The sequence below is a fragment of the Diabrotica undecimpunctata genome, chromosome 5 (genome assembly GCF_040954645.1).
Source record: "Diabrotica undecimpunctata isolate CICGRU chromosome 5, icDiaUnde3, whole genome shotgun sequence".
Classification (NCBI taxonomy): domain Eukaryota; kingdom Metazoa; phylum Arthropoda; class Insecta; order Coleoptera; family Chrysomelidae; genus Diabrotica; species Diabrotica undecimpunctata.
In genome coordinates, this window is record NC_092807.1 from 94,124,101 (window position 1) to 94,245,996 (window position 121,896).

Sequence of the window (121,896 nt, forward strand, 5' to 3'; positions counted from 1 at the left end):
TCAACGAGATACAAGTACACGCTGCTTTCTATTCTATCCATTTCCTCAATCTGGTCATTACAAATATGGGTATTTTTTGTGCATACCTTTGTCCTAATGTACTGTAATATGTATTAAATTTATTTGCAATTTTTTTTTCTATCAGTTATTGTGTCTCCTGTTTTGGTTTTAACCGATTCAATTTTTGTATTTCCTTTTATTTTTCCGCACAATGAATTAATTACATTCCAAAGTAAGGAAGAAGAGGTCTTATTTTTTTCAATTCGTTGTTTTGTATAATTTGTTTTTGTTTTAACTAAAAGTTTTAATTTATTTTTATAATCTGTATATCGTTGTTTTTTTAAGTTATCTGAGGGATCTTTATATAGCTGATCATACAATCTATGTTTTTCATGTAAACACCCTCTGTCATCCAATCTTTTTTAAAAGTGGTTTTAGATCATTTCTTTTTAAAATAATTGTATTTTTGTTTATTGAATTTAAAATTTTGTCGAAGAAAAGTTTTACCTCTTCATTTTTATTTGTTTTATTGTAAATATCCAACCACTTTTCCTGCTTCAAATTATTTTTTAGATTTTTGTAGTTGATGCACTTCTTTATTGTTATTTTGTTTTCTTTGGTTTTGGTTAGACTAGGGATGGAAACTGCGATTGGATAATGATCTGAAGTAGTATTATTTTCAAATATAAATGAAGTTATGTTAGTGTAATCAGCATGTCTTTTTATAAAGAAATGGTCTATATAAGTTTGATTACTAGGTCTTCTTCTTCTTCAAGTGCCCTGTCCGTTGCGAACGTTGGCTATTAACATGGCAATTCTGATCTTGTTTGCGGCGCTTCTGAATAGTTCGACCGATGTGAGCCCGAACCCTAGATGAATTACTAGGTCTAGTTATTTAATTTATATAAGACAAAAAATTTTGTGAAGCTAGAATATTTTGGTATACTTCAGTGTGATCTAGATCATTAAACAAATTAATATTGATACCACCAACTAATATATAAAAAGACATTCGTTTTTACTTACAAGGTATCGATGCAAATCCTGATTAAAACTAAAATTTTATATTTACTATCGGTGATTTATAGATAGCGCTCAAACAGATTTTTGTTTTATTATAATTTAAAATGACTTCAAGTAACTTGATGTTCCCCAATGGTATCTACAACAGAATATTCATATTTTATAGAGGCTTTAATGTAAATAATAACTCCATCATTTTTGTTTAAATCGCCATAATTGTATAATACATCGTAATTTTTTAACATAAATGGGGTTTTATCAATATCATCTTGAATGTATGTCTCCGTAAGAACTAATAAATATCAAAGTTAATATTTCGAGTTAACAAAAATAAACAAAAATTATCAAAATTCTTGCTTATACTGCTAACATTACAATGAATTATTTTTAAGTCATTTTTTATCGTCACTAAGTAATCCTTATTAAAACTATCACTACTTACACATTTTGTGTCCACTTTTACTTCTTCGTAGTCTCTAACATAGATATCCATTTTTTTAACTAGCACACACTAATTATTACAGCACGATTAACATTACATAGATGTAATAGTATACAAATTTTTATTATTGTTCGTTTGACCTGGTTTTTAATTTTTTCTTTTCTTCAGACGAAGGATTTGATGTAGTGGATGACTTTTGTGGCTTGGTTGATTTTCCAGTAAAATCAGACACAGATGGATATTTTTTTGGTGTTGGCTTCTTTTCATTAGCCTTGAGTATTTTTCGGTTTATTTTGTTTTTTACTTTTTTTTTGCCTTCTGTCCAATTGAGGCGACAAATATATCCTCTTCCTCCGGAAAATTTGAGTTTTCTTCAAGTTCTTTGGGCGTATAACTTTGATGGTCTATAAACAGTTTGTTGTCCCGTATATCCTAGCTGTTTTTTTCTGGTTCTTCTTCTTTTAACATTTTTAAGTGTTTTTTTTTTAAGATCTTAAGATCTTCCTGCTGACTTTTTGTTAAATCAGGTGATATAAATATACCTGCTTACTTTAATTCCATTTTTTAGAATTTTTGTTTTTTTTTATGTCGAACTAATTCAATTTTAATGGGGCATTTATCCGTACTACCCATGCAGTATACATCACTTATACCTTTTTCTGAAATGTCTACTTTTAGCGCGTTGCTTAAATCACTAGAGAGCTTCGGGATTTCCTAAATTGCAGATTTTTCTAATCCAAATACTACTAGATGCAATTAAATACGCGGACAATACAACAATAAGATCTCAAAATTCTGCTTGATTGTATTCAGAATGTAGGAGAAGAATTGCGCATTAAAATGAACTCAAAAATAACTCACATCCAGATGCAGAGCTTCAATTAAATGGAGTTCAAATTAAAAAAGTTCACGAAATTACATATTTGGAAACTATCATAACGGACCAACTAGATCCAGAGATATAAATAAAACGCAGACTAGCAATGACTAAAACTAGTTTTATGAAAATGAAGACATTTCTTTACAATAATCATTTCAGTTTAGAACTAAGACAAATAATGATTAAGTGCTATATTTGGTCTGTACTTTCATATGGAACAGAAGTGTAAACACTAAAAGTATCAAGCTGAACACAATGTCTAGCATTTGAAAACTCTTTGGATATGTATTGAAATCCCCTCGTATTTGTTAAAATATCAAAGAATAATCTTAGTGTATTTCTGTTTCCCATTCGTACGTAGTAAAACACCGAATTCTTCCAATTCATCTTTACGTCGCCGAAATTAATATAAACCATTTTATAGTTTATTTATATTTCACAGATGTGTTTTTCCTCGGCATCTTTTTGATTGAAACCGTTTTTTTTATACCAAGATTGTGCGAATGAATTTAAAAGATTATAAGATCACTCTCGGTAAAGCCGGCCGCTGATTAAGGCGTGCTTACTTTTGTTGGAGTCCGAATTTAGCATCAAATTCGTAATCTCTTCGTTTTCCTTTTTTTGTCATGGAAATATAGAAAACGTGACAGTAGCAGTTAAATGTTTAGTATTGAGCAGTCAATAGTTACAGTTTAAGTGAGGTTCCAGAAGGTGAGGAACAAGAATCGTTGTTCCCATCCTCGTTTTGTTTCTCCCTGGTTGTCATCCCAGGCTTTTGGCAGTTTGGAGATGAATTTGTTCCTGTTCAGAAAATTCCAGTATGATTCCAGTTTCAACCCTCAGAAACTTTAGTGCTTTTGTTTTGGTGAAGTCAGGTAACTTTTTGTGTTAAATTCTAAAGTCAAGATAGACATTTTTTAAAAAATAAAAAAATTTTAAAAATTGCTTTCATTATTTAAAAGGAATTTTTTAGTTATTTGCCACAGTTTATAGCTCAGTAACATTTGTAAGTTTTGTAGCAATAGAGTTTGTATACGAATAAGACATAATTATGTAAGTTTCTTCTTCTTTATTTATTTTGGTATGAATCTCTGTAACTAATACTGTAATTTGTTGTGCCATATTTATTTTTGTAACTGTTTGTGGTGAGACACAATAAATGTTTAATTTTTTGTAAACCATTTTGTTTGTTTATCTTGACTAACTCTCTAATCCTTTTTTTTAGTTTCATTTGAAAAAATATATTTGTTATGTTTAATAATTATTTCAATAGTTACAACCAGCTGATGTAATGGTTATAATTTGGCACCTCGAAGCAGCGTCCTTTTTAAATTACTAGAGGTATTTCATGTTTCCTTTTGTTTTGTTTGTCCCAAGAGATTCACATTAGTACCCCTTTGTTTCATTTTTTGTAGTTGCCCTAATCCAACCCCATTGTCGTTTACTTATTCACGACCCAGCTCTCCAAATAAGCTTTGAGTGCCGTTCGCACAGTTTCGTTGATTTTGCTTGCCCTATCTCTGCCCCAGTGACTTCTGTCCCAATTTTCAAACTCCTATAATTATACCCTATGTGGTAGGCAAAATATTTCGTTACAGTTGAAGCACTGGAAATGTGGATTCATAGATGGATGCTTAAGATACCTTGGACAGCCAGAAAAACTAATGAGGAAGTGCGAAGAAGGGTCAACAGAGACAGAGAATTGTTAAAGACGGTTAAACGCCGAAAAATATTTTATCTGGAACATATAGTGAGGAGATATCGATATAGAATACTACAACTGATCCTTAAGGACAAAATAAAAGGCCGTAGAAGTGTAGGAAGAAAACAGGTTTCTTAATTAAAAAACATTTGTGAATGAACTAAGTTATTAAATGTAGGACAATTATTTAATGTGGCAGAAGATCGAGAAAGAAGCATTCGCCATGGTAATTGCCAAAGTCAGATAATTCTCATATGGTACGTGAAGAAAATGTTTATTCATAAATTACTGGAATCATAAATTTAACTCACGTCCACCAGTTAGTTTTTACTTACTTATAACTAAATTTTTACCACTAGGTGTTGGTTTTCTATCAACATTGATTGCATATCCTGTATCCTCTTTTGTGATTAACACGTACAGAAAAGGGAGTGAATATTGATGTTTTCTTTTTCCAAGGTGAATTTGATTGATTCGTCCTTACTGTTGGTGTGGCCAAATTCTCCTCCTCCTCAGTCCTAATCCCTTTTGGGATGTGGTGACACCATCAGGCCTTTACAGTTTTTTCACGATTTTCTTACTTCCTTTCCTGTCCTGGGCTAGTTGTTCAGCTTCATGTAACCCTTGGTTAATCAATATTTTTGTTTGATCTACCCAATGTCTTGGAGATCTTCCCCTAGATCTCTTTCCTTCAACTCTCCCCTCGACTATCAGTTTTTCCATCGTACCGGTTCTTCTAGCAAAAATAATGTGTCCCCAATACTACAAATATCTCTGTTATATTTGTTTAAGCAATCTATTCTTTACTTTAAGTTGTTCTTATATTGATATCTTAATGCGATGATCAATCCAAGATATTCTTAACATGCGGCGGTATACCCACATTTCAAAAGCGTCTAGTTTATTTTTATCCGCTTTCTTTAAGGTTCATGGTTCGGATGCATATGTGGCTATGGGAAAAAGGAGTGCCCTTACCAGCCTTAGTTTTGTGTGTATTGTTATGCTAGAATTTTTCCAAATTGTTACCAGTTTCATCATAGCTGTTCTAGCAATAGTCAACCTTCTACGTATCTCTCTGTCACACCCTCCGTAATTTGTTATTAGAGACACCAGGTATATGAAACTATTTACTACTTCAAAAACCCCCAATTTCTTTAATGTGTTGAAGATTATTCCGAGTGTCATCAGCATATCTCAAGTTACTGATTCTTTGACCTCCTACTGATACTCCACCCTCTCATCCGTCTAGTATCTTTCGCATAATGTGTTCGCTGTAGATATTAAACAGAGTTGGCGAGATTATGCATCCCTGCCTGACACCTGCCTCTGTTCTGAAATGATCGGAATGGGTGTTGTTTATTTTTACAGTGCACTTATTATTTTTATATAGACTTCTAGTTAGTTGAATTAAGTGGTGGGGTGTTCCCATTTCCGCTAGTATGGACCATAGCTGCTGCCATTTGACTTTATCGAAGGCCTTTGTGTAATCCACAAAGCACATAAGCAAAGGAGTATTGAATTCACGAGTTTTTTCGATTAGCTGTCTGACATTAAGGATGTGTTCACTTGTGCCTTTTCCTGCGATAAATCCCGCTTGTTCTTCCGATATCTGAGGCAATAGAAAAGTCTTTCAAGTATTACATGAAGTAGAACCTTGCTTACATGGGATATTAGGGTTACCGTTCTGTAGCTACCTTTTTTAAATATAGGGATGGAAGTGGATGTTTTCCAGTCGTTGGGCCATTCTCCGGTTTCCCAAATCTTTTTGCAGATCATATGCATACTCCAACATCTCCAGTCTCTTTTAAAACTTCTACGGTGATCTGGTCTGCGCCAGGAGATTTTCTATTTTTTAACTTTTTGATTGCTTTTTCTCCGTATATTTCTATATCCTCTTTCCACTTCTCGTTGTAGTATATGCAGTTTGACTGGTTGCAATAATCCTCGAACATTCCAGTTTGCTATACCCATTGGTTTTCTGAACTGAAAATCTGGCCAAATAGATGTATAGAAATGATCTCTTTTGAAATCGATTTCCGAAATGGAAATCAAATCCTGTATAAATATAATATTACACTTACACTTTCCACAAGAAGAAAACAGTTTTAGAACTTTTTTATTAAATACGAAATTATACTTATTCAAGAAAGTGATGCAAAAGTGAATTTTTTGAAACCAAAATGAAGGTTATTTTTTTGAAGTCATTTAAATCACGGTTGACTAAAACAACAAATTTGTTTCACATCACATGTCGAATTAGTTCATTTTATAATGAAACATTTCATATATAAGGATAAAGAAGTCGGGAATTATAATAATACAGTTTAACAGGAAACAAACATAGACCTTGAAAATGTAGTAGGGAGCTAATAGAAAAATTAGTAGCTTGCGTTAACCAGTCCCTATTTCTGTTTTTATTGTCACTAAGTACACTTTAATTTATACTAACGTCAGAGGGGAGTTTATGCATCAACTGTTTTAGTAAACGGTGGGGTCGGAATTGCTCTTTCAATTGTTTATGATGATATGCTTTGGAAGTTTTTCTATAGCTCCATTTTTTTTCTAATTTGACCTCTCTAGAGGACACGAAATGATTTTTTTCACAAATTAAAATAACCTTTCTTTAATGAGAATTTTATTTACAATGAGAATTAAAAATTTACAACAAAATATCAACTTTACGAAAAAATTTAAAGTAAATAATGTTACGCTTCTTTATAATCATCATCAGTAGCTCGACAACCCTTTCTGAGTACTGGCTTGTTCTAGGATTTTCCCTGGATTACAATGGTAACAAAATAGAATCTAGTTCTTACATCTGCACACATCAAGCGACAGTCGCATACTAAAACAGTTTCTTATACTATGCCCTGAAGTTATAAGGAGATAGGCAACTTTACATACAGTATAGTTCGAATAGCAATGTTATAAAATTTATTGGATTACGTATGTAATCTGTCCGTGTATTAAAGGGTTAAAGTAAATAAGGACTATCTTTAAAATTTGAATGAAAAATGAATTTGAAGCGATGTCTTCTTCTTCTTGCAGTACCGTCTCCTATCGGAGGTTGGCTACCATCACAGCAATCTTTACTTTGTTGGCTGCAGCTCTGAACAACTGTATTGAACTGCACCCATACCACTCCCTTAAATTTCGCAACCAGGAAATCCTCCTACGTCCCACATTTCTCTTTCCCGAGATTTTTCCTTGGATTATGAGTCTAAGCAGAGAGTACTTTTCTCCTCTCATTATGTGGCCCAGATATTCCAGTTTTTTCGTTTGTATGGTTTTTATGACTTCGCATTCCTTCCCCATCTTCAGCAGAACATCATGATTTGTTACTCTTTCTGTCCATGGTATTTTCCACATTCTCCTGTAACACCACATCTCGAATGCCTAAATTTTTTTGATGTTTATCTTTTTCAGTGTCCAGACTTCCATGCCGTACAGCAGAACGGAGAAAACATAGCGCCTTAACATTCTCGTTCTTAAGTTTATATTTATGTCCCGGCTGCATAGGAACTTTTTCATTTTGACAAACGATTGTCTCGCTATCTCTATTCGCCACTTGTCTTCTTCTCTTGTCTGCTCATTAGTATCAGTGAAGCAAACCCCTAAATATTTGTAGGACGTAACTCTTTCAACTGGCTGATTATTTATGGTTAAATTCACATTGGTGTATAGCTTCTTTGTTACAATCATGAATTTAGTTTTTTTGATGTTCAGTTTTAGACCATACTTTTTGGTATGGGTGTTTATGTTTTCCATCAAAAACTGTAAACTTGCTAGATTATCGGTTACTATTAGCGTGTCATCAGCGTATTATTGTTAATTAACTCTCCGTTAATGTTCATACCAATGTTTTGCTCTAGGAGCGCTTGCTGACATATTGTTTCGCTATATATATTGAATAATAGTGAGAAAGCACACAACCCTGACGCACACCTCGACGAATCTCAATTTCTTCGGTTAACTCATTATCAACTTTGATTTTTGCTGTTTGTCCCCAGTACAACCTGGATATGATGTTAATGTCGCGACTGTCGATGTTTTTGCTTCTTAGGATTTCATACAGCTTTTGGTGTCTGACTTTATCGAAGGCCTTCCGAAAATCTATGAAACCTACGTAGAGGTCTTGGTTTACATCTAAACGTCTTTGCATTAACACACTCAGACCAAACAAAGCTTCCCGTGTTCCCAGTCCACCTCTGAATCCAAACTGTGTGGCGCTTATGTCCTCTTCTAATTTATTAAATATTCTTTTGTGAATTATTTTTAAAAATACTTTTAGTGTGTGGCTCATCAATGCTATAGTTCTGTGGTCTGAACACTCTCTGGCGTTATTCGTCTTCGGGATTGTGACAAAAGTAGAGGAGAGCCATTTCTTTGGTATGATGCCTGTTCTATAAATTGTGTTAAAGAGGTTCACCATTATTTCAAGTGCGTCGTCGTCTATTAGTTTCAACAATTCTACATGAATTTCATCTGGTCCTGCAGCTTTACCCCCTTTTGTGTTCCTTATAGCATATTCTACCTCGCTTTTTAGGATTTCAGGCCCTGTTGTGTCGTCTGTAGGTTCTGCCACTGCTATTTCTGGTTTTTCGTCTGCAAAAAGTTCTTCAATGTATTCTGTCCATCTTGCCAGTTTTTCATTTAAATCTGTAATTATTTTACCTTTTTTGTCCTTTACTATGGATGCTTGTTTCACTTTTTTACCTGTTATTTCCTTGATCTTTTTATGCATGTTAAAGCTATCGTACTTTCTATCATATTCTTCTATTTCCTTGCAGTTGTCTAGAACCCAGTTCTCTTTGGCTTCTCTAATTTTTCTCTTAATTTCACGGTTCACTTCTTTGTATTTTGTCTTGTTGGTTTTATTTCTTCGCCTTTCCTCTATGAGATGCAAAATTTCGTTTGTCATCCATTCCTTTTTCTTAATTTTGCTTGGAGCTAAGGAGCCTTCACCAGCTGTCATAAGGGCCTTTTCTATCTCCATCCATTTATTCTCTACATTGCCTGTGTTCCTATTTGCAGCGATGTTTCTAAGATTGTTGTTTACCTGTTCTCGTGTCCTTTCCAGTATAGTTGCGTTTTTCAGTTGCTTAACGTCTATCTTTTGTTTAACTGCACTTTTCTGTAGTTTCTTGAATCTTATATTTACTACAGCCACCACCGGATTGTGATCCGATTCTATATCAGTGCCTGGATAGGTTTTTGTAGACGTGATGGAGTTTTTAACGAAGCGATGTCACTGTTGCCTTAATAAAACAGTGCAATTGCCAGATTAATTTCCATGGCACAACTTGATTTGTAGAGAACAAGTTTTCAAATCGAATGGTATGTATTAACAAAAAAGGTTTTAAGTTTTTATTGAAAAAATTGGAATAATAATGTTGTTCCTTAGAAATACCGCAAAAAGCTATAAAATTTTCTTATTGAAATTCTTACACACTCGAATAGTTATTTACTTTTAATACAAATTTGTTTAACACACCCGTAGATGAACTTTTAAGCATGTCTGAGTCTGAGTAGTGAGTAGCAACAGCCTACTTGGGGAAGGTCCAAACCAAAGCTTAATAATTGTAAACAGTAAACAGTTCATTAAAAATTGTCATTATTATCGAATGTTTATAAAAATGTTGGAGGTACGTATTTGATTCTTATCACAATGTTTTTATTTTTGTGCTTTTTTAAGACAAGAATAAACGTAAGTAGATATTTACATTTTCTTTTTAAAGCTTTAAAAAATAAATATACTGGCAAGCTTGGTTAGAAAACGTAGGTAAACAAATTTATTGTTTATAAATAAATCTGGTATAAAAACATTTGCGGGATTCATCATCCATTATAATTATTACATTATGCTATTTTAATAGTTTTTTTGTTTTCTAAGAGTAGACTAATAACAATTTGGAATGTTTTTGAGGTTTGGGTTTCTTTTTGGTGGAAAAATTTGCATAATGGCTGTTGATTTTTTATAAAAGATTAAATCATAATAATTTAGAATTGTTGTGATCCGAGTCTTTAGTTTTATTACTTTTAACAAAATATTACATTACAGATATTTTTACATTTTGTATTGTATTTTTTATCTTCTAAATGGTTATTCTACCGTATTTTAAATTGTTTTTGTTTTAGATTTTATTCTTAAAGCAATCTTCCTCTCATTTGTCCTGTCTTAGGCTTTAAAAATATTGGTGGAAATTCTACTCGAAAACGTAAAATTAAATATCCATTAAGTGGAATAAAAAAATTAATTTCACGATAAATATTTTTGTACAATGACCCAGTAAAAATGTTGTTTGACCTTAATTTTTGCAAAGCTTTTATACTGACGTTGTATTACTTTTTCTCTATAGTAAAATGCTGGGGCGAGCGCCACGGAAGTTGCGCCAAGACACGGCGTCACAGAAATTGCTCAATGAAATAGCGTATTTGGTAGCGCTACTTCTACTACAAAAGAGCCTTCGTAAGGCGCCCTAAACAGTTCTTCTTCTTTAAGTGCCGTCTGCCGATCGGAGGTTGGATATCATCATCACTATCTTTTCTCTATCTACTGCTGCTCTGAAGAGTTCTATAGAACTGCATTTAAACCAGTCCCTTAAATTCTTCAACCATGACACTCCCCTTCTTCGTATACTCCTTTCTCCTCTTACCTTTTACTGTATTATCAGCCTTAGCAGTTCATATCGCTGTCCCCTAATTACGTGTCCCAGATTTTGTAACTTTCTTATCTTTTATTGTATTTATTTCGTATTCTTTGTCCATTTCTCGCAATACTTCCGTGTTAGTTTTCTTCTGTGTCCATGCTATTCTAAGCATCCTCCTATAACACCACATTTCAAAGGACTGTAACTTACTTTGCTTTAATTTCTAGCTTTCAAGTCCATATTGCAGTATCGAAAACACGTAGCATCTCAGTGCTGTTACTCTCAGTTCTAATCTAAGGTCTTTGTTGCAGAGAAATGTTTTCATTTTTACAAACGCATTTCTTGCTATTTCTATCCTGGCTCCTATTTCGGTTGTTTGACCATTATTGTCTGAAATCCGGGTTCCTATGTGTTTGTATTTATCAACCCTTTCTATCGGTACATTTCCCAAAGGTATGTTTGTTGGTATATTTGTTTTCTTTATTATTATCATGTATTTGGTCTTTTTTATATTCATTTTTAGTCCATATTTTTCACAGAAACAGTTGGAAGAGTCCATTTACGCGACAAGACGTGTTCGTTACACGTGTCAACTTTTTTTATTAAAATTTATAACAAAGACATTACCTAAAAGCGGTTTTATGTAATTCTTAAATATTTTGTTTGAAAATTTGAATCTTCTATAGATTTACTGTTTATTAAAATTACACGCGAATTAAAATACTTAATAAAATTACTTTATTCAATTTTAAAAATAATATTTAAAAATTTAGAAAACATGCTATGAATCTTCGAGTTAGCCTACAGTAACGCCTATGTACCACTTTCTTTTTATTTATTATGAGAATCTTATTCTGAAGATAAAATCATAGATGACAGATGGGATCCTGAAACTAATAGACGAGAGAAAATCCAGAGAAGAAGCCAAAAATTACCCAGACAAAAATAAAACCATAAATATATTAATAAGAACGAAAACTAGAGAAGCGAAAGAAAAAGAAGCAAGGAAAAGATGCGAAGAAATTTAGACTCTGCAGTTAAAGTACGATAGTCACAATGTACATAGGAAAGTTAAAGAACTCACAGGGGGACTAAGACGAAGGCAGAAAGGAAATATAACTGATTCTGACGGAAACATCATCTTGGACAAACAGAGTAAAATAAGAACGTGGAAGGAATATCTAGAAAAACTATTTGAAGACCAACGAGATAATACCTTTGAGCTAAAAGAAGAGCTAAATGATGGACTAAAAATATTACAGCAGGAAGTTTACTCCGCAATAACACAGTTAAAGGATGGCAAAGCGGCAGGCCCTGATAATATACAAGCAGAACTACTCAAATTAATGGACAACGAATCAATAGTAATAATCGCAAAGATATTTAACAACATATACAACTCTGGAGAAATACCAACAGAATGGCTGAAATCTGAGTTTATTGCGTTTTCAAAAAAACCAGGAACCAAAAAATGCGAAGATTACCGTACTATATCTCATGAGTCATCTCCCAAAATTGTTCCTAAAGATAATTCATAAAAAAAATCTACAAGCTGTGTGAATGTCAAATTTTCCCCAACCAGTTCGGGTTCACAAATGCTGTTGGTACTAGAGAGGCTTTGTTCTCAGTACATGTCTTATTCCAGAGATGCAGAGACGTCAACTGCGACGTATACGCATGTCTAGTTGATTACGAAAAAGCGTTTGATCGAGTACAGCAGGCCAAGATGATGCAAATACTAAAAGAAACAGGAATTAACAACCAAGATCTGAAAATAATTAGAAATCTTTACTGGAATCAGACAGCAAATCTCAGAGTTGAAGATGAACACACTGACTATGTGGAAATTATGCGTGGAGTGAGGCAAGGCTGTATTTTGTCTCCTCTAATCTTCAATTTCATTTTTTTATTGGTTCTTTTAACACCTTTCTGCATGAAAAGAGGAGTTAGTGTTTTTGTGTGTTCCATTGTTTGTGTCAAGGTTTTCTGTTCGAGTTTCCCTTTTACATCTATTTCCTACAATTTTCTTGTTCCTAATTTTGAAGTTCAGATAAATTTGTAGGATGTTAACAAATTAAATAATTTATATAATGTTCTTTTTTATTAAGCAATTTGGGAGAGAAATTATAAAATACTTGCAAAAAATAACATTATTATATCGACTAATAACCACGGTAACTGTACTCTTAATCAATGCTAATATTGCATCAGAGATTTAAACACATAAATAACTACTTTAACTTGTATTTCTATATTTTATTATATCTGTTTTTATTTCTTTATCGGCATAGGGTATACTATATTTCCCTTAACCTGGTCAAAAGTTAGATATGTTGGCGGCATTTATACAAACATCTTTATCGCAATGTTTACGATTTGTCAAATTTTATTTTATTGTACAAGTGTTGACCAGTATCATTTCAGTTAATTACCAAATATGAATTGCAAAGGGTAAAGTGTATCTTTATTTTGTGTAATATTGGACAATCACTGGAATTTTTTGGAGTTTCTTTTAATTGTGAAATAATTTTATTACTTAATGCTGAATAAAATATTATTGTGTTTAAATATAATTATTATATATATATATATATATATATATACATATATATATGTATATATATATATATATATATATATATATATATATAAATGTCCCTAATGAAATCCCTAATGAGCAGATTCCTGAGCTTCTCATACAAGAAACTCAACCTGATAATACACAGCTGGACAATAACAAGTTGCACGATAGTCTGGTAAACGAGATGGCACGTGGAATACAAGAGTTTTGTAGAACAAACCCACTTAGCAGACCACCGCTACCAAAAATAAACTCTTCTAAGAAACTAGGAGACCTGTTACAAATTGTAAATACTGAAGTATTACCCATTATTATATCACAAAAGCCCACACATTGGAATATTTGCATATGCTGATTTACTGTTCAGCAATTGCTAACATTATGGTCATTAAGATCAGAACACGACGGAGTATCAACATCGGAAGGACTGGTAACAGAATAGCATCCTGGGAAAAACGACTGCTGAGGAAGATTAAATTACTGCGTAGGGACATTGGACAAATAACGGAATACATACGAGGAGTAAGAAGTAGAAAAATCATCGAGAAAACTGAAGAAATATTGTTTAACACTGTAAGACACTCACGACATGATCCAGAAAACAACACACCTCAACGATGCCTGGACACGTTTAAACAAAAACTTAGTTTTATAGAAAAGTTTAATAGAAAACTTAGTTCCACTGTGGTAAATGAAAATAAGTCATATCCAAGCCAAGAGGAAATTCACGAGTTTTAAGGAAATTTTAACTTTCAACGCCAGCTACTCATAACACCAATACTAGATGGATTGAAGACACAACGAACAACTGTCAGCATTAGAATAATATTCCTTACGAACCCTTTACCACTGAATAAGTCTTAAATACTATCAATGAGCTTCATAACTGAAAATCTCCTGGATTAGACGGAGTTCAAAACTTCTGGCTAAAGAAGTTTTGAAGTGTCCATTAGTGTTTGTCAATGTTGATTAATCATGTTATCTCTAATCCACATAAAATACTATCATTTCTTACACAGGGAACCACTTATCTAATACCAAAGGATCAAAATAACACCCAAGATCTAGCAAGTACCGCCAAATTACTGGTCTTCCTACTTTATACAAATTGGTCACATGCCAATTGGTCACTTGATAGGACAGGTCGTAAGGCAATATGTCTATAGTTGCAGACATTAGATTTATCACCTTCTATATAAAGAGGGACAATAATGGGTGTCTTTAGACACTCTGGAAATATACATTTTTCAAAGGAATCGTTAATTAGTGAGACAAGGACTTCCAACACATTATTTGTGAGATTTAAGAAAATTTTTATGTATAGTCCATCAGTACTACAGGAAGATTTGCTTTTGATACTACTGATTGTTTGGATCAGTTCAGATTTATCAACTCGTCTTATAAAGAATGAATTCGAGACGTTTTTTAAATTGGGAAGATAGGAGATAGGATCTTGTTGTGGCAAAATAGCTGATGTTATATTTTTACTCACATTAAAGAAGTATTCATTTAGATTTTCAGGGTTTTGAAGAAAAAAATGTTTGAGCTGTGTTAGTTTTATTTCGAAGATCGTTTATTATGGACCAAGTTTCCCTCGCAACATTTTTAGAGCTTCCCAGACGATTCTCATAGTACATTTTTTCAGCTGTTTGAACGCATATTCTTGACTGATATGCGAATACCCTTGGTAGTCCGGTGTTGGTGATGTTTTGACTTAATTTTAATTAAAGGAAATGCCTTATTGAAAATACAGTCAAGCTTATCTAAAAAAATTACTGAAATTAAAGTCCACGTCCACAGAGGGAAAGTTCCATCCAGAAGTCAAGCACAAATTTTGGAATTTACGAAAGATCTGGGCTGAAAAAATCCTATCTCAACGTTGGGTTTTCGAGGATTGTTTGTTAAGAATGTTAAACTTGGTATATACTGCTTCATGGCCAGAGAGTCCTGCATTAAGCATTAATAATTGTAGAACGTACATCAAGGGGTGAGAAATATGTGACAATATAATCAATTATGGTAGATGTTATTTTAGTTTCTTGTAATTCTTGTAGGAGAATTAACGTGCATTGTGAAACCATACGATTCGAATATCTTGACCATGGATACTTGGATAGCACAAACAACAGCGTAATTAATATTTAAGTCACGGCTTTCTGCTTTTATTGGGCAGATCGTCATAACAAATTTAAGAGGTTCTAAAAAAATAGTTCCGTAGAAGAGTCAGGTGATCTATAAATGCAGAGAATGTATAGATTAAGATTCTTGTTAGAAACCAATGAAAACTCAAAAAAGGATTCATTCAACAGAAAGTCATATTTTGTTATAGGACAGAAATCATTATTTGTAGAAAGAATTAGGGTGCCACCATGAGCTGAACTTGGACGATCATACCTAGCAATTGTGGTATATTTTTCTAAAAAAAAAGGCTCGTAACTTCAATTCAGTGTTCGGTAACCGCAACTATCGGGAGAAATCCTAATTCCTCTAGAAACAAAACTAATTCATCTGTTTTATATCTTATAGAACGAATGTTAATCAGAACCATGCTAAAGTTGCCATCACTATAAAAACGTGAGGTTTCTAGTCCTACAGAACACGTCATATTATTTAAAAATTTCGTTTTGGAGAGTTAACGGAATAGTAGTTTTGGTGACTTTCGCTTGATTTTGAACGTTGTCGCTCCATCTTTTGTGCGGTCATCCGATACTTCTTTTACCGATTGGTGACTTATCTCTTGCTTTTTCGACGACACGTGTCTTCCTCATTCTGTTTATGTGGTTAGTCTATAGAAATAAAAAAAATCAAACTCTCTATAGTTAATCATCATCATCAGTGGCATTACAGCTCGTTATGAGCCAAAGCCTTCTTCAGAACAATCTTCCATTCTCCCTGTCTCTGGCAACTTTTCTCCATGCTTTAACTCCGATGGATTATAGATCATCCTCTACGTTATCTTGATACCTAAGTTTTGGTCTTCCTCTGGCTCGTCTTCCCACTGGTCCTCTTCGGTCGAAAACTTTTCTGATCGTTGCATCTTCATCTCGCCTAATTATATGTCCTATCCATCGAACTCGTCCTACTTAAATACATTTTAAAACGTCAGGTCCCCCAAAACTTCTGTATAACTCAAAGTTGTAGCGCCTACGCTACAAACCCTGTTGTTGGACTCCTCCATATATTTTCCTTAGAATTTTTCTCTCGAAACGTTTAAGCAATTCTCGGTCGTTCTGTGTAAATGACTACGTATGTTAACACTGGCCTTATTAGTGTTTTATATATGGTAACTTTAATTTTTCTGGGTAGTTTTGGGGCCATCTGTTTCCTCAAGCCATAATAGCACTGGCATTATTGGTAAGCACTATTCTTCTTTTAATTTCTTCGCTGACATTGTTGTCTTTGGTCAGCAGCGAGCCCAGGTAGACGAAGTTGTCCACACCTTCCAGTTCCAGATCATCAATTAATAGTCTAGGTATCTGGTTGCCTGATCTAGTACAATACATAAACTTGATTTTCTGTGCGTTTAATTTTAATCTTATTCTCAGTGCAGACGTCCTTAGTGATCTAAATGCTTTGATCAGAAATTCTGTGGACCTAGTAATAATGTCTATGTCATCTGCATATCCGACCACTTATACAGAGTTATTAAAGACGGTGCCATTCATATTAATATGATACTGTCGAATTACTTTTTCTAGTGCAAGGTTAAATAAGAGATACGACAGTCCATCTCCCTGTCTCAGTCCATTTTTACAATGGAAAGCTCTTGAAAAGTCGTTTTGGATTCTGACTACACTCTCTACGCTTGTGAGTGTGAGTTCCTTAGTTGAACAAGATGAAGCAGCATTTTAAATTCCACCATAGCCTGTAGAAGTTTTTGCCTACTGACTGAGTCGTATGCGACTTTGAAATCCACGAATATGTGGTGGGTGTTGACTCCCAAACTCAAGCGTTTTCTCAAGAATCTCCCTGACTGTGAAGATTTGCTCCGTTGTTGATTTATTGGGTCGGAAACCGCACTGATAGTTCCCAACTATTTGTTCAGCATAGGGGATCAATCTTCTGTACAATACGTTGGACAATACTTTATATGCCACGTTAAGTAGGGTGATGCCTCTATAATTATCACACACCATCATATCTCTCATTTATGACAATTAGTAAAAAACCAATACTAAACGCTCAACTTACAATCAACCAACAGAATATCGAAAGAGTCGAGCAATATACATATCTAGGCACCAATTTAAATAGCCAATGGGACCACTCAACCGAAATTAAACAGCGAATAATAAAAGCAAAAGCAGCATTCGTTAGAATGAGAACCATTTTCAACAGTCGAGACATATCATTAAAAACAAAATGCCGTCTATTGAACTGCTACATATTCACAGTTCTGCTCTACGGAATGGAAGCATGGACACTGACTGTTGCATCTATAAATCGGCTCGAAGCTTTCGAAATGTGGTGTTATAGGCGCATCTTACGTATATCCTGGGTTGACAGAGTTATGTGGAGGTCCTGCGTAGAATGGGGAAAGAATGTGAAATTCTCATGACCGTCAAAACTAAAAAGTTGGAATATCTAGGACATGTAATGAGAAATCAAGAACGTTACGGCCTTCTCCAGCTGATTCTCCAAGGGAAAGTAAATGGTAAGAGAGGACCGGGAAGAAGACGCATTTCCTGGCTTCAAAATTTACGAAAGTGGTATAACACGACTACCACTGAACTGTTCCGCGGTGCAATAAATAAAGTAAAGATAGCCGTGATGATCGCCAACATCCGGAACGGATAGGCACTTTAAGAAGAAGAAGATCATATCTCCCTTTTTGTGAAGAGGGTGCATTACACCTAATTTCCAGTTCGCCGGCGTTTCCTTCCGTTGCCAGATTTCGGTTACTAATTTATGCATGTGTTTGAAAAGGGTGTCACCACCATTTTTAAAGAGATTAGCAGGAAGATTGTCCAAACTGGGAGCTTTGTTATTTTTCAGTTTTGAAATGGCTTCTCTAATTTCTTCTTCGGTGGGGGCGGCTCTTGAGCGGTTTCATCCATTTCAGGCAATGTAATTTCTATTTGGTCTTTTTCACAACTTTCTATATACTTAATACTTTTGCATAAACTTTACTTATCTTTTTTATTATTTTTTGTGTGTGTTTTTTTTGACTAGTTAATATTTAATCCTAGATTGTTGTATGTTAGTTAATGACATCAATCATTATTTTCAAATTTGTAGCAAAAGTTTTCGTTCACCGTTAGAAGTTTTCTTTACTTGTATTTTTGTGAAACTATTTAATTTTTAAACTAATTTGCTACGAAGTTAGACATTGCGTAGCAAATCCATATTAGTTTGAAATGAATCATTTACGTCACAAAAATAACCCTGAAAATGTATTATATAAAAACAATTATTAAACCATTTATTCGGTAAGTGAAAAACATACTGATTAGCTCAAATTTTATAAGCAATTGTAGGTACAGCATTGTGATTAGAATCGTATTAGTAATATCGTAATAGACTTAATTATGGTTTATATTTCTTTGATATCGGCACTCTTTAAGATGAAATACCAGACGATTTGTCACAATAGAAATCATTAATATATAAATAAAGACCATAATAATAAAGGCATTTTTAAAATATTGTAAATAAGAGGCTCTGACGACCGAGCACACTGGAAATTGTGTCGATAGAAATTAAATAACTAGGTATCTTTCCAAAATGTTAAACGATAAGAATTTAAAGATGAGCTAAAAATAAATAAAAAAATTGCTATCGACACATTTAACTTCAAATAAAAAAAGGATCGGCAAGGGAACATGCACATAATTTAAAGAGTATTGGGATGATGCCATCGGTCTGCTGGAATATTTAGTGGATATAGGAAAGAGAAAATTAAATTAAATTATGTTATTTTTGAGTTTTTTGCAGCTTTCATCGATGTTAGCGTTTTCTAATGTTTCATTCTCAGCGATCTTCTCTGATATTCTTTTCCTGTATAAGTATTCCGTGGATTCCGTGTTTAGTCTATCGACTTTGATTTTTGTTTGTGTTGGCGCCGCTCTCTTGGGTGGGAAGTATTTCAGGATGATTCTTATTTTACATAATACTAGGCTATGGTCACTATCTACATTTGGTGAGTTGAGACATCTTACGTCGATTATTTTCGATGTATGTATATCTCTGTTGGTTATAACATAATCTATCATAGATCTTTGTCCACGTCCAAGTTGATCATCAGTTCTCTATTTTCGTTTTTAACATTCTCGCTATGTTTTTGTTTAATGCCGGGTATTACTTGATTGCCTATTTGAGCGTTAAAATCCCATCATCTTTCCTCTGATTTTTTATGATACAAATGTGACATTTTACTGATATTTTTGAAGAAAATTGGCTCCCAAACCTGAATAAAAATAAAATTAAATTTTTGTTTTTTTACAGTATGTCTAAAACACGGAAAGTAAAATTTACATTATCTCAATTATTTTTGGGGTTGCAAGGTCGGCAGAGATCTTTAGTTGAAGGTGAGTGAGGCAGTTTTTGGAGCTGGCCGCATTGTTTTGTAAATTACGCCTTACGTTTTCTACTAATACCTTCATGAGATCTTTGGGACAATTTAGCTGATGGAACAGCATTTTTCTTCAGTCTTCTCAATTTAGTTTTAGATGGTACTATAAAGTAAATTAAATATAAATATATTAAAATAAAAATAATATTTTAATCAACACTTACTTGCAAAGTAATCGTTCTCAGTAAAATGTAAACTACACACAGTCATGTATAGGTAATGGATTTTGACAAGAGCTATGACCTTGTAAATAATAGGTAAACTTGTGTACTGCATCGGCATGACTCATAGCTCTTGTCAAAATCCATTACCTTTACTTGGTTATAGGTTTGCCAATTCGCAAAATGTATTGTCAAACTTTTCTCATATTCTCGTCCAGCGGTAACTTATGTATGGCATTTTTTTGTGTATTATAATAGGATGAACATTGAGGAACACTGCAATAGTTTTTTTAAGTCGAAGTCATTGTTAATTACAATATAAATCGGTCGCTAATATGTATACAAATCAATGACAATTTCAAGATTTTCCCGAAGTGGATGTTTCTGAAATCTACCACCAGGCGTCGCCCATTTTGTGGTTCCTCGCCAATAGTCAGTTGTTTTAATTGAATAAAATTTTTAAGACTTGTTCCTAAATTAAAATAGCTGTAAATAGTATTGCGGTTTTTTAGGACTCTCTCATAAAAAAAATTTTATTTGTTGGCGGTTTTTAGTAGATTCCTTTGTTTTCGTTTTTAGTTACCTTATTTTGTACGGCTGTGAAATGAGGGAAGAGTTGTAAACTTTTAAAATGTGGATATATCGAAGATCTACTTGTAAGATGGACCAACAGAATAACGAAAAAAGCAATACTGATAATTCTGAATACCCGACTACAGCTTGTAAATACAACAAAAATATTATATTTGGAACATAAAATGAGATATGAGGAACATACTTAACTGCAATTTATAATAGAGAGACAAATAAATATGAGAAGCAACACGGTATAAAAAACGTGGCTCCGAAACATTCAAGAATAAATAAACTTGAAAATATTTGAGTACATTAAGCCTATCGCAGAAATTATTTACTGTGATAATAACCGAGTTCAAAAAATTGCACATAGGACAAAGGAAAAATTTCCCAAATTTTTCCGAATTTGGAGAATGTACCAAATTACCCAATAGTTGACAAAAAGATAAGGAAGTTTCCGGCAGTGAGACATTTTAGGAATTGTACTAATCGGAATGTTTTAATCGGTACTGGCAGTCATTAAAATGTAGAGTATGTTTTTTAATGTAATTATTTAAGACGATAGATTTATTGATATTGATCTGTCGAAAATGATGGAGTAGCGTAGAGCTGGTTAAAAATAAGAAATTAAACAAAAAAAATGGTTAATAAAAACGATTATGTCTGATGCAAGATTCTTTAAAAAACGGTTTGAACTTACTATGAATAAATCAGCTGTGGCGTTTTTTATGCGACATCGTTTATTTATTTATGTCCAGAATTATGTTTAACACCCTAAGTATACCCGTTAATAAACACTATACTTATTTTGGTATTACATGAGATGAACACAATATAAGTGCTTAATGAAATATGAGAAGTTTAAATATTCTTAAAGTAGTTAATCGCTATCGATGGGATGCTGACCGTATGATTTAATTTAATGTTCTTTCGTACATACACCAGATCCATTCTCGACTATGAAAGCTTCTATAGGGATTTGTCACAATCAGTCATCTCAAAAACTAGACCGACTTCAGTATAACTGTTTGATAAAGCATTCAGTATTTATTTACATATTTTACATTCAATATTTTTATTACTGTTTTACAATATGATCTTGTTTAATTATATATTCTTATGACTTATTTACTTTAAAAGATTACAGTATATTATTTTTCTACTATTCAGTAAAATCTAATTGTCAAACTGGCTAACACATGTAATATGTTTGTGTGTTCAAAGAAATTGACTTTTCTTTGTTATTTGGAGATTACGTCGCAAGCACAGAAAACGCTGTAAAATATCAAATTTTTGTAACCATTTAGTTGAATTATCGCCATTCAAAAGCGTCATACAATAAAGTTGATTTTTGGGATGCACTTGCCTTATGAACCGTTGGCCACCTTTCAGAATTTGTAGGTGCAGACTTTTATCCTTACAAGTGCGAACTACACACTTTTAATCGAAACAACGTACTGTAATCATCTGGAGTTTATCGGTGACGTCTCTTTTTGTGCCTAGGAGCCGGGCGCCGCGACGCTCTGAGTTTCTTTGTGCATATAACAGCAATAAGTTAAGCCAGCTATTTTTCGTGATATTTAATTTTTTGCTAGTTTATTCACAATTAAAATATTGCATTTGTCTTCGTTATTATTCTAATTCATTTAACCAGCGACCTTACGTTTTACAGAAGACAACAACGCTGTGCGGTTAGTTAATAGCGGTAAATGAATTTTCTAAATGGCGCCAAATGTCAATTCAATTTTGACATTTGTAAAGTAAACAAATGCAGAATACAAATTAATAAGCCATCAATCGGTTTATCACTCAAGAACACGGAATAATTATTGTTTCCATGTTTTTATTGCGCAATAATTCGTCGGTTGTGTTGGCGCAGCGTGAATTTCATCGCAGATTTCATAGCCGTCCGATACCAACTGGAAAAACAATGCGGCGTTTAGCCACTCGAACTGAAGAAATTGAAACAACACAAAATGCTTTAGAGGCTGGCTGTCCCAGCTGTTCTGCTGAGAGAATATCGTTGCTGTTACTCAAGATGTCGAAAATAAGCCCGGAATATCGACAACACGACAAGGCACGCAATATGGCTTTAGCTGGCGGTCAGTAAGCAGAATTTTGATGAATGATTTAAAGATATTCCTTTACAAAGTGCAGACAGTGCATCAACTGTTCGAGCCATCCCGAATCTCCACAAAGAGGAGGACAATTTTTCATTGAAAATTATAATGACGGTGAGACTCATTTCCATCTTAGCGGTTACGTGAATAAACAAAATTATCATTTTTGGGGCGCCAAAAATCTGTGTATTATCCACGAAGAGCCATTACACCTGGTCAAAGTTACTGCGTGATGTCCTGTTTACGCTGGGTGAGTTATGTGGGCCATTTTTTCTTTGAGAACGCCGCAGGGCAAAGGACGACTATGGACGGCGCGCGCTACAGAGCCGAAATTTTGTTCCTCAATTTGATGAATAGGGATTGAAAAACACATGGTTCCAACAGAATGATGCAACGGCGCACACTGCTCAAGCCACAACCGATATTCTGAAGGAAGCATTTTCGGGTCGCTTAATCTCTCGTTTTGGTGATTTGCACAGGCCGGTCAAATCACCCGATTTAACCATTTCAGACTTATTTTTATAAAGTATTTTAAAGTCGCAGGTTTACATCAACAAGCCTCAGTGTATAATTTTCTTGTGTCAGGCACGAATAAGTTATTATATTAATAGAAGAACGAAAGTTCTGGATTATTGTAAAATCACCAAACCCAATCGACCTTTTTATTGACATGAACCCAATAAATAATTACTTAAAGCGTTAGGATCTGTGGCTTGCCTTTGATCGATTTTGCCTTCCTCATTTGTTACGCTCCTTTTATAAATTAATTACCAAGTGAAGCTCCACGCTTCAAGCTTTACTACCAATATAGATTAAACAAATAATTGCTACAGTTTAAATTAACAAGAGTCAATCAAACAAGTAGGCTACACATGCTATAATAATATTTGAGAGAATTACCGTTCTCCACATAAGGCAATAAAATTAATTGTTTAATCATATTAAACATCCAGACTCTTGAAGTCCTTAAGAAGAATATTCACCAGGAATGCTAGAACCTGTCGCTCGAAGTTCTATCAATATTGATGGAAAATGCCATAAAATGTGCCCGTATGGTCACCAAATACAGCGGCAGTCACTTTGCCGATATCATTTTCTCGACATGATGGAATAAATTCTAATGTACTAGAACAAATTTTATATGCAGAACCAGTTTTTCATTAAAAAAATTACAATATGTGACATTTCTTTTTCTAATCTATTTGACAAATAGTGGCATAACAGGAATTCTCCTGTTCTGGTAGTGGCACATCCTAACATTTCGTAGCACCTAAACAGTCCATGGGAATTAACTTTCCATCCAAATCAGAACTTTGCGAATGCAATGGTTATGCTGATGGTATTAATCATTGGATGTTTGGATGCAAACATAATAATGATACATTAAGTATTTGATGCACACTCTGGCGTAAGAACAAATACCTTTCCCACGAAATCAACCTTCTCTCTTATACTTTTTTTTAAAAAGGACTACGAGTAAAATTTAACTTGTATAAATGAGTCGTCTTGAATGTGTTTAGCATTTGTTTTTCATGTTTATCCTTATGTAATATGCTCTCTCTGTAAAATATGAAAATTTATATTTAAAAAATAAAAGGAAAAAATCTAAAAAAAAAGAAATAAATAAAATTAAAAAGGAAAAGTAAATAAATAAATAATAAAACAGAATTAAAAAAAAATTATTAAAAATAATATATTAAAAAATGAAAAAAATAAATAAAACAAAACACACACACACAAAGAGAGGCTAAACCTCTGAGATATTGAACGGGGTTTACGTCTTAGCGTTGTGAAAAAAAATTAATATTTTAATATTTATTAATATTTTAATTCCTTATTATAATTCCTTATTTTTAAATTAATTTAAGTTGGTTAGGGCTCTGGATGAAGAGTATATTTAATGGAATATTTAATGTTTCCACGTCCTTTTTATGCTTTTTTTTATTTCTTTTATTGTGCACATATGTATATATTATACTTATATTTAATATTGTAGCAAACATTATTTATTATCTATCCTGAAACAAACAATCCAATGCGAATAAAAGGCCATGGTTCTATAAGCTGTACAATTCTATTGCTGTATAAAAAAACGTGGCTCAGAAACATTAGAGAATAAATAAAGTCAAAAATATTAAAGTACAAAGTACATAAATCCTATCACAGAGATTATTTACTGTGATAATCAACTCAAAAATGTTTGCACCTAAGACGAATGAACAATTTCCCAAACTTTTCCGAATTTGGGGAATTTACCAAATTATCTAATGTTTGACAAAAAATTATAGTTTTTGGTAGCGGCATTTTAGCGAAGTTACTAATCGTATACTAATTGTAACTTCTACAAGTAATTAAACATTTAATTTTGTTTAATTGGATTATGAATTACCGATACGTTTATTACGTAATAATATACGTAGTAAAAAATAAACAATACTTTTTTGCAATACACAAATATTTTTACCTAAAAATTTATTTTTATATTTAATAAACCCTGACTATCTGGTTATTGGAAACTTTGGACTGGGCACCCGTAACGAGAGAGGAGACAGATTGCCTCAATTCTGCTGAGACCGAGACCGAGGAGACTCTATACATGGAAATCTTCAGCAGACAACCAACATAACGTCATCAGAAACCAAATTGACTACCTTTTCATCTGCAAACGATACCGAAATTCCATAAAATCAGTAAAATCATACCCCGGAGCTGATGTGAGATCAGATCACAACCCAGTTGTAGGAAGGTTTAGAATTAATCTAAAAAAGCTTGTGGCTAAAACTAAAGTAGAGAGGATACAAGTATCCCTTTTGAGAGATCCATCAACAAAAGAGCAAGTCACACTAAAAATTAAAGAAGAGCTCACTGAAACGAATCGAATTCAGTTGGGCGCCAATTGAAACAACTCAAGTTGCAAACGCAAAAGCGCCAATTGAAACAACTCAAGTTGCAAACGCAAAAGCGCCAATTGAAACCTAAATAAAATTTAGGGGTGGTATATGGAGAAGGAGATGATCAATTAGAGAAGAACTAGCATGGAAGTTATAATAAAAAGAATGGCTTAGCTCAAAAGAACACAGAGACACAAAACCTCAAGCACGAATTCGGGCTAGCCTCACTACACTAGAATTTGGCTTTGAGATAAGGGGAAAAGAGATCTTTTAACCAAAAGAATACAATATAATAATGCACCGGAAAATCTGGAACTATAAAAGGGGTAAGATAAGAGAATATACGGAGATGCCTAGGAAAATACTAAAATGGGCGCCAGCTAATTTCTGAAGGAAATTAACAAAAAAAATAAATGAAGATATGAACAACAAGGAATAAAGTACTATTGATTTAATACCCTGTAATAATGTTTAAAAACCGAAAAGACACTATTGACCTTGTTCTGCTATATTATAATTGTAAGCAGGAACTGAAATAAAAGCAAAACTACTTGTAACAAATATATTTATAGTATTAACAACTAACAAAACTCACCTATATATATATATATATATATAGAGAAAATCTAATTACAGTAGTGGGGCTACGGTATGCGAGGACCAAAAAGCCACGACAAAATTAAATATCCCCACTACTGGGCCAAACGAAAAGGTGTATTAGTAAATCTATAATCTAAGTCCATGGGAGAAGCGAAATCTTAACACTAAGGTTAGTTACGAAAGTTAAATCCTAGATAGGTAAGGTAGGGAATATAAATACTAAAAAAAAACCATGACGGTTATACAAAAGAAACTACCTTACCTAACAAATATACGACTAATATGTGTCGAAGCAGCTAAACACCAGATCTATGTGTAAGTGTTATGCTTACACACAGATGCTGAGAGATATCTAAAGTGATCAAGTGTGATGAGTATGGCCAACAGACTCGGAAAGATATATATATATATATATATATATATATATATATATAATTTTTAAAAACCCTGATACATAAATTTCTTCCCTTCCCTTTTAAAAACCGCTATACAAAAATCATGAACCCCTTCCCTAACAATGAATCTAATTTAATTAATTAATAGCTATTTACCTAACTTTTATAGATGTTACAAAAACTGTAATAAGTACTAACCTTGGTATATGCATATACAAAGTTGTAAATTACAAGAAAAACCTTAACCCTGAGAAACTAGTTGTCACTGTCTGTCACAACACTACAGCGGTCCTGGATAAGTCCCCTAAGACTCTGACGATCCTTGAGGCTCCGAAAAAAACGAATGAAGAGGAACGCTGTGGTTCTGGAGACAATCGGTTCCTGGTTTCCAATGGGTTGAATTAGGTGTTTGGTTAAACTAATTCTAGTATTAAACGTTATCCTAATCGGGTGAAATCTGGGTTTTAAATAATTATTTCAGTAGATTTGGAAGCCGGGTCTTAAATATTCATTTCTATAGATTTGGAAGTCGGTTTTTCAATCAAGATTCTTTATCATCTGTTCCAATTTCTCCCTTGATGTTCGGGGAAAATATTAAATCCAATCCCAGATTTTCTACCCGATTTAAAGACAAAAAAAATGCCGGTTAAGGCTTGGAGAAATAAACTTCTCTGCGTGAGTAGTTGGCCAATACTGACTTTAGTGAGCGCCTCTGGACCTGTAGTTTGCGCATCGCACCGTCTATTGCCCATGAACGTTTCATAAACGGGATTCTGAGGGGTTTTAGGATTTCAATAATAAATTATATTAATTAATTATATGTTAGCAGTTGTGACTGCTACATCCTCCCTCAACTCCAGAAAAAAAAAAGGAAAACTTTCCACTTACCAGAAGTTTCCTTTTTTTTTTTTTATTGTCTAGGACAATCTAGCCTTAAAGACAATCCAGACGATGAATATGATGAAGCCGAAACGTTGTGCTGTCAACCACAAGGATTTTGAGCTTATCAGCCACACTGTTTACTCATTAGATGGGATAAAAGTAATGACACTGACAGACGTACAGTAGACAGACAGCATGTGATCTATTTAATAATGCGTAATTTACCAAAAAAAATTAAAATAATTTAATTTATTTAGACAAAGTATTAAGAAAAGTAAAAAAAAACATATAACCCAATCACTTAGGTACTTCCTAAATATAATTCAATAACCTTATAGCAATATCAATCTCAATACCAATATATTCAATATAATTCAATTCAACCTTATATAGAGTAAATTAACCTTCGACAATACTTAAAGTCTATATTTCCAAGTATTAGTAAAACTATTAATAAACTACACTACTGAGGTGTGTTAACAACCTCTAAAAGATAGGACCAAGAACCATTCACAACACAAACTCAAACAAAGTCCTATCAATTTTACCCAACGTTGACACTAGAGCGAACAGATTCTATTAATCACCCAAGAGTTCAATGAGGGCTTAATTTATTAGGACTAGTTGAAACTATATTACTACAAACCTAAACATCTATATGATATGGTTCTGGATATCAGCAACATATTCGAAAATTCAAGATAAAAGATAATTCAATACATCTACTTGCTTTAGCAGCGGTAGGAAAAACACACAATCGGTAAAGGCACTAGCAAGCCTAGATACTAGCAAGCCCACTATACTCATGGTATAGGGTATGCTAAAAAAAAAAATAAGTAAGTTAACTGCAATCCCAACTCGTAGTAAAGAATATGCACAAAAGGTAAAAGATAATTGCAAGTCCAGATCTACTCATGGTAGAGGATATGCACAAAACTCACTTCTACCAGCTATACACTTGGTAGAAGGAAAGGTAAAAGAGATCCTAACTGTAATACCCAAAACTGTACTATTGACGTGGTTCAATTCTTTACTCACGACAAGAACAGTAAAGGACAGATTTTTAGGACACCATAATCAAGATAAAGATAAGATATATATTCATAAGATATAGATAAGAAATAAACTTATCAAGGTAAAGGTAAAGATAACTAACTTAAGGTAAAGGTATGAGATAAACCAATTAAGGTAAAGGTACGAGATAAACTCAATTAAGGTAAAGATAAAGGTACACTCAAGGTAAAGATAAACTCACATCTACCAATCCGTACGAATGGTAGGTAGACAGGTACAAACTCAAGATACCAAGATATGTTAAACTCAAATTCTTGAGAAGATAACAACATAGGAGATAACAAACCAAGTTAAACAGACTTACTTATTGCTGAATATCAGAACGATCCAATTCTAAATGACACATTCTAATTTCAACCTAAGAGACATTCAAGAAACAACTAATATGTATAGATATATTTCTGAGCCAAGTGAGGGCACACATCCAGGGTGATCAATCCTGAACCCACGCTAAAACACCGACACAGTAAGTGAATATGAATGCATAAGCTTTATGGCCATGGTCCACAAAACCATACAACACTATTAAAGAAAATATTTGGAATGTTTTCCGCATTATCCCTGTAAATATCTATTCAACTCAGAACTCAAGATGGGGAAATTCCCATATATCCATCCTGTACTCCTATGATATGCAGTTGGACTTTTTAGAGAAAACAAACAACAAAATTAACAAGTCCATAAACTAAGATAATAACCAACATTAAGATAAGATAAAAAAAATAGAAGGCAAAATAGCACTACTCTTATTGTTTTGCCAGGTAAACAAAAATAGATAAACCGATCTTAAACAACCAAACTGGTACAGCATTGATAAGGGACCAGTTAATCTTCATCTGAAGATGAAGAATCCAAATTATCTGACAAGTTATGTGGACCTACTGTCTTGTCCTCCAGTAAGTCTTTGACATGAAACCTTCCTAGTTTCCTGCCAGTGGAAGTTTCCTTCAACTCATAAATTAAAGGAGAAATGACCTTAATAACTGTGCAAGGTATGTACTTCTGACATAACTTGGCCGATTGAAAGTTCACTTTATCAGATTTGACAAAGTTTCTTTTCAACACAGAATCTCCAATTCTGAAGGATAACTCTCGCTTTCTCAAGTCATAATGGCATTTATTTCTAGCATAAGATGCTTTCAAACGTTTGCGAACATCCACATAAATATCAGGAAGATGCTGGATATCTTCTAAACGGTGTAATTTATCTGATATAGTGGGAAAGTTATTGGCATTTTCTGAAATTGTACCAAAATAATCACCAGAAAGAGGAACATGACGACCAAACATCAAATAAGATGGAGGACATTTGGTTATTTCGTGAGAAGAAGTCCTGATAGCCTGTACTATAGAGTGGATATGAGTATCCCAAGCTCTTTGATCAGGAAAGGAGTATGACCTTAAAGCAGTCACGATTGATTTATTAACTCTCTCGGTATGATTGACTTGTGGATGATAGTTCGCATTGTACCAGATCTTTTGGACATTATATTTAGACATGAGGTCGCGAAAAGCCTTAGCTGTGAACTGTGGTCCATTATCGCAAGATACGATCTGTGGAACGCCATAAATTAAGAAAACCTCATTCTCAAGATACTTGATAATGGATGAAGTAGTTGCCTTAGACATAGTATGAACCAAAGGAAATTTTGTAAAATAATCAACAACTACTAAGGCATACTGAGAACCTTTATAAGACCTAGGATAAGGACCAATGAGATCTAAAGATATAAGTTGAAATGGAAAATCAATCCGTCGATAACTACCCATTAAGCCTGGTTGGGGAAGATTTGTCGGTTTGCATGTAGCACAGATTTTGCATTTAGCGATATAGCTACGTACAGTTTGACGCATCTTCGGCCAATAATAGAGTTCCGATATACGACGGAAAGTTTTGTAAAAACCAAAATGAGCTGCAGTAGGATGGTCATGAAAAGTGGCCAAAACCTCTGCTCTATTAGGAGTTGGAACGACTATCTTCCAATCCGACATTCCAGTAAGGGCATCCATGGAACTTAAGACATGTTTATACAAAACACCATGTTCAACTTTAAAATCAGGAAATTTACCTGGTACATTCTGTACATCATACAACATTTTTCGATACCAGTCATCTGGTTGCAAGGAAGATAAATCTAACAAATTAATATCGAACGTTCTAGAGAGTGCATCAGCGACTACTACACCTGCAGCTTTACGATGAATAATCTTATAATCATATTGTGCCAATTTTAAAATCCACCTAGCCAAACGAGGAGATGGGTTCTTCATATTCTGTAACCACACCAAACTACTATGGTCAGTTATGACCGTGAAAGAACGACCCTCAAGAAAATATCTGAAATGTTCAATACCAGTAATTATAGCTAGCAACTCTTTTTCAGTTGTAGTATAATTTTTCTGGGCTTTATTTAATTTCTTGCTTGTATAAGCTATAGGGTGTTCTTCTCCATCTACCATTTGATAGAGTACACCTCCAGATGCAGTGTTAGAACAATCTGTCATCAGATAAAAAGGCTTAGTAAAATCTGGGGCTACCATAACAGGAGAATTTGTGAGAGCCTCCTTGATTTTAATGAAAGCTTCATTAGCCTCAGGAGTCCACACAATATTTTGTCCCTTTTTCCGATTTTGAAGTAAATCTGTGATAGGAGACAACAAGGTCGAATAAGACTTAACAAACTTCTTATAATAACCAACCATTCCTAACAATCGACGGACCTGAGTGGTATTTTTAGGCACAGGAAAATCCCGAATCGCTGACATCTTATCAGGATCAGTACGAAGACCCTGAGAATCTACAACATATCCTAAAAACTTAATAGAGTCACGACAAAAGCTGCTTTTATCCAAATTAATAGTCAAATTTGCGTCTTTTAAACGCTGAAACAACTGCTGCAATACAGAGATATGAGTTTCGAAATCAGGAGTAATGACAAGAATGTCATCAAGATAGTATTGACAAAATGGGTCTAAAGCAGGACCTATTACCAAATCCATTAATCGACACATAGTCTGAGGAGCAGACACAAGACCAAAAGGCAATTAGTGAACTGATACAATCCTTTGCCATTTACTGCAAAGGCAGTAAGCTTTTTACTCTCCTCGCTGAGAGGAATCTGTAAAAACGCCTTCTTTAAGTCGATAGATGAAATAAATTTTGCATTCTGTAATTTACTTAGGATGATATCTATACGAGGTATAGGATAAGCATCTCTGTTCATAGTTATACCGTTAAGTTTACGTCCGTCAAAACAGACACGAAAAGTCCCATCTTTCTTTTTTGTCAGCCACAGAGGGCTACAAAAAGAAGAAGTACTGGGCTCAATAATACCTAACTTAAGCATTTCATCTACCTCCTTTACTAAACTTTCATGCCAGGCTTGAGGCAAGGGATATTGATATTGCCTGAAGGGCTTAGACGAACCAACATCAATGTGATGTTCGATGAGATGAGTTCGACCTAACTGATTTTTCGATGAGATAGAAGAGAATGATGTGATGACACTATTTAACTGCTCTAATTCCTGAGCATTAAGTCGACTCATATCTTTAACAGCATTGACACAAGAGATATTGAAAGAAGACACAGATAAGGAAAATTCAGTAAAATTTAATTCACTATTAAAAGTTTTCAGAAAATCCATACCTAGGATGACTGAATTCTTAACTGAAGGAATAACAAAGAATGTAATCATTCTTTTACAAAAACTAACAGAAATCTCAGTAGTGAATTGACCTAAAATTGGTTGAATTTGACCATCAGCTGTAGTCACATGCAAACTTTGATCTATTCCTATATTTACATTTGAATTCTGGAGAAATTCCAGACCTAGAGAACCTAAAATAGAGATATTGGACCCTGTGTCCAGTAAAGCTAAACAAGAATGTCCTAAGATAGATATCTCAAGATATGGACGATTATCCTTGTTTTTTCGAACTAACAATGAGTTTATATCTAAATCAACAAACGACGACAAGAGATTACTTGAAGAAACTACAGAAGAATCACGGTGTTCATGCTCAATTAACGTTATCCTCTCTTCGGTTGGTATTTGCCGTTCTGTGGTCTTTTGTCTTTCGGTAGAGCGTGAGATGTTTGGCTTGTGGAAGCTTGGGCATCCAGACTCGAGAAACTGGTTCCTTGGTTTTGAGGAGTTTGGACAGTGTTTGTATTCCCTGTATTTTGACGAGGAGTAGGAGCCAGGGCCAACCCACCCCTTCTGTCGTTTCCCGAACAGAATTCACACTCAAATTTACGGACACCTTGACGTCCACAACCATAACAGAACCGAATTCTAGGCTCAGGACATTCGTAATACCCATGTCCTGACTGACAACAATTCCAACAGGTAAGCTTCGAATTAAAAGAAGAGACATTACCAGACCGAGAATAGTTAGGCCTACCAGAATAGGATGAGTCATTATTTCTGAAATTTCTACTATTACTAGACCGTGAATAATTGGGTCTATCAGAATAAGATGAGTCATTATTTCTGAAATTCTGATGAATAGGGACTCTAGACACGTTGTCAGAAGACCATGACAAAACTTCCTCTAACTTCTTACACTTTTCCGTTAAGTCAGCAATTGAAGAAATATCTGTAAGTGCCAGACTAGAATGATACGATGGCAACAAATTTTTTCTAATGATCCTTATGATATGTGACTCAGACAAAGGAGTCTCCAACCGTTAACACAAACTAACAATCTCATTTACAAATATAGTTACCTTCTCCTGCGGAGCTTGTTTTCGAGACTTAATTTCATCAAGAAGATTGTCCTCATAGTTATATGGAAGAAAATCTGACCTAAGTTTGGCAACTAACTCTTGCCATGAAGCAAAACTACCTCGGTTATTGAGATACCAAGTGAAGGCTGAATCCTTAAATAAATCGGCAGCAGAAGAGTAACACTCTTCCTCGCTGTTACCACGCGCTATACGCAGACATTCTACCTTCTCTAAGAAACTAACAACATTTTCATTATCTTGACCTGAAAAATGGACACCCCATTTATGAATAGGAGCAGACTTAACGAAGGGAAATGGATTTACTGAAACACTAGCATTATGAGGAGTTGACTGTGCCTGTGGAATCACTTTACAATCAAGTTCACCTTCCAGAATCAGAACCCTGAAATTAAGAGACCTCTTCACTTCCTCCTCTTCCTCTGTTGTAGCTTCTAACAGATGGACTCTAGCTGCAACATGACCTAAGCGAGAAGTATAGCGAGCATAGGCAGTATCACTAGGAGAACCAACAAAAGAACCAATTTTGACCACCAGATCTGCAAGAGTAACCTCTATTTCCGCAATTTCGTCCTTAAAATTAAGATGGGAAGCAGACAGAACAGCATAACTCCGATTTGCTGCAGCTTGCTTTAATGCACCACGCAACACTACCCTTTTCCTTTCCACTGTTGTCAAAGATGGATCGTTTAAGTGCCGGACTCTCAACTCGTACTCTAATTCTGGACCTAACAGATGCTCTACCTTGAAAGCAGACATTTTATACAACTTGGAAATATACCAGAAAATATATGAGGAAAACTATGATAAAATAGGTAAAGTCTAACTTACTCTATGTTTCCAGGTTATTATGATAATTGAATTATTTTACCAGTAATGTTTGCTTGTTTATCCAGTCGTGAACTCAGATGCAAGGTACGGCTACAATCCCTGAGAAACCTAGAAATTTCAAAAAAATGTTACTTCCAGACAGTGGTGAATTACTTTAGTGCTACTCCGGACTTTTATAGTGTTAAGATAGTTAAATTTAAAATATTTAAATAATTTTCCTTTTTAATATATACTTATGTTATTTATTATTAATCCAATATGGATATTTAGTTAATCAAAAAAAAACAATTTATTCAGTCTACCCACAATATAGCAAAACAAGGGTACTACGGGTATATTTAATAGAGAATGTAGATAAACTAAATATTGAAATACAAAAACCAATGTTGCAGTTAAGAAACCAAGAGTTAAAGAACACAGCTGAAAATTAAAATACAACACCAAAGGTACACAACCAGAAATTAAAGTGGGAGAGAAAAAAAAAAAACCAAAGATATAAAGCCAAAAGTACGTGCAAAAAAAGAGGCCCCACGTTTGGGTCTAGCCAATTGAAACGAATCGAATTCAGTTGGGCGCCAATTGAAACAACTCAAGTTGCAAACGCAAAAGCGCCAATTGAAACAACTCAAGTTGCAAACGCAAAAGCGCCAATTGAAACCTAAATAAAATTTAGGGGTGGTATATGGAGAAGGAGATGATCAATTAGAGAAGAACTAGCATGGAAGTTATAATAAAAAGAATGGCTTAGCTCAAAAGAACACAGAGACACAAAACCTCAAGCACGAATTCGGGCTAGCCTCACTACACTAGAATTTGGCTTTGAGATAAGGGGAAAAGAGATCTTTTAACCAAAAGAATACAATATAATAATGCACCGGAAAATCTGGAACTATAAAAGGGGTAAGATAAGAGAATATACGGAGATGCCTAGGAAAATACTAAAATGGGCGCCAGCTAATTTCTGAAGGAAATTAACAAAAAAAATAAATGAAGATATGAACAACAAGGAATAAAGTACTATTGATTTAATACCCTGTAATAATGTTTAAAAACCGAAAAGACACTATTGACCTTGTTCTGCTATATTATAATTGTAAGCAGGAACTGAAATAAAAGCAAAACTACTTGTAACAAATATATTTATAGTATTAACAACTAACAAAACTCACCTATATATATATATATAGAGAAAATCTAATTACAGTAGTGGGGCTACGGTATGCGAGGACCAAAAAGCCACGACAAAATTAAATATCCCCACTACTGGGCCAAACGAAAAGGTGTATTAGTAAATCTATAATCTAAGTCCATGGGAGAAGCGAAATCTTAACACTAAGGTTAGTTACGAAAGTTAAATCCTAGATAGGTAAGGTAGGGAATATAAATACTAAAAAAAACCATGACGGTTATACAAAAGAAACTACCTTACCTAACAAATATACGACTAATATGTGTCGAAGCAGCTAAACACCAGATCTATGTGTAAGTGTTATGCTTACACACAGATGCTGAGAGATATCTAAAGTGATCAAGTGTGATGAGTATGGCCAACAGACTCGGAAAGATATATATATATATATATATATATATATATATATATATATATATATATATATATATATAATTTTTAAAAACCCTGATACATAAATTTCTTCCCTTCCCTTTTAAAAACCGCTATACAAAAATCATGAACCCCTTCCCTAACAATGAATCTAATTTAATTAATTAATAGCTATTTACCTAACTTTTATAGATGTTACAAAAACTGTAATAAGTACTAACCTTGGTATATGCATATACAAAGTTGTAAATTACAAGAAAAACCTTAACCCTGAGAAACTAGTTGTTACTGTCTGTCACAACACTACAGCGGTCCTGGATAAGTCCCCTAAGACTCTGACGATCCTTGAGGCTCCGAAAAAAACGAATGAAGAGGAACGCTGTGGTTCTGGAGACAATCGGTTCCTGGTTTCCAATGGGTTGAATTAGGTGTTTGGTTAAACTAATTCTAGTATTAAACGTTATCCTAATCGGGTGAAATCTGGGTTTTAAATAATTATTTCAGTAGATTTGGAAGCCGGGTCTTAAATATTCATTTCTATAGATTTGGAAGTCGGTTTTTCAATCAAGATTCTTTATCATCTGTTCCAATTTCTCCCTTGATGTTCGGGGAAAATATTAAATCCAATCCCAGATTTTCTACCCGATTTAAAGACAAAAAAAATGCCGGTTAAGGCTTGGAGAAATAAACTTCTCTGCGTGAGTAGTTGGCCAATACTGACTTTAGTGAGCGCCTCTGGACCTGTAGTTTGCGCATCGCACCGTCTATTGCCCATGAACGTTTCATAAACGGGATTCTGAGGGGTTTTAGGATTTCAATAATAAATTATATTAATTAATTATATGTTAGCAGTTGTGACTGCTACATCACCAAAATAGAAATTATTCCTACTCAAGATGCGAACAGGAAATGGCATATGTTATATATGCTCATACGCACATGTGAGACAACACTAACACCTAAGCTGATCAAGAACAAAAATGTATGGATGACCGATGAGATTCTGGATCTCATGGAAGCAAGGAGATCCTATAAAACCAAAGACAAAAACATGTATAATATTATACACACAGAAATAAGGAGAAAGATCAGAGATGCAAAGGAAAGATGGTATAGTGACAGATGCGAAGAGATTAAACAGTTGGTAGAGAAACATGATAACTTAAATCTTCATAAAAAAATTAGGGAAATAACAGGCACTAATATTAAGAAAAAATCAAACATACTGCTGGATAAAACGGCAAAATAATTATAGACGTCGGTGAAAGGCTTCAAAGATAGCAGGAATATATTTAAGAGCTATTTAAAGACGAACGGACTGAGATAGTACTAGAGCAGGAAAAGTTCGACAATGGCCCAGACATAAGAGAAGATGAGGTATTGCCCAAAGAACAACAAGGCAACAGGTCCTGACAAAATACCTGTAGAAATTATACGGTTAATAGAAGAACAGCAAATTGGAATATTGGTCGACCTATTCAATACAATATACAGTACAGAAATCATTTCCAGAGATTGACTGATGTCAACATTCATAACACTACCAAAAGTTTAATGAGTGATACGCTCAAAATATTTTAAAAAATTATTCACCGCAGAATACACAACAAACTTAAGCAGGACATAAGTGGCACAAAATAATTTGGATTTAGAAATGCACTGGGAACGAGGGAAGTCCTATTAGATGTGAATGTACTTGTGCAAAGGTGCATATCGGTGGTCTTATCGAATTATTTGAAAAGAAAAACTTAGATATGAGAGACATCAGGATCATTAGCGCTATCTATTATAATCATATCGCTGTGGTAGAAGAGAACAACGTCTTTTCAAATGAAATACAGACTGAGAGGGGCGTCAGGCAGGGCTGTGTCCTGTCTCCTACCTTGTTCAATTTGTATTCAGAGGGAATAATCCAGGAAGCAATAGAAGAACTAACTATGGGAATAAAAGTAAATGGCCGACCAATCAATAATATACGGTTTGCCGACGACACTATTTTATTAGCGGAATGTCTTGAGAATTTACAACAAATGGTTGACAGAGTGGTAGACGTCAGTGAAGAAAACGTACTGTCCCTAAACACAAAAAAGACACAATTTATGGTAATTACAAAAGCCCAACAGCGCCAAGAAAACAATATATGGAGAACAAATTAAAAAAGTTGAAAAATATAAATATTTGGGTACAATAATTAACGAAAATAATGAGTACACAGAAGAAATTAAGGCAAGAATAGGACAGGCAAGAAATTCTTTCAACAAACTGATGAAAAGTTCGATGTTTCGGACAGATTAGAAGCCTTCTAGTTATGGACCTACAGAAGGATATTAAGAATAAGTTGGGTAGATAGAGTCACGAATGTCGAGGTGTTGAGAAGAATGGGAAAAGATATAGAGGTTTTAAATATAATTAAAGTCAGAAAACTGCAATATCTTGGACATATCATGAGGGGCGCGCGTTATAACTTGTTGCATTTAAGAGTGCAAGGCGGAATACAGGGTAGAAGGAGTCGCGGAAGAAGATGTCTCTCCTGGTTAAACAATTTGACAGCTTGGTTTAACTGCACTTCTGCTGACCTATTTGGAGCAGTGGTATCGAAAGTCCGAATTGCCATGATGGTTGCCAACCTTCTTAGAGGAGATGGCACATGAAGAAGAAGAAGAAGACTATCTGGTCCAGAGGAGTACAATTGCTTACATAGTATGTATATTGACAGAAAATCAAAGGACCAATAAAAATATAAAACTAAAGGAAGAAATCAAACTACAAACAGCACATTGTAGTTCAAGGAAATATTAAAAAATGGCAAGTTTGGAACAGAAAACGAATCGCGGAAGAGGATAGAATAGAGCAGAGCTGGTGAACAATAAACGAATATTTTTAACGCTGCAAATTAATTTTTCGGCGAAAAGATTGTAGATAAAAATAAGAAATTTGACAAAAAAGGCAATGGTTCTATAAGGAGGTAAAATAAAAACGCAAAAAAAAGAAAAAAGCATATATGGAATACATAAATTATAAGAAACCACATTTAAATGAAAACTATAAGAGAATTATCAGTATTTAGATATAAAAAAAACGTGGTTCAGAAACATTAAAGAATAAAAAAAGTCGAAAACATAAGAGTACATTAAACTTTTCTGAATTTGGGGAATTTGCAAAATTACCTAATATTTAACCAAAATTGATAAATATTTCGTAAATGGCATTTTACCGAATTTACTAATTTTATACTAATTGTAACTTTTACGAGTTATTAAACATTTTAAGTTTTTTTAAATAGAATATGCAATGACGTTATGTTCATTGATAGTGATTTGGAGAAAAAATTAAGATACACAAAAGTTTGCTTTTGTGGTTAAAAATCCACACCACTTTTTTTGCCATACACAAATATTTTTACCTAAAAATAAGTAAGAAATAAGAATAGGAAATTCAACAAAACAATGCCATGGTTTTATTAGGAGGAAGTGTTCCAACCACATACTCAAAACAACAACCCCTATGCAGAAGATAATATACAATCGTATTTAGAATCTCCATACCAACTAGAAGCACCATTGGAGAAATTCACTGCCAAACAAGTTTTCAACAAAATCCAAACAGATCTGAATCCGAAAAAGTCCCCAGGGTTCGACTTAATCACTGCAAGAATTCTAAAAGAACTTCCCAAGAAAGGAGTGCAATATTTAACACAGATTTTTAACGCAATCCTAAGAACTCGTTACTCTCCCCTTTTGTGGAAAGTTGCACAGAAGTTAAGTCCTATAGACCTATCTGTCTACTTTCAGTGATGTCAAAGGTTTTTGAAAAACTACTACTATAACAGCGTTCCACGTTAAGAAAATAACATTAGGCTTATGGAGATCAGTGTTGCCAAAACTCTCAGGCGTGCGGTTTCCTAGATTGTCGATATATTTTTCGAATTTCCATTTTTAATTAACATTTAACTGTAAAGTCAGAATAACAACTGAAGAACCACAAAGCCTTATTATCATTATGTAGTCTCAGAGAAAGACATAAAATTGCTGACATACGTACACCGTATTATTTTAAGTTGCAATTAGTAATTAGATATATGCATTCCAAGCGGTCCGTTTATTTGCTTTTAAATCTGTGTATGATTTAACTAAGCAATATTTTCTACTGATTTCTATGATTCATGGTATATGATATTCTTACCGAAAAACAAATAAACTGTCGTTACTATAATTAAAATAAGATAAAATAAAATTATCTTTTGTAAATACTATTTATTTAATTAAAATCATTTTCCCTACTTTTCATCTCTTGTTTCGAATAGGCACTTTTGGTCAATTACGTTAAAAAACATTAATTTAATTCATGTCTGTGAAAACGAAAATACAAATAATTATACAACCCTGAACCGTGCTTGTGTTCATCGTGGCATCGCTGCGCTTCTATCGTCCATAAGAAATACATGGCCCTATCTCCGCAATGTTATTTTCTTAAAATGGAACGCTCTATAGACAGATTACAGCCAATCCTCGTACAACTGCAGCTAATACCCAACCACCAACGCTTGGATTTAGACAACAGGATGCTACCATTGAGCAAATTCACCGAATTTGCAATTCCATAAACAAAGCTTTAGAATAGAAAAAAAATACTGTTCTGCAGCCTTTTTGGGGCTTTTGATAAAGTCTGGCACACTGGCCTTTGTAAAAGTAAAGGATCAGTGCACTAACTTATATCCAATTAAAGCTGTAGTACCCCAGGGTAGTGACCTTGGACCTGTTCTCTACCAACTTTACACAGCAGATCTTCCTACAAGTCAAAACATCGTCACAGCCACATACTCAGACGACACAGCAATCCTTGCGGCTCACTCAAATCCGTATATCGCCTCACAACTGCTCCAGACCAATCTCGACAAAATAAAGATTTGGTTACAAACATGGCGAATTAAAATTGACGAAAGCAAGTCAGTACATATAACGTTCACTAATCAAAAAGGTACATGCCCAACCGTCTCATTAAATAACCAAATACTACAACAAAAGGATGATGTAAAATACTTAGGTATGCACCTGGACCACAGATTAACGTGGAAGAAACACATATTCACGAAAAGAAAACAGTTGGGTCTGAAACTCAGTAAAATGTACTGGCTAATAGGAAAAAGATCACAACTGAATTTGTGCAATAAAATCCTAGTATACAAGTCAGTGATGAAGCCAATATGGAGCTATGGGATCCAACTGTGGGGATCTGTGTCAAGATCCAATATCGACATACTGGAGAGATTCCAATTGAAGACCTTCAGCATTATCACAAATGCACCTTGGTACATGCTCAATGAATTCATTAATCGCGATCTTCAGATGAAAACTGGCCAAAAAAAAATTGCCAGTTACTCCCAAAAATATGACAGACGACTGCAAAACCACCCCAGCAGGCTAGCGAAGAAACTTATGAGGCCCCAGGCAAACAGAAGAAGGCTAAAGCGTCTTACTCCAAGCGATCTACCAACAAAATTTTAAACTTTTAAATTAATTTTTTTTTTATTTATTATAAACATTATTTTAGAGTCACAAATAATTTTGTCACTAAAATTATGATTTAGTAGGTTATTGTCACTGGACAGTCTCCTGTAAGTCTCTTGTAATCTAATTAAACAATTTACTTATTGTAATCCTTATTACAGATTGTAAATAAATGGTATATTCAAACAAAAATCGTGGACCATGAACGAAGATATGTGCTTAATATTGGATGCATTTGAGATGTGGCTATATCGGCGAACACTTAAGATTGACACTGACCTAGTCACCGATGAGGATATCCTCAGAAAATGAAGAAGAACCGAGAGGTATTGACCACCATCAAATTTTGAAAGCTACATATTTTAAACACTTTATGCAAAATGAATCCAGATATGTCCTCCTACAAGCCATCCTGTACGGAAAAATATTTAGAAAATCAGGTCCAGGAAGAAGAACATCCTATTTAAAGAACCTCAGAACTCGGTTCAACACAACATATGTCTAGCTTTTCCATGCTGCTGCAGACAAGGTAAAGATTGCCATAATGGTCACTAACATTTGGGGATTGATATTACAGTATAATAAGGAAGTGGGTGAGGTGGATGAAAGCTAATGGTGTGTTGTGTGACAGAAAGATTCCAAGGAAACTGACAGGAAAACCCTAGAAAACTGCCATAAGATCAGCTATGATGTACGGAACTGAATGTTGGGCAGTTAAAAAGAAAAATAAAACACGAATGAAATTGGCCAAAATGAGAATGCTTTTATGAGTGAGTGGAGTGAGAAAACAAGATAACATTAAAAATGAGTGAAGCAGATATAATTAAATTATTACAACAATGTTATTCCCAAATTCCAATAAATAAAATAAAATATATAATTTTTAAAACGTGTAAAAGTAGCTTTAAAAACAAAATAAGAATTGCTTCTATTTTTTATGCTTTGCTCATATTTTTATAAAAATATACTGGCAATAAACCCCCTTACTAATATTACATAATCAGCTGTTTACTAAAAATCGCGAGGACTAGTCTCATAAATATCTAAACACGTGTTTCGATAATGTGTAAATGCTATCACTAAGTCCGCAGTGAATTGAAGTCTAATACGGCAACGAAATATTTCAAAAATACAGAAAACCCTATCGCAACCTTATCTCCCATTGTGTACTATCATACTCTCATCGCTATTGCTCCAGCAATATTCAAATACCCATTAATTAGTTTAAAATGACGTGGTGGGTATAATATCTCAACATCCCATCAGTGTATAAATGTACAACAAATTATTACTTCAACTTATTCCAATTTGAATTGTTTAGTGTATCAGAGGTCGGAATACCCATATCACGCCGCGAGGGTATCCGTTTGTCGAACAGTGTACACGGTCAGTATTAATAATTGTTGTTGCTAGAACAAACACAAGGTAAGTACAGCATAACAAACATTTTTCATATATTTTGTTTTATTTTTCGTGTTCTAACAAAGAATTTTCTCCTAATGCTTTGTGTTTTTTCATATTTGAAATTTTTTAAAATAATTCTTCTTATTATATTTAGAATCTCAGTTTTCTACACTTGAATAGAAATAATATCATATTTTTAATATATTTTTGAAAAAGTCTTTATACTACTAAAGAAATTTTTTATTTTTTGACGTGCCTTTCACATAGAAAACTTAGTTATCTGTTGTTTTTCTATTTAGAATTATTTTATTTTGTTATCATAATATTTAAGTGAATCATATAGTATTTTCTATATCTATCACAATATTATAACAAATAACTTTATCTACTTTACGTATATACTTTAATAGAAACAACGATTTTTGAGTAATAGTTTTTTGGGAAATAATCTGTAAATTATTCAATCAATTATTATTTTTTTGACATGTCGCAGTCCACATTTTTTTATTTGATGTTTTATTTCTGTTATTTTGCTAATATTTGTTAGTTTGTCTAATGCTTTTTTTTTTGTATAATTTATTCTTTACCTTTACTTTATATAATACCTAGTAAAGAAATTTTGTCTTAATGCTTCGAGTCAAAATTTTAATTTGTCTTTTAACTGTTTTTCAACATTTTGTTTTGTTTAACTTATGGCATCCGAATTTTACAAATGTTTTATTATTTTTTGGGAATAATCTACAAATTATTAAACAAATTTTTTATTTTTTCATGTTTTGATTTTCAAATGGAAAAATACAATTTTCTGTAAAGCATTTGTTGTTTTTGTATTATGTTTTTGTTATTTACCAATGCTTATACTTTTTCACACTAAAGAACTCTGTTTTTTATATCTTCTTCTTCTTCTTCTGATGGCGCTACAACCCTTTGTGAGTCGTGGCCTGCTTAACAATGTTCTTCCATTCTGCCGTCTCGGATACTTTCCTTCGCCACTGCCTGATGTTCATAGTTCATAGTTTTAAGATCCCTCTCTACGTCGTCTATTTATCTTTTACGGGGCCTTCCTCTTGTTCTGTTTCCTTGGGGCTTCCATCTCTAGATTAATTTTACAGCTCGATTATCTGACATTCTTTTTAGGTGACCAAGCCAGTTTAGTCTTTGTGACTTTACAAATCTAACAATATCTGCGCTCTGCATTAGTTCATCCAGCTCGTGGTTCATTTTAATTCTACACGAACCATCGCTGCATTGGGTTGGTCCAAATATCCTCCTTAGTATTTTGCGCTCAAATATTCTCAGTTGATTTTCATCAGTGGTCGAGAGGGTCCACGTTTCACATCCATATGTGACTACTGGTCTAATTACTGTTTTGTAGATTCTAAGCTTAGACTCACGATTTAGTAACTTACTTTTCATTAAGTCTTTGTATGCATAAAAGCACTTATTACCGCTAAGAATCCGTGCTTGTATTTCTTGACTGATCTTGTTGTTGTCATTTATTATTGAGCCTAGGTAGGGAAAAGTGGAGGCATATTTGTAGGTATGGTTGTCTACTACCTTCAGATTCTCATGTTGATTTAATTTTGTGCACGCCATATATCTTGTTTTGCTTTCATTTATATATAGACCAAACGTAGCAGCTTCTCGTTTCAGCTCTATAACTTTCTCGCTTAATTCCCTTTTGTTGCGGCTTATTACACTGTTTTTTATATAGGCTAAATAATTTAAGTCATCATTTAAAAAATTATTTGTTTTTTTTTTAATCATTTTGAATAAAATCCTTTATAAAAAGGTATATAAAAAACCCAGTTGGGCTATGTTAAATTGGCAAAACGTTTTCGGAATAAGTATTCCATCATCAGTACCAAGTTAATACATGGATGTAGCCACTAAATATGGGGTTACAAACCCTTTAAAAATTGCTAATTTAAATTTAGTTTACATAATGTCTGTTTTACAATTTAGATGGTAAAGTTACCGTTGGATTGGTAACATGGTGACATATGACTCTGCAATAAGTTGCAAGTCCTGAGACGGTATGTCTACGAGGACTTCAATAAAGCAACTGCTTTATTGAAGTCCTCGTAGACATACCGTCTCAGGACTTGCAACTTATTGCAGAGTCATATGTCACCATGTTACCAATCCAACGGTAACTTTACCATCTAAATTGTAAAACAGACATTATGTAAACTAAATTTAAATTAGCAATTTTTAAAGGGTTTGTAACCCCATATTTAGTGGCTACATCCATGTATTAACTTGGTACTGATGATGGAATACTTATTCCGAAAACGTTTTGCCAATTTAACATAGCCCAACTGGGTTTTTTATATACCTTTTTATAAAGGATTTTATTCAAAATTTTTAATATATGGTATACAGCCAAACACAGGAACTTAGTTTCCTTGTGGATTTTTTTTAATCGTTCTTCAACTTTTAGTTCAGTATTATTGATTTAAACCTACCGCTCATATCCCAATTATCAACTTTAACTACTCAAAATCAACTTTATAGTTCAAAATCAAAACGCGCTCCAAAAATTTTTCCAAAAACGTGCATTTTCTCGACTTTCTGTCATCCGATTTTGATCTTTTCTTTTTTTAATCGACGTCTCGTACGACATTGATTTCAAATATGATATTTACAAACACCTGTTTTAAATCCAAAACCGGAAATTCACAATAAACATTTTATGCCATTTAATAATCCCATTTTCTTTCTATGCAGTTTCTGTAATTTTATAATAATTATTAATTTATTAAATTTGAAATTGTACTTTTTTTTAAATGACGTATACTGTCTATATTATTCTGTCTTAAGCAACTAATGTTTTTTAAACTATTTTTCTTTTTAAGCAGAACAGTTAGCTTCTAAAGTCTCTTCTAAAACTTAAAACTCTTCTAAAGTTATTTTTTCCTCAAAGTCTTCGTCTAAAATTGTTAGATATTCCAAAGATACCCATAATATTGTTCAACCTCTTCCATTTTTAGCTCAATATTTTTACATGTCTGACCATTGCAGTACGGGCAATAATCAGAACATGTCAGCCCATACTTGACACAACTGCAGATTTTCGTGCAATCTTTTTTATATTCATCAACAGCATCAATTTCATTTCCAATAGTGCGTATTAAATTTTTGACAGTAATCTTTTTGAAACTTATTCAAAATTCCTGAACTGTATCCTTTAATTCAGGATTTGTGCAAGCTAGTGTAGTTCGAAGTGATTTTTTCATCTGATGTCAAAGAGGCTCGATAGGGGATAGATCGGGACCACCTGAAGGCCATTTTAAAAAGGAATATATATTTCCTGTAACGTTTATGTTACGTATTTCGCTGTATGCCAGGCTGCGCGATCTTGTTGAAATATAAATCACTCATCAAGCAGCCATCCTGCAAGAAAAAATATTTGGAAAACGAGGTCCAGGAAGAAGAAGAACATCTTGGTTAAAGAACTTCAGAATTTGGTTCAATACAACATCTGTGCAGCTTTTCCGCGCTGCTGCAGATAAGATAAAGATTGCCATGATGATCGCCAACATTCGTAACGGATAGGCACATCAAGAAGAATCAAGCAGTTGAATTTAATTAATGGAAAGCAATAATTCTTCTTGTAAAATACTTTTGTACTTCGTATTATTTACAGTGTCATTAATGAAAAGGAGATGTCCAACCCTTTGACATATAGCTCCAGACCATCACAAATGCCGGGAACATAACCTTTTTTTAAGACAATCTTTGTGATATCCTGCCCCTGATATTTGAATAACTCTACGTCAGGCAGTATAACCTGTCTGTTTGAATAAGCTCAAGACAATTTTGAGTGAGCTCTTACCCTCACCATGTAGAATTTATTGTATTATAACCCAGTGCTGCACTTGGAAGTAAATTCGAAATAAGTGTTGCTCAGTTGGTGATTGAGTGGGTTCAGTAGCTCAGTTGAAAGTATTTTGACAACCATTTTAAAATACAGGTATCTAATTTTACTTAAAGTTTAGTTGCATTTTGGATATTGTTTTGTATTATACAATGCGGAAATAATTTTGTTACTGATGCGTTTTATTGCGTTATTTGTTTCATTTTTCACGTTGAAAATAGTTACTCCTTGCATTTAACTATGATTTATGAACAATAAATTTACAATCTTACTTTTTCCTTGATACAAAAAGGCTGATGGGTCACAGTTGACTTAATTTACTTGCAGAGAAAGAGTTACAGTCGTAAATTTCTTTATATTTTTTTCCTTTCCTGGGTTTCGAGAAAAATGTAGTTGAGTTTCAGTAACGTTTTGCATAATTATGACTAAAATATGAATATTCTCTGCAATAATAAAAACTGTTTTGTTATCTGAAGACAAATGGATGGCTTTGTCGACTATAAGGGTATCAGCATCTTCATAAGCTTGTTTATTTTTAAAACCAGCTGTTTTAAGCTTTTATTTTAAAATATTAATAAATTGTTTTTTATTATGCTCATTATATTATTATTATTATCTGACTGACTCACTGAGATTGAAGTCGCGTTGCACAAATCAATATTAGAACAAATATGTTGGCTTGCCTTCAGCAGTTCCCCAGGTAATTTGGTATTTCCTTCTACATTTTTTGGGTATCCATCGAAATTAATATAACTGCCGTTTGCATAATATCTTAATGCAAAATCTACATAATTTCTGAAGATGCTTTCAGAGTCCTTTATTTGAGGCCAAACCACCTTGAATGAACACAATTTTCAATCGTAGGGTTTTCTTTTAGAGCAATAAAATTTTCAAACCAAACTGGCTTTATAATTGGACTAAAAAAACTAAGCAGTATTCAATATACAGCTTTGAGAATAGCACTGGGTGCTTTTAAAACTAGTCCGGTTAGTAGTATGCAATTCCTAACTGGAGAACCTCCATTACATATAAGACAACAGCAACTATCCTTGAACTATATTGCAAAGATATCATCCCAGAAACGGCATCCTGTATTGTAACGAACTATTTCGCCTATCATATGGTAAGATTATGGGGTTGAATATTGGGGATAGAAATTATTGCGGCGGAGATAGGGCAAGCAAAATAATCGAAACTTGTGCGAACGGCACTCAGGATTTGTTAGGAGAGCTGGGGTCGTGGATAAGTAAATGACAAAGGGTTTTGGATTAGGACAACTACAAAAAAATGGAACAAAGGGGTACTAACATGAATCTCTTGGGACAAACAAAACAAAACACATAAAGTAAACAGGAAATACCTCTAATAATTTAAAAAGGACTAATTATAACTATTACAATACCTAGTTGAAACTATCGAAATAATTATTAAAAATGAAAAACATATCTTTTTCAAATGAAACTCAAAAAAGGGTTAGTTAAAAAAAATAAACAAAATGTTGAGAAAAAAAATTTAACATTTATTGTGTCTTATCACAAACAGTTATAAAAATAATGATACAAATTACATGGATTTATACCAAAATAAAATATAAAAAAGACTTACATATGTCCCATCTGTTTACAACTGGGAAACGCCACAAAAAACTTTCAAAACTGTTATTACATGGAGGTTAACCCGGACGGTCCAATTCCTTAAAAAACAGGAACAGGGAGAATTAGACTGCATACACATTAAATTGCTACTATTAACTGTTACTAAAATTATTTTCCATAATCTAAGACGAAGATTTCCATGAAAAGGGGAAAAACAGAAAACTTTACAAATTCGATGAATAAATTTGGATCCAGACCTAAGCCGACTGTCTTTTACAGCGACTCAAGTAAGAATGACGAAATTATCTTTAAAATTCATTCGCACAATCTTGGCATAAAAAAAAACATATAAACTGGAATATTTATTTGAAACGCAGAATATCCTAAAAGCGGTTTCGATCAAAGAAAATATTACCCAAGAAATATAAACAACTCTGGTTTATTTTACTGGACGACGCTAAGATGAATTGGAAGAATTCGGTGTTTTAATACGTACGAATGGGAAATGAAATACACTAAAATATTCTTCGATTGCTTTAACAAATAAGAGGGGATTTCAATACATATCCAAAGGATTTTCAAATGCTACAGTATTCTTTCACAACTGCAACTCTGGTTTTCATCCTAACAAAAAGAACCCTTATAGAAAGAATAAAGCTCACATAAATATCGCTAAATATAAATACAAACTATTCCTCATGGACAAGCCACCCATTCACTATTGAGTTAACACTTACAAAGGATCCCAAATCAACTACAAATTCCACAATAATTAAACCTCTATTCAAGAAATTTTTAGGCTACTATCCTAACCATTTGGAAATCTTTACTGATGCCTCTAAAACTCCCAATGGTCACGCTGCTGCCTACTACTGTGAAGAAAATTCTTATAGCATATCGATATCAACAAACTGCAGTATACTTACAGGCGAGGCCACAGTTATTTTGGAAGCCCTAATATTCTTCAAAAAGAGTAGAACGGTGAAGTGTATTATCATAACAGATTTATTAAATGCATTACTGGGATTAAAACAAATATATACCTACAACCCTATTTTACAGACCATAAAAAACAAACTAGAAACATTGAAAAATCAGATCAACTGGCAAACAACAGTCGAATAAAATCAAACTGTACTGCAAAATTTAAAACATCCGTACACCGATCTAAAGAACCTGGATTCAGGTACTAATACATGATAAAATTATTGGCAAAAAGTAGGTACAATATTAAATGTAATTTACCAAAAAAAACTGCTGTCCTGGAGAATCCTTCAAACAGAAGACACCGTTATTATTAACCATCTAATAATTGGCCGTACAGCCTTAACACACAAATAGTTAATAACAATTTGCATCAGCTGCTCTGATCCACTGATCGTTAAACATATCCCGCTTGATTGTCTGCAATTCATGGAAGAAAGAAGATCTCACGGAATCACAGATGATAATCTCAAAACAGTTCTCACCAAAAAATCTCAACAGTGTTATTAACCTATTGAAAAGAACCATCAGGTTATTCAATTCTATTTAATGTAATATTTCTTGTGTTTACTAATAACACTGAGCCGATGATGTATTTGTGTTTAATTAAAAAAAAAATATTTTTGAATGCTTGAGCTTCTCTTTATATGTAAAAAATTGTTTGACTATTTAAAGTGCTTATTTTAGGCCTAGCATAATTTACAAATTTGCAATTCTTTTTGCGGACTCTGGATTGCAAAATTATTATACAAAAACGATTAAACCAACCACAAAAAAGAAATAGCACACATTTCAGTTGTATTATATAGTTTTTTTAGGCGGTATATTAAGACTGCTATGGAAAATGTCTTGCCTGAACTGGGCTCGATTTGCTTCACTGTTAAAATGATTTGGGGGACAATGGTTCGGAATAGAAAAACAGAAAGGCTAACGTAGTAGTTTTCCTTAATTTACGACCAGCATAAAAGTTTTTTACAACAATACTGATTAATTTAAATACTTTAGTTTTACTCATAAACTTGTTTACTAAAACTTTGTCAAAACGTTCAAAGTATATGTCTAAATGGTATAGTTATAAATTATGCAAATATTTCGTATCGAAAGTAATACAACCTAGAAAATAAACACGTATTACCTTGGCGGTTCAGGTTTTGATATGTAAAGCACAATTATCAACATATTTTCCGAGATTAAAAAATTTCCCAGAAATGAGGACAATAATGTCATTGTTTTTATGCATTTTAATTGCAATTAAAAAGTAGATTACGTTTATTGTCGTTTTCGGATTAACTATTACCTTAGGTAAGATATAAGAATATATTTATAGACGAAATAGAGAAAGGAAAATTGTATTTTAAAACAAAAGACAAATAGCTGCTAAACTATGTAGACAAAAAAAGAGAATACACATTAACAAATAAATTAATGAACATGAAAAAAACAGAAGACAAAGCATGAGATGCATATAACCTAATAAATGAAACATGTATATAAACCAAAAACTAATCTGTCTAGGAATAAAAGCGACGAAATAAGCAGCAACACTAAAGAAATATTAAAGAAAATTAAAAAAAATATGTTGAAAAACTGCTGGCCGAAAACTCTCACAATGATTTAGAACACTAACAAAGAATATCATCATAGAATATCTGGCAGAATTTAGATAAGTCAAATACACCATCGACAATGTATTTACGGTCAAGCAAGTTTTACGCAGAGCTTGGGAACATGACGTAGATGTCTACAATATTTTCGTCCATTTTAATAAACTCAATAAACAGGGCACATGTATACAAAATATTAATTAAATTTGAAATACCGCCTAAACCAGCTAGGCTCATCCGAATGACGATGATGGACACAGTGGCTCATGTACAGATACAACGTGAGATGACTGGTCCATTTCAAATAATACAAACATTAAAACAGAGTGATGGGCCAGCACCAACTCTGTTTAATTTAGCACTAGAATAAACACAAAAAAGCTAAAATACTAATACAAAGCCGGTCGGAGAGAGCAAGACGACCCTACCTAACAGTTGACAATAGCATTATCCATTTAGGAGCCAACGTCACGAAGGACAATATTGACGATGCAGAGCTTAGCAGAAGAATCATCCTAGTCAATAGGCCATACTTCGCTATGAACCAGATTTTTAATCAAAGATGCGAATCTACACAACCATAATTCGACCGATAGTGAGTTACAGATGTGAAACTTGGAAATTGGCTCAAAAGTCTTAGGTAATAATACTAAGCTTAATAAATGAGAACAGTAGGTGGCGACTCAAATTTTTTTTTTTTTATTTTTTTTATTAACATTTAAGATTTTTACAATCTGTTTTGCAGTGAAAACAATAAGTAAAATTTTTTGTCTTTACATGACAGAGAGATGTAAGGTCCAATGACCAAATCATCACGACACAAATTGGCTTTTTACCGGTAGGATGCGCACATAAACTGATACGCGAGCACTAAAAGCGGCACTGATCACAATGGCTGGGTGCTGTTGAAGGCGTAGCTCCCACTGCTGTAGGCTCTGTCAGGATAGGTGAGGTAGGTCCAAGGGGTCATGTCGCTTCAATCTCTTCGCTTGTTGGTTGTTGAGAAGATTGTGTGCCAGGGTATTAGGATGCACCCGCAACCTGTTTTGATATTGTTCAGAAGTTTTTTTGCACTCTTCAGAGACTGTTAGTACCTGAAGATCTCTATGTATTGCATCATTCTGGATATACCAAGGTGCATTAGCGATTGTTCTCAGAGTTTTGGATTGGAATCTTTGTATTAGCATAATATTAGATTTGCTAGCTGAACCCCAGAGCTGTGAGCCATATGTCCAAATGGGTTTTATTATTGTATTGTATATCAGCAGCTTGTTGTCAATCGATAGGTGAGAGTTTTTTCCCAACATCCAGTAAAGTTTTCTGTATAAAATTCCCAATTGAAGCCTTTTCGTCCATATATGTTTGGTCCAAGTTAGACGTTTGTCAAGGTGAATACCTAAGTATTTTACGTCATGCTTTTGGGGCAAAGGATGTCCATTGAGGTTAACTTGTGGACATGTACCTCTTCTTAGAGTGAATGTAATTTGTGTAGATTTTGAGGGGTTTACTCTAATTCTCCAGAGTTTAAGCCATTCATTTGTTTTGTTCAGATGTAGTTGCAGTCTCTCAGATGCTATTATTGGGTTGCTATGAGAGGCCAAGAAAGCAGTATCATCTGCAAATGTTGCAAGCGTTAGGTTATTGCTTATTGGCAAGTCAGCCGTATATATCAGGTACAGAATCGGTCCAAGCACACTACCCTGAGGTACACCAGATAGGATGGGGTAGAGTTTTGTATAGGCTTCACTATATTTTACCAGATATCTCCTTTCTGTAAGGTATGATTGAAGCAGTTTAAAGTAAGGGTAAGGTAAATTTTTCTTTAATTTGTACAGAAGTCCTGTATGCCACACCTTGTCAAAAGCTTGAGAGGCGTCTAAAAAGGCTGCAGTACAATATTGCTTGTTCTCGAGACTACTTCTTATTGTTGTGTATAGTCTGTGAACTTGTTCTATTGTACCATGTTGGTTACGAAAACCGAATTGATGGTCAGGTATGAGACACTTTTAGTCCAATATTGGTTTGATTTTTCGTAGTAGAAGTTTTTCGAAGACCTTAGAGATGACTGGGAGTAGACTAATCGGTCGGTATGAGTTGACATCTTTTGGATCTTTACCAGGTTTTTGAATAAGTATAATCTGTGCCACTTTCCATTGCAGAGGGAAGTAATGCAGACTAAGCATAGCATTGAAGATCATAGTGATTATTCTGTAACAGTCATTGGTTAGTTCCTGGAGGATCTTACCGGTTATGAGGTCAAATCCCGGAGCCTTATTGGGTTGTATCTCATTCTTTATTATCTGTTTTACTTCTTTAATATTAAACTTGGTGATAGGTAGATCCATTTGATATGGAGCCTCAAGAAAAGAATTAAATGGTTCTTCTTGTTCTAATGGCACTACTCTGTTAAATGGACTAAATACTGTAGAAAGATATTCAGCGAATGTCTCAGATTTTTCTGTGTCTGTTCTTGCCCATTTACCTTTGACATTTTTTGGAGGAGGTATGGCGTCTTGTGGACCTTTTACCTTTCTCGTCGCCTTCCATAGAGAATAATTGGTGTCTTTGGACGGAGTCAAATTTTCTAAGTAAGTTTGGATCCCCCTGTTTTTCTCTTCTTTTAATAGATTTTTAAGTCTTCTGGTAATTCTGTTTAAATTTTGTTTGTCAATAGGAGCGTGTGTGTTTTGCCACTTTTTCCTAAGTTTTCTTTTCTCATCGATCAGGTTTTTTGCACTTTGCGAACAGTTTATGCTTTCCTTCCATGTTGTTTGTTCGGGAGTAGAAATCCAACCTGCCTTTTGTATGGAGGTAGTAAGTTGTTGTACCGCATTTTCAATTTGTAATTCTGTTGTGGCAAGTTCGTTGGTATTTGTTCTGCTAGTACGCTTCGGAATATTTTCCAATTTGTTTGATTATTGGTTAGGACTGGAGGCTTATTTCTGAGTATGATTTTGGAGTCTAGGTCAATTAGAATGGGAGAATGATCTGAAGAGAGGTCCCAGCATGATTCTATTGCTAAATAGTTAAGAGAGATACCTTTAATCACACAGAAGTCTAAGAGATCTGGTGTTTTATTTGGATCTGTAGGCCAATAAGTTGGTTCTCCTGTAGATATGTGTTGTAGGTTGTTTCCTGTTATTGACTTCAGCAGTTGTCTACCCCTTGTTGTAATTACCCTAGAGCCCCAGTGATGATGTTTACAGTTAAAGTCTCCTCCTGCTATGAATTTGTGTCCAAGAGAACTGAAATAGGCGCTAAAGTTGTTTTCGTTGATTGGTTGACCAGGAGGACAGTAGACCGCAGATAAGGTAAGGTTGCCTAGCCAGTCTTCGATGACAATGCTAGTTGATTGCAGGTACTTTTCACTGAGCTTATTTAACTCATGGTGTTTTATATTAGATTTGATAATAATAGCTGTGCCACCGTGTGCCTTGTCATTTGGATGTTTTGTGTAGTGGACAATGTATTTTGGAATTTTGATATAGTTTTTGTTTGTTAGATGAGCTTCTGATACAAGCATAATATCAATTTTCTTCTCGTCGAGGAAAATTTTTATTTCTTGGATGTGGTTCGTTAGGCCATTTGAGTTCCAGACGGCTATTTTAAGTCTGTGTTGCATTAGTGCATTTTGGAAATCATAGTCATAAGAAGATTAAGCATAGTGTCCATTCTCTCTACTAGTTTTGTCATCAGGTTTTCAAGGTTGGCAATTTTCGTTGAATGGTTTGAGCCGACATTAGTTTGTTGATTTGTGATTTCATCCGCTTGACTATTTCCTGAAGTTTTTTGGGCGTAAGAAACACCAGGGGTTACTCTTTGACTATTGGTTTCATGGGCGACTCAAATACAACTATAAAATATATAATATATATAAAGAACCATCTTTATCTCTGTTGTGAAATAAGAGCCTTATTGTGTATTGAGTGTAAAGGTTTTCTGCTTGTTAGAGTAAAAACTAAATTTTCATTCTTTATTTGGCTTTCAAGGCTTTCTAAAATTATACAGATCATGTGAGGTTTGGGATAAGATTTTTTTATTATGAATATTATGGATAGGAATCCGCTATTCAATGCGGGTCAGATCTGTTTAAAAATTATTTTTCAAATCATTATCAAACAGTGGTTTTTAATAAGGTGAAGCATGAAGATACGTCGTACCTATATATTTAGTTTAAATGATTATTTGTGATATAGTAAAACCTTCTAGGCGGTCAGCAATCGCAAAAAGCGCTATGGCAAAATTAATAAAAATTTGGAAAAGCCATGAAATAACTACCGATACAAAAATGAGACTAGTAAGAAGTCTAGTTTTTCCAGTTTTTACTTATGCATCGGAATGCTGGACCCTTACTGAGAAAGACAAAGAGAACATAGATGTATTTGAGATGTACTGCTGGAGGCGAATGCTGAGAATACCATGGGTGGCCCAAAGAACAAATGAATCCATACTGGACCAGCTAAAAATAAAGAAAAGACTAAGAACACAAATACCAGAACAAATAATAAGCTATTTTGGACATGTGCTTTGAAAAAATGGTCTTGAAAAACTTACCATCCAGGGAAAAGTAGAAGGCAAAAGAAATAGAGGTAGATCTCCCACACGATACACGGACTATATTGTTGCTACCATTGGCGCTTCATTGTCAGAATGTGCTAGAATGGCAGAAGATAGAAAAACGTGGAGGAACATTGGGAAATTTAGCTAATAGCTTCATAATATCACGATACCTGCATCAGGTCAACGACTAAGAAGAAGAAGAAAACCTTCCAATAGCGACCACCCTCTAGGAGTCAAATGTTGGTCGCTAAAGACGAGTGGTCGTTTGAGAGAGAACATAGGAAAATTAAAGCATTTTACATTGTTCATGTACATATTAAATAATATTTTAGTTAACTTTAATTTTAATTTATCAGAAAAATAAATGAACATAATGTCATAAATTTAAGAATAGGTTGCCTGCATTTTTTGGACACACTGTATAGTAAAAAATTTATTTTTAAAATCGAAATTGATGATTGCCTCATACCTTTTAATTTATTAAAAAAAATCAGATTCACATTTTATTTAACGTGTTGTTTTCTAATGAAACATAGGGACTCGCATGTCCGAAGATCAAACCGGTCATACTCCGTACTGGAGTGGCACCTATCTGACCCCTAAGTTATTACCAACCACCCCTCTCCATCGTAGGACATAACGAATGAGGAGGCTTTGTACTGAAAGTTACTTTGGATGCCCTGGGTAATATGACTTCCTTTTTTTTCTTAGCTATTCATAGGGAGCTTTTCCCCCTATGAATGACTGAGGTTTATTTTTACATGACTTTGTTCTTGTGTCCCAAAATGTATATTCCGGACAGCGAGTCACCGACCTAAGTCGGTCACCCTTCGTCCGGATTGTGTGTGCCCGATCACTCAGCCGCCAACTTTCGAATTGGCGAAATCATTTTTGTTCTCCTCCTCGGCTGAGCGCCCTAAGGGTCTAGCCATCAAGCCCATGTTTGTCGGTACGTGAGCTCGATGTTCAGGTTCTGCTACCTTGGTCATTTTGACCTACCAGAAAAGTATTAGGGGCCTGAAGTGCATTTTGCCTGAACGGCTTTTTTATCTGTGCGTATGATCAGTATTTACTTGATCCACTTTTTTTTAATTTTATTGACGCTACATGACTGCTGTAACAGAAGGTTATTAGTAAAGGATTAAGAGAAAATAATATTAGAGAGCAGTAATGAGTAGAGAGTAATAATGGGTGAAATGTGTATTCTCAGGTGTATATCGCCATCATACACCCAGTGTATATGTTTTTTGGTTTTTTGTTTTTTTTAATAACTGTTTAGTAAAAATAAAACTAACTAAATACAAGAAATAAAATATGGAATAGTTCTTCTGGGTATTCTCTATATCTAGCTAGCAACTGTCTGAACTGCCTTTGTATTGTTCTCTGGTTTTCGTCATAGTTTCTCAAGTCTTAATTCGGATGGATCCTGAGATCGTTGAAAATTACGTGTGCTTTTTCGTCCATTGTTGTCAGGATTCTCTTTTGTTCTTAGTCCCTAAACACCTAGCTTAATAGAACGTGCTTGAGTATATTCCGAGCTTCTCTTCTTCTGTGAAAATTATACAGTTTCAGAATCAGAATCGTTCAAAACAACGATTAGGAGGATATTCCGACCTATTATTGATGATTGTTAACTTGTAATTATTTTAGCTTTCTTGACCGTTTGTCTCATGTGTTCTGTGAAGGTTAGCTTTTTGTTCATCGTTACGCCTAGATATTTGGCTTGATTGGACCATTCGATTTGCGTGCCGAAAAGGGATAGAACCCTTTTCGACATCTTTTCCACTTTTTCCACCTTTTCTTTTCTGATACATGATGGCCTGTGATTTGTCAGGGTTGACAGCTATCGTTCACTGTACACACCAATCTTGTAGTTCGTTAAGTGTCGCTTGTAGGTGCTTTGTTGCTAGATCGTGGTTGGTACTGCTAGCAACTATCGATGTATCGTTTGCTTATAGACTTAGTTGGGGTCTCTGCTGTGTACATTGTGTATAGATATGGTGACAACACCACTTCACACAGACCACAGGTTTCAAATAAGCTTGATATATTCGACACTAGAAAACTTTAAGTTTTTTTTCCTTGGGTTTAGAGGTAGGGATAGTATCATTTATGTCTTGTATTTCTTCAATATAGTCGTTGATAGTCAATTCTTTACTTTCTGTTAGCACATCACTATCAATCAAGGCAAACTGTTCTAAATCCACTTGATGTGGGAAACCAATGTACCATGTCTTTGATAGTGGGAAATAGTTGTGCTAGATAAATCCGGCATTAGCAAAGCATTATTTTAGTATTATATTGTTACATGTACATAGTATAATAGTATATTGATAAAGCACACCAAGCCACTGTAACCCATATCAAGGTGTTGGTTAGGTTAGTGTTTTTTTATTACTTGAAAAGGACAATCACGGTCTATACAAATTATAAGACTCTTAATAAAGTAGTTTCTATAAAATAAATCATTTTTTCATTGCACACGTTCTTGTTAGCAACGCACGATAATAGAAACCCGTCTCGTCTGTATCATACCCATCTTTTGGAGTACAATAGCAAATAGCTTTTTTTTCAAGATTTCACGTTTTCGACAATATCATATTCACCACATATTATCTTAAAAGCAATATCGTGCCGACGACGAAATTTTTCTAACCAACTATTTGATGTCTTGAAGTCACTTCGTCCTAGGCATTGCGCAACATTCAGAACTTTGGCTTGAATGATAGGCCCAAATATTGGCAAGTTCATGTTTCGAGCCTTACAAAACCAATTGAACATAGCTTGATCCACAGGAAGTCCCCCGGTTTTATCGAAAAACTTTTGAGATTTTTGTATATATTATTGTTTCTTTATTATAAAAAATATATTCTTAGTTTTAGTAATTTTAAATAAATTAACAAACGCAGAAGATAGTAAGCAGGCGAGATATTATCTATTGATTTTTCCACAAACATTAATGATAACATTTTTAAATCAAAATTATTTATTTGACTCTGTTTATTTCGAAATATTCCTCTAGTAAGTAAATATTTTTAAAATGCGTAGAAAGTAATGTTTATACATGTCACTTAGGATTTCTTCCGATTTTGTAAATAGTTTTTATCGCAGATTTTATTTAGAAAAGAATTTTGTAATCTAAGTGGTGTGACAAACCGATTATTTTTGTTTCTTAACTGTTTCAAAATATGGTCCCGCTCATTATTAATATGGATTTGAAACTATTAGATTAATAACACAACTATTCAGAATTTTTTCCCTCTAATCGTCGCATTGTTTGCTTCAATGATTTTTCTTCAGGACGTTGTTATTTATATTTCTGGCCTAACAATAAAAAACAAGTCGAAAATGGCTTTATTAATTTTCAAAATATTCTCCATGAAAGTCAATACATACTTGCAGGCGATACAATTTTCGAAGCACTTTTTTCACTTAGATTGAAGTAACTCCAAAACATGGGTTTTAAACGCTTAAACCACTTATTCGGGCTTTGAAAATCATTGACCACGCAATTTATTTTTGATGTGTGGAAATAAAAAGAAGACATTGGTTGTCAAGTCAGGAATGTACGGTGGATCACCCATTAATTAGATGTTTTGGATGGCCATAAACTTTGTTGTGTGTGCTGATGTGTGTGAGCTTGCATCGTCGTGGTGAAGAATGATTAGTCTCTTCTTATTCTTTTTCTTAATATCACTGCAAACTTTTGGCAAATAAATGGTTATATACCATTCAGAATTTACCGTCTTCGTTATTATAACGGCTCTGTAGATACATGATCATTTATATCAAAGAACGAAGCCACCATTTGTTTTGATGTGCTTCTGCCACGAAAAACTTTTATTGGATTTATTTCATATTAGAACATACGATCGATTGCTGTTTGGTTTCGGGCTCATATGCATAGATCCGTGTTTCCTCACATATGTAGATGATTATGTAGAGTATGTAGATAAGTATGTAGATGTAGTAGTTGATGCACTGTGCTTCCATTTATTCAACATTTCCTTGCACCAATTGACAAAACGAGCCTCTTTTTTACCTTATGTCAGATTATGTGAGATTTAACATGAACAAATCTTTTTTACAGCCAAATATTCATGCAATATCTTATTGATGCTTATCATACTAATGTCCAAGGACGTCTCAATCTTGCGGTATGTTACATGATGATCTTGCTCTATCAATTAACGCAGAGCATAGTTTGTCTGGTATAACTGTGCCGTGTGGTTACTGTACTAATGTTTTACGGTACAAAGGATGGAGCTTGAATCCCGCATAAATAACGATTTAAGTTATCGATGTAGGTACTCTTGTCTTAATAATATATATATATATATATATATATATATATATATATATATTTGGTATATATGGTATGATATATTTGGTAGTGTGCGCCATATTCAAGCTCTGACCGGTCCCTGTGGGATCCTTGACTCAGCGCACCAGTTCAGTTACTATTCAGTCGGGTTTTCGAACTCCTTTAAGGATGTACACCCTTCCAGATTCCTGGAAGGTTAGTTTTAAAAATAGGGTAGATCAAAAATTATCTATGTGGTGAGTAAGTTATTTTTTCCCACTCATCCAGCTATTTTTCAAACCATCGAACGAGATGGTCATCTGCAGGAGAGAAAAAAAAACTAATGAAAGAGCAAGGGTGATGATACATGCATTATGCTTTTGAGTCACATGGAAACTTTGCATTTGTCTTTTGAATTTGAGCACTATATTCATAGTTACAAAATATTTACTTTGACAGAAATTTATCCCTTGTTTAATTTTCTATCCAGACCAATTTCCCCAACGTCATCTTCTGCCAGGCACGTGCAATTCGGCAATTATTCTTATACCTGAGTCACAACTTTAAGTCATATAGAAGTTTTGGGGAGTCGACGTTATCAGACATTGTTACCATTATTTTCTAGATACATTTATATCTTCTTTTTGCATTTAGATATTGAGCCTTAAAAAAATGATTATGGTCTATAAGGTGAAGTGTGTACGTGAACTATGTTTTTCTATTATTGCAAGCCCTTTGGTGTTGTGTTTGTTAATACGTTTGTTAAAAGTTCTATCAGTTTGACCGATGTTAGTTTTTGGGCAGTCACCACATGTGAGTTTGTACACAATACTTATAAGACCACCTCTTTCTTTCGGCTCTTGTTCTTGTGTGATGTGTTCGGCGAGTTTTGTTAATATCTTGGCGCCATATGTAATCGAATAAAAGGTACTAGGGCTGGGTTTGTCTCTGTTGGTGGAAAGAATAATTTTAGGGCTTCCTTATGCAGTTTTTGGTTTAGAATTAGGTAATAAGAATTATATAAGATAATAAGATTTAAAATATTAACAAAGCCCTCCATTCATGATTACTCCATCCCATTCGTCTACTACTTTCCTCGTTATACATATATTTAGAACGTACAGATTTCTTATTAGGTTAACTAGGTATTAAGACTCTACCGTATTTTTCATTATACTCCAGAGAGTAGAAAGAAGAACTAATAAGAATAGCGAATAGTATAGTAATAGCTATGACTATCTTTAAGTACAAGACGTTTTTGTTCCTCAAATGTTGCTTTTCCATTTCTGTACCAGTTGTTCAATGCATGATATCAATTAAATACTTTACTCATAAATAAATTATTTTTGCTTAACTAATCTAGAAGAAAAACATACTTGACACAAATGTTTGTAGAGATTGTTTTGTTATTTTTCCTAACACTTCAGCGTAATGGCTCAGTCTTTTGAAGACAAATATTATTATTTAGAATGACCCATATTTCTTATCACTTTTTCACTATCAGTAATCAATATTTGTTACGTTACAATCGAGAGATTCAAAGTAGATAAGGTATTTTAAATACCAGGATCAATTATTGTTTACCGTTTGTAATAGTTGTTTATGGTTATATACTCCCGGTTTTAATTTGTTCTAAATTTTAACATTTTTGCTCATCTTATTAACATAAAAATGTCTTTTCTTCCAAAATTTTTTTGTTCCTTAAAGATGTATTTATCGGGGATTATGGTTTATAAAAGTAATTATTAAGATTTATTTTATAAATTTTAATAGCTACCTATATGATATATTTAATGATTTTCTGTGATGTCCTGTAAATCCGTATTATATTTTTTAGATTAATGTTTATGCGCAATTCGTGCATTTTTGCCATCGTTTATATCGACTTGTGACACGTGCATTATCTTGGTGAAACAACAATTTTTTCTTGAACAAACAAGGCCTTTTCTTTCGGTCTTCAAACGCTCTAATAAACCAATATAGTAGTCACTGTTGATTGTTTCTCCATGTTTCAAATAGTCAATAAAAATAATTAATTGCTGATCACAAAATGCAGAGGCCATAACCTATCCGACGATCTGTTGCTTCTTTTCTCGCTTTAGACGGCTTTCTCCAGGTGTTGTCTTCTCATATGACTGCCGATTTGATGCAGGAGTCAAATGATAGATCCACGTTTTATCCCTTCTGACATACCGAAGCAAAACTCCGACTTAACCCGATTAAACATGTCTAAAAAGCGCCGAGGTTCATTATTTCGTTGTTGTTTTTGTTCTGCTGTGAGAAAATACAGCACCCATTTGGAAAACAGCGTTCTCATACCCAAATGTTTATATATAATAGTCAAAATGCTACCCTCCGATAACTTTATAATGTTAGCTATCTTTGCAAATTCACTTTGCGGTTTTCCATAATAATGTTCAGCATATTTCGATGTTTTTGGAAATAACTGCATCATTTGGCCTTCCAAAGCGCTCAGCATCATTGGTGTCGATACGACCGCGTTTGAATTCAGCAAACCATCGTTGAATGGTTGTAGTTGATTGAGCAGAGTTCCGATAATACTTTTTGAACAATTGCTCAGTTTGGACGGTATTTTTTCCATCAAATTAACACACACACAAGTGATAAATTAACACACGAAATTGCTTTGAATTCATTGTTGTAAAAATCACAAAAGTACCATTACTTCAAACACTTTAACTCGGTAAATAATAATCCGAATGACATGACCATTTTGACAGTATGCTTCCAAAGGTGAGGACCACCGAAATGTCAAATGTAAAACTTCTTAGAGTCGCCGTCTTATGGCTAGGCCCGGGACTTGACCGACATAAATAATTCATTATCAGTCCAAATAGTAGAAACTTATAAATACTAAAATGCAGATATTTGTTGGCCCAGGTCTTTAGCGTTATTTTTAACCATTCATTTCTGCCAACTTCTTACTCTTAATATATTCCAATTATTTTCCATTTCTGTTCTCCATCTGTATCTGGACCTACTTGTTCTTTTTTTCCTTCAATACTTCTTTCTATTAGCACGTCACTCTGTATTCTTCCTTGTGTCATTCTTTGAATGTGTCCCATTTACCTAATTCTTTGCCCTCTTATTACTCTCTGTTTGTTGTTCGTCCCTAAAAATTGTGGTATAATTTATCACCAAACTTTTTGTAAGGTCCTGTATACTGATTAAATTTCTCAGACTAAAATAAAATTTACTCTTTGTCTTTTTTAAACATTGATTAGATCTATTTTTTTGCTCTTTCTTGTAAACTTTATGTAATATAAGCATAAATAAATGCTAATTGAATATAAAAATAGCGTGCATTGCAATTCAGTGTTGTAAGTATTAGATGTTATTGCCACATTATCTTTTTTATCAACAGAACAAGTATCCCACGATGAAGCAATTAGGATAATAGAGTTCTAATATAGATTGGTTTCAAGACTTTTATTTATACTTTCTCGTGAAGTATCTAAAAGGTTAAATATATCGATATCAAGTGGCTACAGTACATCAAAAATCTTTGTTAAGGTGAATATTATAAGTACCTACCTATTTAAATGCTCTTATATAGATATTTTTGACTGAGATTAAATATAAAGTTTATAATAAATTACGTTAAAATCTGAAGGTTTGCAACCGCTAAGGTGCGTTTCTAATGTTTTGCCTCCCGCCAAACGGTTTGTTTTTTCGGGAAAAAATTTATTTGTTCTGATTTCTGATAACTAAACATCATTAGTTTAAAATAAACAAAGTAATTGCCAGATTTAAAAATAATTTTTGTTTATTATTGCTATTTCTAGCTGTAAGTTCGTCATTCAGTCACAATAGACTACAGTCTTTGTGTTTCCCACTACGAGGTGGACATTCCGTATTAAAATATGATGCAAACTTTTAGTTTTAATATCAAGCTAAAAAAATAACTCCTAATTTGTATCTTTGTACTAAAATACTGTTATTTTGAAGTGCAGGTATGAGATTGATCTCTGTAATGTGCTTTTTTAATCCATTGTTTTTCTACTGTAGTTAGGATATGATCTACCAATCTTTTCTGGGACCTCAATTAATCTCTTTTCGTTTATCTCTCATTTTAGTCCATTTGTTGCCAAATATCCATCTCGGTGTTACGTCATAGTATGTATTTTTAATTACCAGTTCTTGTTTTTGACAGAATTGTACTAACATATAGCCTCGTTTATATTTTTCTCCCAAACTAAAAGATTCAACGTTTTTTCCCCTCTCCTAACTGCCGCCTGTGCTGATGACATTAGCATTATGTCTCGCAGAACAAAAGAGGCGATAGAAATATATTTATAATTAAAAACAGGGACAGCAGAGACCGGACTAGAAATAAATATTCAAATGATAAAGAAGCTAACACAGACAAGAGCTAGGGGAAACAGACGCACAGTTGAATTAGAATAAGGTATTGAAACTGAAAAATGTTTCAAATATCTGGGAGTTGCATTAGATACGAATGGAACAGAAGAACCAGAAATTCAAAGAATAGTAAAGGGAAACAAAGCTTACTTTTCACTCGTTTGCGTGTTCCTCTTCAAAAAAACACACTGGAGATCAAAAATCAGGGTCTACAAAAGTATTATCAGACCAATAGTAGGTTATGGATTTGAGACATGGGTAATGACAGAAGAGAAAAAACGAAAACTAGAAATCTTCGAACGAAAAGTGCAAAGGAAGATATGTGGACCTATGATCGAAAACGAAAGTAATAGCCTTGTTAAAACCACGAAATGACACAGAAAACCCTAGTAGCTACAGACCTATCTCGCTGTTGTGCCACTTTTTCAAACTAAACGAGAGACTCATATTCACCAGAATAGAAAAAAATGTCGACAAGCACCTCATCCCACTACAAGGAGGATTCAGACCCGGCAAATCTTGTACCGGTCAAGTCCTCGCACTAACAGAACACATTAAAGAGGGATTTGAAGAAAAACTTATAACAAGGGCTGCTTTCGTAGATTTGATAGCAGCCTATGACACAGTAAGGCACAAAACATTGCTTCGCAAATTATACGACACTCTCAATGACCACTATCTGGGTAAGGTCGTATATTCCTTACTGCAAAACAGACGTTTTTTCGTTATGCTGGATGGTAAAGTAAGTAAGTGGAGAGTTTAAAAAAATGAAGCACTTCCTCTATGCTGACGATCTTGCAATATGTGCTCAAGGAAATAGTTTTGAAGAAGTGGAGAAGAAACTAGAAACTGCCTTAAAAACAATGACAGCGTACTACAGAATTCCCTAAGACCCAATCCCTCTAAAACCCAAGTCTGCGCTTTCCACCTTCGCGTAAAGGAAGCCAAGCGAAAACTCCAAATTGCGGGGAATGGTAATACATTAGAACACAAAAACCAACCTATATATTTTGGAGTAACTCTGGACCGGTCCCTCACCTACAGACAACATTGCATAAAACCGAGAGGGAAAGTAACAACTAGGAACAGCATACTCAGAAAGCTAACGGGAAGTAAATTGGGCGCACATCCTGGCGTTTTCGCAACGCCAGAACAACAGCACAGGGACTGTGTTTCTCAACTGCTGAGTATGCAGATCTGCTCACACCAAACAAGTTGATACTGCGCTAAATGAGACATGCAGGAGAGTAACGGGGTGCATTAAACCAACGCCACTCTCAAATCTATATAAAGCAGTGGATTTTGCAGAACCCTCAACACGCAGAGGCGTTGCAGAGCACATAGAGAAAATTAAACAGATCGCGAACGAGCGGCATGCCCTATACAAATCTAGAACACCACGAAAGCGACTGAAATCTAGGAAAAGCTTCCTTGGGACAGTGCAGGATGAACCACCTAAGTATTTTCCTATTCCCCAGGTTCAATGGACCGGCCAGACCCTAGACTTTAAAACGTGGAAAATTATAAATAGGATAAGAACGGGGATCGCTTCAGTAAAATCAAACATGGCAAAATGGGGAAAAATCGACCAAGATGATGTAAAATGTGACTGTGGAGAAACACAGAATATGGAACATCTTCTTGCATACAGAAAGTGTCCTCATCGACGTACCCTCGAAGATTTGTGACTCACCAACACAGATGGAACCGACGTAGCCCGATACTGGGCCGAAATTTTATGGATGGCATGTCCGGACACGATAAAGTAAAAGTAAGTATCAAAAACTAAGTATGGATATCCAGGTACAACCTTGAACTCTTCAAAGAGGCAACGATCTCAGAATTGGTTAAACTTCAGAAACTCCGATGGGCTTGTCATGTAGTGAGAACAGAGACCGAGAGATTGCCAAAAGAGCGCTAGATAGTAAAACGTAGGGCGGAAGACCAAAAGGAAGGCTATGAAAAATGTGGGAGGATGAAGTGGCAGCGGACCCGCAACATTTGCTAGACGTGAGAACCTGGAGAATATCGGCGTGGGACCAGCAAGTTTGGAGGCATAGTCTGGAGGAGACTAAAGCTCGATTTGGGCTGTAGCGCCATTGGGGAAAGAGATTTTAGTGATTTTATTGCATTTTATAGTTGTTTATAGAAAAGTTTAGCTTCGCGTTTCACGTGATAATAGGAACACTATCACATTATATTCAGCTGTTTGAAAAATAATTAAATTTGATAATTCAAACAAAAAAATTAACATAAGCGAATTCTAACAATTTACTTATCAAAATCTATCTGTTAAGACTAAGGGTTTGTATCTCTTAAGTCTTCTCACTTCCCCGCTGTTGTTCAGTACGTTTACCGCAATAGAATTTGGGTGAATTTCTAACCGCTTTAAATGCCTATCACTACACTTTTTTATTTCTTCGCACAGAACACTCACTGAGAGATCACTATGTATAGCTTCATTAGGTACGTAGTATGATACATTAACAATCTGCCTAAGGAACTTCGATTGGAACCTCTGCAGGATTTCAATATGGGATTCGCTTGCACACCCCCATAGGGGTTGAATGCCATAGGTCCAGATGGGTTTTAGAATTACTTTAGACACTAATAATTTATTTTTTAGTAATTATTCAGATCTTCTTCACCCTTGCCAGTAAAATTGTCTTTAGTTTTAGTCCGAGTTGTTTTTGTTTATTGAAGATGTGGTTTCTCCAAGTAAGTCGTCTATCAAGATACCAAGGTATTTTGCACTATCGGATTGCGGTATATCTTGATTGTTTAGTTGTACAGGTGGACATGTCAGACGTTTAGTTGTAAAAGTTACATGGTATGGTTTATTTTCATTAATTTGTGTTTAAGTGGACTTGTAATCTTCTAGACGCTTCGATCGAATTTGTGTGTGACTAGAGGATGTCGGTGTCATCAGCAAATGTTGCCAACGAACACTGATTAGAAGTGGGTAGGTCGGCCGTGTATAATAGATATAGAAAAGTGGACCAAGTAAACTACCTTGAGGTACGCCAGAGTATTTTACAACAGTATTGTAACATTGAAATTGTTTATCATAGAAATATTTTATCGACAACATTATCATGCGTATTCTACTAGGTCTACACGAATTCTGAAATCATCAAATTGGAGAGAAACGCTTATTTTATCAAATGAAATCAATAGCGATTAAAAAAATTTATGGTAAATATTGTAAATGAGGTTCACAAAACTACTGTGATTTTAAGCTTATAAACAATAAAAATAAATCAGACACATCGAAGTATAAGAAGTTAATTTTTTTTATTTGAAATGTTGTCACCGAGTTGACCAACGAGTGGAGCCAAACCGAGTTGACTCTTTTTTTATTTCTCGATTTTACTATTTCAAAAAATGAATTCATTAATTTAAATTTATAAAAGTCGCAATATATCCGGATCAACGAAAATTGATGTTTTGTATTTAATTTGGGGTACATTCGAGTATAAATTTAAATTAGTTAATTTATGAATTATTTATTTAACCGAGTAATTTGTTTAAACAATTTAAAATAAATGTTTCTTTTGCAAAATTTTACTTTTCATTTATTATTATTAGTTGAACAGATTATAAAATGTTAGGTAATTTTAACATATATGTATTATCGTTATAAATAATATCTTCTAAAGATAAATTTTACAAAAAAGTGCAGCACAGACACACAGTATGCTAATTCAATTGTTTGATTTGTCCTTTGCCTGTGCTTTATTTAATTTTTTTAATTTTAGTTGATTATCAAGACATAGTTTTTTTATGTAGCTTAATATATTTTTCAAAGAAAATTTATGACGCACCAATAGAATTTGACCGTAAATAAATGTTATTTATTTCCTTTGTGAATTTGTGAAAGAGTACAACTAACAGTTACACAGACAACAACAGTTCAACACTTAGCCTAAGATCCAATTGCAGGATCACTACGTTCATGTCGTAGTTAATCAAACTCATAGTTTTACATACATTTAAAATTAGGAGAATACATTGATAATAGGATGCCGGTCAAAAAGTGGCAGCAAATATTTTTAATTTAATTAAATAGTAATTAATTTTTGTCAAAAATTTTATTTCGTTTATTTATTTTTTAAATAAAGAAACGAAATTAAAGCCAACTTTTTCTTAATATGATGATATGAGTTTGTCTGAGAAAAAATAGTCCAAAACTAGTGTGGCCAGCTGTTAAAAACGCGAGGTATCAAAGAAAAAATAAAAGTCAGCTATTAGCGCCCAACGCTACTAGTTTGAAGTGTCAGCTGTGTGAGTTTTTAAAGCATTCAAAGCATCGACGCATAATTAACGTGCTTTTTGTATTTTTTGAAAGCTGAATATGCATAATGTCCTTATTTCCACGCGAAATTTAACTTTTTGTGCATTTTTAAAAAAGTTATTTATTATTTTTAAAAAATTGTCTTTTAGAGCTATAAATAAACAAAAATAACAATGCAATAACTAAGCAACAAATTAACAAGAATAGCTTTAGAAACCCTCATTTTAAAGGATCTTCTGCGCTTCTTCAGTAAAATTCTGTCACTTTGCCATACAATTTACCAGTCTTCAACTTTGGTATTTAAAATCAATAGTGATCTTACATTACGTATTGTAGGTATACAAGTAGGTACAAATAATGACGTTTAATCTTTCGCATGTTTTATTTTTTATTATATATTGTTTGACCAAATTTATCAAAAGCAGTTATTAAATACCTGTGTGTCATCGTTAGTTGCTTGGTCTAAAACGGTTACATATACTTCTAGTTTGTAGTAATTTTAAATATTTTTTAATACACATGTTGATAATGACTAACTACTTGCAACAGAAATAACCTAGTTGTGATATTCATTAAAAAAACTGATAACAAATACTTAATAAAACTTCGACGATACACATTATAACCAACATTCATGGCCTACATATTTAGAATTTAAAATATTTCTGTTCAAGAATTCAAGACCAACAAAGAAATACACACTTCTACTAGCAACAGGTCCTTCCTGTTCCCTTTCGTTATTCGAAAATAGATCTCAATCGTTCAGTGCAAAGATCTTTCTAAAAATAAGTTCGGACATGCTCCCACTATCCCACGTCACAATAAACAACTGTTTTTCCAATTTTCCCTATTCCCGTATTCTTAGAGAATAAATGTACGGTAGATTTCAAACTCAAATGATGTTACTGTTAATGTGGCAAAATTGAAACGTAGGTGTTTTTAAATCAGTTGATTGTTATAGTGGAATTTTTGTAAGTAATACTTGGAATAAACTTAAATATTTATTGTTATGTTGGAAAATGGTCATTTGTTGATACTTTTGCAGTTTCCTGTAATTCTAGATTAGTTTTATTATTTTATAGTAATTGGTATTGTGTTAATTAGTGCATTTATTCGCTTTATACACTTTACCAGATATTGTATTAAGATATTTGAACTATATAGCTTTGTTACCCGATCTTTTCTTTGTTTTAAGTTTTCTTCAGTAAAATTGTTCACCGTCATTTATCTGTTTTTAACTAGACTCAGTTTTTTAACTATTCATAGCTTTCCAAGATTCTACCTTCTACCATTGAGTTCATTTCAGCTCATTTGCTTATTCCTTAGTTGTTCTTCAGCTTTTATTTTCTCTTTTTACTATGTATTTGTAATGGTTATATTCTTATGGGTGTTTCTTTGTCTTTTATGGTTAACCACTCAAGATACAACTTCTTTTTTACTACCAGCTATAACACTTAATCTGTTTGACAAGTGTTCTACTCTTTCTTTCGCTCCAAGTAGATCTAAAGCAAAAATTCTTCATAAATTGTATACTTTAATGTTTGCTTCTCCGCCTTTTGATTCCTTGGAAGGTTTGTCAAAGAATTTTTACCAATTTTTTGGTTTGTAACTAATTGGTTTGCACACTTAAATATAAAGAAACATGTTTAATACATATTAATACTGTGTTCACATTGCGTTTTTTATTTTTAAAGTAAAAACCGGTTATTAGGTCTTTACGGTGATTAGGATTAGGTTAGGTATTATTTTGGATCCCAATCATAATTATTATTCTCAAGTAATTATTCCAAACCAAACCATAATTCAAATTTTGTTTTATTTTATAAATACAAAAGCAAACTGAAAGTGCAAACTTGTAACCTATTGGATTAAAAAAACCGAAAACCAGTTTTTGACAAAACCGGTTTATTTGGCCGGTTATAACCACCAGGTTTAACCGTAAGCAAAAAAAACCGGTATAACCGAAAACCGGTGTTTTGTCAAAAACCGCCATCCCTAATTCTAAGCACTCTTTTGATGTATTCAATGTTGCTTTTTAGGTTGTTATCATTTTACTTCTTCTTCTGCCAGTGCCTATCCTCTATGAATGTTGGCTACCACAATGGCCCATCGTATTTTATTAGCAGCTGTTCGAAATAGGTCTGTGGTGGTCATACCTGTCCACTGTCTCAAATTCTTATGCCAGGATATTCGGCGGCGTACTGGTCCTCTATTTTCTTCTATTTTCCCTTCTAATATCAATAGTAGTATTCTGTATTTATTTTCATTTCTCACTATATGTCCGAAGTATGCTAACTTTCTTTCTTTAATGGATTTCAAGACTTCAGGTTCTTTTCGTAAACGTTGCATTACTGCGTCGTTAGTTATATGATGTACATATGATATTCTGAGCATGCGACGATAGCACCACATCTCGAAAGACTGCATACATAAGAACAGAAAACACATAACAATTAAGGATTTTGAGTCGGAGATGTAAGTTCAAGGTTAAATTGCAGAGAACTTTCTTCATCTGTTGGAAGGCACTCCTTGCTTTTTCGATTATACGTTTAATCTCTTATGAGTGATCTTAGCTGTCTGTGATGTTACATCCTAGGTATGTTATTTTTTCTGTTCTATCCAATATCTCATTGTCTGCCATAAACTTTGATTCTGTATCTTGGTTTTTGCTTATGATCATAATTTTCGTCTTTTTGTTATTAAGTTTCATTCCATATTTTCTACCGATGTTAACTACTTGATCTATCAGTCTTTGTAATCCTTCAGCACTATCCGCAACAAGGACAGTGTCGTCTGCATATCTTAGATTATTTATTACTTCACCGTTAACAATCACGCCAATTGTCATCGATGTTTGCGATTCGCAAAGTTTCAATAAGCCTCTCATGCTGTACTTTGTCAAATGCCTTTTCGAAGTCAATGAAACAGGCAAAGACATCTGTATTAACATCTCTTGCTTGTTGTATCAATACTTGTATGCTAAAAAGTGCTTCTCTTGTGTCAAGACCGCTACGAAATCCAAATTGTACATCAGCAATACCCTCCTCCAATTTCTTGTATATGCGAGCATGGATGATGTTTAAGAATATTTTGAGTGAGTAATGATTCGGTGTTCTTCACATTTCTTAGTATTTGCTTTTTTTGGCAGTGGTATAAATATGGACATGTACCAATCTTTTGGTAAAGTTCCTATTTCATATATACGGTTAAATAATTCTGTTATAATGTCAAGTTGATTATCTTCTATCAATTTCAATACCTCAGCATATATTTCATCAGGTCCTGGCGCTTTGTTGCTTTTTAGACGACTTATACCAGATCTTACTTCTGATTTTGTTATTGTTGGTACATTCTCGACGTTGTCATATACTTCAATGTGTTGGTTTTCATTGAACAATTCTGCTATATATTCCTGCCATCTGTCCAGTTTTTCTTGCGTATTAAATAGTATGTTTTCATCTTTATCAAACAGTGCAGTGAGCATTGTTGTTCTATATATTCCTGCCATTTCTTTGATCTTCCTGTGCATATTGAATAATATCTTGTTTTTTTCTGTAGGATCTCTATTTCTAAGCATTTCTCTAACAGCCAGGATTCTTTTGCTAATTTTATTTCTTTAGGTACCTTTTTGTGGTGTTCCTTGACCTTTTTATCATTTTACTATATTGGATTTATGTCTTCATTCTGTATGGTTATTTTGTATTCTAGTATTTTTTTTTTATATTTATAACTAAAAGTACTTTATTTTGTATTCTAGTATTTTTTAAATTTAGTCTACCTATATTTAACTATTATTAGATATTTAATAGAAAATTAAATTAGTACATACAGCTGTCAAATTATAAGATCGTATTTTAATTTTTTTCTTATTTATTTTCCAGTTAACAATGGCGAAAATATTGGATAGTAGTCCCAATGCGGCACTCAATAAATCGCTTCTTCAGCATTACCTTACTCTACCCATTCCAGACGGAAAATGCCAGGCTACATATATTTGGATTGACGGATCAGGAGAAAATGTCAGATGCAAAACTAGGACTTTAGACTTTGTTCCAACATCACCGAAAGGTAAGGAACAGTTATAATTCTAGTGGAGTAGTTGTTGTTTGAGACTATACCTTATAATCAAGAGAGTCAACATCACAAACAAATCAGAATCAATCAAGATTCTGATAGGTTCGTAATGTTTATATCATCTTGATTAAAGATATCTTAAGATAAAATACAGATTTTGGATATCGCTTAAAACTAGTCTTTGTTTTTTCCATATACATAATTTTTCCATGCATCACATTTTGATATCTCTATTTACTTCAAAGATTAAAAGTACATCCCAAAAATCTTTCTACACTTTCACTTCATTTAGACCTTCTGTTTTCTTAAAAGACTACTTCAGCGTCGCTTAACTAATTAGCAATGACATTAAATCAAAGTAGCCTCTCATTATCAGATCTATACTACTTATTCCAATTAGAAGATTGACTAGCTTATAGCAATCTTGGTTTTATTCAAGTAATTTTAGATAATTGCTTAATATAAAAGCCTTTAAAGCTTCGTGCCTAGACTCAGCGACGAGAGGGTGTTTTAGAGTAGCTCGGGAATCATCGCCGGGAGTATGAAGAACGAATCCTACACAAAGGTCAGTCAGGCGGCGCCTTGGACTGTGATGTTTCTTAAAAATTATAGACCCCCCTCTATAAACCCAATTCTATAACGACGAAAAAAAAATATGCTTTGTGCCCAAGGTTTTCCTACTATTCCAAGAGTATTTCCAGGTCATTCTAATAATTTCTAATACTTTTAATGATCCAATTTGAAGTCTTTTTGTTATTATGAAATTCCATAGGACTGATACGGGAATTTCCATAATTTAGTTTTTATCTTTTATAAACGACCTACAAATAACGTATTTAGTAGTACTTTCGATAACCGTAAGGACCCCCTTTGGTTCCTGCGCAAGTTTTATCGTCGCTAACCTCAAATGTTTCTCTTGCAAGTCGGTTTCTTTCGGGCGGTGGTAAGAAGGAGCGTAATCGGGTTGATATCGGTCATCAGTCAACCAACTAAATTGCATAATCCATTTACATTTGAACTCTCTATCGCTTTTTATTAGGTCGCAAGGTCTAAGCTTTTTGTTGAATTGGAATTATTTTTAATTTTGTCTTTTAGTTTTTCTGTGATAATGTTTCTTTTAATTTTTCGCTTCGTTTACGTAACCACCGTAAAGTGGTCGGTTTGTAGGACTCTCTGAAACCACAAAAATAGAATCTTAGTACCTAGAAATTTCTTATATTTTAATTTTGTAACGTAGGTTTGGATTCCAGATACATAAGAATAATGTCCGCGTGTTTTACCAATTAACCAAACATTAAAATGTTATGTTTGTTTGTATTAATTGCGCAAACAATTCGATTATCAGCGCCTCTATCGGGCAACAAACCTTTTTATTGACACTTAAAACGAAGAGATTGTCTCTAAAAGCGATAACCTTCTATGAGCGACTATATTTCTTGATAATACTAAATCAGGTTCTGGGAAAATCTTTAGAATTGGTGTTGGAAGAGGGATATTTGAATTATTAGAGGGTAAGAAGAGAATTGGAAGAAAATAGGTACGAAATGACAAGAAAGAGATTGAATTCATGATTTAGTCCACTAATTTTATTTTTGGACCTTTTACTCGTACTTACACAAGGTAACACCCCTAATCATGACTGGACGTTTCCAACATGTCCGAAGCTTCATAACAGTTCCACTTGCCTTCTACAAACTCAAAATGGTATTTTTCCGGCCAACTTAGGCTAAATCTGGATTAATTGGAGAACACAGCTCGCCTCCAATTATGTTCAAGCAAACTGAAGTGAATTAAAGAAGATAAACTGTTGCCTGTGCGGCAGAGAACGTGGATTTTAAGCCATGTTTTTCACTTCACAACTCTTTGTTTTACGCTTTTATTTCTACAACTGAAGCAACAGCAGATTGGAGACAGCCTCATATTCATTATAAAAACTAAAAATTGATCGTCGATTGCTAGATCAACGACCAGATCTCCATCTATATTACAACTTTCATGGTAAATTTGATGTTCCCTTTTTAAAAAAAGTTATTCCACATCATTTATATCCATTAGGAACATATTCAATGATTCCAATTCATATGGTTATGTTAGAAACATATCATCTACTTATCATCTAACAATCTAACTTATCATAATGTGGGATATAATAACTTTTTTTTATTTTTTGTAGTATCTATTTACAAATATTGTAAAAATACTCATCTATTTTAAAAGTTCTGAAAATTTCCCTTTTGTAATAAACAATATGAATCATAATACTGAAAATCATTCCGTTTTCAAAGAATTTATGCGTGTACGGTGTAAATATCTCAAACAAAGCAGTCACGTGAAAGACACGGAATTCCCACGACTACTTTCAATTTTCGTCCAGTTGGCGATCGTGCCAATTTGGATAGCTACCAAAACTCAAGACCATGAAATTAAGAGTGAATGGGTCTAGGACACATGTCAATTAGTCAGGAAATTGAATGTTTGCTGTTTTTATTAGTACAGCATGTGCAAATACGAGGTGGATGAAGAAAGTAATGGTAGAAGCGCAATTTTTCAGCTTAAAAATACTTGAACAATTAAATTTATTTGAGGAGATGGCATTCAAAAAAGGATTTGTCACAACTAGAAAAATGTTCAGAAAATCAAAAAAACTATTTCTTTATTTTCCATATTTGTGGTTATGACAAATTTTTTTCTAATGATAGATTGGTAGTTGTGAACACTAAAAATAAATATAAAAGTAAAATATTATGTGTTTATTTTATAAAAAAAACGGGTGTGGCAGTCCAGTGGGACTGCCGGTAGAAGTTATACTTCTATACACGCGTTCGTCGTAACAAATTTATATGGGAGTCAATCTGCACAATCATTACATATGTAATGCTATAGGTAAGAGAGAGTAGAAAGCGAAAAAGAATTAGGTATACAGGTACATATATGGTGCATCGTTTGATGTATATAAACATTTGACCTGTAACAGGAGTATAATAAGTAAATGAAGGATTGAATCAATATTTTGAAAATATATATTTTTATTTTCATATATGTATAAAAGGACTTGAATACAAAAAAATTTTTTTACACATACTCTGCAGTAAAATTCATTGTTAATTTTGTTATTAATATAAAAATACAATACAATATACTACCACATAATTCAACAAAATAATACAATACAAATTAAAATGCAATATTCATAAGTATTTAAAAATGACAATATACGTAACAAACTTACGCATATGTTTAATTTACCATGATAAAAATATTAATAAAAAAAATCGGTTGCCTGTAAAGTCGGTTTTACGGGCGAAGATTTTACGTGACAACGTCTTTTTCTCGGTAGAATATTTATTGATATGAATATTATTAAATTGCACAATAGGAACAAGGAATTGAATGAAAATAAGAATTGCACAAATTTTAACTATAGAAATATATTTTGTTTACTAAAACATTGTAATGTAATCAATTGTAATTAATTACGATTGATTGCAGAGTGATTTAAACTAATAATTTACTTAACACTATCAACATTTGTCAATAGTATGACATAACCTATAAACTCAGTTTCTCAACTTTTGTGTCAATCTAACAATTAATCAATCAATCATAGTTTACGATAATGAAATATTAGTGTACAATTATTTACCTTTATTGTTGTAGTTGTTGTAAATAACGAATCTAAGCACTCCACATTTTCAGTACAGACACAGCTGACGATACTTTAACCACACGTGTGAACTTGTATTATGACGCTTTCTCGGTTTTCCAACGCCAAGAACGCTCGAGAAAGATAGAGCCACAAGCACGCACCGATTCAACGCGCCTAATTCTCTAGTGCTGCGCGCGCAGCGGACCGATCATGTTTGAGTGGGAGAGAGACGCAAGGCATTCGCCGGTCCGGCGGGCCTCTCTCTCGTTCGGTGACTCATCGTAACAGACGTGAGCGGGCGTTATACTTTTTCATGAGTGACTCCGAGCCACAACCTAATTTAAGACGTTGTCACGTCAAAAAATATTGTTTGGTGATACAACTCTCAATTTATCTGACATTGACAAATACAATATTTAATTGTAGTTTGTTGTGTATAGAAGTACACATTTGAACTTTCTTGAGATATTTACAAGTTTTAATTTATAATTTAATATGCCTAACGAGGCTTGTTACTCCCGTGCAAATTTTCGATTCACTCCCGTGCAAATTTCCAAAGTCGAACGTACGTATAGAAGTATAACTTCAAAAACCAACAACTCGAATTATGTTGTAAATTTTTAGTTTATTTTAAAATTTAGCATTTTTGTGTATATTACATATATTTAATAAAATTAACGTGGGGTTTTTAAATATTTCAAAAATAAAAAAGGAAATTCATATTGGGATTCGAACTCAGATGCACCAGCGTATGAACCAAACACGTAAAATATTTGCCATATAGACATGACACAAACTTATTTCAAAATTGACAGTTCTCGGTCATACAGTGATTTATTGAGATTATTATTTTGAAATACAAAAGACTACAATAATTATGAACATTTATTAAATAATACAAAACATATCACATCAATAATAATATTAATAAATATTACATTATATATATATATATATATATATATATATATATATATATATATATATATATTATAGAATATATATAATAATAAATATATATACAAAAGGAACTATTTTATTCTCGAGAGAGCAAGAGAGAGAAAATATATCTTTTGTCTCTCTGTTACTCATTATCTTACATATGTAATGATTTCACCGATCCACTCCCGTACAAATTTCCAACGTGGAGCGCGCGTATAGAAGTATAACTTCAAAAATAGGTTTATTCAATTGACTACACGCGCTTGATCGACGAAACGCTTTTGAATATACTCTATGAGGACTAATCCTCTTTTGATTGATCATGTAGCTAGGTATAGGTCAAAAAATGAACTTACAAAACAATAAATTTGATATAAACAGCAATACCTTTATAACTTATGACTATAAAATCAAAAGTTAAATGTATAAAATTCAAAACTCAAACGTGCATCCCAACATCTTCCTCTAGACAGTCACAGTTTTCTTCATCATGGTCAACTTCTTCTGTTCCAGGGACGTTGTTAGAAACGATACAAAGATATCAATATAGTGTTTGATCGTCCTTGCATTCTTCCATTCTTTCTCAAAGATGTGCATGAAAAACTTATCAACATCTTTCTTTTAACTTTGATCAAATGAAAGGCAGATATCAAGCACAGTTTATTAAATTAAATTTAAATCTTGCCCAAGTTTTTTCGCTTCCTAGAGCATCTTCAGGGACATTTCGTCAATTTTGGCCTATCCAAGAATCTGTTGAGAATGTCGTAAACATAAAATTGTACATTACACTACACGACACAAGGACAAACAGTTTAAAATTTTAAAAAAAAATTTAAAAAACGGCGAAGCTACATAATGGTTGCCATCAGGAGAGAGAATTCTCTCGTTCTCGTTTTGATCAAACTTTTATTTACTAACATGTGGGGTTCAAAATGAGTTTTCAAATGACACCAAAATCTCAACATGTTGTTTATTGTGACAAATCCTTTTTTGAACGCCACCTCCTCATTTCTTAACTTTCCCACATTTCCCATATAATAAAATTCATTTGTTTTATAATGATATGTTAAAATTATGGCATCATCAATATATTTTTTAAATGGCATGCGATATATTTAGCATGTGATACATTATTTTTGAAAGTGTTACTGAGTATGAACACAAAATGGATATTTCTTTCCCTGGGAATTAGTATAAAATAACTTTCAAAACTCAACGGTTGCATTTTGAAACGGTGGAGCAAATAGCTTCTCGTGGATATGTACTATTTCTGTTTTCCATGTATTTGAGAAACATGCTCGTTGTGCTGCAATATGAGTTCTTTCAATTAGCCTGCAGCTCATTGATCAACGCTTCACAGGTTACATGTTTTTCTAAAAAGTTGTTTATTTTAATTTATTACTATAACATGTGATTCTCAACCGAAAAAAACTGATTCACTTACTATTCTGGTGCATATTGGTGTATATGCGTATTGTAATTTTGAATTGCCATTTTATTGCTCTCAAGTAAATCACTAGTTTTCGTTTTTCAACGAGGTCTGCTTTTTCCCGGAGAAAATAAAACAGGATTTTTTTTTTCTTTTTCGTATATTGTATACTGTTTATCTCGCCAATTTAAGTGCAACTACTACTCTTAAAAACAAATTTAAAATATTATCAATATTTTTATTTAAAATTAAAAAAAAAAACAAAAATAAGAAGTTCCTAATTATAAATATTTTGCTATGTAATAAAGTTGGCAAATAAATAATATTAATAATAAATATAGCCCAATATAATTAAACTCAATCCTGTATGCAAATTTTTTGAAAAATATGAGGTACCTTAGGAATGAAAACTTTTTTTTAATAGACGCTTTCGTCTACTTATCCCCAAATTTTCATCGTTGATTTTTTTTTTAAAGATGATGATTTGTAGCGGTTCAACAAATAATGAACTATTACGAATTAATAGTAATTAAATTAACACGAACTATTCCTTCGATAGCTCTGGCAAGATAAATGAACTTTAACTCATAGGTGCAAATAATTATTAAAATTTAAATGGTTGCACTAAACAATCAAAAAACAATTTAAAGGATGAGGTAAAACTAGGTGAATAACTTACCGCTAATTACCATGATTTTTACTACTTTACGAAACAACGAACAAAACGAATTCAATATGAATGCCTCGGTCACTGGCGGGTTGCGTCTTTTCTTCTCAACGACTTACGCTCTTCTGTCTTTAGCGAGATGTATTCCCGAGCCTCAGCGGTACTTATGGGATATAGGAATAGAGGGAGGACAAATGTATTGATTAGTTCACACAACCATATTTGAATTTAAACCTATTGTATTTTTGTTTTATTTTACTGTTATATCTCTCCTATTGTTATATCTCTCCAGATGTTATTATTTAATTTTTCTTTCCAGAACTACCAGTATGGAACTTTGACGGAAGTTCGACAAATCAAGCAAAAGGACACAACTCCGACGTCTTCCTGTGCCCAGTAGCTATGTACAAAGATCCATTCCTCAGAGGAAACAATAAATTAGTCTTATGTGATACATACAAGTACGATAGAACCCCCACGGAAACTAATCATAGAGTAACATGCCTGCAGGCCATGAGCGCAGCAAAAGAAGAAAAACCGTGGTTCGGAATCGAACAGGAATACACATTGTTAGATATGGACTTGCGCCCTCTTGGCTGGCCCAAGCACGGTTTTCCAGGACCTCAAGGACCCTACTACTGTGGTGTTGGAGCTAACAAAGTGTACGCCCGTGATATCGTCGAGGCACACTATAGGTGCTGTTTATATGCTGGTGTCACAATTTCCGGAACCAACGCTGAGGTTATGCCTGCACAGGTAAGATCCAAATTTATGTTTGTAGTTGTTTTTCTAATAAATTCTTTAGATATCATTTATTAGCTGTTAAATATGACGTTATCATTTTCGCACAGAGTTTCCTTATTGTCTAGATAGTAAAGAATGTTAATTATACAATAATAAAAATGTATTGTTGAGAGGAAAATCCTCAGAAGAATCTTTGGGCCTTATCACCACATTATTAGCAACCAATACCGAATGAAAACAAATGCTGAGGTCAAGCAGATGTATAGAGCGAGCGATATAGTCCAAGAGATTAAATCCCAACGTCTTAGATGGCTGGCCATGTCCATAGACTCCCTAATAACCGCCTTGCCAAATTAATATGGGAGGAAGCCCCCACAGGAAGAAGACCCTTAGGACGTCCACGAATGCGATGGAGAGACAATATTATGGTCAGATCTAAGAACAATGGGGCTGCCCACTGACCCAACTATTATGGACGACCGTTCAAGATGGAAGCAAGTTGTGCCAAAACCAAAACCCACCCCGGGTTGTAGTGCTACGAGAAGAAGAAAAAGAAAAATGTATTGTTAAGTTATGTGTGCAGAGGTACTCAAGAAACAATAGCAGCAACAATAAAAAATGAATTGCATTAAGGAATTTTCATGTTAAAATTTAAATACAAAACAAGCTGCGGCATAATATAAAAAGTGTGTTGATGTAAAAGTTAATGAAAAATCAGCACTTCCTACATTGTAGTTGTGTTCTTAAAGTTATTAAAATGTATGAAATTCTTCTTCTTCTTCAAGTGCCCTCTTCGCTACGGAGTTTGGCAATTTCGTATCTTTGAAGCTGTTGCTCTAAATAATTGGTTAGATGTGCACTGGAACCATCTCTTAAATTGCGCAGCCAAGATATACGTCGTCTCCTCACGCTTCGTTTGCCCTGAATCTTTCCTTGAATAGGAGCAATGGAGAAATCGTTACTTTTTCCCTCTCATCACATGACCAAGATATTCCAACTTTCTTCTCTTGATGGTGATCAACAGCTCCCATTCTTTGTTCATTCTTCGAAGAACTACACTACTTGATATTTTGTCTGTCCAAGGTATTTTCAAAATTCTTCTGTATATCCACATTTCGAAGGCCTCTAGTTTATCGGTATTGCTCTTGTTTAAAGTTTAAAAAAATATATATGAAATACATCATTTAAACTCTCAGCAATTAGCTCTTTTTATAATTTTGTCTAAACGGAAATTGTCACCATACAGATTTCATTGGTTCTCCACCGAACACGTTTTTGGATCTCCTAAGTTTCGTCAGATGGCACTACAGCTCTCTATGAGCTTTCAACTAATCCAAAACATCCTTCCCTATCGAGACTCTTCCAATACTTACTTTAGGACCAATAAGCTTAGATCATTTTCTTCTTATTTTCTCAACATGCTTGTTTAGCATAGTTATTACTACTAGATGATTAGGTCTGTACATCTGAATCACGTGAAATACCGATCTCAGATAAATTATTTTTATAGTTTTGACGATGGTATACCAAAATATCTATGGAGTTTAAAGGATTCGTAGTAGCTCTTCATCTCGTTTCGCTATTGTCGATATTTCTATACTTAAAGTGAGTTACTAACATAAAATATGTATTTTATTGTCTTTAGGATACTTCTTGCCATTAGTTGAGAAGCTAGGCCAAAGTAGCAGTGGTTAGACACCCTAAATTTACTCTTTTTAACATATGGAAGTTGCTTTACTGCGTTCTTTTAATTTACGCAAGATCACTATTTTGTATATCGTACCAATAAAGTTTATTCTTGGCTTATGAGAACTTTATCCAACTCTAGCGTGACCAGTGTGTACCTTTAAATGATTTTGAGAGATTCCGTTAAGCTCATACTTTACATTTGCCTTGTCGTATTGTCTTTACGTTTGACTTTTTTTCATTACTTTACACTTTAATTCTATAAATTTTTTTGGTGATGGATAACAACCGGATATAATTGTGATCTATTAGTACAACTTCTTCAGGGAAGATCCTGTACCTTTCTATCGCATTCCTTGTATAGCAATTAGGTCTACACTAAATACGATTAAAATTAATTTAATTAAAAATTAAATTAAAAATAAAATTTTTTCCGAATATACGAGAATAACAATGTCATCTGCATACAACATTATAGTTCAATATTTCTGTCTACAGGGGTCCCGTATCAGCCTTTACCTTTGAAGTAATACTTTATATCAGACAGAAACATTGAGAATAAAAGAGGACTTCTCCTTAGAGTTTAGAGATTCTCATTGTACGAAAAATGGCAATGTATAAGAGTCATTAGTTCGGACACGTGTAGTGGCATTCGCGTAAAAGTTTTGCAATAAACCAACAACACGTGAACTAGCTCCACAGGTATACAATGAATGCCAGAGTAAAGAGTGGTTAACTTTATCAAATGCGCATTTAAACGAATATGGCAAAAACATTAACTTTTTGTTGAGTGAAAGCTGAGTTATATTTGGAAAAGCTCCGTAGAATGCCTATTTTGCATTTGTTTTTCATGAAATTTGTTATAACTCTGGTTCTAACAATCGGATCAGAGCTAACCAAACGCCATTTTGTTAATTTTTTCAAAAGGAACAATTTTCGTCTTAGTAAAATTAATAAGTATCTCTAATAGTTAAGGAGATACAATCATTTAAACAATTAAAATGATAATAACAAATGATCTGACGGGTTTTTAGCCTGGTACCTTCGAAAAATCGATTCTACGTACCAAAAAAACATAAAAAAACGTCAAGGTACTAACGGGACGTAAAAGCGCATACTTAATCCCTCCTCCCTCTGACTCCTTGACTATCTCATGTGCTAGAATAATAAAACATCTACGTTTTACACGTATACCCTTGCATCCGCCAATTTTTTTTGTTTACGTGACTCTCCTATTATAATTATCTCTTAAAACAATAACAAAAATATTTACAAAAATGTACTGTAGGAAGTATACGTGTAAATCTCATAATTTATTTTTAAATGACTCACATCCAAAATGTTTCGTGGGAAATTCCGTCGTTTTATGTTTTTTAAGTTTTATTTTCTAGCAGAAAGGTATTATATAGAACACACGTGCCATTTTTAGAGGTCAATAGCATGTGTATTTGCTGATAAAAATTGTAGAAATGTTTTATCAAAATTGGATTTTATGTTTTTTATAAACTACAAAGTTTTGTACAAAGTACGAACTTTTATCAAGAAAGAACGTTAACCCTTTAATTTTGAAAACGACAATATAATAATGTGTAAAGTACTTAAATTAAATAAAATAAATTAAACAAAAGTAAGTCTTGCAACAAATAAAATCTACAATTATAACTTATACTAGATTTGTACCAATTATATAATTAAATTTAAAAAATTGAAAAATAAAAAAAGTAAAGGTCACTTTATATAATACATTGTGATTTCCCAATTTATAATCGTTTCATGTTATATAATTTTATGATATTTACGGAATTATTCGTACCATGCGGTTTTTTCTTAAAATTTAAATGATCGACAAAAATGTATCTGTTTTTAAGTAGACCTTTATCTGTTCTTCAATTATGTGAGCCTTTTTACCACGACGCACTAATATATTATCTTTGGTAGATTTTCTACTGGTTTCATTCCTACATCCTCAGCAGATCTGAAAACAACTACTTAATTTTACTGATTTATGTCGAAACAGAAAATGTATTATTGGTAGCTAATGCAAAATCGACACCAGAGTCCTTTTGATGATATAATAATACTTTGATTGCAAACCTTGAGGTCTCTATACCTGTATAGTCCTATTTCCAAATATATTAGTATCCCTAACCTTGATATAAGCTGACTGATCCTTGATTAATACTCCTCATATGGTAAATTTTCTTCCCCTTGCCATCATCTTAATTGTGGTTCTTGTACCAATGTTACAAATAATGTAGAAGCAACTACTCTATTAAAAACTTCCAAAATATCTTTAATTATATCATATCACTTATTTGATGCTAAAAAAACCATGGCGCTTTTAGATCTGTAGCATGGAAACGTAATTTCAATCCAGATATATGCTTTGTCACAACAGTACCCCAACTGGCCCTCTTAGCCTAACTGAAAGTTCTTTCTAATTTCCCAAATAGGGAGCACTGTCCAAAACACCAAAAATTTTATATTATCTCTTGTTTGATGCCACAGACCGTGGCATTTTTAGATCATATTTGGTAATTTCAATCCAGATATATGCTTTTTCACAACAGCTATCTCCAACTGCCCCTCTCATCCTAACGTAAAGTCCTTTCTGATTTACCAAATAGCGAGCACTACCTGATATGCAGATCTTCTATTTCCTTGCATATGTCCATAGAAGAGCCACCTGCCTTTTGCCTATATTTCATAATCTTAAGGATTTCTGCTGTCAACTAAGATTATCTTTTTTTTAAAGATTTGAGATTTTTTTCCAACGCAGATAATGCCTTGTTGAATTCTTTACGATTTATGTTCAACAGATAAGTTCTCGTTTATTGTAAATTTCGTTATCGCATGTGTTGTCCTGTTTGAGCCTACTTGTATCTTAGCAAACCAATAGTGCAATTATTATGGAAATATCAGTGAAATACATACATTGTACAGCAATTATGATTTGAAAAAGTTCATGTAAAAAATCATTAAAAATCGTTGCACTGACAACAATATAAGATAGACTTAACTTTTCAATTTCATTATACCTATTTATACTAGTCCAAAAGGAATTTTTAATAGACACATAGAATGAAGATAAAAACTAAGAATGAAGCTAAACTAAAACAAGAGAAAAATATAAGAAATAATAACAAAAAATAGACTATTAATAATAGGCTATTTCTGTGATGCATTATTATCATCATTTATTTTCCATCATTGTCTATTATTAATACTTTCAAGTGATAAATATTTCTAAATCTTTTCCAAAATATTTTTACATCATAGGCAAGTAATATAGTTTTTTGTTCCATTTACGTATATATCGCAATTTACAGATAGTACGTACGTGATTTTGAGGTCACTGGTCGTGGTCATTTTCATAAAACGTAAACAAAGATAAGAAAATATAAGCCAAACTTATCAAACGGGTGATAACCGGTTTTCTGTCGGAACAGATCTTTGTATAAAAATTAATTTTTTATTAAATAATTTATGAATATGTTATAATTTGGACCAATATGCTACATCCTTGTGACGTAACTATTTTTTGAGATTAGGTCCATGTTTGTTTTGAATGAAGTGATTATAGAATGTTTATGTTTATATCTTTAAATATTTCAAATTATTTATTAATTTCTTTTTATTTTCTATGAACAATAAGGCAAAAATATAGCGAAAAATCACATATTCACATATTTACATATAAGTTCAAGACTTTATTATTGGAGTAATTCGCCTCAATGTAAACATGTCGAAAGTATCGATTCGTTTCTTATCTGCCTATTTCTTCGTCCAAGATTCTACAACGAAAGTGAAATGCGAAATATGAGTCTCCTGACAAGCATCAGTTTTGCGCTTTTAATCGCGTTTTCATTTCCATACTATTTGAGTTTGGCGATGACAGTTTTGCCCATGAAAATTCTTCTTCACAATTACCGCTGTTAGTGTTTTTTTTTTCACCTATTAAATCTTTTACGACCTCAATTCCTTTAACTAGCCAGCGCTAGCCCAATACCTTTATTTTTATCTACTAATTACCATCATTTTACTCTTTGATCTGTTTATTTATGAACCCGCGTCATTGCTTAGTTCGTTCACCTTTGAGATTAATTAGTCATTTCTTCTGTGTTACCTAGGAAGGCGTCAACATCCGCATAGTGTAGGTTCGATATTTTTCCCCTCCAATTCATATTTCTCTATGGCAGTTAGGTATTCGTGACTTTGCGAATGATCCATTGCTCGTATAAATTAAACAGAATGGGTAAAAAAAAATGCAGCCTTATGGTATTTCTTTATGTATCCAGAGTCATTCCCTGAAGCTATTTTCTACTTTTATTTTGGCTTGTGTAGATGTGTGTTAATTGCCAATAAGAGGACGAGATGATAAGTTACTCTATCTTTATTAATATGCTTGAAAGTCTGTTCTACTTTACTTGATCAAATGCCTTTTGATAGTCGATAAAACATATGTTCTCGTAAGCCTTGTATAGTTGTAAATCCTGTTTGTTTTTGAGGTATTTCTGGATAAATTTAGGTTGGAGTCTATCGTGAATTATAATATAGTAGTGACCTTTTTTTATGGATTGGTACGAAGATGAATATAACGCTCTCGGTTGGCCAAACTTATCATTTCCAGACCTTATTAAATAAGATGTTGAGGAGACATGTTATATGTGTATCGGCTACTATTATTACAGCTACAATCCCGTCTATTCGTGTAGATATTTTAGGTCTTAGTTTACGCGCTTAGAATTTCGGGTTCTTGATGTTCTGCTATTGAAAATCTGTGCGGATGATGTTCTGGCTGATCACTAAAAAGGGACTGGCAGTATTTTGTTCCATCTGTTGAGGATCTTTGCCTTATTTGTTAGTATTTGTCCTTGTTTACCTTCAATCGAAGTGTCCGTGGTTTGAAGTCTCCAGTTATTTGTATGGGTCTCATCATTGCATTACTGTACCGACCAAAAAGTTTTGACTGTATAAATGAGTCTTTTGTACCATACGCTATCGTACTTGCTGACATCTAGGAATATTGGCCTGCATATGGTCTAAAGCCAAACTGCGCCTTGTGATCTTTAGTATTGGTTTGTTTCCTCTTTTAGTCTTTAGTTTATTACTCTTTGTCGCTATTATGTTTATTAGAAAAATTTTTGGTTAGATACAGTTTGGGTATCATAATCATATGAGCTTATTTTCATCGGGATTAGGAGTTTCTGAAGTGGGATAAATCGGGATGTTGTTTATAATTAGTGTGATGTATACTGTTACCTTCCTTGGTAGGTTCTTCAGTGCTCTATTTGTTATTTCATCCGGTCCTGGTGATTTCTTTACAGAAGTTTTTCATATGAACTCTTAGACTTCCTATGAATATATATATGATAAATATCTATATGTCAGGGATCAGTTATTATTTATTTGTGGCTCTCTTCTATCTCTTCGACAAAATCTTTGCTTTATATTCATGGTAGTTTAGTATACAATCTCTTTCTAAATGTATTTCTCTGTTTTATTTTCTTTCCCTTTTCTCTTACAATGTACTGTTATATTCTAAGACTTCGTTTATTTGGATGCAGCTGGTCGATGTACTCTTCCCATTTATTGCTTCTATATTCCATAAGTCTTTGTTCTACTTCACAATTTAACCTATTAGTTATTCGTTTATCTTCTTGATTTCTGGTTTTGTTTACTTTCCTTTTTATCCTATTTTTTTCTCAAGAGATTTAATATATCCTTAATCATATCTTTAAAATACAGCATCTGCGTTTTTAGTTCTTCTCTGGTGGCTATTTTTGGTACGTTTTCGGTATTTTCAATTAATATTCTTCTGAAGATGGCTCAATTTGTATGTCTCTTATGGCGCACCTGGGTACTGTTTGCTTGCCTTTCTTCTATTTCTACAAGGATTGGATTCTGATCTCCTCTTCCTTCGTTTATCGTTAAGATATTTATGTCCTATATAGCCATACTGATAGAGTGAATCATCTGTATTTATTTGTCACCTCAGCAGTTCATCCATAATATGTCCAAAACCTCTGTGGGCTCTTTGGGATAGTTAGTTGGTAATCTATTTTTAGATGGAACCTCGTTGTTATTGTATAGACCTTCACAGTAGTTCTGATACGTTTTTAGAATTTATCAATATTAGTTTATGAATTATGTCAACTAGTAGCATAGTAATAGAATATTATTTTGAGTTTCATTTAAAACGTTCTTTTTGTTTTAGTGGGAATACCAAGTAGGACCTTGTGAAGGTATTTCAATTGGTGATGAATTGTGGGTCTCTAGGTATATCTTACAGCGAGTAGCCGAAGATTACGGTGTAATCGTAACTTTCGATCCCAAACCGATGGAAGGTGACTGGAATGGAGCTGGAGCTCACACGAACTTCTCAACCCAGATTATGAGAGAACCAAATGGCATTGGGTAAGTACTTTAATGCTTATTTGATTGTCTATATTCGATAATAACAAAATAGTGCTTTTTCCATCACGTAAAAATCGTCTTAAAAAATTAAAATTAATTGGGGTGGTCGTCAAATACAGTTGTTATATTTCAATAAAACTTAAATCCCCGTGCAAAATATGATTGGGGAATAATAAAGAAAGGATTAATACATTTTTATTTGTCATCTTTGAGTTTTTCTTTATAAAAACTTGTTTAAATGATTCTGAAATTGTTTATTTACACATAATTTTATTACCTAATTAAACAGGTTTGAGTATATTATTGTTGAGACTAATTATTTAATTAAATTTAACATTACATGATGTAAAGGTCATTTTTTGTTTTGTAAACAATTTGGGACTCCCACATACCAAGATTTTTTTATATCATATATTAAAAGTACTTCTTTATACACCGTAAAACGTTTCAAATAATAGCCGTATTATATATTACATAATTCTAAAAATGTATTACTAATAGTTAGATACACCATGTTACATTTTATGAGAAAGGCGTATTTGAAATTTAAAATCTCTGCCATCTTACGTTTTTCTGTTAACCCATTTAGGTAGGTACAGCTGTTTCTGTTGACTGATCTTGTTCTGACTCTTTTTGCATCTTGTGCCTGCAAATTTTATGCTTATTTTAATACTACCTTCTTGTAAACCTGTTTCTGAGGTTTTTGGTCTAGTTTTAAAAGATTTTTTATTTAATCTGTTGCGATATAGTCGCTTTCTTTGAAATACAGCATGCCATATCATTGAAATACAGCATCTGTATTTTACTTTTCGTGAATTACACTGTTCAAATTGTTATTCTTAATATTTTTATATCTGGGATATTTCATCTGAACGTTGCTCCTTCGTTTAGGTCCTCAGGGAATAAAATTTTTGTGTTGATCACGTAATGCATGCATCCATCTACATATTATAATATTGTATATAACATATATTCAATGTCCTTATCTCTATAAAAACCGTTAGCTATCATTAGTTAATTGTTTTGTTATATTGCCATTCGTTCATTCCCGTTGTCATTCACATTCAGTTCGTATCGGACCACTATACTATCATTAATTTATCGGTTTAATAAGGTCTCCTAGTATTTTCCCATTTTTTTCAATTTCTGTAATTCAATTGCACAAAAACTCTTTAACTGCAAGAGCTTCATCGTCATATTATAGTCCCCAAATGGTTACTGACTTCTGATGCATATTGAAGTTAAGCTGAATTATATTCTCATTCGTATTTTACAGACACTCCCTTTTTTACTCTTTGATATTGTAAAACTCCACTTTATATATGTATATAGTTGAAACAACAACAAGTCGGAAGACTTCTCTTCGATGGCGAATTAAGCGGACTGGAAACGCAAGCATACTGGAAGATATTGAGTGATGTTGGGAATATCCTTTTATTTCATCAATACATCTAAAGTTTACCCTTGAAAAACGGATTGTTGAAATATAAGTTCCGTGCTAACATTGTCGAATAGCTTGTCGAAATGTCGAAACACGTGTAGAAAAATCGTCGGGCTCGAAGACATGCAATCGTCTACTTTCATTTCATAGTTGTTTATCAATTTTGTGCTATCTTCTTGTTTCTTCGCCTCAATTAAATCACCAATCCTCGTCTGAATACCTCTATATTTTGATACATTTATATTTTTATTTACAATGCGACGTGACGTTTCTGATTCTATTTAGTGACCTTCATATATTGTGGAGTAATTAATAATCTGTGAGTATGTCTTCTGTGACAGAATACTTCGGCCATATAATTAGAGGACCTAAATACCATCTACTTCGCCTTATAATACAAGGAAAAGTGCAAGGAAAGAGGTGGATAGGTCGAAAGAAACTTTCATGGCTGCGTAATATTAGACAATGGTGTGGTTCCAGAGTAGAAGAATTATTTCGCACAGCAGCCGACAGAGAAAGGTTTCAGGAAATTGTAAACATGATGACGGCCAACGTCTGAATACGGACACGGCACCCAAAGAAGAAGAAGAAGACTATTTCTTCTGTTATAACCCAGCCATTAGCAGACAAAGTTTCTCTCCAAAGCTAAAAATGACCTTTATTGAGAGTTGTTTCAATTGAAGCCGCGGAACTCAAAACTCATCTTTTGATTACGGTGAATGCTTTGGCTGACGTAGGTCACTCTCTTGTTTCTTCTTTTTAATATTAAAAACCACTTTCTTTATGATGTTCGGACCAACACTTCCTCTTATTGGAAATATTATTTGATCAGCCCCATTTATTAGTAATCAACGTGAGTGTGAGCAGAGCGAGCCCAAACCCAGACTATGTACTCTTCTATAGAAAATACGAAGTCTAGGTTGAAATTCTTGTTCAAGTTAGCTTAAGGATTATGTTGTTTATTAAGAAAATTTTTTTGTGTCTTTTCTGCACTTTTTAAATCTAAGAATGCGGTCCAATTGTAGTTCTAAGTATTTTGGTTCTATATAGTTCTCTAAGAGTTTCCCTCACAGTGTTATTATTAACTTTTTCTGATACTTTTTCTAAAAGGTTATTGCTGTAGAATTCGGCTATCTGTTAAAGCGGCCACCAATTTACTTTCTACTTTTGTAAATCTGGATTTAGTGAATCTATAAAGGATAACCTATCTTCGACTAAAAAGTCAACTAAGAGAAAACCACTAACTGTTGAAGAAACGCATGCAAATTAAGAAGGAACTTACGTGGACTTTATTTAAATAAATAGATCTCAGGCTTTAATAGTAAAAGTTAAAAATCTTACAAAATTAAATAAAAAATATTCTAAATATATTTCACAAATTAAACTTTTCTTGGAAGAATACCTAGTAAAAATTGTTAAGTGCCTGGTACAAAACAGGTAATCCTATGTCAAACTAGAGCGAAAGAAGAGCTAATGGAGAATCTTCCATTGGCCAACCTCCTTTATGCCGACGACCTGGTCATCACCGCGCAAGGAAGAACTTTTGAACAAGTGAAAAGTAAACTAGAGTAAGCCCTAGAGACTATGCATAATGCATAACTTCTACAGATGAAATTTACTTAAACTGAACCCAGCTAAGATGCAAGTAAGTTCCCTTTATCTTAACACTGACCAAGCAAAAGGGTGGCTCCAAGTCCGATGGGATGGTGTAATTCTCGAATATACGGAGAAACCAATCTACTTGAGTATCACGCTAAAAAGCTCGCTGACATATATACACCACAAGTAAACATGACATAAAGTGGCAACCAGAAACAACATCCTCAAAAAACTCGCCAATAGCAGGTGAGGGGCCAGTCCGACCGTTTTGAGAACGGCTGCCGGCAGCTCTGCTATTATGCGGCAAACTACTCCTGCTCGGTTTAGTCCAGATCTAACCACGCCAGAAGAGTTTATGTAATCCTAAATAAAACAAGCAGACTAACAGGCTGTATGAACCAAGCTACATATAGCCGTCGGTTTTGCTAGCAGAAGAGCTCACGAATTTATGACTACGCAGATAATTAATGAACGCCTCCTTTCCTATATAGCAGAACGCAAATTTAAAAGAGTAAGATCTTATAACAGATTGAAGGATGTGATCATGTTTTCAATGTGGCGCTATACAGAACATGTAATATTATACTGACTTGCCCAAACTGCCCTAGTGCCTGCGAACTCGATGACTTATGGCAACAAGCAGGAAGTGTGTGCTGGGCCGAAAATTTTGAAATTCCGTCAACGAAAAAGTAAGTCTTGGAACAAGCAAAATCATACATCAGGGCTAATCAGCAGTGAAAAAATAATACGTTGTAAATGCCAATATTTATAAGACATTCAAACTAAAGAAAGAAGAAAAGATAGAACAAAATATTCAAATCAGTAGTCAATTTTTTATAACAACTGTATCTACTGAACTAAAAAATTCTGAAAATACCATTGGCTAATAGATCCGAGAACGCACGTTGAAGATGGTTTAATAGTATTGGTAGATTTCAGCCAAAAACTGGCAAGAAGGAACATGCAGATGTCTTTTAAAATAGTTTATACAAATGATAGAATTATTTCCAAAACACTGTTGTCAAGAATGCGACAGGAAAGTGCAAAATGGGAAAAATATTAACGTTTGTTATTTCCAACGTCAATGCCCCTCAACGGCACTGATAATATCCTATACCTTTTCCATAAAAATATCTTCTTAAATAAAAACTTCGTTTCATTTTATTCTGATATTTCCTTACCTTATTGTTTTACTACACATATTTTAATATTAAATTATGCTTATCTAAAGTGTACTTAAATAGTATTAAAATGCATTCTCAAATTATCATTGGTTACACAAATAATTTTAGATAAACAATAAAACACTTGTAAACTAAAATCAATTCAAACAACAGCGTCTTGATAAGATAATAATCAGCTGTTTCGCAAACAAGGAAAGTTAAATGTCATATTTGTGTTGTCAATAAAATCACGTTTATTGTAGATGATTCGCACGATCTCCCTCAGCATTATTCCACTGACTACATCGTACTTTTGTGTTAATATGACTAATTTTACGGAACAAAGTTGAATGTTACATAGTCGGTAAGGTTTACCTTGAGACCATTAGCGACATTTATTATTATGCCGGAGATAGCGGCTTCATTTTAGACCAGGAAAAGACGGTATTTTTTGGAAACTGTGCTGATTTTTCTTGCACAATTTTATTTTACTACGTACACAATATTTCTTTTAGTAACAATCGGGCAGTAATCTATTGATTTCTAACCTTGAAATTAGTTGAAATTTCTTTACTTTACATCCACGAATAGTATTTTACATACCGAGCTGGAAAGTACTTTTTTAGATCCGAGGATCAAGGTAAACTTATCGAGCTAAGCTACAGACGCGAGGCTGGAATGAGTTCCACCAATGTACGTACTGATATTATTTTATGTATAATAATGTGTCATTAATAATTAAGCTTCAGATAAGACCATTTGTGTTAGTTTTCATTGGAATTTGAAAAGGTATTTTGATATTTAAATAAAAGATCGTGACATTTGTAGTTAAAGAAAGTGACAATGACTTGAAAATAAGTCTAATTAGTGAGAAAAATAGAGCAAGCAAATAGTCACTTTTTAACGGTTTTTATAAAGTTTAAAATCCATAGAGCACTAACTGATTTTGAATAACGTACGTTGAGAAGTATGTATAATAAATTAGTGTTGACTTGGTATTTACTTACATCTTGAACAAATTACTTTTAGAAATCGATAAACGAAACGTTTTTGACTATTTTTAGACAACATATTATATTAGCCTATAATTGTCCAGTACTTGATGAGTTCTCCACGTACTCTTTACCTACAGTGTTAAATTTCCTTCGCCCTATTTTTTAACTGTAGAACTAGAAATAAAAAGGAAGTATAAGACGTTCTTTAATAAAAACTTAAGTTCCTATAACCAACTTTACTACTTCATTCAAACTATTCTCTATTATCCAGCTCTTGTATATTAATGCATATCAAAAAAATAATATTTGCGAACATTTTTCACTTCATTTGTTTGAAAACAATTTTTAGTGAGAGAAAGTTTCTGTGGACTAAGATTACCTTGTCTCCCTCCTCTTTCTAGATAAACTCTTTCTGTTTTAGGGCTTTTTTGATTTTTATATGAAAGATAAGCTTGTCTGTAAATAATACAAAATGAAAGTGGTATATCTTGTGTCTATTCTGACCTCATCCATGGTTAGATTCGATCATATCAAAAGCACTTTGATAGTCTAAGAAGATCATGTCTTGTGGGACTTTGGATTCTGTCAATTTCTTGGTATGTACGGAACCTTATTTAAGGATTTCTCCCGGATATTTTACTTTTGTTGCTATTATTATATCTTATGATATTTCGCATTACCTTTAATATCTAGGTGTTATTAGATATTGCATTATGGCTTGTCTCCCTTTTAACGGATGGAACATTAACATCGAAAACCAAACTTAATGTATCATCTATAATGGAGCTATTAACAGTATGCACTAACAACACCTGTTTTCAATTAGACAACGATTTTTATATACAAAATTTTGGATAAGCCAGGGGCTCTTTATTATCTCCATATATTTATATATATGATGTGTTCTCCATTTGGCCTCATTGACCAAAAGCACTGAATGCATTTCAATCAAATTTACCATGCAAATAAACAACTCACTTTTTTTTCTGGATATGTTCAGTCAGCATATGTCAATAATAAGAATATACCAACAATAATAAGTTAATTGGTCAGAGAGACAAGCCACACATACTTTTACTTAAAATATGGCTATTTGCCTATAAATCCATGGCCAAGAATGTCAACTGTCAAAGAGGTTCATCTAATATTCTACGAAACATCAAAACAAATGTAAAATGTAATTATCATTACATTCAATTGTGGTTTAATCCCATATAAAACAATTATTTCTGTATCCTTTGTTTTTAAATATATACCAAGGCTGTCGTCTAACTGGCAAGATGAACAACACTGGTCTGGTAATGTAAAACGATCGTTAAATGGAAGTTTCGACAGAAATAAAAGGGCTCGTGTTGTTTGACTTTGGATATTTCTTTCGCGATTCTCTGTCTTCTGTATTTGTCCAAAACCAACTTATTATTCACTAGGAAACTAAGTTCCTGTAGCTGGTTGTATATCATGTATCACAAAATTTTTTATTTCAAATCCTTTATAAAAGGTATATAATAAAATACCCAAACGGGCTATATCACAAATACATTACAGAACGTTTTCGGAATGTAAATTCCATCATCAGTGTAACCTGAAAGTATTTAACCACTTTAATTAAAAAGAACGTAAAATTTAAAATGTTGACTAAGGTTATGCAAAATGTGGTTAATATTTACGAAGTATACATGCTATGAGCTACTAAAATATATGGGTAAAAACCCGTTAAATTTTATTAAGATAGTTTACCTGATTTAGGTAATTTCACATACAAAGTTAGTGAACTAGTCAGGGACTGTCTCCACGAACACAACTTATAGTTTACCATCATGGGTGCAGCAACTCTCTTATCGAGGTCTTATCAAGCCTACAGATGAGTGGTTCATAAAAATAAAATTATGGAATAAATATTATGAAAAATATATTGATCCTATAGGAAAAATAATGGAGTTGTTGGAGACATTTCAAAAATGATTTTAAAAAAAGAAAAAGTGTTGCCATATGCGCTTACTAAAAACTTTTGTAAACTTAGAACAATAATTAGAATAAATTATAGAAATTTAAAATTCAAGGAAGCTAAAAATTTGAAACAAAACTTATCCGTGTTGGATTCAACTAGGTCAAAAATTAGATTATATATAGTCAAAAAATTAAATAAAATTGTTCGGTAGGGAATGTTTCTAAAGTTTCCTAGTATTGTATACTGTTTAGTTTTACCTATGTATGTTTATGAAATAAATGGTTCAGTATTGAATAGTTTTATTTATCATCAAATGTTTTTGGATATCAATTTGTGCTCTGACTACGTAAGTAAAACACGGATTTATAAATTTTATTTACCAGAAATATTTATTTTGAGAGTAAACTGATATTTATTAATTTAATTATAACACTAGCAAATGCATTCATTTCGAAAATAAATTTTATTTGCCATGTAAAACAGATCATTAAGAGTTTATAAGTCTGAATGTCTTAGGTACTGTTAAAAATCTGATTATTTGCAATCTATTTACAAAAACAAAACGTAAATTTTTCATTTTAAACTTTTTAATCTCAAATTAAGCTCATCTTCCATAAAAGTTAATAGTAACAATAAGGTCGATAATTGCTTGTCATCCCCACACCTACGTCACAGCCGCGTGTTGCAGTGACAGACAAATTTGGGCGATGGAACTATCCTATGTAGTCAACCGTTCTTGAGTATTAACCACATTTTGCATAACCTTAGTCAACATTTTAAATTTTACGGTCTTTTTAATTAAAGTGGTTATAAACTTTGAGGTTACACTGATGATGGAATTTACACTCCGAAAACGTTCTGTAATGTATTTGTGATATAGCCCGTTTGGGTATTTTATTATATACCTTTTATAAAGAATTTGAAATAAAAAAAATTTTTGTTTATTATTGTTTCAGTATACACTGTTTTGGACCAAACTTGGACCTGAATTAGGTCAAATACCTTTCTGCTAACCCTCGTATGGCGACTATTTTTCATAGAATCCCATTTTACGACATTTAGAGATATCAACAATTATCGGAAAAGTACATGATGTATAACGTTCAAGGGCAACTTATTATTTTTCCGCTGCGTTGGTGTAACGAGAAAATGCTACAAAAATAATGTTTGTGAATAATTAGCTGCATGAATAATCATGATAGATTAAAGGTGAATAGCAGCATAAAGTATCGGAATGTTACTTTAGCTTAATGTAATTGTTTAGCATCGTATTTGCATATCCAATTCACTAATAGTTCGTTAAGTATTATTGAGATATTATTTACGAAAACTATAAAAAAGATTACATAATTGCATTAACGTTCTTTTATACAGTTTGTATTTAAGTTTTTACTAGCACATTCATACGAATTTTATATATTTAGGACAAATATTTTCATTTGTTTAGGTCATATGAGGATCGTTAAATCTTAGGTATCTACTGCAGAACATAGTCCTCGTTGGACTGCTCTAAACCCCATTTTGTTAAGCGCTGTACTCGTCTAGTTTTTATTTAGTTAGAGTGGTTAACATATAACATTACAATACCTTTGTCATTCATTAGCTAACACTGGTAAATTTGACAACTGGTCTTATTAAATTCTTATTCCTTAATGATGTCTTTGCAGTAGCTTTTAAACGTAAGAGCTCTTATATTTTTCATTCCCGCATTTTCTTTATTGACATATATAATATATGTTATAAATAATATAAATTAATGGAAGCAGAAAAATTTCGTTCCTTTTAACACAAGGAAAAACTGCGAGGATAATGTTCAGCAAAGCAAAACATTTAACATTTTAAAATAAGAGTCAGTGCCATGTAAAATTGCCATTTTACAATATAGATTTAGATACAAAACTATCTCGGTTTAATGTAAAAAATATTTTGCTACACTTATGGGTAGGTAAATTAAAAAACAAACAAAATCATGAAACAGGTTCAAAAAATTTTTTTCTCATAAATTGAGAATAACTCATTGTTACAGCCTGTAATATATATATATATATATATATATATATATATATATATATATATATATATATATATATATATATATATATATATATGTAAAAGATATAATCTTTTAGCGAAAGCCGCTATCGCTTTATTAAATTAAATGGCCAAATATATGGCCTAGAGGAGGACAAATTCGTTAAACTTCCCGTGCTCGAATCGGTATCAATAAAGTGTTATGATCATTTCGGCCTAGCCCAGCCTCATCAGACACTTTGGGCTGATACAAATTCAAATTTGGAAAGTCCAACGAATGTCTCCCAAAACTTCACTACAACAGTAGTTAGCTACAAAGGCGCCACCTGCTTTGGCGGCCGTGAACGAAAACGATATGATAATATCGTTTTCTGTATCCTCTGCGCTATGCGAAATGTGTAAAAGATATAATCTTTTAGCGAAAGCCGCTATCGCTTTATTAAATTAAATGGCCAAATATATGGCCTAGGAGGACAAATTCGTTAAACTTCCCGTGCTCGAATCGGTATCAATAAAGTGTTATGATCATTTCGGCCTAGCCCAGCCTCATCAGACACTTTGGGCTGATACAAATTCAAACTCGGAAAGTCCAACGAATGTCTCCCAAAACTTCACTACAACAGTAGTTAGCTACAAAGGCGCCACCTGCTTTGGCGGCCGTGAACGAAAACGATATGATAATATCGTTTTCTGTATCCTCTGCGCTATGCGAAATGTGTAAAAGATATAATCTTTTAGCAAAAGCCGCTATCGCTTTATTAAATTAAATGGCCAAATATATGGCCTAGGAGGAGGACAAATTCGTTAAACTTCCCGTGCTCGAATCGGTATCAATAAAGTGTTATGATCATTTCGGCCTAGCCCAGCCTCATCAGACACTTTGGGCTGATACAAATTCAAACTCGGAAAGTCCAACGAATGTCTCCCAAAACTTCACTACAACAGTAGTTAGCTACAAAGGCGCCACCTGCTTTGGCGGCCGTGAACGAAAACGATATGATAATATCGTTTTCTGTATCCTCTGCGCTATGCGAAATGTGTAAAAGATATAATCTTTTAGCGAAAGCCGCTATCGCTTTATTAAATTAAATGGCCAAATATATGGCCTGGGAGGACAAATTCGTTAAACTTCCCGTGCTCGAATCGGTATCAATAAAGTGTTATGATCATTTCGGCCTAGCCCAGCCTCATCAGACACTTTGGGCTGATACAAATTCAAACTCGGAAAGTCCAACGAATGTCTCCCAAAACTTCACGATATATTTGGCTCCAAGTTTGGGATCAGTAAGTTTTCAAACCAATCTTCAAAAATATCAGCTTCCATACTTTTGTAGTACGGAATAATTATATTATCTATATATATAAAAGAAAGTCGTGTTAGTTACACCACTTATAACTCAAGAACGGCAGAACAGATTTGGCTGAAAATTGGTAGGGAGGTAGCTTAGAGCCAGGAGACGGACATAGGATACTTTTTATCCCGTTCAACAGCGTTCCCGTGTGACTTGACATGAAACGTCAGTCACTATAAAACGTGGTATAACAAAAAAGAATCAGACTTGGAATAACAAAACGCAAATGACAGCTATGTAATTGACGTAAAATGACAGCTATGTAATGACGTATGAATGACAATTTGATATTTGTAAGAAATCAATATTAAAACTATTTCTATTAAATAAATAATTAACAAGTAGATTGAAGTGAAGTGAAGTTTAATTAATAATGCCGCGACAAAGACGATCGAATCTTTCCCGACAAAGCCGTAATTGAAGTGAAGTGAAGTTTAATTAATAATGCCGCGACCAAGACGATCGAATCTTTCCCGACAAAGCCGTAATGCAAGAAGAATACAAAATACTGCAAATGAAAGGACTGAAGAAGAACAAGAAATTGCACGTGAACAGCGCCGCGATAGTATGGCTCGACTTCGTGCTTCTCAATCACGAGAGCAAAGTGAAGCAGCCCGTGAAACAGCTCGGTTGGCAATGCAGAATCGTCGAGCGAACAACAGAAGGCAACAAATAGATAATTTGCGACGCAGAACAAGATATTTAGCTGACTTGAATCGAGCAGCGTTTCGATAGAATTGCAGCAATGATTACAGCTTGCATCCTAGCGTTTGCATTGGGCAAATGGACGTTGTTTGCGAGTATTGTGGTGCATTAAAGTTTTCCGGAGAAACGCCTGGATTATGCTGCCTTAATGGTAAAGTGAAATTGCCAGTGTTGACTCCGCCACATGAGCCATTGTATTCATTGCTTTGTGGCGAAACACAAGAATCACGCCACTTTCTTGCAAATACTCGAAAATACAATAGTTGTTTCCAAATGACGTCATTTGGGGCAGACATTATCGAAGAAGGAGGATTTAATCCGACATTTAAGGTATTTATTTTTGTACTTACATAGAATGTAGTTAAAGAATAACTTACTTTATCTATTGGTATGTATTATATTTGCTAATACTGAACTCTACTCTCCCACAGAAAAAGTGTTTATAACCCAGTTAATACTGTCTGGTTTTTATTTTGTAGGTACAAGGACAGATTCACCATCGAATTGGATCATTACTACCTTTCGAAGATACACAGAATAAATTTTTACAAATATATTTCATGGGCAACATGGAAGAACAACTTGATCGACGCCTAGGGATCAATGCAGGAATGAAGCGAGCAATTATTCAAGACTCAAGCAGTGTCTGCTTCATGAACATCATGCGTCGGTCAGGTTGTTTAAAATGATGACTATAAAGTTGTCATCAAAGCAGATAAACGACCATCTGGAACACACGAACGCACATTTAATGCTCCAACAGTAGACGAAGTTGCCATCCTGATTGTTGGTGAACAATTGGAAAAACGCGATATTGTGCTTACACGTCGCGATACTGGGCAACTGCAACAAATATCTGAAACTCATCGATCATATGACGCATTGCAATACCCACTGATGTTTTGACAAGGAGCAGATGGATATTATTTTAATATTAAAATGATAAATCCATTGAATGGTAAAGTATCAGTATCTTAATAATGGTTAATGTCTGTATTATTTGTCTTTGAAATGGTTAATTATCAAATTTTTAATTTCAGGTGAAGAAACTACAAAGAAAGTTAGCTCAATGAATTATTATGCATATCGTTTGATGATTCGTCAAAATGCTGACAACTATTTGCTGCGGTTTCGTCGATTGTTTCAGCAGTATTGCGTTGACATGTATGTAAAAATAGAAACGGAACGTTTAAACATTTATTAGGTTGAACCAAGCCAAACTGCGTTCTGAGGAGTACATCCATTTACGTGATGCAGTTAGTACTGAAGGAAATGCAGCTAATATTGGTCGATTAACTATTCTGCCGGCGACGTACATTGGTAGCCCACGTCATATGCATGAATATGCACAAGATGCAATGACATATGTTCGTCATTACGGCCGGCCAGATCTCTTTATTACTTTTACCTGTAATCCAAAATGGATAGAAATTACTCAATTGCTGCTTCCCGGACAAACATCAAATGATAGACACGACATCACAGCACGTATATTCATGCAAAAAATTCGGTCCCTGATGAACTTTATTGTTAAACGACGCGTCTTTGGAGATACTCGATGCTGGATGTATTCAATCGAATGGCAAAAGCGAGGCCTGCCGCACGCACACATTCTTATTTGGTTAGTGGAAAGAATTCAGCCTGACCAAATAGATGATATCATATGTGCCGAGATTCCTGATCATGAAATCGATCCAGACCTACATGATGTTGTTACTACTAATATGATTCATGGACCGTGTGGTGCCATCAATCTCCAATCACCTTGCATGGTCGATGGAAAGTGCTCTAAACGATATCCACGGAAATTAACGGCGGAGACTGTCACTGGCAACGATGGGTATCCGCTGTATCGGCGTCGATCACCAGATGACAACGGTCGAACTGTCACAACGAAAGTGAAAAGAATGGATTTCGTTGTCGACAATAGTTGGATTGTTCCATATTCGCCACTTATTTCTAAAACGTTCAAGACACATTGCAACGTTGAATACTGCAATTCAGTTAAGTCCATAAAATATATTTGCAAATATGTCACGAAAGGCAGTGATATGGCGGTTTTTGGATTGCAATCCTCAAATACCAACGATGAAATTTCACGCTATCAAGTTGGTCGTTATGTGAACTGTAATGAAGCGATTTGGCGTATATTCGCATTTCCAATTCACGAACGTCATCCTACTGTTATAAATTTGGCGGTGCATCTGGAGAATGGTCAACGAGTATATTTCACGGCTTCGAATGCTACGCAACGTGCTGAAACACCTCCAGCAACTACATTGACCAGTTTTTTTGCAATCTGCCAAAGCGATCAGTTTGCACGAACTTTGCTTTACTCGGAGATGCCACGTTATTATACTTGGAATGCTTCATCCAAGAATTTTCAAAGACGGAAGCAAGGTGATGCGGTTCCTGGGTATCCAGATGTGCGTTCTACTGATGCTCTTGGTCGTATGTATACAGTTCATCCAAAGAATGATGAATGTTTCTATTTGCGGTTGTTGCTGGTAAATGTGCGTGGGCCAACTTCATTTGAGACACTACGAACTGTTAATGGTGTAATATTCCCAACATATCGTGCTGCATGTGAAGAATTGAACTTATTAGAAAACGATACCCATTGGGATACGACAATCGCTGAAGCCATTATCTCTGCATCTCCAAGTCATATACGCACATTACTCGCTATCATAATTTCGACACGTTACACGTCAGTTCCAGAAATCACGATATTGAGATCAATGAGGAGATACATAATCGTGCTTTACTCTTGATCGAAGATATGTGTTACCTCATGTGCGGTAATTTATTAATCAGGTTAGGAATGCCAGCGCCAAATCGTGAAATGAATGACGCATTTAATCGAGAATTGGAACGGGAACGTGAATATGATCACCAGGAATTAGATTTAGTAGTTCAAAGGAATGTACCCCTGTTGAATTACCAATAAAAGGAAGTTTATGATACTTTAATGAAGGCAATCGCTGATGTAAATGGTGGTTTATATTTCCTAGATGCCCCTGGTGAAACTGGCAAGACATTCCTTATGTCATTAGTTTTAGCAACTGTTCGGGCGAGATCCAACATAGCGGTTGCAGTTGCTTCTTCTGGAATAGCAGCCACATTGTTAGAAGGATGCCGTACGGCTCATTTAGCATTCAAATTACCATTAAATCTTCAAACTATTGAAGAACCAACGTGTAATATTGCAAAACACTCAGCAATGGCCAAAGTTTTAGCGGCATCGAAAATCATCATCTGGGACGAATGCACAATGGCGCATAAACGTGCATTAGAAGCACTTAACCGAACATTAAAAGATTTACGCAATGACTCGAGATGTTTTGGAGGAGCAATGATTTTACTGTCTGGCGATTTCCGCCAAATACTGCCAGTAATTCCAAGATCTACGGCTGCCGATGAAATAAACGCTTGCCTCAAATCGTCAAATCTATGGCGCTATGTGAAGAAACTGCAGCTAACAACAAACATGAGAGTTACATTGCTTAATGATACATCTGCTGAAGATTTCTCGGAGCAATTGCTGACTATCGGTAATGGTCAAGTACCTGTCGATGAATCGAGCGGATTAATATCATTTCCAAATAATTTCTGTAATTTTGTCTCATCAAAAGACGAACTTATCAACCATGTATTTCCAAATATTATTTCTAACTACAAAAATAATGAATGGTTGAGTGAGCGAGCAATTTTAGCGGCTAAGAATAAAGATGTAGATGACCTGAACTACATAATTCAAAATAAGATCATTGGAACAATGCATTCATTCAAATCTATTGACTGCGTCACAAATGAAGATAAAGCCACCAACTATCCAATTGAATTTTTAAACTCTTTGGACGTGCCTGGCATACCACCGCACAATTTACGCCTAAAGGTTGGCTCCGTAGTAATCATGCTTCGAAACATAAACCAACCAAAACTGTGCAACGGTACGCGTTTGGTGGTTAGTAAATTGATGAACAATGTAATTTACGCTACGATAATGATAGGAAAATTCAAAGGTGAGGAAGTTCTCATTCCGAGGATCCCGATGATCCCAACCGATATGCCGTTTGAATTTAAAAGACTTCAATTTCCGATACGTCTTGCATTTGCCATGGCCATCAACAAATCACAAGGCCAATCCTTAAAAGTTTGTGGTTTAAATCTAGAACATTCATGTTTTTCCCATGGTCAATTATACGTGGCATGTTCACGGGTCGGAAGACCATCTGCGTTGTTTGTTTTTGCGCCTGATAATAAAACAAAAAATGTCGTGTATCACAAGGTACTTAAGTGAAGAGCAACCTATGTACTAAAATACAGAAATAATAATGAATGATTAATGTAGTTATTTAATTTTTTTTTGTATTTTTTCCAATAAAAAAAAAACACAATCTGCTTATTTATTGCCATTAAGGCGAAATAAAGTTCGCCGGGTCAGCTAGTTATTACAGTAGACTCCCTCTATAACGAGAACTGAAATGGCAGACTAATTACCTCGTTATAAGCGGATCTCGTTATATCCAACAACAATAATATTGTGCATACATATGAATATGTAGTTTTCTAAAACATTAACTTTCTATAGTGAAGCCATTCGGAGCAATATAAGATGCTAATAAATATTGTTTGAATGACGTTTTTAAAACAAAGTTGTTTACTTTTATTGTCAATGAAATGCATTAAAACAAAAAAGAGTTGTTTACTTTTACTGTCAATGATATATGTTAAAACAAAAAATCTGTATTCTGTAAATATGTATAAAGCGTATAAGGTTATTTTGTCATTTTTGACTGCTTTAAATTGTCCAGTATTCTATCTATCATATTTTCTAAAGATGTGAAACAGTTTTATGCTTCTTCATTTGCGTTTTGTCCTTGGATAAAGTTTCTGACAACCTTTAAAACACTTTCCACATCTTGTCTATTAGGACCCATATTATTAGGTGTGAATGGTCAACCCAATACAATGACACTTGTGAATCATAAATTTTACATTTCCGACTAAGAATCATAAATTGTAAGAAGTTTATTGCGGGCGGCCCGCAAAAAAGGGTATTTATTTATAGCTACGGCCGGGCCAAAACGTAAAAAACACGTTTTGCAATCTTATTTAATAATTAGTATCGATCCTTTATTTTCATGCATTTTTGATATTCACATATTTGAACCATCTGTTCATCCTTTCTTACCTGTTGTATGGTTATCATACCAAGTTTCGTCTGAATAGTAAATTCGCCCACTTTCCTACCTATATTTAGTAACTTGTTCTAAACATATATTACGTCTGTTGACTATTCTTTGGCTTTCCATAACTGCTTCACGCTTATTTTTTCTTTTTTAAATTTCATTTTTTTTGTATCCTATTTTGAAGAGTTTTATTACAACAGTTCTTGTTCTTGTAAGTTGCTTCCAATTTCTTTCATATTATTTGTATTGCAGGTATTTCATTGCCTCTGTAGTAATCGACCGCGACTATACATATCTCGCTCTTTATACGTGTTTAACGTATATACTCTCCATAGCAAAGTTGTCATTTAAACTTAGTTGTTTTCAAGACAAATTGTAAAATAAAAGTGTTTGTAAAATTAATTACTCGAATAAAATAAAAATACTTAAATTCACAGTATACAGTATTTCTTTAACATCAAATTGTACCTTGCTTCGATAAAGATTAATTAATCGGAGACTGTTGTAATAAATCATTTTTTTTTTTCGTTGTCTTATGTTGGAGGAAAGAACATCCACGTCATAAAAAGTCACTTACAATAAGCCACTGTAAGTGGATAAATAAGAAAATAGTAATATTACAAAACTAAATTTCAATACACCAATAAAAAGAAAAGTATACACAAGAGGTATATATAAAGATGGAGAGAGAAACAAAGAAACATAACAATTCGTTTTTCATTCCTTAGGGTTTTCTTTTTGGCACCCATTTGGGTCCTTTTCTACCTCTTTCCCATTAAATAGTAAATTCTTCTTTTTTAAACTTTCTTAGGGTATTATAAATCTATCTTAAAATTTTCGATATTCTACTGTTACTAAATAATTTTTGTATACTTTGCGGTTTTGTTTTTGGTTTTCTGAAACTTTTCCTTAATATCTTGCCCTTGCTGTACAAGGTCTTCAACTCCAGACATGCCTAAATGGTAAAATATTACCCTTAAAAGCGTTCTGTATAAATGTAATTACAAAGAGTATATGATGTATATCAAGCAATTAGTAAATTCAAATTACAAAAATAGTTATATTGCACAAAAAATAATAAAATTTTACGTCTTGACATTTAAAAGCAGGCGACCTAGACAAAACCACAAAAATTGCAGGAAGCACTTTTTATTTGTTACTTAAAAGTTGCCAAAAAAACTTGAATAACAAACATTTACCGCGTAACCACGATTTGAATATTTAACTGAATAATAATCGGTTTTTTGATAGTCATGTTGAACCGTTTTAAAAATTATTGTTATTGCGGTTAATGTTGAATTATGTTTAATGTTTCAAAATGATTCCCTAATTGGAATTAAGTATCTGTAAGAGATGGTGAGAACGCGACCACATACCGCAGGTAGGCAGCATGCATCCTTGACTGTTCACTCTCACGTGTAGTGATAGCGAAATATCAACAAAAATGTTATAATCCGCGTGTAAATTTTACCGATTACAAATTTATAGTCTGGGCGATTAAATACTATTTAGGATACAATTACTTGTAGACCAGGATTGATCTGTTTTGAGGTGGATGTGAGAGGTGGCATTCTGATTTTTGACAAAAAAGGCGATGGGGAACAAGCTTTTTTTATTCAATATTTTTCAACAACTTATATTGCACCTATGACCTTAATAACTCGCCAATTTTGCAATCTAATTTTTTTTAACAAAACTTAAATTCTTTCAAATCTTGTTCAACAAAAACTAGACCATATAAGTACTTCACCTATCTAACGTACTTTATAGAATTGATATCGGATTATTTGGACGACCTCTTGGGGCTTTGGAAAATACTCGGCAAGACGCTTTTATCTTGTAAAAGATAAAAAGTCGAATTTAAATTAGGGGTCCCTGAGATACAACCGATAAAATTTGACCGGCATTTGCGACGAAGTTATAAACAATAGGATGGTATGGATGATGGTTTTAATGTTTGTTACATTACCTTATTCTTTCGGTTCCCTTTCTTAATAAAATTTTTTATATCTTTAAGATATTCATAACATATTATGTGGGGTATTAACAAACAAATGTACTATTACAAATTAATAGTACTTAATTAACAGAACTATTCCTTCGATAACTCTGGCGAGAAAAATGGACTTTTCCTCATAAATGCAAATAATTATTAAAATTTAAATGGTTGCAATAAACAATCAAAGACAATTTATAGGTTTAGGTAAAACTAGGTAAAAACTTACCGCTGAGTCTAATTACCAGGGTTTGCACTACAAAACAACGAACGAAATCAATTCAATATGCGTGCATGGGTTCCCGTGCCAGGTTGCGTCTTTTCTTTTCAACGACTCGTGCTCTTCTCTTTCAAAGGGACGCATTCCACGAGCCCGATGGCGGTACTTATAGGGATCGTAGGAATACAGGGAGGACAAATGTATTGATTAATTTATACAACCATATTTGAATTTAAACATTCTCCCCCCTTTAAAGGCCATAAGGTCTTTAAAAAACAAAACGAATTCTAAATACTATCATTACTTAAACAACTAAAACGATAATTAATACAAACAATTCCTATACAAATCTTAAACAAATATTCAAAACTTAAACTCTCCCATGTAACGAGACATGGTTATCGAAAACGGTCCAACATAATCTAACCCACAAATCGAAAAGGGTTTAATGGCACCGAGACGAAATTTAGGCAAATTACCCATAGGGGGTTGTAAGTTTTTAGGAGATTGTTTCCAACATCTAATACATTTGGACAATACCGAATTAACGGCTTGTTTAGAAGACATTATCCAAAACCTTTGACTAACCAAAAACTGAGTACTCTTAAATCCAGCATGTAAATACTTCTCATGATAATGACGAACTAGAAGAGTAGTAAGGCGAGATTTTTTTGGTAACAAAAACGGGTGTTTTGCTTCATACGATAACGAAGACTGAGATAGACGACCACCTACTCCTAAACACTGAGTACTATCATCTAAAAATACTCCCAGCTTACGAAATGGTTTTGGAAAAGAATTTGATTGAAGATGTTCTTCAAAATACTTTTCTTGTGTAAATCTGACAAGAATAATCAAGGAGTCTTCTAATTCTACGAAAGTCAAGGGTCCTGACCGTTTCGACCTTTTATAACGAGAGTTGTGCGCGAATCGCAACATAAAAGCCAAAATTCTTTGGATCGAGGTAAAAGACGATTTATTTTTTAGCAAACATGACAACAAATGTTCCTCACGAGTGGAAACAAACACTAAAGCTTTCTTTATCTCTTCCAAAGAGGATTTTTCCTGCAATGAGGGAGGAACCTCTGGAAAAATTAATGGAATATTATACAAAAACGAAGGACCTGTTAACCAGTCTAATTTTGATAGAAAAGCGGCCGGTAGCATGCCTCGCGAAGGCGCATCGGCTGCATTATTTCGAGATTCGATATAATGCCAAGAATAATTTTGACTATGGGACTGGATATACGAAATGCGATTTGCGACGAAAGTTTTGAATCTCGAGTGGGAGCTTTTAATCCAGTGCAATACGATTTGAGAATCTAACCAAGCATACACATTTTGAAATATTATATGCTTCCACGACTCTAACACAAACGACATAAGTTTTACCAAATGAACAGCAGCTAACAATTCTAATCGAGGTATAGTAATCTGTTTTATAGGAGCTACTTTCGATTTGGCACACAGTAAATTAACTTGAACTAGGTTACGAGTATCAATACTACGAATATAAACGACACAAGCATATCCCTTTTCACTAGCATCGGCAAATCCATGAAGCTCTAAGATGGGACATGAGGAAATATTCAAAAAACGAGGAATTTTGAACTGTGAAATAAGAGATAGTTCGCTCTTATATTGCTCCCATACACGAATTATTTCCGAAGGAGGGCGATCATCCCATTTAAGACCGGTTGCCCAAAGTTGTTGGATTAAATGTTTAATAAAAAAAGGTAATAGGTGTTAAGTAACCACAAGGATCATAAATTCGAGCTAATTCGGACAAAAACGATCTTTTGGTACAAGGGACGTCTTGCCATTTGACTGAAAATTGAAAGACGTCGGACTGTGCAATCCACTTCAAACCAAGGATTTTTAATGAAGGACCATTTGCTTCTGGATCAAAATTAATGGAGTGAGGATTAATATGGGATTCAGGAAACTGCGACAACAATTTGGGTTCATTCGAACACCATTTCCGTAACTCAAAGCCTCCTAACTTTAACAAAGCGACTAATTCGTCAACTAAAGTTTGTGCCTCTTCGAGAGTCGAAGCACCAAAAACAAAATCATTAATATACGAAGCATGACGAATAAGCGAGACGGCTTTAGGAAAACGAGAGCCTTCGTCTCATGCTAATTGTTGGAGAGTTCTTAAAGCGAGATACGGCGAAGATACTATTCCAAAAGTAACGGTTAATAAACGATATTCCTGAATTTCCTCAGCGCTAGAAAATCTCCATAACACGCGTTGATAATCCGTGTGTTCAGGAGCGACTAAAATATTACGATACATCTGACGAATGTCCGCACACAGCGCAAAACGATTAAGTCTAAAATTCAACAACAGCGAGACTATGTTCTGTTGCAGCTTAGGACCGACCAGTAAATAGTCGTTTAAAGATTTACCGCGACTGGGACTTTTCTGAGACGCATTATATACAACTCGAATTTTACTTGAAACACTATCTGGTTTCACAACGCAATGATGTGGAATATAATACTTTCCCATTTTCTTTTCGGCATTAGGGACTAACTGCATATGACCTAAATCAAGATACTCCTGCATATGAAAAGAATATTCTTTTTTCAAACTTGGTTGACAAGATAAGCGTCGTTCTAATGATAGCAATCTATTTAAAGCAATATCATAGCTATCTTGCAAACAAGGCGGCGATTCACGAAAAGGCAAAGACACAACATATTTACCCGAGACGTCCCGATTATGCGTTTCCAGATAAATGTTCTCACACAGAACGTCTACTGGTTCTGAAACTGGCTTTTCCGGTACGTTTTCCAGTTCCCAAAATTTCGTTAACGAAGAATCTAGTGGGTCTTCAATATTTGAAAGACAAACAAGCGAAGTCGACGAAAGGTTAGGTGTGCTAGTAGGTCCTAACAAAATATAACCAAAAACGGTATTTAGGGCATTTGGTTGTCCCGCTTTACCTTCAATTTTACCTTCTAACAACACCTTCGAAAATATGCTACAACCAATTAACAAATCTATAGATTGACTACAGTTAAATTCGGGATCGGCTAACTTTAAATTTTTAATATAATTCCACGTCGATATGTCAATTTTGGTGCTCGGCAAATCCGAGCAAACCCGATCTGTAATAATAGCCTCCAAGTGAAACACCGGTGACTCCTGATGACGAGGTTGGATAGAAAAACTTATTTGACCTTGATTCAGTTTCGTTTGCATCGAATTGAGTCCGTTAACTTCAAATGAACAAGGAGTTTTAGGCCAGCCTAATCTACTGGCAGCTTTGCGACTAATGAACGAACTCATTGAACCTGAATCTAGAAGACATCTCAAGGGCTGTTTACACCCCTTACTATCAATCGCGTGAACTAAAACAGTACCGAGCAAGATTTCCTTTTTTGTTTCGTTTTTCTTCCCTACAAAACTAGCAGCACAATGTGATATTTCAGGCGAATTTTGTTCGACTCCCGATGCCCCTGAATTATTAGTATTTTCTGTGGACGACTGACTATTGCAACGATGTCTATCAAAGTGCAACAAACTATTATGAAGGTGACTATTACATTTACTACATTTAAAGGCCTTTGGACACGACTTGACAGAATGATTAGCCTGATTAAGACACCTAAAACACGAGGAAGATTCTTTACAAAATTGGTATCTTTCTTTTGGAGATTTTTTCAAAAATAACGAGCATTGGTTTAGAAAATGACTTTGTTTACATAAAGCACAACATATTGACGACGAATTTGTAACAAAGGATGAACTACTATTATGCCTTGACACATTAGAATGTTTATAATTACACTTTGGCTCCGTATAAGTTGGGGCCTGCGATGATTTCTTAGATTCACTTACGCTACTATTCAAATTATCGTAAGCAATGTACTGAGTTTCAATAAACTCTACCAATTTTTGAAATGACGGGATTTTATTCGATTTATTTTCTAACTCAAATAACTTTACTGAATCCGCGTCTAATTTCGACAAAAGTAAATTAAACATAATAAAATCCCAATGTTCTGTCGGAAGACCTAATGTTTTCAATGCGGCTAAATTTTCTAAAAACGTATCTACTAATTTAGCCAGATTTTTCGAATTAACTACCGATATTTTCTGTACGCCCAAGATCGCATCCCAATGCGCGGTCGCACAACGACGAACATTTGTGTAGCGTTTAACAATTAGATCGTAAGCAATTTGATAATTATCGCTATTTATTGACAAATTACGAATCAAACTAAGTGGAGTCCCTTCTAAACATCCTTTCAAATACTTAAACTTTTCTACGTCTGCTAGGCCTGCGTTATTATGTACAACCGAATTATATAAGTCTAAAAACGAACTAAACTCCTTAAAATCACCCTTAAATTTAGGCAGCTCTATTTTAGGCAAGCGAATATTTGATTGTGGAACTACTACTGATCTAAACGGTTCTGGAGTTTCAAATTGTGGCTCAGATAATTCCGCACTAAATAGTTTTATTTTATAAAATTGTTCCAAAAATAATTCCCGAACATTTTCTTCAACCCTCGTATCCGCGTCTGGTACAGAAAGAATATTACTAATAATATTAGTGTGATGTTTTAAGAACTCTTCGCGAATCGAATCTAAATCCTCTAGTCTAATTTTAAATAAAGGGCGAATAGAAACGTCTGAAAGGGCCTTAAAACCTAAATCGAAAATTAACTGAATATCATTTAAAGCAGTTTTTCTTAAAAATTTGAGCTTCCTATTCTTTTCTTCAAGTTTTTCCATTTTAAATTTTTAACAAGTTCCAATAATATTTATACAAACGAAAATGTACAAAAATGTGGTCTAAAACCCGAAATTACCGATTTGTAATTTGATACTTTATTAAAACGACGATAATCCCATTTTAAAAAGTCCCATATGGTCGACTTTACAAAAAGGTCATAAATTATTCTCGAGCCACGACAAGAGACGCAAACTTAAGATAAGAACCCTCAAAACGATAAAAAATACGACGAGACGAAACCAACCATTCAAATTTAAATATAACAATAAATATTTTTTCAATAAATGAGTTCAAATCCGGCTAGATAGGCCAATGTGGGGTATTAACAAACAAATGTACTATTACAAATTAATAGTACTTAATTAACAGAACTATTCCTTCGATAACTCTGGCGAGAAAAATGGACTTTTCCTCATAAATGCAAATAATTATTAAAATTTAAATGGTTGCAATAAACAATCAAAGACAATTTATAGGTTTAGGTAAAACTAGGTAAAAACTTACCGCTGAGTCTAATTACCAGGGTTTGCACTACAAAACAACGAACGAAATCAATTCAATATGCGTGCATGGGTTCCCGTGCCGGGTTGCGTCTTTTCTTTTCAACGACTCGTGCTCTTCTCTTTCAAAGGGACGCATTCCACGAGCCCGATGGCGGTACTTATAGGGATCGTAGGAATACAGGGAGGACAAATGTATTGATTAATTTATACAACCATATTTGAATTTAAACATATTATAATGTAATAATAAAAACGATCGATATTGAAAATGCCAAAAAAGACTAGGTTGAAAAAAATACGTCGATGTTCTTCAGTTAGAGGCAATACACAGGATGATTACCAAACTCATGCTTTTTAAACTACTGAATTGTTGTCGATGATGCAGAAACGACCTATGCGTGCTGATAATAATTGATGCTGTGTGAAGTGGATCTTCCAAGAACCATACAATATTCTAACGTACAGTTTTGTCTGCGTTTATTCCAGTATCTAAAACATTGTCTATATTGACCTAAAGCCTTTACGAATTGTTTTTACAAATTATCTTAATCATAATATTTTACAATGGCCAAACATTGGTGACATGCTGATTTTTTACTCCGATGTCCAAAAGATATGAAAATAAGAATGTTTTGTATATTTCCTTTGCTGTCCAAAGGTATAGTTTTATAAAATTACTTACTATAAATTTACTTTATAGAGACTAATGCTAAACTAAAACTTGTAAAGGTATAAGTACACATTAAGTATACAGTTTGGGTAGTGAAACTCAGTCGTGATAGTTCGGCAGGTAATAGAAATGGGGTTTAAGATCATTGGAAACAGTACGTAAACATTTCTGTAATTTGATTTAAATTTTAACTACAAAATTTTGATTTTGACCTGAAAAAAAAAAATTTCTTGTGTTTACCCTTTCATCATCATTCTCTTTCCTTTATCCCAACGCGAGGTCGCTTTCCGAATTACATTTCTTTTTTTAATTTCTCCCTATATTTCTATCTTAACTCATACAAATATCAACCTTCTTTACCGACATATCCTGCCTAAACGTCTCGCCCACGTCTTCTTTCGACTTTTCTAAAGTCTAATTTCCTATTTCTATTCTTATTCCTATTCCTATTCCTCCCAGGAACCCTCAGATCGGCAATTCTTTGCATTTAAGATTAACTTCTTGACGTTGAACATAACCAAATCATCTTAATCTATGCTCTCTCATTTTGACATTAATTGGTGCCACCCTAGTCTTCCTCTAATATACTTACTCTTACTTTGATCCTTTTTTGTTACTCCAATCATCCACCTAAGCATTCCCATTTCCTTCACATTTGTTCATTGTTCTATAGAATTTTCTGTTTTATAGAATTTTCCCTTTTGCTTTATTTCTTACTTATAAAATTTTTTCTTAACACAACACACCACTTGCTTCCTTCTATTTCTTCTATTTCTTCCATCCAACCCCAATTCGACTGCATGCATCTCCATCTATCTTTACTAGTTGTTACTCCCTCATACATGTCTCTCGCGATGTTTCCATATTCACCGGTGACTCCTTTCTTATTTAGTACCCGCCACAGAATTTCTTGAGGAACTAGATTAGCTACGAGAAACAGAAAGACATTTTTTAAATCAGCCCAGCCTGTGAAAAATATATATAAAATTTGTTATTACTTCTCCAGCATCACAAATATTATTTTTTTCATTTTGTTGGGCTCTATAATATAATTGAATATTTGGCTCGTAGTTTTGATTAATTAAATTTAATAATAATAATTTGTATTAAATTTTTTTATCCAGCACACAACAAAACTGTTTTAAATTTTATTAATTGAATAGCATAATTTTAATTTTAATCAACATTTGGAAAATATCAGGAAATAAGCAATGTCACGCCGGTTGTTCATGTTATATGAAGACTCACAATCAATTAAACCAAATAAAACGAATTTTATTATTGTGTTTATTGTAAGCATCCTCATTAGTCGGTTTAATAATTCTTGTCACCACACGCCAAGGTGATTATTTAATTGTATATACTGGACGATTGTTTTATTTAAAACATTACGAAAATATTGCAATTTTAATTGACTCTTATCTACACATAACTGACATCAGTACAATAAACTTAGCGAAAGGGGGAAGTGACCACAAATTACTGCTTCGAAAAATAAGAATCATAATCATTATCTTCCTAGCGTTAGTTCTGCACTATTGCAAGACAGCTTTGTTCAGTCCTCTACACAAAGTTCTCGTCGTTACATGTCCATACCACCTTAGTCGATATTTTAGCAATTGACGCAACTCCCATTCTTTTCCCGATGTCTTCATTCTTGACGTTATCACAGCAGAGTATGCCTAACATCCATCGTAGACGCAGCATACTCATTTCCATGACATGCATAGCCTGTTCTTATTTTGCTGTGCAAAACATGCTGCAAGCTAATCACCAAACCTTTAAACATTTTTTTCGAAATTTAGGCGAAAGTGGTTTATTTCGTCCTAAACGTGAAAACTTAGGCCGATCTAAAATCATTACTCCTGATCAAGAAGATAAAATAATGGTTCGCATTGACGATGATTCTCAAGTAAATAAACGACGTTTAACTTCAGCATTCGGAATCAGCAAAACTTCACGTTTTGCTGATTCAGTTTGCTGAGCAAACGTTTTAAAAATCCTGCACCGTGAGCATTTTTACTCTTCAACTGTTCAAAATCTTTTGCCAGCAAATTTACCTTTAAGATGCAAATTTGGAAATGATACTCGAAACAGGCAAAATATTTAACACTCCTTTGTTGATAGAATATCATTTACAGACGAAGCTACATTTGCACACCGTGGTGTTGTTATTTTAAGCAATTATTTCTGGAACACTAAAAATCTTCATGTTAAGAGAGAAAGGAATTTCCAACATAAATTAAAAATCAACGTATGGCGTGGAAACATTGGTAATCACTTTTTAGGGCCATTCGAGTTACTTCGTAATTTGAATGCTGAGAACTATTTACATTTTTTACAAAATTATTTTATTACTTTTTTGGAAGCAAAATATGTGGTTCTTGCAAGATGGTGCACCTCACATTATACGAGGGCAGTGTGAACATAGTTAAATACCAACTTTCCTGAAAGCTGAATTAGTCGTGGGAGTCATTTTCCTTGGCCACCACGTAGCCCAGAATTTATTCCGCTCGATTTTGTTGTATGGGACACAATGACACAACTCGAATCATTCTCACGAATCATTGAAAAATTAATTTCAAGAAACTTTAATAATATGAATAATACATTACTGAATTAAAATCTCATTTACTGAGTATTAAAGTATTTAATTTTGTGTTTTCGGAGAAATGGAAAAAGTCGAGTATCGTTTGGTGCAAGTTCGGTATTAAGTTCCTCCACAAAAAGGGTAAAACGAATTTGCAAATCATAGCCGATCTGGACGAAGTTGGCACCTTCGTTAGCAACAGTAAAATTTTGGAAAGCTGAATTTGTTCGTGGTCGTACAAATGTTTCTGACTATGAGCGTCCCGGGAGGCTAAATGAAGTCACCACGCCGGAAATGATCAACAAAGTGCATGACATGATTATGGCAGATCGTCGAATTAAGCTCCGCAAGTTAATAGAGGTCCTAAAAATTTCCTACGAACGCGTACACAACATCATTCACCATCATTTGGACATGAAAAAGCTATCCGCGCGATGGGTGCCGCGTTTGCTGACAATCGATCAAATGCAAAAACGTGTGACCACTTCGGAGACGCTTTTGACAATGATACGGCGCGATCCGAAGGATTTTTTTCACCGATTTATCACCGTTGGTGAAACCTGGGTGCATTATTACACACCGGAAACCAAAGAACAGTCGAAATAGTGGCGCAAACGCGGCGAAGGGCCGCTGAAGAAGGTAAAGAGTGCACATTTGACCGGCAAAGTGATGGCGACTGTTTTCTGGGATGCAAAGGGCATCATTCAAATCGACTACTTGGAAAAAGGAAAAACAATCAATGGTGAGTACTACGCATACTTCACCAAAACAATGCACCGGCTCACCGATGATGGGATAAAAAAATTGGAACATCGTCTTACTAAGTGTATCGAGCTAAAAAGGGACTATGTTGAGAAACAAATCGATTTAATTCCAAAAACTTGTTTTTCCTATCAAAGGCTAGTTTTATATCAATCCACCCTCGTAAAGTGATTATTTTTGTACAATTATTTAAGCACCACCTTGTATAAAAACCCTTTAAATAAAACACTATCCTAATAATCAAACTGTAATTTTATTTATAAATAGTAATTTTTTAAAATAATCTTTATCACAATTGTAACATTTTTGCGGTTAACTACCTGGTCTTTTCTTCCAGCAATATATTACATCAGTATAATATGTATATTTCTGTAAAATTCCACATAATATAACTGCTAAAATTAAGATTTAAAAAACAAATAGGTGTGTTTAACTAAACAATCTCGCTACGTGGACATTATTCATTGTTATATTGTTGTTAAAATCTGGTATGTATGTATAAGGCAGTTACATAATACACTTTCTATAATAGATCCAGTTTTTACTCGATCATAAAACTTAATTATTAGTTTAGTAAGCAAATGGAATTTTGAATGAAAAATACATTGAATGAGCGGTGTACTCAATATTTAACTTTGTTTATTAAATGTGTACTAATATATCCACGATATTTGATTAGCTCATTGTACATAGGAGTGCAAATTAATCGTCAGTTGTTAATATTTTTTATACATTTATATAAAATAAGGAAAATTATGAGATTAGCGGGATCTTTCAAGCTCAAAAATAAAATTTATGAATCATGGTTATGCCTAGAATTCAAAGGAGTCGTTTGGTCTTGTAGATATTTCCATACAGCGACGTGAAAGATGTATATACCCTACATCTATGTTTTAGTTTAAAGTATCGTTTTGTAGGTTGTATGAAAAATTTTCTGAAAAACCATTCCGAACCATATCCCCAGTAGGTTCAAGTGATGACTCGGCATGTGTTCGATTCGGATCGAGTATTGTGAGCTCTCACCGATCCGTATGCGCACGTAATTTCTCCGCGAACGTAACTTCAGGTGTGCCATGCTTATCCACATTGATCTAGGACTTCTAGCTATCTCGGTCAGTCTCCCGTTTCCTTCTCGTCATCTAATACCTTTTTGTATAAACGGTTCATGTCCGTTTCCATCTTCGTATAACAGTATAACTTTATAAGTTATACGAAGTATAACTCCTAAGTTATAAGTTAAGTTATTAAGTATAAACTCCTAGTTTCTAACTCCTTCATGCAATTTTAACCTATCTATATAATAAGTGAGGTTACATCTAGTAATTGTATTTTAAAACCCATATTTCGTTTATTTTTGACTAACAGCTCTGTTTTATTTTCAGTGAAATTGAAAAAGCCATTGAAAAACTCAGCAAAAACCACGCTAGACACATCAAAGCCTACGATCCTAAAGGAGGAAAAGACAATGAACGTCGTCTTACTGGCAAACACGAAACATCTTCTATCCATGACTTTAGTGCTGGTAAGTATCTTAAATTTTTTTTATAGTTTGATAGTTATAGTAAAAATATAATGATATAGTTACGTCAGTACAGTAACCATGTTATCACTTAAAACATACGAAATAAGTCGCAATAAGTTATGGCCATAATAGATTCGAGGATGTGTCATTAAGATTCTGAAACCTCTTAAGCTGGTTCGTGTATTATTAGGTCTAGACCTTCGATGACCGAGTCTTCGGTACGTCTAAATATTCTGATTCTCCTTTGATCCACTAGGATCAGCACGGGCCCAGATTTTGAGCCTTCTCTCTTAATAGGTCTTACATGAAATTAAAAGCTTCCCTAACGATATCTGGTTCACTTGGCTCGGCTGGATGAACTCTGAACGCAGTTGTTAATTCAAGAAAGATCACCATAGAGCATCATCTGTTTCGACGAACATTCAAAGATTCAATGTGCAGACAGCAATCTGACTTGAGTTTCAACGACTCACTGTAAAAATCAAAAACTTGTTTCCAGTCATCAAAACGCAATCTATAAATCTATCTTACTTGGTGAACCATAGCGGAATTTCCTAATCCTTGATTGAAAATAGTGAATTAAAAATATGAAATGATTTGTTTCATTTGAGTCTTAACAAATAAATTTATCTTGATAGTATCACGTAATTGATCCTATGAAAAGTTATATTATTACGCACACAAGCTGTAGTCCTAAAGTGGTCTTTTACAATGATCTTATTCTTTTTATACAGTAGGTATCTTGACTATGTTGCTGTGATGCAGATACTAGGCATTATAAAAGTGGCACTTTATTATTAAACTTCTTTAAAATCACTTATTGAAAACTGCTGTGAGTTCTTGGAACACACTTTGAATGTGTGATTTTGATAGTACCTATTATTGTTGAACTATACGTACTCCATCAAGACTTTCGATATAGATCATTGAAATGATACAGAGGTTCCCATTGAGCCTAGTATGCCATTATAGTTTCACTGTGTTTGGTTGTTTCCTGCCAAATATATCTTACTCAATTTTTAAGCCATTTCGCTTGACTGTTTAAGCCATTATCGTTATTTTGACTGTTTTTAAGGATTTTTAGGGAAATCTGATCATTATCTTCTTCCTGTTTACCTGTGATCTGTGCTCATTTGGAGACTTACCCCTTCGGTTTAGTTCTGTTTTTCTTTAAACTGATACTGATTAAACCTTTTATGTTGAATATTTTTTGCTATGTACAACATTTGGGATAAAATAGGTTGTTAGTTATCTGCCGTAGTGACTTCCTAATTTGTCCTTAATCTTATTCCTGTTAATTTTAAGCGAGATCTGGAAATACTTTTTTTAGCTTTATACTAATGGGCCGAGATTAGTGCTCACTTTACTGTTTTCTAACGTAATTGGAGAGTTTGTTGCATTTAAACATCCTGTAGTATATCTATGAATGCCTGAATAAAAATTTGTTCCAGAAAATCTTTAGGTACCTGAGAGTACGAAAAAATGCAATATTTTTTTAATATTAGCTTCGAATTCTTATAGGCTTTCGTTATGTTTTTGATATCCAACTTTCAGCTGACTTTGTAAAACCTGCTTTAGATGCTGGCTCCATATAATCTCTAAAGCTGAACGAGAGGTATAATTGCGTGCATTTTAGGAAAGAAATTGTAAGACGGTTGCTGCTTGTCTTTGAAGCGACACTACCAAGGAAGCTGCCATTTCTTTCTCGGTCCAGTCATTTGTTCTAGCTCAAGGTTCAAATCAAAACCGATAAGTTTCCCATTATGTTTTACCATCGAATGTGGGTGTTTTTTATAGTTTACTAGTTCTAATTGCGGTTGTTTCAACTATGGAAGATGATGAGGCTGTTTGTTTAGATCCGATACTATTTACTGAAATGATTAGATACGAAAGCTTAAGTACACATTTTTCTTTCTAACTGTATAAAATCGGACAGGATGCTTGTGCTTTGGATCAGATATAGCTTCACCCCTGGATATTTTGCTTCTTCGATAGCTCGTGGACTGTGTATTTGTTTCTTCTATAAGGTTAGTTGAAGGTAACTGCAGGCTCAGTCGTCTATTTGGCTTACCTTCAAGGGTTGCTACGTATTGCTTGTTTAATAAACTTACCACATTCCAAAGAACATATATTGACATTGATATGTGATATTGACACTGTGATAGGTGCCTTTAAATACCCAGCAACTACCGTTTCTACCCCTTTGCTGGTTGTGAGTAGTGTGACGTTTTTCGTCTGGGCTATTCAATTTGGTGACAGTTTCAGGAAGTTTATCCTGTCGATGATTTGCTCTATTCTAGATCCGTCACACATGATGGATATGTATATAGTGTTAGGTTATAAATAACCATAAATTTGGAATGCCCATCTTTTCTCATTGAGCATCTTGCACTAAGTAATGGATCACAGGACAAGTGCTGTTTTTGATTAGATTGTGAGCTCTCCTAATATACAGTGAGGTCTAGTATCCATGTTAATTATAACGTCCAGTGAGCACGCCATTTGTGTTTTCATTAATCGTATAAATCTTACGGCGGGCAACGAGAACGCCACGTTCTCCTCCATTTTCAGCGTTATTAAAGTGCGGTATATTATTGCTATGAAGTACCCCGTAACTGTTATGTATTTGTCATCAGTATTCACTTCGGTGTAGATTATGGGCTGTGTCCGTATGTCTACATCTTGAGGTAGGACCTGCCTTGCCTTTTCAGGTAGAGAGCTTCAGGAGAATTAGCAATAGCTTAATCCCCTAGATATTTTACTTCTTTGATAGCTCATGGACTGTATATTTATTTTTTCTATAAAGTTAATTGAAGGAAACTTCAGGCTCAATCGTCTAATTGGCTTACCTTCAAGGGTTATTAAGTATTGTTTGTTTAACAAAACTCACCACATCCCAAAAACCATATATTAACACTATCCGGACTAAAATACGTTCAAAGTTAATTACTGGTACATGATTTATTTATAACACGCTTTCTCAACGTTCCGCTGCTAAGTTTATGTCTTTATGTTTGAGATCATCCTCCAAGTGTTGATATGTATTGCAACGCTTATATTATTACAAACAAACACATATACCACTAAATACACGAGGCCCTTTACAGGTTAATATTTTGATATTAAACACTAACTCAGCTATTGGTCTTTCTAAATTAGTTTTTAAATCCATTTGTTGTTATTTACATCGTCTTGTTGTTCTATTTTATTTTCCATATCGGTTTCTATATCGTTCTGTAATTATTCTAATTTGTCTATTTTACTAGTAATTTGACTTATATCTAACTTAAAATTTTTGTGAATTTGAGATAAACTATTTATCATTTCTACCTCTACTATTCTACGTCTCCCTCTTTCTCTTCCTTTTCTTGTTTGTGCCTATTTTTTCCTCTTCTTGTCTGCGACTCTCAAGTTCTAACACTATCACTGTACACTGTTGGAGTATGAACCAATCAGTGTCAAGGTACCCTGACTCGCTTCGTTTACTAAACGCATGCCCAATATAGTAAATAAGGATAAAATACATGTGTCAAATTCTTCATATTTACTAGTAGAAGTAGACTATAAATCATTTATAGCTTGTTTATTGACCATAAAATCATTGTTTTATTTTTCCTACAAAGTTTAAAAATATCATCTTAGTTTTACTTTGTTTATTTATCCATTTTTTCTATTTTAGGTGTTGCAAATCGTGGAGCAAGTATCAGAATTCCCCGTGGCTGTGCTGAAGAAAAGAAAGGATACTTGGAAGACAGAAGACCTGCCTCAAATTGCGATCCTTACTCTGTATCTGAAGCTATTATCAGAACAGTCTGTTTAAATGAATGAATGTAGAATGTACACCTATTTGTATTATACTTCGCTACACATTTTATAAGTTAATGTATTTTATGTATAATATAGGTATTGTTTTAATTTAATTTTCCAAATTAGCGTTAAATTAAAATCCATCAGTTTATTATGATGGTATAGTTATCACTTCACACGAAATAATGTTTTTGTTGCTATTTGTATATGTATTCTATTAAATAATATATATCGATATTTTCTAGTTTTTTATTTATAACAGGAGAACGCTCGTCCTAGTTATTTAATAACTTTGACTAGCCCTCTCGACTATATAGTCTATACGAGAAACGTAGAACAAAATATAAAAAACATCTTAACGGAAAAGGAACCAGAACTGTCTACACAACACAGGATGGTCACTGCAAAACTGGAGGATGAAAAAATGGAGGAAGTGGAACGAAAAGAGTACAAGAAAGTAAATGTAAACAAACTAAAGATAGAAAGTGTGCGAGAATTTTACACGGAGGAAACTAACAAAAGACTGAGACAAATAGAGTGCCAAAAAGAAACATGGACAATGGAAGAAAGATGGAATACATACAGTGAAGTATTAAAGACAACAGCAACTGAAGTGTGTGGAATCAAAAAATATAATAAACAGTTGAAAAGGACAAGATGGTGGAATAAAGAAGTGAAGACAGAAATAAAAAAGAAGAAAATAGCATGGAAAAAATACATCGAAACGGGATTAGAAGACGATAACGAAAAGTACTATAGGCAGAGACGATTGGCAAAAAAGACAGTCACACAAGCAAAAGCAAAAACATGGAAAGAATTTGGAGAAGATCTTCAGGA

General features: G+C 33.7%; 2 protein-coding genes across 3 annotated transcripts; one reads left to right on the top strand and one right to left on the bottom strand.

Moving 5' to 3' along the window:
- Positions 1-42,315: 42,315 nt before the first annotated feature.
- Positions 42,316-121,296, top strand: Gs2 (glutamine synthetase 2). 2 transcript variants are annotated; one of them, XM_072532228.1, is made up of 6 exons: positions 42,316-42,622; positions 72,086-72,272; positions 79,282-79,718; positions 87,610-87,809; positions 117,113-117,252; positions 120,932-121,296. In XM_072532228.1, the coding sequence occupies exons 2-6, from the start codon at positions 72,092-72,094 to the stop codon at positions 121,078-121,080; spliced, it is 1,107 nt and encodes a 368-aa protein (XP_072388329.1). In that variant the 5' UTR covers positions 42,316-42,622; positions 72,086-72,091; the 3' UTR covers positions 121,081-121,296. The 2 variants fall into 2 exon arrangements, with proteins under 2 accessions (XP_072388329.1, XP_072388330.1); XM_072532229.1 differs by lacking the exon at positions 42,316-42,622 and adding an exon at positions 69,152-69,175.
- Positions 71,284-71,781, bottom strand: LOC140442369 (uncharacterized). The gene has a single exon (XM_072533443.1). It carries the CDS (start codon positions 71,779-71,781, stop codon positions 71,284-71,286), a length of 498 nt encoding a protein of 165 aa, XP_072389544.1.
- Positions 121,297-121,896: the final 600 nt, after the last annotated feature.

Excerpts from the sequence above, each read along its gene's own strand:
- LOC140442369 (XM_072533443.1), bottom strand. The coding sequence starts at position 71,781 with ATGCTTAGAAATAGAGATCCTACAGAAAAAAACAAGATATTATTCAAT.
- Gs2 (XM_072532228.1), top strand. The coding sequence starts at position 72,092 with ATGGCGAAAATATTGGATAGTAGTCCCAATGCGGCACTCAATAAATCG. Across the intron at positions 72,273-79,281 it reads TGTTCCAACATCACCGAAAG|AACTACCAGTATGGAACTTT; the intron begins GTAAGGAACAGT and ends TTTTCTTTCCAG. Across the intron at positions 87,810-117,112 it reads AGAGAACCAAATGGCATTGG|TGAAATTGAAAAAGCCATTG; the intron begins GTAAGTACTTTA and ends TTTTATTTTCAG.